The sequence below is a fragment of the Schistocerca serialis genome, chromosome 4, assembly GCF_023864345.2.
Source record: "Schistocerca serialis cubense isolate TAMUIC-IGC-003099 chromosome 4, iqSchSeri2.2, whole genome shotgun sequence".
NCBI lineage: Eukaryota > Metazoa > Arthropoda > Insecta > Orthoptera > Acrididae > Schistocerca > Schistocerca serialis.
Window position 1 is genome coordinate 83,622,612 of NC_064641.1, and position 144,179 is coordinate 83,766,790.

The 144,179-nt window shown below is 42.5% G+C and overlaps 1 protein-coding gene across 1 annotated transcript; it reads right to left on the reverse strand.

Annotated features, from left to right (window-relative positions):
• Positions 1-48,281: 48,281 nt before the first annotated feature.
• Positions 48,282-85,022, reverse strand: LOC126474258 (piggyBac transposable element-derived protein 4-like). Its single transcript, XM_050101723.1, has 4 exons — positions 84,946-85,022; positions 76,102-76,277; positions 75,804-75,989; positions 48,282-49,897 (listed from the first exon to the last, which is right to left on the reverse strand). Exons 1-4 carry the CDS (start codon positions 85,020-85,022, stop codon positions 48,282-48,284), a joined length of 2,055 nt encoding a protein of 684 aa, XP_049957680.1.
• Positions 85,023-144,179: the final 59,157 nt, after the last annotated feature.

A 144,179-nucleotide genomic window follows, 5' to 3' on the forward strand; every position in this document is an offset into this window, starting at 1 on the left:
TCTCTTCTGTTCCGGTTTTCCCACAGTCCATGTATCACTACCACACAATGCTGTACTCCAGACGTACATCCTCAGAAATTTCTTCCTCAAATTAAGGCCGGTATTTGATATTAGTAGACTTCTCTTGACCAGAAATGCCTTTTTTGCCATAGCGAGTATGCTTTTGATGTCCTCCTTGCTCCGTCCGCTGCCTAGGTAGCAGAAGTCCTTATCTTCATTGACTTCGTGACCATCAATCCTGATGTTAAGTTTCTCGCTGTTCTCATTTCTACTACTTCTCATAACCTTCGTCTTTCTCCGATTTACTCTCAAACCATACTGTGTACTCATTAGACTGTTCATTCCGTTCAGCAGATCATTTAATTCTTCTTCACTTTCACTAAGGATAGCAATGTCATCAGCGAATCGTATCATTGATATCCTTTCACCTTGTATTTTAATTCCACTCCTGAACCTTTCTTTTATTCCCATCATTGCTTCCCCGATGTACTGATTGAAGAGTAGGGGCGAAAGGCTACAGCCTTGTCTTACACCCTTCTTAATACGAGCACTTCGTTCTTGATCGTCCACTCTTATTATTCCCTCTTGGTTGTTGTACATATTGTATATGACCCGTCTCTCCCTATAGCTTACCCCTACTTTTTTCAGAATCTCGAACAGCTTGCACCATTTTATATTGTCGAACGCTTTTTCCAGGTCGACAAATCCTATAAAAGTGTCTTGGCCTTGCTTCTATTATTAGCCGTAACGTCAGAATTGCCTCTCTCTTCCCTTTACTTTTCCTAAAGCCAAACTGATCTTCACCTAGCGTATTCTCAATTTTCTTTTCCATTCTTCTGTATATTATTCTTGTAAGCACCTTCGGTGCATGAGCTGTTAAGCTTATTGTGCGATAATTTTCGCACTTATCAGCTCTTGCCGTCTTCGGAATTGTGTGGATGATGCTTTTCCGAAAGTCAGATGGTATATCGCCAGACTCATATATTCTACACACCAACGTGAATAGTCGTTTTGTTGCCACTTCCCCCAATGATTTTAGAAATTCTGATGGAATGTTATCTATCCCTTCTGCCTTATTTGACCGTAAGTCCTCCAAACCTCTTTTAAATTCCGATTCTAATACTGGATCCCCTATCTCTTCTAAATCGACTCCTGTTTCTTCCTTTATCACATCAGACAAATCTTCACCCTCATAGAGGCTTTCAATGTATTCTTTCCACCTATCTGCTCTCTCCTCTGCATTTAACAGTGGAATTCCCGTTGCACTCTTAATGTTACCACAGTTGCTTTTAATGTCACCAAAGATTGTTTTGGCTTTCCTGTATGCTGAGTCTGCCCATCCGACAATCATATCTTTTTCGATGTCTTCACATTTTTCCTGCAGCCATTTCGTCTTAGCTTCCCTGCACTTCCTATTTATTTCATTCCTCAGCGACTTGAATTTCTGTATTCCTGATTTTCCCGGAACATGTTTGTACTTCCTCCTTTCATCAATCAACTGATGTATTTCTTCTGTTACCCATGGTTTCTTCGCAGCTACCTTCTTTGTACCTATGTTTTCCTTCCCAACTTCTGTGATGGCCCTTTTTAGAGATGTCCATTCCTCTTCAACTGTACTGCCTACTGCGCTATTCCTTATTGCTGTATCTATAGCGTTAGAGAACTTCAAACGTATCTCGTCATTCGTTAGTACTTCCGGATCCCACTTCTTTGCGTATTGATTCTTCCTGACTAACGTCTTGAGCTTCAGCCTACTCTTCATCACTACTATATTGTGATCTGAGTCTATATCTGCTCCTGGGTACGCCTTACAATCCAGTATCTGATTTCGGAATCTGACTATGATGTAGTCTAATTGAAATCTTCCCGTATCTCCCGGCCTTTTCCAAGTATACCTCCTCCTCTTGTGATTCTTGAACAGGGTATTCGCTATTACTAGCTGAAACTTGTTACAGAACTAAATTAGTCTTTCTCCTCTTCCATTCCTTGTCCCAAGCCCATATTCTCCTGTAACCATTTCTTCTACTCCTTCCCCTACAACTGCATTCCAGTCGCCCATTAGATTTTCGTCCCCCTTTACATACTGCATTACCCTTTCAATATCCTCATACACTTTCTCTATCTGTTCATCTTCAGCTTGCAACGTCGGCATGTATACCTGAACTATCGTTGTCGGTGTTGGTCTGCTGTCGATTCTGATTAGAACAACCCGGTCACTGAACTGTTCACAGTAACACACCCTCTCCCCTAGCTTCCTATTCATAACGAATCCTACACCTGTTATACCATTTTCTGCTGCTGTTGATATTACCCGATACTCATCTGACCAGAAATTCTTGTCTTCCTTCCACTTCACTTCACTGACCCCTACTATATCTAGATTGAGCCTTTGCATTTCTCTTTTCAGACTTTCTAGTTTCCCTACCACGTTCAAGCTTCTGACATTCCACGCCCCGACTCGTAGAACGTTATCCTTTCGTTGATTATTCAATCTTCTTCTCATGGTAACCTCCCCCTTGGCAGTCCCCTCCCGGAGATCCGAATGGGGGACTATTCCGGAATCTTTTGCCAATGGAGAGATCATCATGACACTTCTTCAATTACAGGCCACATGTCCTGTGGATACACGTTACGTGTCTTTAATGCAGTGGTTTCCATTGCCTTCTGCATCCTCATGTCGTTGATCATTGCTGATTCTTCTGCCTTTAGCGGCAATTTCCCACCCCTAGGACAAGAGAGTGCCCCGAACCTCTATCGGCTCCTCCATCCTCTTTGACAAGGCCGTTGGCAGAATGAGGCTGACTTCTTATGTCGGAAGTCTTCGGACGCCAATGCTGATTATTTATCAAAATTTAGGCAGTGGCGGGAATCGAACCCGGGACCGAAGACGTTTTGATTATGAATCAAAGACGCTACCTCTAGACCACGGGTTGTCTGCCATATAGGATATAATTAGTAGAATAGAGCAGTGCATTAGGAATCTCTCGCATGATGCAGCTGAGGACGGCAGGCTAACTGGCAGCCATACCCTGGCGAAACGTATGCCACCAATATCTAATATTAGCCAGAAGGAACGACGTTGCTTACTGTTATTACGTGAGAATGATGACTTGGTTGTCTTGCCAGCTGACAAAGGGAATGCCACCGTGGTTCTGAACTCTGCAGACTACCACCTGAAGATGCTACATTTATTAGAAGACCCCACGTACCGCAAGCTTAGTCGTGATCCCACACAGGCCATTGTCAGGAAGACAGGGAAATTATCAAAGGATTCTGGTTTACCAGATGAAATGGTGAAGAAATTAACGCCTCGTGCCGCCAGACCTCCCAGGCTCTATGGATTACCAAAGATACACAAGGAAAGTGTTCCTCAGAGGCCCATTGTTAGTGGAATCAGTTCGCCCACCTACAGACTTGCTAAACATCTGACCGGACTATTAGCACCAAACTGGGACATTTTGAACACCATGCTGTCAACTCGCAGAAATTTGTTGAGACTCTCAAGAGAATGAAGATAGGCCCAAACGACTTAATGGATAGTCTGGACGTTGTGTCACTTTTTACGAGCGTGCCAATACAAGATACGCTCGATCGTTTGGCCCAACATTTCCATCTGGAATCATTAAGTTGTTCCGTCACGTCCTAACGACAACGTACTTTTTGTACTGCGATGAATATCATGAGATGACGGACGGCACAGCCATGGGATCACCACTGTCTCTAGCAGTCGCAAATTTCTTCACGGAGCACTTTGAGGAGCAGGCTCTGCAAACTGCGACATTACGGCCCTCTTGCTTTCTACGATACGTTGATGACACCTTCCTGATATGTCCTCATGGTGAAGATACACTGCAGCAGTTCGTGGTGTCCATCCCAAATTAAATATACTGTCGAGATGGAGAAGCACGGCAAGCTACCATTCTTGGATGTTTGGTTGAGCGAAGGCAGGAGGCCAGCTTGGTCATTCAGTGTACCAGAAAGCAACAAACACTGATCAGTACTTGAACGCCAATAGTTTCCACCACCCTGTGCACAAGAAAGCGCTTCTGAACATTTTGATTCATAGAGCCAAGATTATCTCTGACGACGACCACCTACAGTCTGAATTGAAACGCTTTCAAGGGCCGCTGAAGAAAGACACCTGGTGAATCAATAGAAGAGGCCAAACGGATTGCATTCCTGCCATAATGTGGAGCAACTAGCAGCAAGTTAGGACGTCTGCTGCAGAAACATGATCAGATTTCCTGACCGCCCCCAAGATACGAGATATGTTGCGCCCTGTTAAAGACGACATTGCTCTTCGAGTGTCCGGCGTGTAAGGTGTACCCTATGAATGTAGCAGCATGTATATCGGACAAACAATTCGCACGGTTGCGGAGCGTTGTACTGAGCACAAGCGCCATATAAAACAAAGGGAGCTTGACAAGTCGGCCATGGCGGAGCATTGCCTAGAAAACGGACATAAAATACAGTTCTAAAATACAAAAGTGTTGGCCCATGCATCGACATATTGGGACGCCGTTACAAAGGAAGCGGTCGAGATTCGTTTAAACAACAACAATTTCAACAGAGACCAGGGGTACACACTCAGCAGGGCATGGTGGCGGGAGCTGGATACCGAAAGGAAGCAGAGACAGATGCTCGACGCGGGAGCGGCAGCTTCAAACGTGGCGCCCACCCCTGGCGCCACCTGACGTCACCCGTGCTGTCACGGGCAATAGCTCTGCTAGCGGCCCGGGTCGACCTAGGCGCGCGCGCCACATTAGATCGATCTGATTGGCTGCTGATGATGTCATCATGCCTATATAAGCGAGAAACCGTAGCAGCCCCCGCTGTCAGTGAACTTCTGACGACGATGGCGGTGATGGTCATCGAAAGCTCGAGGATTTTATTCGAATTGACGCCGCTGAAACACGGAGAACGTTTAGTTCATGTATGCCGTCGCGAAAGACTCCGAGGAAACTGGTGACATATCAGTCCACTTGTAATCTAAAGATGAAGCTAAATCTGTTATCAAAAGTGTTGATTATATATTATTAGGGCGCCATCCCTTTGTCAAACAGATGGACTGGTTGCTACTTTGCTGCCACGTGTTCTGTGTCTGGACAGCACAATATATACTTACCACCAGAATATTATGACCACCTACCTAATAACCAGTATATGTCCACCTTTGTCACGGATCACAGCGTCGTGGCATGGAAGCGATGAGGCTTTGGTAGGTCGCTGGGTGGAGTTTGCACCGCATCTGTTCCCATAAGTCGCCTAATTTCCTTAAGTTCCGAGGAGATGGGCGATAAGCTGTGGCGCCACGTTCTATCACATCACAGATGTGTTCGATCAGGCTCAGATCTGGCGTCTTGGGGGGCCAGCACATCAACTGGAAGTCACCACTGTATTCCTCAAACCGCTCCATCACACTCCCGGCCTTGTGACATGACACATTATCTAGGTGAAAAATACCACTGTCGTCTGGAGAAATGATGGTCATGGTACGTGGTGGTTGTAAAGTGGTCATGGTTGCTTGCACGAGCCCCACTGGGCCTGTGGACGCCCATGTAACATGTTCCCCAGAGCATGATTGAGCCACCGCCAGCTCGGTTCCATGCCTCAGTACAAGTGCCAAGGAGCTGTCCCTCTGTAAGACGACGGATTCGCACCCTCCCATCGGCATCATGAAGAAGGTACAGGGATTCATAATATCACGCACCACTCTGCCACTGCACGTGCCGATGGTCACGTGCCCATTGGTACGAGAACGGGGCTCACAACCCGAACCACACGCCACTGTTAGGCACTAATGAAGGACTGGGTCCCTTACTTCGATTACACATAATTCATTAAGGTCAATCCAGCACATTTATTTCAAATAATATAAATGAATTTACATTTAAATCTGTCTGACATTAAACAGGAATGAAAAAATAATTTTATTATCAGCTGATTTAGTGCGTGAAGCGCGAGTTAAGCCAATAACCAGGTAAACTAAACAATTCACCGTAATTCAAAAGAAAGAGAAAAACAAAACTGAATCAAAAACGCCACTGACAAATACACAAAAAACCTTACAATACTACCCAACAGAACACATTGAAGTGGGGAGCAGTCATTCACCCGGCAGAGCACTTCAAAATGAGTTCAATAACACAGCTGCGTGCCCCAGAAAACAGCAAGACATTACATACACTTCATTTGACGATTAACAAATACCCATTAACATTACGCCACTCCTGTTTGAACTGCAGTGTCACAAAGAAACGGGCACTTATTCTGAAAGAACAATTTTTTTATATTTAAATTACAGCATTAAGTAATTCCAAGTCTTTCCCCTTTCTAGGCGGAGGCTGTGCCAGAAACACAGAATGCCACAAAAACACAGTTTTGCTGTGAAATCTTACAGGACACCCGGAAGCAGTAACAGAAAAGGGGTCGGCACCCACAAATAACACAGGCTTAGAGTCAGGCTGGGAGCACGTCCTACGAGAACTTGTTCACACTATGCTCACCACAAACTGTAGACATTCCGGCCGAACATCCGCTTGCGGTGGCTGCCAGAAGGACGAAGCAACCAACAGGCCCACGCCGTGCTCCTCACACAGGCACCTCAGTTTGTACAAACATCTCGGCCAACGCCCACTCCGGACTCCCGTCTCACTGCGAGGCTTGGCACAGTTTATGTGAAATGCCTTCCAGGCAACCAGTAACCGCCGCAGGAGTTTCACGATTAGCAAACAGCCCCAGCGTAACAGACTTCACACATGTGCTTACGCCCGAGCCACAACTCCGCCAGTGTCACCGACCGACCTAAACCTACTGCCTCTCGCCGTCCCGCGCGCCCCAGCCGGAAACGCAAAGATGCTCATGCCCGGGCACGCGCCAAAGATAACAAGCCGATCGCTGATGATCGACCAGCGATGTGGCTCACCCATTTCAGTCGTAGTTGGCGATGTCGTGGTGTTAACTTTGGCACATGCATGGGTTGTCGGCTGTGGAGGCCCGGCGTTAGGAGTCTTCGGTGCACTGTGCACTTCTACTCTGCCCAGCATTAAAATCTGATGTTAGTTCTGTCACATTTCGCCGCCTGTCCTGTTTTACCAGTCTACGACGTCCGACATCTGTAATGAGCCGCCCACCCCCACGACGTCTGAACGTGGTTTCACCTTGGTGAGTTTTGAAGACACGCACCACAGCACTCCTCGAACGCCCGACATGTGGTGCTGTTTCTGAAATGCTTGTACTGAGCCTCCGGTCTATCACCATCTGTCCTCGGGCAAATTCAGATTGCGCGCCTTCCCCATTCAACACAAGGACAGCACGCTCACTGATACTACATGCATAGTGCGTGTGTCTGATTGGCAGTCATTCTTCGCCAGGTGAAGCTGCTGTCGACTGGACGGGTTTATATCGACTACACGTCGGTGATCACAATGCTCTGGCTAATCAGTGCATCTGTGCCACACGTAGAATTTTTTCAAACAGATTTTCTGTATCATCTTTATTTAATCATAGCTCAGTTTACGAAATTAAAGGTTCAGTTTAATGCAAGGCGTTCTTGCAAGCGGTCATTCAAATAAGAAATATTTTAAAGAAATTTTACTCATTTTCAAGTTAGTTAATATATTCATATTTTGACTCAATACATGTGTTTCTAAGGACATAGCTTTCCCTAATTTGCCAGTTTTAAAAATTCTTATTATAGTCATAATATTTATGAATTGCCAGACTTAGACATTTGAGATAGGCTTTTCCAAAACTGCCCCATAACCTGATTAATGTCCGCCCCCGGTATGTGAGTGGCCAGCGCGATGGAATGTCAATCCTAAGGGCCGAGTTCGATTCCCGACCTGGTCGGAGATTTTCACCGCTTAGGGACTGGGTGATGTGTTGTCCTAATCATCATGATTTTTCATCCCATCGACGCGCAAATCGCCGAAGTGGCGTCAAATCGAAAGACTTGCACCAGGCGAACTGTCTACCCGGCGCGAGACCCTAGTCACACGACATTTACATTTATTTTACCTGATTAATAACCCACTATTCAAATTAGACTAATAAATCAATTCGATTTACTTGTGACACTTGAAAGTACAGAGGTAACTGAAACAAACAGCACTGATTGCGAATTTATTAACTACTTCTTCCTTTCATTTCTGTTCGGTAAAAGATATGTTGTTGTTGTGGTCTTCAGTCCTGAGACTGGTTTGATGCAGCTCTCCATGCTACTCTATTCTGTGCAAGCTTCTTCATCTCCCAGTACCTACTGCAACCTACATCCTTCTGAATCTGCTTAATGTATTCATCTCTTGGTCTCCCTCTACGATTTTTACCCTCCACGCTGCCCTCCAATGCTAAATTTGTGATCCCTTGATGCCTCAAAACATGTCCTACCAACCGGTCCCTTCTTTTAGTCAAGTTGTGCCACAAACTCCTCTTCTCCCCAATTCTATTCAATACCTCCTCATTAGTTATGTGATCTACCCATCTAATCTTCTGCATTCTTCTGTAGCACCACATTTCGAAAGCTTCTATTCTCTTCTTGTCCAAACTATTTATCATCCACGTTTCACTTCCATACATGGCTACACTCCATACAAATACTTCCAGAAATGACTTCCTAACACTTAAATCTATACTCGATGTTAACAAAACTCTCTTCCTCAGAAACGATTTCCTTGCCATTGCCAGTCTACATTTTATATCCTCTCTACTTCAACCATCATTTGTTATTTTACTCCCTAAATAGCAAAACTCCTTTACTACTTTAAGTGTCTCATTTCCTAATCTAATTCCCTCAGCATCACCCGATTTAATTTGACTACATTCTATATCCTCGTTTTGCTTTTGTAGATGTTCATCTTATATCCTCCTTTCAAGACACTGTCCATTCCGTTCAACTGCTCTTCCAAGTCCTTTTCTGTCTCTGACAGAAATACAATGTCATCGGCGAACCTCAAAGTTTTTATTTCTTCTCCAAGAATTTTAATACCTACTGCGAATTTTTCTTTTGTTTCCTTTACTGCTTGCTCAATATACAGATGGAATAACATCGGGGAGAGGCTACAACCCTGTCTCACTCCCTTCCCAATCACTGCTTCCCTTTCATGCCCCTCGACTCTTATAACTGCCATCTGGTTTCTGTACAGATTGTAAATAGCTTTACGCTCCCTGTATTTTACCCCTGCCACCTTCAGAATTTGAAAGAGAGTATTCCAGTTAACATTGTCAAAAGCTTTCTCTAAGTTTACAAATGCTAGAAACGTAGGTTTGCCTTTCCTTAATCTTTCTTCTAAGATAAGTCGTAAGGTAAGTATTGCCTCACGTGTTCCAACATTTCTACGGAATCCAAACTGATCCTCCCCGAGGTCCGCTTCTACCAGTTTTTCCATTCGTCTGTAAAGAATTCGCATTAGTATTTTGCAGCTGTGACTTATTAAACTGATAGTTCGGTAATTTTCACATTTGTCAACACCTGCTTTCTTTGGGATTGGAATTATTATATTCTTCTTGAAGTCTGAGGGAATTTCGACTGTCTCATACATCTTGCTCACCAGATGGTAGAGTTTTGTTATGACTGGCTCTCCCAAGGCCGTCAGTAGTTCTAATGGAATGTTGTCTACTCCCGGCGCCTTGTTTCGACTCAGGTCTTTCAGTGCTCTGTCAAACTCTTCACGCAGTATCTTATCTCCCATTTTGTCTTCATCTACATCCTCTTCCATTTCCATAATATTGTCCTCAAGTACATCGCCCTTGTATAAACCCTCTATATACTCCTTCCACCTTTCCACCTTCCCTTCTTTGCTTAGAACTGGGTTAATACGTAATGTTATTCTGTAAGCTGGGTCCATTGGTTGACTGTGGGAGCGAGAGGACTACAGGAGAACGACTGCAAGCGAGTCACGAGTCATAAAACTGTTCCTCGCACAATGGGAGAGTCCCGAACAGGTACACACTGAATGGAAGGACGTTGTCAGGCGTGGTGTCCCATTTTTCGATAAGAGTTTCGCAAAGGAGCGACATTTAGCCGGCTGTAAACTTCCATTGTGAGAACCAGCTTTCCAAAATGATAGAGATCTGCATGGGGAAGGGAACCTGTCTGCAGACACCGCCTTTTAGGAGCATTGCCGTTACACGTTCACAAGAATCTGGAGGTAGCACACCTACTGGCAGGGTCATGGGGGATCCTACTAAACAGGTCTCACTGAATTTACTAGACGAAGTGTCTCCCACAAAGCATCTCTGCTATGGGAAATGGAGCAGGGTGAGTCTTCACGGCGGTGCCGTCACCGGCAGCACTGGCGGGCCAACAGTCAGCCACAGGGTTTCGTACAGCCGTGCGAGAAACCTTATTATAAAGAAGTTGTTTAGCAAAAATTTTAGTGAATACGAGGGATGTTCAATAAGTAAGGCAACCTTTTTTCTGGGCCAGTTTCGGCTACAAAAATGCGGAATTTGTTGCGGGACACCGTGCAATGTTTCCACTTCAGCCCCCATAGTTTCATGAAGTTCATATCGGTGGCGGCGCCATACGGAGGCGGGTTCTGAGCAGTTAGCTGTCATTGAGTTTCTTTTGGTGGAAAACCAGATCATCGCAGATATTGGTAGGCTCTTGCTAAATGTCTAAGGAGACTTATCAGTGAACAAAAGAACTGTGAGTCGTTGGGCGAGGCTACTGCCATCATTGCAACAACGTCACACAAACCCGTCCGATCCCCCACATGCCGGACGCTCCCACACAGCTGTGACTACTGCAAAGTTGGAACGCGGGGACACTCTCATTCGAGGTGATCGACAGATCACAATCACACACCTTCCTGCACAACTCGACGTCTGTTGCTAGAGTTGACACACTCGTCCACTTGCTGGGATACTCAAAGGTATGTGCTCAGCGCCAAACATTAGACCATAAAGAGCAACGAAGGAACATCTGTGCGGAATTGCTTGCCTTTTAGGAGGCTAATTGCGACGATTTTTTGTCGAACATCGTAACAGGCGATGAAATGTGGGTTCATCACTTTGAACCGGAAACAAAACGACAATCCATGGAGTGGCGCCATACCAACTCTCTTGCGAAGAAAAGTTCAAAGCCACACCCCCGGCTGGTACAGTCATGGCGACCGTCTTCTGGGCCTCTGAAGGGGTTATTCTGTCTGATGTCCTCCCTCTTGGTTCAGTGGTCAACTGTATTGTGTTACTCTCAGGGAACTGAAGAAACGGCTTGAGCTTGTTCATCGCCACAAAAATGCAAACGAACTTCATCTCCAAGATAACGCAAGGCTTCACGTAAGTCCGCTCGCACGAGAGGGGCTCACAAACCTTCACTGGACAGTTCTTCCTCATTCGCCCTATAGCCCAGATCTCCACAACTTCCGACTTCCATCTGATTGGCCTAATGAAGGATGCACTCCGCGGGACGTAGTACGTGGGTGCAATGGAGGTCATTGATGCGGCATTACATTGAGTCTGATGTTGACCAGTAGTGTGCTACCATGCCAGCATACGGGCCCTCCCTAAAGCAAGGTCATCGTATTGCACGGGGGTTATGTTGAAAAACGGGGTTTTGTAGCCAAAAGAGTGCGAAATAATATGGTGTATTGGAATCTTGAATAAAACCAACCAATTTTAAGAAAAAAAATGTTGCATTACTCATTGAACGCCGCTTGAAGTAAGACATTGAATCAACGTACAAAAACATCGTGATTTATTGCATCAAAAAAGTGTGAAGGGAGCTCTATGAAGAAGAGGAAGAAAAACCAAGAATGAGTGTGCCGTTCGGATGAGCTGCAAAACTTTTCTACTTTTAGCAGGGTCCTTGCGTCCTTTCACGGACGGTGATTTAATAAAAGAATGGTTGATATTTGCAGCTGAACATTTATGTCCACTTCAAGTAGAAGAATTCCGCAAGCTGCCGTTATCAAACATGACAATTCATGTGACCCACACAGATAATGGCAGACGATATTCAGAGCTAACGTGAAACATCTTTGTAAATAATTTGGTGCATGTTGTTTAGCGCTCTATGAAAATAAAATTATCACAGTGTAATGGTACTTGAATTACGTAACCATTATAGTACCTCACCTGAACCTCTCGATACCAGTAATATTCTACTGCATTTCTGTTAACTACTTAACATATTTCTGAGACAATATTCAGATTTGATTTCATTTGTGACACATCGATATGTTTATATTGCAATGATATTATTCTTATGTGTATTCATTCTTTTGTCACTAAGACCTTTGACGTACTTGTAACTCTGATTTTGGGCTCGTAAGCGATAGTTAGTTAGTTGTTAAGTTGTTAGAGAGTCGGACCTTGAGAAGGTCAAGTGTTGGACGTCATGTTGGAAAGACGCATAACGTAGTCCGGTTATAAAATGTGAGGAAGATGTTTTCAAGTATGTTTTGTATTGTAAAGTGATGTTTTGTGTGATACGTGATATTGCAATAAAAGCAGTTAAAAGGAAGTGTAACTTAAATTCGGAGTGCTGATTATTTTTTTAAATCACCATTGTGCTAACTTTGAAAGGTTTAATCTCCAAGAATGGTTTGAGAAGCGCATCTACAAAACTTTTGAATATAGCAGAATAAAACCTAGGCCTCTTTGCATACGAGCTTGGAATCATAATCACCTAGATTTTCAACGATTGAGCCATGATAATACGAGACCAGCGCGGGAAACACAAAAAGATGAGTGCCTATTTTTTTCGTTATTACATGAAATGACTATTAACTGTGCTCTAATGACACCTGCCACATAATATGACTGATGTTGCCCGAAAATGCAGTATTTAGCAGCGTGAGCAACACCACAATCGTTATTAAAATTTTGACCTTTGTTGTGGTAGGGTTGTTAGAATAGGCACACAGCTGGATGTGAGACACTCATGATAGCATTGAAGAAAGTGTAGAAAATATTGTTTTCAAACGGAATTTATTAGTTTATATGTCTACGGAATGGAAAAACAGGTATAAGCCGACTTCTGTGAAAATCAGATTGGATTCCTGAGAAATGTAGAAACACGTGAGGGAATACTGACCCTACGACTTATCTCAAAAGATACTCTAAGGAAAGGTAACTCTGCGTTTATAGCATTTCCAGAGAAAATGAAAGCTTTTGACAGTGTTGGCTGAAATACTCCGAAATTCTCAAGGTATTAGAGGTAAATTGCAGGGAGCGAAAAGCTATTTACAACTTCTGCAGTAACCGGGCGCCAGTTGAGTCGATTTAAAAACGTATGCGAGTACATATTTGGTTTAGCAAACTGTTGGCTGCATTACGTAAAAATGTTTTCTATTTGCTTCTCAAAACATATCTTTAGTGTCTGAGTCTCTAATGCTCTTTGGCTAACGTTTTACTTTGGTAAAGAAAGTTACTCATCACTTACCACTGTTATATACGTATGTTATCAACATTACTTAAAGCCAAATTTGGGAAAATAGTTGGTTATGCTATGGTCATTTACCGCCTCCTCTTATTTATGGCATTAGTAGTACTGGAATATTAGCCTCCTAATTAAGCACTATAACTAAACTTTATTTTAATTTGGTGTTTTCCTCTAAATGCAGTCGTTATTTTAAAGTAACGGTACACTACTATAGCTTAGATGCACATGAATGCTGGGTGACATTTCAACCTATTTCTGAACACTATATTTCAGATTGTTTTTATGTTATGGCTACTACTTTGTATACGTTTCATCGAGTATATGCAGTGATTATGCAACTGTTTAATATTAGGGTTTATAACGATTTCTGCCTTATATTGTAAGATCGAAGTTATTATATGTTTGGGGATACCAACTTCGTTCTTCTGTTTACGTGTGAAACTATACTAAAGATGTTCACCAAAGATAGTCTAGTCGCCTGCATTTAGCAAGAAACTTATCGACATATTTTTGTACAACATGACGAAAATTCTTTCTAAAGATCTTTGACCAACTCCTCAATATTTTCAAAAATTGTAACATACCGCTGATCTTCTCTTCAGTACTGTTCTCTTTACGCCTACTATTAGTACGTTCGCCTTTAAAAGTCCTGCGTGGTATACTGGAATTTATGACATGCTCTACATATGAGACTTGGGCAGCATTTAAGTAATGACAGATGTGATGTGGCTTAAACTGTTTTAAACCCGTAAGTATTCATGCATATTTTGCACTTCCTTGGAAAAAATGGTGTAACATTTCCTGTATACTGCATGGCTTTTTTCTATTTTTTTTATCTTTGGGTAGGACCTGTGAAGATGGTCTGTGACTGAAACCGGTTGATATATGGGTTTTGAATAATAACGCAGTTGATGGTCAAAGATGCATTTTATATACATGTAAAGTAGTAAATGAGTTTTGCTATTTGGGCAACAAAATAACTGATGATGGGCGAAGTGGAGAGGACATAAAATGTAGACTGGCAATGGCAAGAAAAGCATTTCTGAAGAAGAGAAGTTTGTTAAGATCAAATAAAGATTTAAGTGCTAGGAAATCTTTTCTGAAAGACGGCCGTTGTGACGGAGCGGTTCTAGACGCTTCAGTTAGGAACCGTGCTGCTGCTACGGTCGGAGGTTCGAATACTGCCTCGGGCATGGATGTGTGTGATGTCCTTAGGTTAGTTTGGTTTAAGTAGTTCTAACTCTAGGGTACTGATGACCTCAGATGTTAAGTCCCATAGTGCTTAGAGCAAATTTTTCTGAAAGTATTTGTCTGGAGTGCAGCCACGTTTGGAAACAAGGACGATAAATACACTGGTGTCCAAAATTAAAGCAACAAACCGCTATTTCCCCGTGCTGTGTCTAATTAACGATATAATTGTACAACCTGTCAACCAGGTGTCAGTACAATCGTGTTCTGCACGGAAGATGGCATTCCGGTCAATGGACAACCATGCCAGCGATGACGTCAGGGCACATACGAAACAGGGTAGTGTCTGCCGGGTAGCCCCACACCCACAATCGCTGTGTACACAGTCACAAACAGTGCAGTATGGCACAGAGAAGATGTCCGCCAGACTCTCTGTGGTCACTTCAGAAGACAGGACCATTATTTGGCTGTAAGGGCACGACATTGACGCCTTAGTACTGCACGATAACTGGCATGTGAGCTCGCAGCATCTACTAGACGTGTTGTATCGAGGCAAACAGTGTACAGAAGTGTTCGGCAGAGTGGCCTTCATTGTCGAAGACGTGCTGTATGTCTACCTCTGGCGTGTCTTCACAGAAGGGAACGTCTGGAGTGGAGTCATCAACACGCCACCTGGACGGTCGAAAAGTGGGCCAATGTTGCTTCCACAGATGAGTCCCGATTTAGTCTTGAGAGCGGTTCTCGATGGATTCGTATTTCGAGAGAACGTGGAACACGATTTCGGGTCCCAAACATTGTGGAAAGAGACCGCTCTCAAGGAGGATCCCTAATGGTATGGGCAGGGATTACGTTTACCACTCGAACCCCTCTTCATGAAACTGTACAGGTGGATCGCCAAGATTTAACTGCTGTCAGGCATCATGACGATGTCTTGGGACCTCCTTCGCGGTTGTTGCGATCTCATAGAGAACGAGTGTTTGATGTTTTCTTGGAAACGGAAAATATTGCACTTATGATGTCGTCTGCTCGCTCTCCCAATTTGAATCCCATAGTGCATGTCTGGGACGGCTTGCATCACGTCAGCATCCACCAACCTCTTTCCAAGACTGCGGCCAGATTTGCAGGCAGAATGGGTGCTATTGTCTCAACATGAGACTGATGACATCATTCACGGCATGCCCTGTCGTTGTCAGGCACGCAATTGTGCCAGAGGTGGTTGCACCCCATACTGAGTAGATTAACCAGTTGTCGGAATGTTCGTGCAAATCCAATAAGTTGGAGAAAACGAAGAACATTTTTGTCTACCGTTATTCATGTTGCACTTATTTGCGTTCTGTATTTTTTTTAGCTTGTTTCTATTTTACTGTCACCTGTTTATACTGTTTTGTTGCAAAATAAACACAAACTTGTCAAATTTCCTTTTGCTGATTTCATTTTGGACATCAGTATAGTTTATACAAACAGAGAATAGAATCTTTCGAAATATGGTGCTGCAGAATAATTTTTAAAAATAGGTGGGTACATCATGTAACTAATGAGAAGGTACGGAACAGAATTGGTAAGATAAGAAATTTATGGCATAAGCTGACCAAAAAAATGGTTCAAATGACTCTGAGCACTATGGGACTTAACAACTGAGGTCATCAGTCCCCTAGAACTTAGAACTACTTAAACCTAACTAACCTAAGGACATCACACACATCCATACCCTAGGCAAGACTCGAACCTGCGACCGTAGCGGTCACGCGGTTCCGTACCGAAGCGCCTAGAACTGCTTGGACACCGCGGACGGCTAGCTGACCAAAAGAAGGGATCAGTTCATAGGACTCATTGTGAGACATCAAGGGATCTCCAGTTTAGTATTGGAGGGAAGTGGGGAGGGGAGACAAGGGGAGGATAAAAATCGTAGGTGGAGACCAAGAGATGAATACAATAAGGAATTCAGAAGGAAGTAGGTCGCAGTAGTTATTTGGAGAGGAAAAGGCTTGGACAGGAGGGAGTACAATGGAGAGCTTCATCAAAGCAGGCTTAGGACTGAGGACTACAACAAAATCTACAACTCTATACGTTGTGCTGCACTCTCTGATCCATAGCCTTGACATATCCTCGACTGTTATGTTTAATTTGTGGCAAGTCGGTTTGGCCCCTTTTACATTTTGTACTTTGGTTTAGCCATTTTCTATGTTGCACTGTGGTTTTATTAATTTTATTTCTTGACAATCTCATCATACCTTTTCATTTTTTTTTTATTTCGTGATAGTTGCATTAGACATCGCATATCTTGCTTTTGTTGTTTGCTCTCTGTACCAGGCCTATGTTTCACTCGTAATGCCATGTATAAGTAAGGTGGCCTTAACGCTACTAGCAGTGAGTGGCGTTTTGGGGGAATTGAGGGGGTGCAGACTTACTGTTAGCTTCTATTTCTTCGGTGGTCCCTCCAGCTCTCGGTTTTAGTTCCGGATTCGGCGACTCTCTGACATAATGTCTCCACAGGAGTCTCAATGCGGTTCGTGCGACAGTCTGCTGACTGGTCCTGCTAGACATTCACGACATGCGGGTGGCTGGTCACTTACATGGGAAGTTACTTTACAGATTCACAAATGGTCATCTTAGGGCATTCATACCTTAATGTTCATTTGTTAAGCCCATGACACATGTCCATTCGTTCACAGTAGGTTCGTGGGTTACATTAAGCTGGGAGTGAGTGTTTATTTGCTATTAAGCTGATGCTTCTTTCAATTAGGCCCCATTTATCCAGTATCGTACCAATTGACCCAGAGGACCATTTCATGCTTCACCCGCGCGGGATCTCGCGTGCTACTTGAAAAGTTTGCCGGCCGCGGTGGCCGAACGGTTCTAGGCGCTTCAGTCCGGAACCGCGCGACTGCTACGGTGGCAGGTTTGAATCCTGCCTCGGGCATGAATGTGTGTGACGTTCTAGGTTAGTTACGTTTAAGCAGTTCTAAGTTATAGGGCACTGATGACCTCAGATGTTAAGTCCCATAGTGCTCAGAGCCAGCCACTTGATAAGTTTGCTGGACTGGTACGATTTTCTTGTGGCTAACAGGGTATGACCTGATGCTCACTTTCGTATAGACACTTTTAATATTTAGTTTTCCTTGTCTTTTGAAGCGCCTGAAGATGGGATTTACATCCTGAAACCCGGGTCGTGTGTACAAATTGTTCAAATGGCTCTGAGCACTATGGGACTTAACTTCTGAGGTCATCAGTGCCCTAGAACTTAGAACTACTTAAACCTAACTAACCTAAGGACATCATACACATCCATGCCCGAGGCAGGATTCGAATCTCCGACCGTAGCGGTCACGCGGTTCCAGACTCAAGCGCCTAGAACCGCTCGGCCACTAAGGCCGGCTCGTGTGTACAATTTCGTGCAAATAAAGGATTAGTCAAATACAACTGGAGCGGCATTTTTTCATCATGGAAAAAAAAAAATTAGCAGCGGTTGTGGATTCACCCCAAAGAGCATAAAATTAATTACTTCCTGCTGATTTAATGTAGAGGCTGACGAAAAAGTAATGCTATAGTTGTAAAATGTGCTTCAGAACGCGATAAAAGTTAGTCATTAGTAGTAACAAGGATGTAAATAAGTGGTCACGGCCTGTGGGACATTAATTTCAGGGCGGAAACTTACCTTACGTGAGGTAATGCATCGGCGTTCGCGTACGTGACCTCCCTTAAGAGTTCCATGTCGAGGGAAGTAAATTAATCCCGTCGCTGTGCTCACACTGCTGGCCAGAGATGTGCGATAACGGCGGTGAGCTGTTGCGTTTCGGCGAGCATGGCTGTGTAGCCGGACAGGTGGTGTTCGTTTCGGTGCTTACCTCGGCCCGTCAGAGCATGATGCTTTAATTCCAGCACTACCCTGTACCCCCCCCCCCCCCCCTGTGTGTGTGTGCGTGTGCGTGTGCGCGCGCGCGCGAGAGAGAGAGAGAAGATGGGGAGGAAAGGACCGGCATCAGCTCGGTTATTCCCAAGTCGCAGCCCTTCAACCCATCTGTTCATCGGGATTGCGAGGAAGTGTAGGCACTGAGTAAGCATCATCACCCCCTCTCCCTTCCCCTGCCCCCCCCCCCCCTTACCCTCGGACAGCGCAGCCCTACCGAGCTGGTGTTAGTGGTCAGGCTCGTTATAACTGGGCATAAATCTTCCCGCAGTCTGGCCCTCACAATAAGAGAACCACAGTTGCACAGCACGCCACAGCCCTGCGGCGCTGTTTATTTTCATTCCCATCTACTTGCGGAATAAACCCCAATACATCTCAGTAAATGACAGAGGGCAGAAGTGCAGCAGAGGGGAAAAAAAGGTTGCTGGTGAAGAAATAAGAGTTAGGAGAAGAAGAGAAGCCGAAAATATTTCGCTAGCGAGGGAGGTGCGACCTAGCCCGTGGGGCAGGAGCTGCACGGACCGTAGTTAGCCCGGCGCTAATTCTGCCCGCCTGTTTACGTATTAATTAATTAGCCCGCGCGGCGCGCGACGCCTAATTACGTAAGCGGGCGGCGCGCGTCGGACGACATTTGTCTTGCGGTAATGAGCGGCAGTAATGGACGGCGCCGCCCGCTAATTGCATCGTACTCGTTTGTAGCTCGGCGGGAGAACAATGACTGCGATAATGGCGGCGTTGTTTCCCGGCGGCCGTCACACGCCGCGCTGTCCGCGTACACTAGCTCCGCACTGGAAACCCGGCCATTACGCCGCCGCTTATTTACATATGAATTAAGCGAGTGCCTATTTTCTGGATTAAAGAGCGTTTCCTCGACAGCGCCGCGCGTTAATAAACATCAGCTGGGTCTAGAACATATTGTCGCCGGCCAGTCGCCGGCCCGTCGTTCGCAACAGGCTGCGTAACACTGGAACCGACACTGAGGGTTCTTTTCGAGTCAGTACGTCAAGATTTCAGTTAGATTACATCATGGTCGGCCAGAGCCTCCAAACTCAGACACTGAATTGTAATGCTTACCCAGGAGCAGACATACACTCATATCAAAATGTAGAAATGACGAAGAGTAAGTTGAAGTTTAAGAGACTACTCAGGAAGAACCAATGCGCAAAGAAGTGGGATACAAAAAGAAGGAAGGGACACACTTGCAGCTCTCCGAGGCAATAGATACTCCGAAAAGCAATAGCTTGGTGGGCACGTCAGCTTAAGAAGGACGGACGTTACTAAAAACATAAAACACAGAAGCTGGAAAGGGAAACAAGGTAGCTGCGAGGGAACCATGGGCAACAGAAAAATACTACGGTTAGTTGATAAAAGAAGGAAGTACAAAAATGTTGAGAAAATTCAGGAATACAGAATACTGAATACAAGTCACTTAACAATTAAATACATGTAAAATGAATGGAAGCTAAGGCGAAGTAACTGCACGAAAAATATGAGGAAATCGAAAACGAAATTATTTCCGGAAGGACTGACCCATCATATAGGAAAGTCAAATCAACCTTCGGTGAAATTACAGGCTAGGCACTGACATTAAAAGTGCAATGAGAATTTCACTGTTAAATGCAGAGGAGAGAGCGGTTAGCTGGAAAAAGTACAATGAAGGACTTTATGAGTGGGAAGACCTGCATGATGACAAGATAGAAGAAGAAACAGAAGTCGGTATAGAAGAGATTGGGAATCCAGTATTAGAATCAGAATTTAAAAGAGCTTTAGAAGACGTGCTGTCAAATAAGGCAGAAGGGATGGATAACATTTCATCAGAATTTCTAAAATCATTTGGGGAAGGGGCAACAAAACAACTATCTACGTGGCTAGGGTAGACTACATGATTCTGGCGATACACCATCTCACTTTCGGAAAAACCCCGCAGATTGAAAGAGCTGACAAGTGCGAGATTTATCGTACCATTAGCTTAACAATTCATGCATCCAAGTTGCTGACAAGAATAGTGTACAGAGGAACGGAAAAGAAAATTAAGTATTTGTTAGATGACGATCAGTTTGGCTTTAGGAAAACTAAAAAATGGCTTTGAGCACTATGGGACTTAACTTCTGAGGTCATCAGTCCCCTAGAACTTAGAAATACTTAAGCCTAACTAACCTAAGGACATCACACACATCCAGGCCCGAGGCAGGATTCGAACCTGCGACCGTAGCAATCACGCGGTTCCGGACTGAAGCGCCTGGAACCGCTAGGCCACCACAGCCGGCTGGCTAGGAAAAGTAAAAGCACCAGAGAGGGGGGTGGGGGGGGGGTGGTTGTGACGTTGCTGTTGATAATGGCAGCAAGACTAAAGGAAAATCAAAACACGTTCGTAGGATTTGTCGACCCGGAAAAAGCATTCGACAATGTCAAAAGTTGCAAGATATTCGACATTCTGAGAATGGTAGGGGTAAGCTATAGGAAAAGATGGGTAATATACAATGTGTACAAGTGCCAGGAGTGAATAATGAGATTGGAAGACAAAGAAAGAAGTGCACCGAGGGTATAAGACAGGGATGAAGTCTTTCGTTCCTACTGTTCAGTCTACACATCGACGAAGCAATGACGGAAATGAAAGAAGGATTCAAGAGTGGAAGGATATCACCGATAAGATTCGCTGATGGTATTGCTATCCTAAGTGAAAGAGAAGAAAAATTACAGGGTCTGCTGAATGAAATCAGCTGTCTAATGAGTACAGAATATGGACCGAGAGTAAATCGAAGAAAGACGAAAGGAATGAGATGTAGCAGAAATGAAAACAGCGACAAACCTAACATCTTGATTGGTGATCACCAAGTACATGAACATGAAGTTAAGGAATTCTGCTCCCTAGGCAGCACAATAACCTATGACGGACGGAGCAAAGACATAAAAAGCAGACTAGCACTCGGGGATAGACTACAGCCACGTCTCACGTCCCTCTCAGCCAATAGTTCCCTACCATGCCCCTCAACGCTTAATACTTCCGTCTGATTACAGCACGAGTTGTTTATTACCTTTCGTTCCCTGTAATTTACTCCTGCTACCTTCGGAATTTCATACAGTATATTCAGTCAATATTATCAAAAGCTTTATCCAAGTTTACAAGGCCCATACGTACGTTTAATTTTCTTTAACATATCTTCAAAGATAAATCGTAGGATCATTGTTGCCTCCCGAGTTCCAATATTTCTCTGGAACCTCAGCCGATTTTCCTGAAGGTCAGCTTCTACTGGTTTTTCCATTCTTCTGTAAATAATTCGTGCCAGTATTTTGCAACCAGAGATATGAAAAATACTTTTAAAACGGACTTAATGCAAAATCCAAATACTTCAAATTTTGGTATCTGAAATACAAAGTACTAAATATGTTTTTGTTTTTCTGTTTAAATACAAAGTACGAAATAGGAATTTTTCAAATACTTGTATTAAAATTGTATTTTTAAAATTACAATGCCATGATAATTTTTTGGTTTCAAAATAACTCGTTCCTCAAACAAGTCATCATTAATTTTCCTTCTATAGGGCCTCATGGTCATTCTCCCAAAAGAAAAAAAGACGTTCTACTGGAGCTGAGCTTGGTAAACAAGTATTATACTTTATGAAAATTTTCTGTACTGATGGATATTTATTTCGTGAATCCAAATTACTTTCACTATGCTTCAAGAAGTACAGTATCTAATTCAGTGGAAATGTTTGTTCTGTTACATGTTGCTGAGGAATCCGTATCTTCCACAAATATATAAACTCATTTTTCTCCTTATCATTTTCAGTGACACTTTGGGACTGTTGTTCTGCTTTCTTATCATCCTTGCTTTTTTACTCTTACAACTTCGTCAGTAAAATTTCTTTAAAATAAAGAACCCATTTTAGCTTGAAAAATGGGTGTGATACAGCTGCCGAAACAGCATCCTTTGCACTAGCCTCTTCCACATTTGACATATGGAAGTTGCTTGTTTAGACTTTCTTCCAACACATCACTGAAGGAAGCGCAGTATTTTGGATTGTCAGTTTTTAGTGTGCTGAACATTCGTCGCATCCTCATTAATTCAGGCACCAGGTGTCCATAGAATGTTTCTTTGTTTCCTTCTATGCTTCTTGTAGCTTCTGTAATCGGTTTCAAACAGTTTAAGTACTCTGTAAAATAGACTATTTAATTCTCTTTGAAAGATGGCAAGTCCAATTTTCTTAATGCTTCATTTACATTTTCTTGTACCATCAAAAAATCTTGGAGACAGTTATAGTACGAATTCCGTCTTTTTGGACAAGGAAAAGTAATAGATTTTCCAGTAGAGTCAAGGGATGTCTCACGTGCTTTTGGAGACCTTGAACACAAATTCCATCTACTTGGCATTTAGTGAATGCTGCATCATGCAGCTTTTTGCAAGTGTTATTTTTTCTTGCAGCTCGATCCATATCTTTTGCAGCTATCAAATCTGGTGTGTGAGTTGCACATCTATCTTGACAAGGAAGAAGATACTCATCGAGACCATCAGATGTCTCTGAAAAAACTGCTGGCAGCAAGTCGTCGTTATCATTAATATCATATTCATTCTATATAGAGCTACCTGAACTATGTTCACTTTTCCCATATTCTGCAAATGCCTTAACCACATTTGATCTATTACCAGTAAAAGCTTTCACGGTTTTAGACAGTTTAAGAATATGAAACTGCTCACATTCCGCTGCAGAGTGAAAATCTCATTCTATTTACAGAACGTTTTCTGAATGTATGTCAGAAATAAGCTCAGCAACTTCGTCATGAGAGTGAGAGGTTTTAAACCTTCTCCAAGCTAGTGCAGCACTTTATTTTATAAGCTTATTGCTATCAATTAAGTGAACTGTAACTCCTAAAAAGCTTCTTCTGGATGATGACCAAATGTCACGGTAGTACACACAAAATCAGTTGTCTTGAAAGCTGCTTAGTAATTTCATTTGATTTCTTAAATTTTTCGGTAATTTTATTTCCTCAAGTTCGACGACACATAGTTTTTAGAGGGCTTGATAACTTTTGAGCACTTTCAATCAGAGCTTTCAATGACTTGATTTCAATTACTGATATTGGGCTTGTGGTTTTAATTGCAAAGTCAACAACACATTGATGGAAATTAGCTAACTTCTGCATATCATTTGTAACTGTGGTACGTTTCTCTTACTTCAAACAAGTACGCAAGTAAGTAGTATCATCTGTTTCACGTCTTCTTTTCTTCATATGAACAGGCTTCAGCTTTTCGCGCTCAGTCAATAACTATCACGTACTTTTCTCTGAAAACAATTCAATGATGCTATACTGGTCCATGAAAGAAAGGATAAACAGTCCAGAAAACAACCTTTTTAATTGCAATCAAAGGTATATTTGGCATTCTACAGTAGTATGTATTTACCTTAATACGTTTTAAAAAGTTTGTGGTGGTATGAAAACTGGATTTCAATACTTTTGAGCTTTTTATGATAATTGCAGACATATTCATCTCACTTCCAGCCTCCTTTTTAACATTTATAAGAGAATGCTTCGGTGTTAATGGAATATTTGTGTCCACCCTGTAATAAATGTATGTATTTAAATGTTTCATTCAGTCAGGGCCACATAAGGCAATTCATCCTGAAACATTAATTACGACAAGCTACAATTATCTGTGTCATTACTGCTGTTTTCTGTAAATGTAAACAAAATTAGGGTTAAACATACCAGTTTTGTGAAGCTGTAATATTGTTTAATCTAGTTTTATCATTCTATTTCTGGCTATGAAAGAAATTTAGTGCTAATACATGCACTAATTATTGTAGCAGTCCTTGTTACAGTATACTGAAGAGTCTGCATGAGCAATATGGAATAGTCAAAACGTCAAATACACGTTTTAAGTCAAAGTATCACTCCTTGAAATGAAACTTAGTTGTAAACAATCTTCCATTTACTGTGAACAAAATGCAATTAGAAATTTAAAAAATATGATACATAATTTATCAGTTATTAAACAGGACAATGTCAACTGCACACCTGTCGCAGTATTCAAATAGTTTAGTCCTATACGTTCGATGATCTTCTTGTGACTAAACATTTAGTCCACCATTTCATTGAACACTGAAAAAAATTACCTTGTAGTAGATGCAAACTCATAATCTTACGTTTAGCAGTCCATTACTACGACACTACACCATGAAGACTGCTGTCTAAAGTGCGTTACTTTTAGTTTTTCCAATTGACTAAGATAAGGAATTATTAGCATTTCATGTTCAAAGGAGAATATTTAAGTTAATGCATTAACATCCACCTAGTTTTCTTCCTAGTTTGGTGAAAAATAGATAAATCTCGATCCAGAAGTGTAGTGGGTTGTATGTTACAGATGCGGAAAAATCACGACGTCGGTGGAACCACTGTAAACCTAGGCTACACCACATTCCAAGCCACATATATATTGTCATAATCGCTTCGTGGCTTCGTATCTGTTAGTTAGTTAGTTGGATGCGTGTTCCATTGATCAATCCCACGGTACTGTAGCCGTTTTGTTGTGGAACGTGTCAAGTGCACAATAAATGCACAAATGAAACGAAATTTTTTTAATATATGTATGTTTGTATTGTTACAATACAGAGTTAAAGATTAATATTTCTATTATTTACTGCATTCCCTTAAATGGTACAAAATGTATATACTATATTTATAGATTTATTTATTCCTATTCAAGAATTCATCTATGGTATAGAAGGAGATGTCAAGGATATATGATTTCAATTTATTTTTGAAGCTATTACTGCTGTCTGTCAGACACCTTAATTCATCTGATAATTTGTCAAAAAATTTTATGGTAGCATATTTTACCCCTTTCTGTGCCAAAAATAGGTTCTTTTTTCTGGTATTATAATCATGAATGTCACTCTTGCTTTTAAACTGGTCCATGTTGTTGAGAACAAATTTCATTAGTGAGTAGATGCATTGTGAGACTGTTATAAGAATTCCCAATGTTTTAAAAAGATGCCCACAAGATGAACCCCACACATTATTCTAACCACTTTCTTTTGAGCAGTGAATACTTTTTGTCTAAATGTTGAGTTACCCAAAATATTATTCTGTATGACATCAGAGAGTGAAAGAATGCAAAGTATGTTAGCTTACTAATTTCTATGTCCTAAAAATTGGCAATTATTCTGATCGCAAAAGTTGCTGAACCTAGTAGCTTTAAGAGTTCCAAAATATTGATTTTCCAATTAAAATTCTCATCTATATGTACACCCAAAAACTTAGTATGCTCTACCCTGTCTACTGACTTCTATTGATGTGTTATATTTATTGAAGGAACTGTACTTTTTCCAGCAGAAAATAGGATGTATTGTGTTTTTTCAAAGTTTAGAGCAAGCCCATTTGCAGAAAACCAGTTAAAGACTGTTCCAAAGACTTTATTTGTATCATTTTCAATTGGACTTTCTTTTACTGGTTTAATAACGAAGCTTGTATCGTCAGCAAACAGTGTCAGTTCAGCTTTCTGCTTGAGATAGGAAGAAAGGTCTTTCACATATATCAATAACAGTAGGGGACCCTTGATTGAATCCTGTGGAACACCTAATGTAATTTCACTCCAGTTATATGAAGTGGCAAACTTATTCAAATCACTTGGCCCATATAAGGAAACTTTTTTCTTCCTGTTCTGTAGCTATGACTTAAACCACTCATATGCTATTCCATTTCTGTAACATAATGTCGTGCTTCATACAATCAAATGCTTTGGACAAATCACAGAAAATTCCTATTGGTGACATTTTGCTATGTAAAGACTCTTCGTCATTTTGTCCCTCCGCATTCATGTACACGATTGCTCAGCTAGATCATTCTGTCAAAACAAATCTGTCCTGAAGTGAGAGCAAGGGACCACAGTAGAAATATAGTCCCATTTTCAACTTCTGAAATGCATTAGCCTGTAGGCGGTAACGTCCAGTGTGTTCAGACATATTATCAATACCATCGGATATTGAAACACTGGATGTTTAAGTAACACTAAAAGTTGGGGTGATACGAAAGTGAGAGGGTATAACGTTTTTCACTTTCATGATGTATCAGCACAGCTGTAAGCCTGCCAACACAGGCGATCTGTGACAATCAGTCAATCAGATACGCGGTAGACATGAAACATCGAATTAATGCATTATCGTAAAAGAGCTTTTTAGAGACGAAGACGATCATATTCAACTTAGTACGACATACAAAATTAAATTAGACCTATTTTAATACTTAAAATAAATGATAGATGATTGCAGTTGACAATCAAAACGTCATAGTCACGAAGACATTCAACTTCTACAGATAAATATTGTAAGTAGGCTGTTTAGGTTTTTTATTGGTAACGCCACCTCTGTATGAAAATCACTGGCTGTGCTGTGTGCAGTCTGTGGCTGCTTTGCATTGTTGTAATACTCGCCATTGTAGTGTTGGGCAGCTAGCTGGATGTGAACAGCGCGTAGCGTTGCGCAGTTGGAGGTGAGCCGCCAGCAGTGGTGGATGTGGGGAGAGAGATGGCGGAGTTTTGAAATTTGTCATGAACTGCTATATTTATATATGATGATATCAAGGTAAATACATTGTTTGTTCTCTATTAATATCTTTCATTTGCTAACTATCCCTATCAGTAGTTAGTGCCTTCAGTACTTTGAATCTTTTATTTAGCTGGCAGTAGTGGCGCTCGCTGTATTGCAGTAGCTTGAGTAGCGAAGATTTTTGTGAGGTAAGTGATTTGTGAAAGGTATAGTTTACTGTTAGTCAGAGCCATTCTTTTGTACGAATTATTGAAAGTCAGATTGCGTTGCGCTAAAAAACATTGTGTGTCAGTTTAAGGACAGTCCTGTATAATTGTTCAAAGGGGACGTTTCATATGGCGACCCTTAGCCTAGGATACCTCACTGGAATCTTCTGATTTTTTCTTGTAGTTTGTGTAATTAGTGTAGCTATTGTTTATTGATAGCGCGTAATCATAGAGAGAATTTCCTTTGTAGTTGTAGTTTTTCATTGTTGTACAGTAAAACAGTTGTGGCATGCATGTAGATTTGCACCAAGTATTTCGCAGCTGCGCTGGCAATTAAGTAGACATTATTTCCATTGCTATGTTATTTTATTTTGCTCTTCAAATTGCGCGTTTCTGTGTTATCGTGTGAAATACTGTGACAATAATGGCGTGTGATAAACGTAATACTAGGCTCCAAAGTAAACTGAGAAATGACAGTGAAAAGAAAGCAGTGTGTTAGCGCCACCGAGTAATGAATTAACTAATGTTCAAAGTAGTAATTTGGTAATTGCGCATAGGGAAATGGAGCGGGCGGCAAACAATGGTGTAGACAGTGAAACAGGTAGTGAACAGGGAAGCGTTATCGATCGATTGGTCGGCAACAGCTCGCCTCAGGAATCGGGAATGACAGAACACAATATTGCAAATACTGCAGACTCAGGTTTTGGGTTCTCACCGTTTTCTCAAATGAGTCAAGACACATTTTCCGCTTGTCAGAATGTGAATGTTGCCGGTGCAACTTCACTGCCGAAAAGCACTGAGGAACATGTTTCAGACACCAGTGCATTGTTATTACAATTAATGCAACAAATGGGACAAAAGCTTGAAAAGTTAGACACAATGGAACAACACCAGAGACAAACACAGCAACAGTTAGACACAGTGGAACAAAATCTCAAAAAGTTAGACACAATGGAACAAAATCAGAGACAAACACAACAACAGCTTCAAAAGTTAGACTCATTGGAACAAACTCTTGAACAAACGCGTGAAGATTTAACTACTGAGTTACATAATATTGAATCGAAATGTCAAAAAGTCTGTAATGACGTAAAAACTCAAATTTGTTAGCATTTTCAACCTATTTTTTCGCGGCATGAAAATGCATTACAGAATCACGAAGCAGCCATAAAAGAACTGCAAATTATTGTTCATGAAAATCATGAGACCTTGCAAGCGAAATTTGACTCAGTTGCATCTACCGATTCGGTTACGCAACTTGCAAAAACTCAGGAAAACTTAAAGGACACAGTAGATTCGATCTCAACACAAATGGACACTCTGAAACTTGGTTCAGAAAAACACACTGAGGAAATGTGTTCACTATTGGAGAAAGTAGCCGAACTTTCGGATCAGGTCACTAACTTATCTACAAAGGTAGATGATGATCTGAATGACACAAGACCCGTAGGCTTCACTGACACAGAAGAGTATGAACAAATAAGAAAATTCAAACAAAATCAGAATCAAATTAATACACAACACCAAAGAGAAATCCGGGAAGTACAAGATCAGCTGACACAGGTAATACAAGAATTACGTATTTCAGAGGTCACTCGCGCTCCAACACGGGAAGAGGGACTTAGAAACACGGAAAAGCCGCAAAATAATAACACAGGGCATTTCGGAAGTTATGAAAGAAATTGGCAATGTGCACCGAATTTTGAGATGGAACGGCCGACACGACCTAACAATGACCGATATGCGACTCGCCGACATGATGATTTTGACTATAAGCTGTTCATTACTACATGTAAATTCAAAACATTTAAGAATTCTGGCAACGACATTCATCTCACAAGCATGGCTCCATCAATTCTCTCATTGTTTTCCTCCCAACTGGTCGTTGGAACACAGATTAGAATTTATGCATGGCTACTTAGAGAATGAACCAGCTGTAAGAATGCGATCGGTCATTCACGATTGCCACAGTGAAGGAGAATTTTACCATGCCTTCCTCTCAGCATATTGGTCTCAAGCCACACAAGACCGAGTAAAACATGGTATCATAATGATGAAACATTTCGAACAATCTGAATTCTCCAGTCTTGTGAAATATTTTGAAGACATGTTGCACAAGAATCAGTACCTGTCAAACCCATACAGCCCCTCAGAACTCATCCGCATTTGCTTAATCAAATTACCTGAACATTTACGGCATATTATTTTAGCAGGACGTTGCAAAGACGACATTGAAGCTTTTCAGGGACTGTTACAAGAACTAGAAATTGACACTGATAATCGCGGAACGCGAAAACAAGAACACAACAATTACAGGTCACATCCGTCACAATTCCGTGACGACAGAAACAATAACCGGACACGACTGGTCTATTCTTACAACGCAAATCGTGACCAAAATAGACACCACCCGTACGACAACCGTTGGCAGAGTAGTAATAATTACAGGGAAAGATCAACTCTCCGTGGTAATGACTATCACAGAGACAATAAGAGAAACAGACAATATGGGAACCAAAATAAATACTATCAAGGGAGACAGAATAACTTTAGACGCAACGGACCAGCGCGCAGTTACGATTCAGGGAGAAATTCTCCACCATGTGACCGACAAGAAAGAAACTATGGAATCTACCGACATGACGACAGACGATATGATCGTAACGACAGACCTGAATTGCATCAGAACTGGCGGGATTCAAACAGAGCAGGGCCCTCTCGTCACGGTGAATTTGTAGAAGTTAGGTCTCCAAATCCCAATAACGACACGCGCCAACAAAGAGACAATAGGCAATGACTCACACCGCTGGCAGCAACAAAACGTACTTATGAAACTGATGACGCAGCTGCCGTAGCTAGTAATTACGTAAAAATGGAAGACATTAGGGACATCTTACTCCAGGAACACGACGTAAAACTTAACAACATTGCATATCCTGTGATTCACATTACTGTAAATGACGTAAAATTTACGGCAGTACTTGACTCTGGCAGTCCCATCTCAGTAATTAGTGAAACAGCCTTTAGCAAATGCAACAAATCGAACGATTGCCCCACACTTCCGTTACGTAAGATTAAATTACAAGGTGCAATCTTTGGAAAAAGTGTAGATGTACGCCAACAAACCAACTTAGAATTCTTTTGTCAAAGCCACAGCTTCTCAACGAACTTTCTTATTGTTCCATTATTGTCGACAGAAATTATATTGGGAGTAGACTTTTTGAATGAATTCAAAGCAATCTTAAACTTTCACGATGCTGAAATAAGTTCAGAGAAGGAAGGTAAGTCAATAGCTTTGAAATTTGAAGATTGGCTCTCAAACCATGACGAAGAAATCAATCGGCTTTACCTTCTGTTGGACAACAGTTCGGAATTTTCTACGGAACTAGACACTAACAATCACTCTGCAAGAACTGACAGGGATGATATCGACGGCATATTTGAAATTAATGAGTTAATTCAGAATAAAATTCAAACAATTGAGAATTGTAATGACACTGATAGGCAGGACCTTTTTGAGATTTTACAAGAACATTCCACAGTTTTTACTCATAAAACAGGAACAATCAAGGGATTTCAATACCAATTTCGTGTTCGTGAGCATACTAAATTTTGTGTTAGACCATATGTAATTCCAGCACATTATAGGGACCGTGTTAGAACAGAAATACAATCTATGCTTGACGAGGGCATTATTGAGCCTGCAGTAAGCTCATACAACAATCCATTACATGTTGTTGAGAAGAAAAATGGATCGATCAGGCTTGTCTTAGATTCGAGACAAATCAATACGATCATTATTCCTGAAACAGACAGGCCGCAAACGTTGGAAGAACTTCTTCAAAATTTTAATGGTGTAAAAGAGTTGTCTTCCATTGATCTCAGATCCAGCTTTTATCAGATCGAACTTCATCCAGAATGTAGAAAATACACAGCTTTCCTTTGTTTCGGCGTTTGTTATCAGTTTCGGAAACTTCCCTTTAGGCCGGCCGAAGTGGCTGTGCGGTTAAAGGCGCTGCAGTCTGGAACCGCAAGACTGCTACGGTCGCAGGTTCGAATCCTGCCTCGGGCATGGATGTTTGTAATGTCCTTAGGTTAGTTAGGTTTAACTAGTTCTAAGTTCTAGGGGACTAATGACCTCAGCAGTTGAGTCCCATAGTGCTCAGAGCCATTTGAACCATTTGAACTTCCCTTTGGTTTGAACATTTCTTCAGCAGCATTCATTCGCGGGCTAAATTCCATATTACCTGAGTTCTTAAAACGTCACATCACCTTATATGTGGACGATATTCTAATAGCAGAAGCTTCATGGGAACTACATAATCGCATCCTCAACAGTTTGTTACGTATTTTTGCAGAAACTGGAATTACAGTTAACTTGGAAAAGTCTGAATTCGGTAGGACAAAGGTGAAGTTTTTGGGACATATTATTTCTTCTGAAGGCATTCAGCCGGATCCTGAAAAGTTAGAAGCAATCAGAGCCATTCCAGTTCCATCCACAAAAAGTCAAGTCCGCAGTTTTCTAGGACATTGCTCATGAACAAGATAAAGATCCGATTTGGAAAGACATCAAGAGCAAATGGCATGAAAAGACACACACACAGATTCGGCATTATTATCTGGTTAGAAACAACATACTGTTCAAACGCTGCACTGTTGATGACAAGCTATGGGTACTTTGCATTCCTGACGATTTTGTTAATAAGCTCATTTGGTACATTCATTTCAGCTACGCACATTTTGGTCCACGAAAATATTATCATATTCTTCGAACGACTTGTTATTTTAACAATATGGAAAAAAGAATTCGAAGAGTCTTGTCTATTTGTAAACTTTGTCAAAAGGCGAAACCATCTACTGTCTCACATCGTGCTCCATTGTTTCCTATTATTCCTTCTAAATTAAAAGAATTTGCTGCTGTTGATCTCTTGGGACCGCTTGTCAGAACATCCAATGGATTTTCGTACGTTCTAGTCGCTGTTGAACTTACTTCAAAATTTGTTTCTTTCACACCGTTACGTAAAGCCACTGGACGGTCTGTATCCAACGCCTTTGTTAAAAATTTCTTACGTGAAGTTGGACACGTTAGTAAAGTCATTTCAGATAACGGACCGCAATTCAGATCTGCTGTTTGGTCACGCATGCTTCGCAACCATAAAATCAAACCCGTTTTTATTTCATTGTACTCACCACATTGTAACCCGTCTGAACGGATTATGAAAGAAATCAATAAGCTTTGCAGACTTTATTGTCACAGAAAGCATCAGCATTGGGACAGATATCTACAATTATTTCAAAATGTGCTGAATGAAATGCCTCATGATTCCACTGCTTTGCCACCTACTCTTGTACTGAAGAATGAAGAACCACTGAACAGAATCAGAGAGCTTGTACCTTTCCCGAATAAACGTAAACTTCGACACAAAGACATAATTGATTTGGCTCTTAAAAATATAAAATCTGCAGCAGACAAAAGGAGAGAACTACATGGTAAAGCAAATGCAAAGAAATTATATATTGGTCAGAAAGTTCTCATTAAAGCTCATTCATTGTCACATATGAAGAAACACTTGAGTCACAAATTCTTTCTAGTTTACAATGGACCTTACAGAATCCGACGTATACCACATGATAATTGCGTTGAAGTTGAAACTCTGCGTACTAGGAAGAGTAAAGGTTTACACCACATTTCACATGTAAAACCGTTTATTGAAAGAAAATCTGCTTTTTAACTTTGTCATTGCCATAAAACTTTTCACTTTACATTACTAGTATGCTTGTCAGACTTAGAATTATGAGCGGACGCAAGGAGAATTGGCCACTCTTCGGGGGCAGGTGGAGGCTTTGTCTGTTAGGCTCATCGAGCTCGAGGCGCAGGCGTCGGCTCGTAGTGGCGTTGGGGCAACTGTGGTGAGACCTATGCCTACTTCGGTGGCCTTGGAATCACATGGAACCCCTGATGTCGCTGCGTCTTCCGGCAGTGAGCATCTTACCGGTCAGCCATCACTCCAGGGTGAATGGCGGACAGTGGTGGGCTCGCGCGTGCCTGGCCGAAAGGCGAAGGTGGGATCTGGCCGCGTGGCAGCTGCCTTACCCCTTTCCAACAGGTACGGGGTGCTTCCTAGTGGTGATGACATCGTTTCCGAGCCACCACAGGATGCCTCGCCTGTTGGGCCAGTGGCCGATTCTCCGGCAAGGTCCCGACAGTCACAGAGGGCGGGCCTATTAGTTATAGGGAGCTCCAACGTTAGGCGGGTTATGGAGCCCCTCAGGAAAATAGCGGGTAGGTCGGGGAAGAATGCCAGTGTGCACTCGGTGTGCTTGCCGGGGGGTCTCGTCCGTAATGTGGAGGAGGCCCTTCCGGCAGCTATTGAATGCACTGGGTGTGACCGGCTGCAGATAGTAGCACATGTCGGAACGAATGACGCCTGCCGCTTGGGTTCTGAGGCCATCCTTGGTTCCTTCCGGCGGCTGGCTGATTTGGTGAAGACAACCAGCATCGCACGCGGAGTGCAAGCTGAGCTTAATATCTGCAGCATAGTGCCCAGAGTCGATCGCGGTCCTCTGGTTTGGAGCCGTGTGGAGGGTCTAAACCAGAGGCTCAGACGACTCTGCGACTATAGTGGTTGCAAATTCATCGACCTCCGTTATTGGGTGGAGAACTGTAGGGCCCCCCTAGACATGTCAGGCGTGCACTACACACCGGAAGCAGCTACTAGGGTAGCAGAGTACGTGTGGCGTGCACACGGGGGTTTTTTAGGTTAGAGGGACCCCCCCTTGGGCGAAACGATAAAATACCTGACGGCTTACCAGAGAGGACATTATCATCGTTGATAAAGAACGTCCGTCCTCAGAGACCAAAAACAGGAAAAGTTAACGTAATATTGGTAAACTGCAGGAGTATCCAGGGCAAGGTTCCTGAATTAGTATCTCTTATTGAAGGAAATAGTGCGCATATAGTATTAGGAACGGAAAGTTGGTTAAAACCGGAAGTGAACAGTAACGAAATCCTAGACACAGAATGGAATATATACCGCAAGGATAGGATAAACGCCAATGGTGGAGGAGTATTTATAGCAGTAAAGAATTCAATAATATCCAGTGAAGTTATTAGCGAATGCGAATGTGAAATAATCTGGGTTAAGTTAAGTATCAAAGGTGGGTCAGATATGATAGTCGGATGCTTCTATAGACCACCTGCATCAGCAACCGTAGTAGTTGAGCGCCTCAGAGAGAACCTGCAGAACGTCGTGAAGAAGTTTCGTGATCATACTATTGTAATAGGGGGAGACTTCAATCTACCAGGTATAGAATGGGATAGTCACACAATCAGAACTGGAGCCAGGGACAGAGACTCTTGTGACATTATCCTGACTGCCTTGTCCGAGAATTACTTCGAGCAGATAGTTAGAGAACCAACTCGTGAAGCTAACGTTTTAGACCTCATAGCAACAAATAGACCGGAACTTTTCGACTCCGTGAATGTAGAAGAGGGTATCAGTGATCATAAGTCAGTGGTTGCATCAATGACTACAAGTGTAATAAGAAATGCCAAGAAAGGAAGGAAAATATATTTGCTTAACAAGAGTGATAGGGCACAAATCGCAGAATATCTGAGTGACCACCATCAAACGTTCATTTCTGAGGAAGAGGATGTGGAACAAAAATGGAAAAAATTCAGAAACATCGTCCAGTACGCCTTAGATAAGTTCGTACCGACTAAGGTCCAAAGCGAGGGGAAAGATCCACCGTGGTATAACAATCATGTACGAAAGGTACTACGGAAACAAAGAAAGCTTCATCATAGGTTTAAGAGTAGTCGAATCATAGCTGATAAGGAAAAGCTGAACGAAGCGAAAAAGAGCGTAAAGAGAGCAATGAGAGAAGCATTCAACGAATTCGAACATAAAACATTGGCAAACAATCTAAACAAGAACCCTAAAAAGTTTTGGTCATATGTAAAATCGGTAAGCGGATCTAAATCCCCTATTCAGTCACTCGTTGACCACGATGGCACCGAAACAGAGGACGACCGAAGAAAGGCAGAAATACTGAATTCAGTGTTCCGAAACTGTTTCACTGCGGAAAATCGTAACACGGTCCCTGACTTCAGCCGTCGCACGGACGCCAAAATGGAAAATATTGAAATAAACGATATCGGAATTGAAAAACAACTGCTATCACTTAGTAGCGGAAAAGCATCCGGACCAGACGAGATACCCTTAAGATTCTACAGTGATTATGCTAAACAACTTGCCCCCTTTCTATCAGCAATTTATCGTAGATCGCTGGAAGAACGTAAAGTACCTAGCGACTGGAAGAAAGCGCAGGTCGTTCCCATTTTCAAGAAGGGTCATAAATCAGATGCGAATAATTATAGGCCTATTTCGCTTACGTCAATCTGTTGTAGAATAATGGAACATGTTTTGTGTTCTCGTATTATGACGTTCTTAGATAATACAAATCTCCTTCATCATAACCAACATGGATTCCGCAAACAGAGATCATGTGAACTCAGCTCGCCCTATTTGCCCAAGAAATTCACAGTGCCGTAGACACTGGCGAGCAGATTGATGCCGTATTCCTGGACTTCAGGAAGGCATTTGATACGGTTCCGCACTTACGTTTAGTGAAAAAAATACGAGCTTACGGAATATCGGACCAGGTTTGTGATTGGATTCAGGATTTCCTAGAAGAAAGAACACAACATGTCATTCTTAACGGTTCAAAATCTGCAGATGTAGAGGTAATTTCGGGAGTACCGCAGGGAAGCGTGATAGGACCTTTATTGTTTACAATATACATAAATGACTTAGTTGACAACATCGGTAGCTCCGTGAGGCTATTTGCAGATGACACGGTTGTCTACAAGAAAGTAGCAACATCAGAAGACTCGTACGTACTCCAGGAGGACCTGCAGAGGATTAATGCATGGTGCGACAGCTGGCAGCTTTCCCTAAACGTAGATAAATGTAATATAATGCGCATACATAGGGGCAGAAATCCATTCCAGTACGATTATGCCATAGGTGGTAAATCATTGGAAGCGGTAACGACCGTAAAATACTTAGGAGTTACTATCCGGAGCGATCTGAAGTGGAATGATCACATAAAACAAATAGTGGGAAAAGCAGGCGCCAGGTTGAGATTCATAGGAAGAATTCTAAGAAAATGTGACTCATCGACGAAAGAAGTAGCTTACAAAACGCTTGTTCGTCCTATTCTTGAGTATTGCTCATCAGTATGGGACCCTTACCAGGTTGGATTAATAGAAGAGATAGACATGATCCAGCGAAAAGCAGCGCGATTCGTCATGGGGACATTTAGTCAGCGCGAGAGCGTTACGGAGATGCTGAACAAGCTCCAGTGGCGGACACTTCAAGAAAGGCGTTACGCAATACGGAGAGGTTTATTATCGAAATTACGAGAGAGCACATTCCGGGAAGAGATGGGCAACATATTACTACCGCCCACATATATCTCGCGTAATGATCACAACGAAAAGATCCGAGAAATTAGAGCAAATACGAAGACTTACAAGCAGTCGTTCTTCCCACGCACAATTCGTGAATGGAACAGGGAAGGGGGGATCAGATAGTGGTACAATAAGTACCCTCCGCCACACACCGTAAGGTGGCTCGCGGAGTACAGATGTAGATGTAGATGTAGATCTGTTAACATGCAACAATGTTTGAAGTTAAATATCCAGTCAAGAACCAAGAGAACTTATTGAAACAGAAATGACGAATGCATTGTTATAGTGAACAGACGTCACAGTGTTATTGTGTGTGTACATTCTTGCTTGTTAGTTGCACGATTATGGAACGACTATAAGGCTTACATACTTAGAACATTTACCAGTACTGCTAATGAGATTTTAATGCAACATTTTGGTTTACTTGAAAATATATTCTGGATTTAAAGTACTTTCAGTGAGATACCAGATGGCACAGTGGTTAGTTTATGTGACAGCTACACGATTTTATCACGACGCTACTAATGAGTGACAATTTACAATGTTGCTTTTGCAGTGTTTCTGTTTTATATCTGCACAGTTTTCTGTTTTATTCTGGAAAGTAAAACAGGTTTTAGTAGTAACTTTTGTGGTATAGCTACAATGAGACTGCCTTTTCCGTAGCACAACAATACGTTACAGCACAGTACTTTCCTCATCACGGCAATAACTAAGACATTTATACACAAAGCATTTCACTTTTGCGTATTATGAGGTAAGTACATTGACTTCTGCAGAACTTAGCTTTCAGAGGACGATAACTACGACACTTCCACACAGATTATGTTGCAACAAGACGCACATTTAGCGCTACAGTACACGTATTTGAGTGATTAATTTTGTATTTAAACCATTTATTTTTCAAGATCTTTGAATTACAAAGAAAGTTTTCCATGATACATTTCATTCCATTGCTGTAATCTGTAACACTTGAGGGTATAATTACATTAATCCTCAAGGGGGTACACGCTTACTTTGTGTACCATGTGTGTGGCAACCACAAGGAACCCTAGCTAATATGGTATTTGCTTATACAACTTTACACATCGGTACCATATTTCTCTAACACACAAATTACACAGCTATCTCATCATGTAACTGAGAGATAAACTTTTTTTTATTACATCAGTGACAGATGTTTACGCAATTACACAGTTGGATAACTTCACACTTATGAAATTGTATTTTGTCTGTACTTTGTGTTTGTGAAATGCTCATATTTTTTCGGAACCATTGTGATACTATGAGAGCTTTGAATGATATATTTGGTAAGGGAGCATGATTTTAAAGTACGTTTGAGGTAGATGACACTATTGAAATGAGCAGAGAATTTTTTTTAGGTTTTGAAAATATTACAGAAAGCTACGACGTTTTTGAGATTTGACTGAGGTGTTATGATGTTATTATTACGACGACGATGTGTACTATGCTGTTGAGATATGTTTATGATCAATAAGATGATGCTACCGTATATGAGGAACCTGATTATGCTATGTAGTTATTATGTGTTGATGAATACGAATATGTGTATGTGTAATAAGGTAAGGAATAATGAATAGTGGGTAGGGACTCTTGATTTGTGAAAAAGGATGTTGGAAACCAAGAATCGTACTTCAAGAGTTATGAAATGTGCGTAAATGCGTGACTGTATCACAATGCTGACGAATATTTTATTTGGACACTTATATTTATAGGATTTTCTTTCAACAGATTTGCAACGCTAATTCTTGACCTGTGAAATATTTTTATCTGAGACTGTCACTGTAGCGGAAACTGCTGTCGTAAATATTTCCGTAAGAAAGTTAAGTGACCACCTGTACGTGCGTCGTCGGCACACCGCTGTGTCAGACACCTGGAGAACAAGCCATTAGGGTGTGCCTTTCCGGAAGCACAGGTAAAAAAAAAAGGGGAGGCCATTATCCTCGCTATTGACATTTCCTTGTTGAAAGCATACTGTGGAGCTCGTAATTTATGATATTTACTGAAATGCCTAATGAAATGACGAGAAATATTTTTACATCTGCACACCTGATTACGACAAGCGTCTTTCTACGAGAGTTGAGAGAATTTCTACTAACTTATGAAATGTCACATGACTATTGAATGATATTTGTATGCTTTGGTTTGCGTAATTGCTTATTTCATTTGATACCTGTTTTCCAGCTGTGTTACAGCATTAGTTTTATAAAATAAACTTAGATGCATTTGCTAATGTGAACACTTTCTGTCAACAGATCTATTAAATGATAATTTTGTAATCCACATTCTTTAAAAAAAGGAGCACTTGGAAAGGAAAGAACAATAAGAAGGGACTAGTAACAGTAACTGGACACATAATATTCTTTTCAAGTACATGGTAATATTTTTTTTACAATAAGTTGTTGTGGTGCACCACTTTAATTATTTAGACATTAAGATGTGATTATACATTTCCCTTATCTGCATTGTTATCTTTAGTGTACTATTTTTTCTGCTTGAGCTATGTCATGTTTAGGTATTTCATTTTCTGCTGCTGTTTGCCAGGCATAGTGTTGCTGAATTTGAATTTGTGTTACTCTGCTAAGCCAGATTTATTTTTTTGTTTGCTGCGCATTGCCTCATATTAGTTGTAATGTTGAATTGCTTGGTAATTTATATTTACTGTAGCTTGCTTTGCAATTTTCCATTTTTTTGCATTGCTGTTTGTGTTAATTTGTTATGCGCTGCTGCATTGCCTCGTCCCTTAGTTTAGCATCTGAGCTCAGTAGATTTAAGTTAGCTTAAGAGGAGTAGACTATATAAGAAACTAACTATTATAAATTTATAAGAAATGCATTGAGAAGCTATCAGAAAATGGTCTGGCAAAATAAAAAGGATACTGTACAGTGGAGAAAAACTATTATTGACAGAGGATGTGAACAGAATACAGAAAGCAGGGAGAAAAACTATTTTTGACAGAGAATGTGAACAAAATACAGAAGGCAGGCTTAGATAGGACTTTTGGGAATAATGATGAATGAAGGGAGATCTCCAAGAAGCAAAGAAACTTTTGTTTGCAAAATACTGCAATGAAAGAAACCCTGTCCTTTCCTTTTGTGTTATCCCACTATGTGTTTGGGTACCCTTGTGTATTTATGTTTTTCCTGTATTTATATGTTTATCTGATAAGACTTATATTGTAGAATTTTTCTAATACTAAGCTACACTCACTATGATGAGGAATACTGTTATCCTCAAATATAATTTGCATTAATAATATGTTATTTACCTTGTAAATATGCTTAGACATTATTTATTCTGTTTTGTTTTAATGCTCATGTGTAAAGTTGATGTTCCAAAAGTTATTCTGATCTTTTATGTATCTACTTATCTCATAATTCCTGTAACATTGATGTATATGTTTATTTCTATTCTTTTGTAAAGCCTGTTTTACTACAAATGTTATCTGTATTGTTATGTTCTTTAATGATGTATTTTGTACCTTTGTTATTGTATTCTTATGTTATAAAATTGTAATTGTCACCAGTTCATGATATTATTAACTTGTTAGTTACATTTCACTGCACACATTTCTGTTGGTCATAGTATATGCACAGTATGTGAGAAGTTGGGACTGTTAGTGTTTGCACGTGTGTTACTAATTCAGCAAGGGACTGGATAACAGCATTGCTGGTTCTAAGGACAATTCCAAAAACTTTGTGAGTGCACAAGTGGTGGTTTATGGACTTGCTATATTCTCTGCAAGACTCTTTGATGGTGATTGTGCACCTGCACAGTCGTAACAGATGGCTGCTGGCCGTCTCTACAAGGACTACAGTGGGTCTGCATCTTTGATGACCCACCAATACCATTATTTCTACAAGGACTGCAGTGGGTCTGCACCTCTGGTGGCCCACCAATACCATAATCTCTACCAGGACTACAGTGGGTCTGCTCTGTGATGACCTACCTACCAATATTCTTCAAAACTTCGAATGACTCTGTTGTGGGTTTGCTCTGTTGTGACCCATTTCCTGTCTGCATGTCGAGAGTCAGCGCTGTCTTTCCGTTGGAAGGACAACACTACTTCTTCAAGACTGCATGGAAATCCACTACTTCTGTGTGCAATTTCTTTTACTAATGAGACTTTGCGAAAAAAAACTGTAATGACTATTATGATGAATGATCAGGACTGTCTTTATGGACTGTGACAAAATTTTAGCTTTTGACCAACATTGTGTCAATAAGTGTGTGCATTTGATTTCTTTGTTATTGTAATTATGAAAATTTTTTTCAAATCTGTATTGGCCACTGCCCAAACCAATTTGTAAAATTTTTTGTGGGGAGCATGGGAGCTATGTAAGTAGGCTGTTTAGGTTTTTTATTTGTAACGCCACCTCTGTATGAAAATCACTGGCTGTGCTGTGTGCAGTCTGTGGCTGCTTTGCATTGTTGTAATACTCGCCATTGTAGTGTTGGGCAGCTGGATGTGAACAGCGCGTAGCGTTGCGCAGTTGGAGGTGAGCCGTCAGCAGTGGTGGATGTGGGGAGAGAGATGGCGGAGTTTTGAAATTTGTCATGAACTGCTATATTTATATATGATGATATCAAGGTAAATACATTGTTTGTTCTCTATTAATATCTTTCATTTGCTAACTATCTCTATCAGTAGTTAGTGCCTTCAGTAGTTTGAATCTTTTATTTAGCTGGCAGTAGTGGCGCTCGCTGTATTGCAGTAGCTTGAGTAGCGAAGATTTTTGTGAGGTAAGTGATTTGTGAAAGGTATAGTTTACTGTTAGTGAGGGCCATTCCTTTGTACGAATTATTGAAAGTCAGATTGCGTTGCGCTAACAAAATATTGTGTGTCAGTTTAAGGACAGCCGTGTATAATTCTTCAAAGGGGACGTTTCAATATAGCGAAGAGAAGTGGGATGTAAAGCGACACGCCAACGGCCGCGAGGTTTCCAGTAGTCGGAAATAAAAGACAGTCGACACGAACAGACCTGAAATTTGCAAGTGCCAGCCAATCGTAATCAACAAATCCTTTTGCCACCTCTTTGGTTAATGCCGCCGTTGTTTTAACAGCTATGATTTGACACTATAATCACTTCACACAAAAAATTAATTACATAATATAAACTAAGTAACAATATAAACGCAGAGCTGACAGATTCTTACAAGAACACATAATATACGTGCTAAGTTAAGTCTGTAAAAGTCTTGGTGGCCACAGCTTGGTTGGGGGGGGGGGGGGGGTAAGTAATTGCTGCAATGATGAGCCTATTACGTTTCGCTATGATCATCTGCTTTGATAGCCCTCTATATACTCCTTCCACCTTTCTGCTTTCCCTTCTTTGCTTAGTACTGGTTTTCCATCTGAGCTCTTGATATTCATACAAGTGGTTCTCTTTTCTCCAAAGGTCTCTTTAATTTTCCTGTATGCAATATCTATGTTACCCCTAGTGATATATTCCTCTACATCCTTACATCTGTCCTCTAGCCATCCTTCCTTAGTTATTTTCTTGTCGATCTCATTTTTGAGAAATTTGTGTTCCTTTTCATCTGCTTCATTAACTGCATTTTTATATTGTCTTCTTTCATCAAATAAATTCAGTATACCTGCTGTTACCCAAGGATTTCTACTAGGCCTCATCTTTTTACTTGATCCTCTGCTGCCTTCACTTTTCTCAAGGCTACCTATTCTTCTTCTCCTGTATTTCTTTCCCCTGTATTTGTCAGTCGTTCGCTAATGCTCTCTCTGAAAATCTCTACAATCTCTGGTTCTTTCACTTTATCCAGGTCCCATCTCCTTAAATTCCTATCTTTTGGCACTTTCTTCAGTCTTAATCTACAGTACATAACCAATAAATTGCGATCAGAGTCGACATCTGCCCCTGGAAATGCCTTACAATTTAAAACCTAGTTCCCAAGTCTCTGTTTTACCATTATGTAATCTATCTGAAGTCTTCCAGTGTCTCGAGGCCTCTTCCACGTGTACAACCTCCGTTTATGGTTCTTAAACCAAATGTTAGCTATGATTAGGTTATGCTCTGTGCAAAATTTTACCAGGCGGTTTATTCTTTCATTTCTTACTCCCAGTCCATATTCACATAACACTTTTCCTTCTCTTCCTTTCCCTACTATCGAATTCCAGTCCCCCATGACTATTAAATTTTCGTCTCCGTTCACTATCTGAATAATTTCTTTTATCGCATCATACATTTCTTCGGTTTCTTCAACGTCTGCAGAGCTAGTTGTAGCACTGTGGTAGGCGTGGACTTCGTGTCTATCTCGGCTAGAATAATGCGTCCAACTATGTTGTTCGCAGTAGCTTACCAGCGCTAAATTTTTTTGTCCATTATTAAAAATGGCTCTGAGCCCTATGGGACTCAACTACTGAGGGCATTAGTGCCATAGAACTTAGAACTAGTTAAACCTAACTAATCTAATTACATCACACACATCCATGCCCGAGGCAGGATTCGAACCTGCGACCGTAGCGGTCTCGCGGTTCCAGACTGCAGCGCCTGGAACCGCACGGCCACTTCGGCCGGCTGTCCATTATTAAACCTATTCCTGCGTTACCCCTATTTGATTTTGTATTTATAACCCTGTATTCACCTGACCAGAAGTCTTGGTCCTCTTGCCACAGAATTTCAGTAATTCCCAATAAATGTAACTTTAACTTGTCCATTTCCATTTTTAAATTTTTTAATCTTCCTGCCCAATTAAGGGATCTGACATTCCACGCTCCGATCCGTAGACGCCAGTTTTCTTCCTCCTGATATTCAGTAACACAAGTAATACAGTATACAAGTAACAAATAATATTTTTTGTACCTACATATTGGAGTTTTATGTAGAAGGAGTAAATAGCATATAACCAATTCCACAAGGAAAAACGCCAATGAAACGATACAATAAGTACGACAATACTCGTGTTGTCATTGCTTTCATCCGTCTGAACTGACAGGAGAAGCAGCAGCATATTAACACATATTAACAACAATAGACACCCCGCGAGGGGCTTGCCAGTATTCCCAATAGCAGTTGGTCAGGGCAACTGGTCGCCAGAAGAACAGTTGCTCGCACAGGGGAACCCCGGGCGCATCTCATGAAATGCTTTTGGCATGAAATTTCATTCTTCACTCCTCAGTCCCACTTGTTGTGATGTAGTTCAAATCGCACGTTGGAAGTTGATTATTTACTAACAATAAATATACGATTTGTTCAAGTAATTTAATATAACTAATTTTTCAGGGTAAAAGTATCATTGAGCGTATAACGACAATTTGCTAAAGGCAGTAGAAAAGATGGCGTCTTTTGATTTACGTATCCAGGAACGAATCCCCAGAACTGGATTTAAATCTGATTCGGGTCGTAAATGTATGGCTCACTATTTAAGAGACAATAGTTAAAGCGAAATTTACTGATTTAGTCAGCAAAATGACAAAAAGTTGCATTTTGAAAACAGCTAGAGAATCATCATATTCTTCATAATACTATACTTCTACCCTAGATGCAAGCCATAGGGAACAAATAAAAGCATTGCTTTGACGTATTTCCTAAAAAAGGTCAATAACAGTCAGTAAAAGAATTTCAGCTGGTGGGGCTCATTAAATTTTGTTTTGAACTGGCTTCCAGATTGAACGCACACATTTACTGAGACAGGAGTTCTTTGAGGCCACATCGGAGAGACCTTCAACGATCACATGAGGCATGCGAAACACCAGCAGGACTTGGTGAAAAACAGAAGCTTTGACGGCAGGTTGAGAAAAATGCTGAGTAGTATTTTATATTTTCAAAATCATTTTGAAACTACGAAAGAGATTTCAAAAAAACATTTTATACAAAAGACAAAGTACTTTCACTAGAAAGGTATTTCAAATACAAACATGTATTTTGTATTTTCATTTTAAATACCTTTAGTTCAAAAACATAACATCAGGTGTTTGCAACCATGACTTATTAAACTCAAAGTTTGCTAATACATCTGTCAATACTTCATTTCTTCGGAACTGGAATTACTACATTCTTCTTGAAATCTGACGGTATTTCCCGTAACTTTTACACGAGGTGGAATTATTTTGACATGGCTGGCTGTCCCAAGGAAATAAGCAGTTCTAAGGGAAAGTCGCCTACTCCAGGGCAACTTTTTCCGCTGAGATTTTTCAAAGCTCTGTCAAATCAGTTTCGCAATATCATGTGTCCCAACTAATCTTCATGTACCTCCGCTTCTCTCTCTACAATATAGCCTTCAAGTTCACATCCCTTTTATAGCACGTCTCTAGGGTGTTCATTTGAACTCAAGATATTCAAATACCTCGAAAACTACACATCGCATCAAAAAAAGTTATAATTCCGATTTATTTGTCTCTGATGTGGACACCCAACGATCCCACACTCGACCCGCCGCCCCACGCCGTGTGTGGGTGGCAGGGGCCAACTTTGAAATCTTTAATGGGAACCCCCGTTTTTTATTACAGATTACGATTCTACGACAGAATCTAAGCATTTTTTGTCTGAAACATTTTCTTCATTTCGCCAGAGATGGCGCTGTAATGCAAGGGCTATAAACGGATACGTAATAGTAATTTACGGCATGCTTCTCGACGGCCCTTGATTATCCAGTGGCACGTAGGACCCCCACCTCCATGCTGCGACGGCAGAACAGGCCAGTATTTCATAACTTCTAACTGGAAATCCCATTCGCAACGTTGAATGCCTCCGACTTGCCGAACAGGGGAGTAGTAGACGCGCCACTGTGGCCTTGGCCCGAGGCGAAAGCTATTCTAATTTTCCAACTAGAGTAAGTGTTCAAACGTAACACTGCCAACTACAATGCGCTTACTGATCCGCTTTTCAAATAACCGTACGCTGGACAAACTCATATCTGCGGGGATGTCATCACAGCTGCTTCTGATGCGGTCGACCATGTCTTCGCAGCCTGTTGGCACTTGGTGGTACATCTTATCTACATCTACATCCATACTCCGCAAGCCACCTGACGGTGTGTGGTGGAGGGTTAAATATAATCACAGAAAGAAATCTGGCAACGTCATACCCGATGACCTCAGCGGCCAATTAATAGAGCCACCTCTGCTGATCCACCGACCAGTGCAAACAAGGTCTAAAACCTCCCGATCTTCAGATGCGTAATGCGGTGGGCAACCGTCATGCTGAAACCACGTACGTTGAACGCATAGGGCAACATCCTGCAGTAGTAGCTGTTGTTCCTGTTGCGAATGGGGTTGCCAATTGGAAGCTATGAATTACTGGCTTTTCATACGCTTTGAGCACGGAGGCGGGGTCCATGTGCCATTGAATATCCAAGGGCCATTGAGTAGCACTTCGTCAATTACCATTGTGTACCCATTTCTATTCCTCCGGTTACAGCGCCGTCTGTGCCGAAAGGAAGAAAATGTTTCGGACGAAACTATGTAGATTTTGCCGTATAATAGTAACCTTCAATAAAACACGGGGGTTCCCATTGAAGATTTCAAAGTTGTCCCCCGCCGTTCAGGCACGGTATGGGGTGGGGTCGGGTGTGGTCCATTGTATGTCCCCCTCCGAGGCAAACAAATTGGAATTACAGCTTCTTTTGATTCGATGTGTAGTTTTCGAGATATTCACACAGCCGCTTCTTTAATTTTCCTGTGGTCGGCATCTGTCTTCCCCCTAATTACACACGCTTCTATAAACTTGCATTTGTTCTCTAGCAGTTCCTCCTTAGCCATTTTGCGCATCCTGTTCACTTCATTTTTTGAGCTTTCTATTTTCTTAAAACTGATTTCTTTGCTTCATTTTTATATTATCTGCTTTCATTAATCAAATTCAATATATCCAAGGATTTATATTTGGTCTCTTTCTTTTCTTTAACCTATTTCATCCTCTGCTGCCTTCACTGTTACATCCCTCGAAGCTACGGATTCGTCTTTTACCGTATTATTTTTCATTGATCCGGTCTATCGTTGCCTAGTGCTAACTTTAAAACTCTCAACAACCTCTGGTTTTTTCAACTTATCCAGGTCCCGTTTCCTTAACTTTCTACCTTTTTGGAAATTCTTCAGTTTTAATTACAGTTCATAACCAATAAATAGTGATTAGAGCAAACATCTGCCCCACATCTATTCCTAAATCTCTGTCTTATCATTATAAAATCAAGCTGAAACCTTTTAGAGTCTCAAGATGGAGTCCATGTATAAAATCTTCTTTCACAATTGTTAAACGAAGTGTTAGCGATGATTATATTACGCTTTGTGCAAAATTCTACCAGGCAGTTTCCTCTTTCATTTCTTTTCACCAACTTTTCTTTCTCTTCCTCTTCCTACCACCAAATTTCAGTCACCCACCTCTTAAGTTGAAAGGGTACAGTACCGCCCGACATTGAAAATAGGTACAACATTCTTCATCATTCTTGTCAGAACAACATATTTTTTGTAATAATAACTCAATTTCACTTAATACACCGAATACGGATACCAGTGTAGGAAAGAAGGACAATTTGTTTATTTAATTGATCACATGTGCACTCCCACAAAATAAATCCCTATGTCCAATTTGGTAAGCTCTGCGAAATGAATGAATGTATGGTTGTCTGCTAACTGCAGATGCTGAAGGTGCAATATATGATCATCTTTGAGACGGTCCTTTGGTCACCTTTGGTGGGATCAAAGAGATGAAATTTACCTGAGCTTTGAGCGCCTGAAATGTGGCCGACCAATACGATAACATGGTGCGCCCCCACCTCGACGGAGGTGCGAGGTGACCTGAAGAACGGCCATGTTTTCAGCACTCTTGCGCTGGATCTTGTGTTGGTAAGACCTGTCTTAGATGTGCTCCGTAAAGACAAAAGAGTGGAGAGAATGGTATGCATGTGGAATACTTAAGAGTAGTTTGGAATAATAATTTCTCTATTTCAGGAACTTTTGTGGGGAGAATTAAATGTCAGGCAGGTAACATTAAGGGGATCGTAGTAATCTTCGGAAGTGACCAACGGTCACAATGAAACCACGTGTAGCAATAAGTTGAAATACTTCCGAGTGCTAACATTAAGCTGAATTACTGGCATGTGTACTATAAGTTGGAAATATTTAACAAATAGCGCGTGCAGAACTTGAAATTAGAGACGAATACTTCCACGTGGTGAGTACTGTGTGAGTCTCAATCTGTGTATGAGACGAAGGGTAAAGGGAAGTACTCGTCCATGGTATCAGTTGAGGACTCGCGTGTGTGACGAATATGTTGCTAACACTCTCTGTACCAGGCCTATTTTATGCACCCGTCCCTAGAAACCGGGCAATTTTACCAATATTAAAAAAATTACTGCATCAAATCTACTGTTTGGATTGTGGCAAATTTGGTACCATCTTGAAGCTGCACATTTCTACTTTAATTCTGAGTGAAAGAAACTACTTTACAATGCACAGCTTTAAGGTACAGTTATAGAAATCACTTAGATGTTTTAAGAATTTAGAAAAAGTCATACGAATAAGGGAATACAATTGTGATTTATTTTTAACCAAAATTGTGGCACTACATTACATGTTTCTGATAGTATACAGTATTACATATAAATTTCACACAGAATCATATTGTTTTTTAGTGTGGAAAATTTTAAAGCAAGGTTCCAGGCAGAGTGCAACGCCACACTGTTCACATTCGTATCGTGTCTCTTTGCGAGAAGCCTTGCCACTCTGTTTCTTGCTCCTGGAACTGCACACGTGACACACACGAGCAGCATACTTCTTAGTAGTTGCAGGTATGTGCTGCAAAAAATGTCTCTTTGTTAGCCGACCTACAGTTCCTTCATTTCTTGGAATGAATTCAAGTGTGTCGTCTTCAACAAGCTGAACTGCAAGCACTGTTATAAAGTCTGTTATTGTAATTTTCTTCCTGTGCACTGCATTGTACAGCCAAAATGCATTTGATACTCCCATAAGCAGCAAATGGAAATATAATTTTCGCCACCATTTCACAGTTCTGTGCTGGAACGGATTGTACTGCAGGCGTTGGTCTCCAATATCCACTCCAATTTTATTGAGGTTGTAATCAAGTACCTGAAGTGGTTTCAATACTACAGACCCATTTCTCTTAGTATGCGTACCAAATGTTGCTTGATGCCTTGTAGACAATGTATACACATCTCTCTTATCTTTCCACTTCATTGCCAATACATTATCTTTACGCCGAAAAGACATTTCGCCCTTTTTCAGCTTAGCAGATACTAAATCTTTAGGCAATCCTTTCCTGGATTTGTTCACAGTACCAACAGCTCCAGTGCCTTTCTCTGCCAGTTGCTGAAATAGCTCTGGACTGGAATAAAATCGATCTAAATACACAGTGTGGCCTTTGTTCAGCAAGCTGCTGTCAGACAACAATCGCAAAATAACCGCAGACGAAGAATTGTCAACAATATGCTTACCAGCATAAACTTCAAAATTTACAACATAGCCACTACTGGCTTCAGCAACAGCATATACTTTCAGTCCATACTTATGAGGCTTATTTTGCATGTAAACACGGAAACTCACACGACCTCGAAATGGGCAAATTCCTTCATCAATTGTCACTTTTTCTGAGGGACGATATGCCTGGATACATCGCTCCTTCAAATTATTATAATATGGCAAAACTTTGTAAAGTGGATGAAATCCATCTTCGCCTGGTTTTTTCTGATTTGAATTGTCAACAAGATGCAAGCATGACAGTATCTGAGTGAAACGCAAACGGCTCATGACATGGGGACAAAAGTTACAACTAAGAACAGGATTAGTGCTCCAATGGTCCGCAATTTTTGGCTTTTTCGAAACACACATGTGGAAAATAATACCCAAGAAACGCCTCATCTCACTTATAGTCACTGGCTTCCACGAACTCAAAACTGAATGGGGCTTCAGATTATTTCCTCTTCTTTTCTTCTGTATTGTCTGTGATGCATACAAATTTGTCTGTCTCTTGAGTTCATTTACGTCACTGTCAGTAAGGAACACTTTACTGCAATCCAGTACAGAACTCGACTCATCAATATCCACTAGTATCTGCCTGGGTGTCGTGTTGACAGGCAGAGGTCGGTAGGTGTCAACTGCAGTCCACTCACTGTCTTTCGGATACGGCACAGCTGCTGGATTTGAAGCAACACCTTCAACATCATTCTCGTCTTCATCTGAAGACAAACTGTCATCAATCTCGTCTTCTAAAAAGAATATCACATTATGTGTAACTACATACATCGTTTACACATGTTCAACAGATATGTGCGTACTGCACAATTACGTGGAAAATTCGGAAATACGTACCTTCAAACACACCATTGCATTCAGAATCGTCTGAATCACTCTCTACATTATCCAGAGTGTCGCTATGATTGATCAAATCCGCAATTTCTGCGTCTGATAAACCGCGCCGAAACATGATGACAAACAACTGAATGATATACAGACTGAGAACGCAAAGATAAGTTTTAACATGAATTACAGCGCTGCCGTGACATCTATGGACGCATTTTGTTAATAAACATCTGAAAAACGTATAGCGCTGGCCAAACCCGTAGAAATAACGTTGCAGTGTTTTGAATGAAATTAAATGTAGCGGCCCGTAAATTTTACGGGCTTGGTGATTTTCGCGCGATCCCAGGCCCGTAAATTTTACGGGCTTGGCGCTTAGAGTGCTAATATTACTCTGCGTGTTATGTTTCCGTGTGACGCTTGATTCAAACTATAATACTCTGAGAGTGAAGCAAGGTGAGTCAGCCGTCTATCCAGCAACGCCACTTGGCTTGCATTGCATTGCATTGCTGAGTTCATAGTAGGAAAGAAAAGTTACGAAGTGGGGCAGTGTCGTGTGAAACTGGAATGAATACTAATTGAAGTGGGAAAGCTGAAAGTGATGTAATTATAACGTTGTGACTATTCCTTGTGCTGTATTCCATGTTGCCAGTGTATATCATGTAATATGAGTATGTGTGGTTTGCATGGGAGAATAGCAAGATAGGTTCAGAGGCAGTGGGTTATGCATGTTCCTTTTTGTACCACTCGGTCTGGAGGAAATTTTCGTGATGATGGGTGTGAGAGTCGAACTGTATGATATAGCAAAAGATCCACCATCCTATCCAGAAAGTGCACTGTAGTGTTAGATAATTACGAGACCATAAGATAGAGAATCACCAATGTAAAGCCATGCCCACTGGGCGGAGTTTCTCATGTGCAATTATTGTAGAAAATGTAATGGTGTGTTTAGGTTATAGAATTTATCGGAATAAAAAAGAATAGTGAAAATAAAAAGATTGTTGGTCTTGTCCTTCGAATAGTATGTTGTCATGATATCCAGAATTTATGATGTGTGCACCATTGATATTCAGTGCGGTGGCACGTGTTGATCAAAGCCGTTAAATAAGAAAGAAAATGTGGTATTGCCAGTGCGTATTTTTAATAGTCAGATGTGCGTTATCCGTTTCCGTTGCGTAATATTCAAACAGGAGAATAATTTGTAACTTAATTGTGAGTACTAGAGCTCATGCTACTTGATAAATAAGAATGAATCCACTCGCTTGGCAGACCACTCATTTTGCAGGCCTGACTGCTTGTTGCCACAGTATGAGCAAGGCATGTGGGTGCCTCTCAAAGTATCTGAATAATTGCTTTTTGTCATCGTATATTCTTTCAGTCCCATCAGCGCCCCCGGTGTAGTTGGCAAATAAACCTGTACTACGATGACGATTATTACGACACTATTTCCATTATGGCTCTCACAATAGCTTACCCACATGATTATTTTCTCATTCGTTTTGAGAGCTACCTCTGTGTTACCTCGATTTGATTTTGTATTTATAACACTATAGTCTCTCGACCCGGTGTCCTGTTCATCCTGCCACTGAACCTCACTAGTGTCCAATGTAGCCGGCCGGGGTGGCCGCTCGCAGGTTCGAATCCTGCCTCGGGCATGGATGTGTGTGATGTCCTTAGGTTAGTTAGGTTTAATTAGTTCTAAGTTCTAGGTGACTGATGACCTCAGAAGTTTAGTCGCATAATGCTCAGAGCCATTTGAACCAGAGTCATGAGCGAGTGAGCGCAGAGCATCATAACAGCCTGGAAAATAATGTGAAACCGAAGGGCGAGACAAAACTTGAGCCCCAGTATCACCGTGTGAGGGTCCAGTGTGCAAACCAGCGCTCAGCGTACTTCGCAGCTTCGTACAGAGAATCCCATTCATTTCGTGTCAAGCCTACATACTGATGTACAATTCCTAAATCGACTTCTGATCTGGTCCCTGTCACTCTATATCCAGACGTCCCTCTGCGGAGTTCCAGTCTCACGAAGGTCGATTTCTTATGCGGCGTCACCATATTTATTTCCTTCACCGTGGGGGACAAGCAACGTGAAAAGTGGCCCTGGACAAATGGCAGAAGAATGAGAAACGGTGACGGAGGTCGCAGGGAGACGTCCAGACCGCCGACCTCATCTCATTCTGCCCTGTCTCTGGGGATACGCCGAGGTAAGAAAAATTCTGTGTTTTCTGTTGCAGACACACGGCGCCTAGGGCGAAAAGTGCGTTCTATGCAAATATTTCCACTTGTGATGTCTTGCCGATCAAGAATGCCATCTCTCCTATTCCTGTCAGTACGCGAACCCCAGACTTTCATAGATCTACATCTACATGGCTACTCTGCAGTTCACACTTAAATGCCTGGCAAAGGGTTCATCGAATCATTTTCATACTACTTCTCTACCATTCCACTCTCAAATGACGCATGGGAAAAAGGAACACCTAAATCTTTCCGTTCGAGCTCTGATTTCTCTTATTTTATTATGATGATCATTTCTCCCTTCGTAGGTGCGTGTCAACAAAATATTTTCGCATTCAGAAGAGAAAGTTGGAGACTGAAATTTCGTAAATAGATCTCGCCGCAAAGAAAACCGCCTTTGTTTCAGTGAGTGCCACCCCAACTCGCGTATCATATCAGTGACACTCTCACCCCTACTGCGCGATAACACGAAACGGGCTGCCCTTCATTGCACTTTTTCGATGTCCTCCGTCAATCCTACCTGGTAAGGATCCCACACCGCGCAGCAATATTTCAGCAGAGGAGGGACAAGTGTAATGTATGCTGTCACTTTAGTGGGTTTGTCGCATCTTCTAAGTGTTCTGTCAACAAAGCGCAGTCTTAGTTTCGCCTTCCCACAATATTATCTATGTAACTGACAGCCCTTAGATTTGTGCGATTTATGGTATACCCAAAAATTATCGGATTTCCTTTAGTACCTGTGTGGATGACCTCGCACGTTTCTTTGTTTAGTGCTAATTGCCACTTTTCGCACCATACAGAAATTCTCTCAAGATAATTTTGTAATTGGAATTGCTCGTCTGATGACTTTACTAGACGGTAAATTACAGCGTCATCTGCAGACAATCTAAGGGGGCTGCTCAGATTATCACCTACATTATTTATGTAAATCAGGAGCAGCAGAGGACATATGACAATACCTTGCGGAACGCCAGATATCACTTCTGTTCTACTCGATGATTTACCGTCTGTCACTACGAACTGTGACCTTTCTGAGAGGAAATCACGAATCCAGTCACACAACTGAGACGATAATCCATATGCTCGCAATTTGATTAATAATCGCTTGTGAGGAACGGTATCAAAAGCCTTCTGGAAATCTAGGAATATGGAATCTATCAGAGATCACTTGTCGACAGCACTAATTACTTCATGGAAATAAAGATGGTTGGTTGGTTGGTTGGTTTGGGCAAGGAGACCAGACAGCGAGGTCATCGGTCTCATCGGATTAGGGAAGGACGGGGAAGGAAGTCGGCCGTGCCCTTTGAAAGGAATCATCCCGGCATTTGCCTGGAGCGATTTAGGGAAATCACGGAAAACCTAAATCAGGATGGCCGGACGCGGGATTGAACCGTCGTCCTCCCGAATGCGAGTCCAGTGTCTAACCACTGCGCCACCTCGCTCGGTGGAAATAAAGAGCTAGCTGTGTTGCACAAGAACGATATTTTCTGAATCCGTATTGGTTGTGTATCAATAAGTCATTTTCTTCAACGTGATTCATAATGTTCGTGTACAGTTTATACTCCAAAATCCTACTGCAAATTGAGGTCAGTGATATGGGTGTGTAATTCAATGGGTTACTCCTATTTCTTTTCTTGAATATTGTTGTGACCTGTGCTACTTTCGAGTCTTTAGGAACAGACCTTTCGTCAAGTGAGCCGTTGTATATGATTGCTAAGAAAGGCGATATTGTGTCTGCATACTCCGAAAGGAACCTGATTGGTATACCATCCGGAGTGGAAGACTAGCCTTTCTTAAGTGATTTGAGTTGTTTCACAACACCTAAAATACCTGCTTTTGTGTCTCTCATGCTAACATCTGTTCTGGTTTCGAATTCTGGAATATTTACTACGTCTTCGTTCGTGAAGGAATTACGGAAAACTGTATTTAGCAGATCCGCTTTAGCGGCACCATCATCGGTAACATTTGCATCGTTATCGCGCAGTGACAGAATTGACTGTTTTTTGCCACTGGTGTACTTTATATGCGACCAGAATCTCTTTGAGTTTCCACCATATTTTGAGACAATGTTTCATTGCGGAAACTATTAAAAGCATCTCGCATTAACGTCCGCACTAAATTTTGAGCTTCCGTGAAACTTAGCCAGTCTTGGGGATTTTGCGCTCTTCTGAATTTGGCATGCTTCTTCGTTGCTTCTGCAACATTGTTCTGACTTGTTTTGTGTACCATGGTGAATCAGTCCCGTCTCTTATTAACTTATGCGGTATGAATCTATCTATTGCTGTCGATACAGTATCTTTGAATTTGAGCCATATCTGGTCTACACTTACATAATTAGCTTGGAAGGCATGCAGACTCTCTCTTAGGAAGGCATCAAGCGAATTTTTATCTACTGTTTTAAATAGAAATATTTTGCGTTTATTTTTAGTGGTTTTGGTTGATATGGTTTTGAGCCTCGCTACAATGACCTTGTGTTCACTAATCCCTGTATCCGTCATGACGCTCTCTATTAGATCAGGATTATTTGTGGCTAAGTACGTCGGAAAAAAATTTCGCCAGTATTCAGTCGTGTCTTCAAAAGATTTCAAAGTGGTGTAAAGGCTTCAAATGTCTAGAAATAGAAAATTGGTCACTTCGTGAAACGAAAACACTTAGTATCCTATGACTACAATAACAACGATTCACAGCTGGAATCGGTCAACTCGTACAAACCTGGGTGCAACAACTTATGAAAATATGAAATCGAACGGTCACATAGAGACTGAAGAAATTTCTTCGAGCCGACCGCTGTGGCCACGCGGTTCTCGGCGCTGCAGTCCGGAACCGCGCGACTGCTACGGTCGCAGGTTCGAATCCTGCCTCGGGCATGGATGTGTGTGATGTCCTTAGGTTAGTTAGGTTTAAGTAGTTCTAAGTTCTAGGGGACTGATGACCTCAGAAGTTGAGTCCCATAGTGCTCAGCGCCATTTTTGAAATTTCTTAGATATCATTGTACATGCTGCAACAGTGCGATATAGGAAAAACATCTAGGGTCGTTGAAACATGTGCATCGACTTCTTCTTTGAGTTTACACCAGAGAAAAAAGTCGAGAGGCCTCAAATCAGCCTATCGTGCAGTCCAGTTGATAACCCTTACACGTCTTACTCAACGACGAGAAATTTAGCAGAGGTGAGACTTTATTTTATATAATTCTTAGATAATTCTGCTGTTGACAAGGTAGCACCCGCCATCTTGCCCTGTTCTTGGTAATCGTCGAACAACTGCAATAATCGATACCAGAGATTGTCAGCAACAGTGACGACACCCAGGTCAGCTAAGGAAACATTCCAGGGATTCATCTCTGGTGCTGAACATTGTCCTGCACCTCCGTAAACAGATATCATGTAGTAGACTTTTGTGTGAACATTAGCGAAAGTTAATGGCCAATGACTATCAAAACAGTTAATCGATGTTCGTAATGAATCTGTCACATTACTGTTTTCTTGACCGTTAACTTTAAATATTCCGTGTTTATTAACAGTTTCACATCAGTGACTGTTCTCAAGAATCCATATACGAGGGCTACTTGGAAAGTAAGTTCTGATTGGTTGCGCAATGGAAACCACTGTGGAAATCAAAAACGTTTTGTTTGCAATAGTAAGCTACACCTTACAGCTTCTTTGTTCGAAGCTTTTCAAGCTCATCTTGAGGTAGATTTCCAAAAGTTATGTAGATGTTTCAAGCGCAATGCTGGGTGCTGACTCACTGACAAGAGGATGGGACAAGCTTTAATGCTTCGTCATGAGTGTAATTTATCCGCTGGTATGGATCCAAAATGTAGTTTTGTACTTCCAGTGATATTATGTGTGACTTTTGGTGTTATAATCCATCTGTCTGCTTACAGCACACAGCAGACAGATGGATACTAAAAACAAGAGCCGCCCATCTGTCGCAGTAAGTACAAAACTAAATACTGGATCCAAATCGACAGATAAACAACACTCACTGCGACACTATGAGAGACTTTTGTTGTCAGAATCCATCTACAACTAAAAAACTAAATTTTGGATCAAAATCGACAAATAAACAATACCATACTGATACATTAATGCATGATCCATCCTCTTGTCACAGAGCCAGTACCCACCATTATGCTTGAAATAGCTAAGTAGCTTCTGGAAAAACATCTGAAGATGAGTGTGAAAATGTTCGATAACCGGTTCATGGAATAAATAAATAACTACTTCAAAAAAGTAACAGGTTACAGTTTTATGTATTTATATTGATTAAACAGTCATCGTTCTTAAACAACCGTAATGGATAAGCTTGATCAATTACAGCTACTTCTCTACATAGTCGCCGGTTCGACTTAGGCATTTGTCGTAGCGTTGTACCAACTTTCCAATACCCTCATCATAGAAGGTAGCTGTCTGGGTCTTCCTCCAATTCTCTATGCTCGTCTACGGCTCGTTGTCTGTGCCAAAATGTTGTCTGTGCTAAAATGTTGTCTCCATAAGCAGCGGTTGACGTGAGCAGAGATGAAGCTAAGGACAATACAATTACATGCTGTGTTGTGGGTGATCAAACACTTCCCATCGAAAAAGCTGCAGGAGCATCTGCATTGATCCTGCAGATTGCGGCCGAGAATTATCGTGTGGAACTAAACGCTTGACAGTTATGTCATGTGGGCTGCACGATATCAGGCGAAATCTTTCACCAGGCCCTCGTACTTGGCGGGAGCCTGTTGTTCTGACCATGTTTACTTGCTCACTGTGCGCTCAGAATTGAAAAGAGCAACGTGCCGCGATCGACGGGCGTACTAGAAACACTATCCTACACATCTGTATAAAATTTCATCGGATTTTCACAGTGGTTTCCATTTCGTTACCGATCGGAGCTTACTTTCCGAATAGCCCTCGTACGCACAAAGAAAAAAAAAAAAAAAAAGAAATGCTCTACTGACTTCTCAATTTGTAAAGCTCATCCTCTTGAATAAATCCTCATTTTTTCTGCAACTGAATTCATTTATTTATCTGTACTTGAATACCACAACTACCGATTTTCGTCCCATTCGCATTATTACTTCGCTGTGCATAGTTTTTTTAGTAACCCATACCCAATCGGTAAAAATGGAACCATAGTATGATCGCTTTGTTGTTCGTAGCTCTCTCTCTCTCTCTCTCTCTCTCTCTCTCTCTCTAAGTTATAAATATAGTAGTGTATCCGAAACTACTAATTGGAGTTTGAAGATTGGAACGCCGTAGAATTCGTCCATTTTAGAAGTACGATACTAGCAGCAATAAATACTGTAGTTCCATTTGAAAAAGCTAAGTTGATAACTTTATCTCTTAATTAATATAGCTGTAAAAAGGAAGGATTCATAGTTTATTGAGGACTTTCTCACAATTCATCTGGATGTAAACAGAATTATGGTGATTTAAACGGTTCCGAAAATACAAGTATTTGAGATGAACCGATGACCTAACTCACCCTGTATAATTTGGTATTATTTGTGTGAATGTGTTACGGAGAGGGGGTTGACATGTCTGTAGTTTCTTATATCTTGTCTGTCTCATTTCCTCTAATGGAGAACAATTACAGCGCAACTGCAGCCTTGAGAACTGCCTTCTTTGGAAGACATATCATAAACAACTTTACAAGTACGTTTCGTGTAACATCCCTTACTTCATACCTCGAATTGATCTAGGTACCTCGTTTGGCAATACAATACTGAAAGTGGTAGTGGTTATATCTGGCGCAATACGAGGTGCATTCGAGATCTAAGGCCTCCGATTTTTTTTCTCCGGACTGGAAAGAGATAGAAACATGCACATTGTTTTAAAATGAGGCCGCGTTCATTGTCAATACGTCCCAGAGATGGCAGCACCGTATGGCAGATGGAATTTTACCGCCAGTGGCGAGAATGAGAACTGTTTTAAACACTTAAAATGGCGACGTTATCCTTACTTGAACAGCGTGCAATCATTCATTTTCTGAATTTGCGTTGTGTGAAACCAATTGAAATTCATCGATAGTTGGAGGAGACATGTGGTGATGGAGTTATGGATGTGTCGAAAGTGCGTTCATGGGTGTGACAGTTTAATGAAGGCAGAACATCATGTGACAACAAACCGAAACAACCTCGGGCTTGCACAAGCTGGTCTGACGACATGATCGAGAAAGTGGAGAGAATCGTTTTTGGGGATCGCCGAATGACTGTTGAACAGATCGCCTCCAGAGTTGGCATTTCTGTGGGTTCTGCGCACACAATCCTGCATGTAGACCTGAAAATGCGAAAAGTGTCATCCAGGTGGGTGCCACGAATGCTGACGGACGACCACATGGCTGCCCTTGCGGCATGTTGCCAAGCAATGTTGACGTGCAACGACAGCATGAATGGGACTTTCTTTTCGTCGATTGTGACAATGGATGAGACGTGGATGCCATTTTTCAATCCAGAAACAAAGCGCCAGTCAGCTCAATGGAAGCACACAGATTCACCACCACCAAAAATATTTCGGGTAACCGCCAGTGCTGAAAAAATGATGGTGTCCATGTTCTGGGACAGCGAGGGCGTAATCCTTACCCATTGCGTTCCAAAGGGCACTACGGTAACAGGCGCATCCTACGAAAATGTTTTGAAGAACAAATTCCTTCCTGCACTGCAACAGAAACGTCCGGGAAGGGCTGCCGCGTGTGCTGTTTCACCAAGACAACGCCCCCGCACATCAAGCTAACGTTACGCAACAGTTTCTTCGTGATAACAACTTTGAAGTGATTCCTCATGCTCCCTACTCACCTGACCTGGCTCCTAGTGACTTTTGGCTTTTTCCAACAATGAAAGACACTCTCTGTGGCCGCACATTCACCAGCCGTGCTGCTATTGCCTCAGCGATTTTCCAGTGGTCAAAACAGACTCCTAAAGAAGCCTTCGCCCCTGCCATGGAATCATGGCGTCAGCGTTGTGAAAAATGTGTAAGTCTGCAGGGCGATTACGTCGAGAAGTAACGCCAGTTTCATCTACACTCCTGGAAATGGAAAAATGAACACATTGACACCGGTGTGTCAGACCCACCATACTTGCTCCGGACACTGCGAGAGGGCTGTACAAGCAATGATCACACGCACGGCACAGCGGACACACCAGGAACCGCGGTGTTGGCCGTCGAATGGCGCTAGCTGCGCAGCATTTGTGCACCGCCACCGTCAGTGTCAGCCAGTTTGCCGTGGCATACGGAGCTCCATCGCAGTCTTTAACACTGGTGGCATGCCGCGACAGCGTGGACGTGAACCGTATGTGTAGTTGATGGACTTTGAGCGAGGGCGTATAGTGGGCATGCGGGAGGCCGGGTGGACGTACCGCCGAATTGCTCAACACGTGGGGCGTGAGGTCTCCACAGTACATCGATGTTGTCGCCAGTGGTCGGCGGAAGGTGCACGTGCCCGTCGACCTGGGACCGGACCGCAGCGACGCACGGATGCACGCCAAGACCGTAGGATCCTACGCAGTGCCGTAGGGGACCGCACCGCCACTTCCCAGCAAATTAGGGTCACTGTTGCTCCTGGGGTATCGGCGAGGACCATTCGCAACCGTCTCCATGAAGCTGGGCTACGGTCCCGCACACCGTTAGGCCGTCTTCCGCTCACGCCCCAACATCGTGCAGCCCGCCTCCAGTGGTGTCGCGACAGGCGTGAATGGAGGGACGAATGGAGACGTGTCGTCTTCAGCGATGAGAGTCGCTTCTGCCTTGGTGCCAATGATGGTCGTATGCGTGTTTGGCGCCGTGCAGGTGAGCGCCACAATCAGGACTGCATACGACAGAGGCACACAGGGCCAACACCCGGCATCATGGTGGTGGGAGCGATCTCCTACACTGGCCGTACACCACTGGTGATCGTCGAGGGGACACTGAATAGTGCACGGTACATCCAAACCGTCATCGAACCCATCGTTCTACCATTCCTAGACCGGCAAGGGAACTTGCTGTTCCAACAGGACAATGCACGTCCACATGTATCCCGTGCATCCAACGTGCTCTAGAAGGTGTAAGTCAACTACCCTGGCCAGCAAGATCTCCGGATCTGTCCCCCATTGAGCATGTTTGGGACTGGATGAAGCGTCGTCTCACGCGGTCTGCACGTCCAGCACGAACGCTGGTCCAACTGAGGCGCCAGGTGGAAATGGCATGGCAAGCCGTTCCACAGGACTACATCCAGCATCTCTACGATCGTCTCCATGGGATAATAGCAGCCTGCATTGCTGCAAAAGGTGGATATACACTGTACTAGTGTCGAAATTGTGCATGCTCTGTTGCCTGTGTCTATGTGCCTGTGGTTCTGTCAGTGTGATCATGTGATGTATCTGACCCCAGGAATGTGTCAATAAAGTTTCCCCTTCCTGGGACAATGAATTCACGGTGTTCTTATTTCAATTTTCAGGAGTGTATTTCGGGTGAGAAGTTAATTAGAAAAAAAAAAATCGGAGGTCTTAGAACTTGAATGCACCTCGTAATATCAAATCTCTGTTGGCTCCACTTAACCTTCTCAGACCTGAATTTTTGTGCAGGAAGAAAATCTTTTTTAATACTGTAATGCCCTTAGGTGACTTTTTAATTATTTTAGAAGCAATATTCATTAAATATATCCAAAATACACTTTGTACACAATTGCGATTCCTAATTTCAATCAACACTAATCGTTCTAGACAAAAAAAACTTTATTTGCATTGCACAGCTAACTGTGAACTCTTTTACACACGAAAGAGATATAAAATTCTCCATGTTTCTCGTTAACAATAGAATGTATTAGAAATTTTGTTCCTAATGTTTTACAATCTCTGATAGATTAATGGTAACATATTACGTATTCTGTTTCCTGTACCGGAATTCAGCTTTGACAGGTTCTTCTTTCCCAATAAAATTTGGTAGTACAACAAATGTTTCTTTGTCAAAGTATTTTATCAGTGTTATACCATATCTGACCATATCTGATACATATTTCTTCTGAAAATCCTCTTACCTTTTTCAGCGCTTCCTTGTTCGGTATTAGGAGGAAGATTACCAATATGGTCGACTCTGACAGTTCCCGCAGCACAAATTTTTCATGTTTCAGTGCTGGAAGAGCTTGTATGAAGGAAAAATTATCATTTTTTATAATTTTCTGGGCTAACCGTAAAACTAATGTTTACTCTTGCCCAAATGACTTCAAAAAAGATTTCTGACATTCAGTTGATGCTTTATGTTAAAGAATAACACCAAAAGCCAGTCAACTACTACAACGTTACATGTACATTTTGATGTCACATGGGGTTATCTTCCCAGTTACATACTGTTCTACAGTGGGCTGCCCCGTAAATAGGCTTATTTCTCCACAGACTGATAATTCTTCATCTACAAGTAACTGTCGACATCTGTTACGCAGGGTTGTGTATACAGGTTAGAATTTATATTGTCAGCTGGTATAGCCATTTTGTTATCAAGGTGCTAATTTGTTCTCAGTTGGAAGTATCTGTCTCTGGACATACAATCTAAGAAAAGTTGCATTTTCAACGTCGTGATTCGGTACACTCGAATTCTTTGAATTTCTAGACTTCCCATAATTATAAGAAGTCCAAACAGTGTTGTGAGTTCTGATTGTGTAGTGTGTTTGAAATTGCTAATCTTTCCTCTAATATATAGACGTCTGTAATAGCAGTCACAGTGCTGAAGAGATCATTGGAAACATACTTAGTGAAGGAGAAAGTAACTCCTGGTCTTGAGCACGTCTTACCCATTCAAAATATGGGTGCAGTACAGAAAGTGGGTGATGACGCTACTTGATGTCCTTTCTTTCTGATTAAATGTTGGTAATTAGGTCACTTTCTTGAACATCCTTATCATTCACATTACTCATCTCACTTTCATTACTTGATGTTATCTGGTCATTGGTTTCTCCCTAGTTTATTTCCACAGCCCTCACACTCCCTTTTTTTCTCCTGAAGAACAGAACGATAGATGAGGAACTGATTCTTCATCTGTCGATCTTGAGTACGTCTTACCCATTAAAAATATGGATGCAGTAAAGAAAGTGGGTGATGACGCTACTTAATGTCCTTTCTTTCTGATAAAATGTTGGTAATTAGATACTTCCTTGAACATCTTTATCATTGACATTACACACATCACTTTCATTACTTGATATTATCTGGTCATTGGTTTCTCCCTAGTTTATTTTCTCAGCCCTCACACTCTCTTTTTTCTCCTGAAGAACAGAACGATAGATCAGGAACTGATTCTTCATCTGACGATAAATCTAAATCTGATAACTCCCCATTCATCAACATCTCTACAACAGTATCTTTATGTTGCTCACTGTTGCAATCCTGTTATTCTGACTTGATGAACAGAAATCAAAAATTAAATAAACCACAATAATAAACTTAGTAGTAGTATTTTTCTTTGAATAATAATGAACAGTAGGCGTAACTACATTGTCGGTCACTGGATATTAAACGGGAACGTTCTCCTGCGCTTCCACGGGACCTGTGGTAGTAACCGAAGACACGCTGACAGCTGGGAACCAAATGCGTCCCTTCATGACTGATGTCTTCCCCGACGGCGATGTCGTCTTTAAGCAGTATAATTGTCCGCGTCTCGGAGCCGGAACTGTGCTACAGTGGTTTGAGGAGCATCATAGCGCACTTACGTTGATGACCCAGCGACCAAATTCGCCTGATGTAAGTCCTGTGGAACCCATCTGAGTCGCTATCGGGTGCCATCACCGAGTACGCAGATCAGTGGCCCGTTATTTACGCGAATTACATGACCTGTGCGTAGGCATCTAACGCCACATACCTCAGAAACCTACCAACAAAATGTCGGATACCTGATATGCAGAATCAGTGATGTATTTCGCTCCGAAGACGGACAAACAAGCTATTAAGCAGGTGATCATAATGATTTGGCTCATTAATGTATCTACACTTTGTCGCTTAGTGACTTGTGACAGACGTGTGTCATGATGACTAGCATGATTCCAGTCATGCGACACAGATTGTCAGATTTTTATAATATGCCACAGGCTTCTAAAAAGACATCAAACATGAAGGGATGCAGGAAATGCTGAAAAATGTTCATGTAGGCCACAGCTGGCATGGTGTCTTCGATTACTATATAGGTCCCATAGAAGCCCATGTTATAGTACTGCCCTAACTGCCAGCGTTCGTTGTGCGATACCTGTTTCCAGCATTTATTCGCCTGGATGACGGTGAATCCGCGCACGAACATGGACCTGGTGTAACAAACAATGTCACTCATTCGACGAGGCAACAAGTGTCCGTGGGTCCACAGTCCACTGAAATCGAAACTGACGATGTCGTGTCAACGTGGGAAGACGAAGGGGTCGTCTGCTGCGGCCCCCCATATTTGCACGCTGAACGGTGTGCTCCGAAACACTTTTCTGCACCAGCACTGTGCTCCATCGTCAGATCTATCACAGACCGCCGTCTATCCTGCTTCATAGAGCCTCCGATCTCTGCGTTCTGTGATGACACCTCTCGGTGCTAAGATACAGATCAGTGTGCATAGCAGAGACGTCCATCCGACTTCCGTTGTACCAAAACATCCATCTTAGCGCCCAAAGTTTTCATCATCCAGACCAGAAGAGAGGCACTTCAAATACATTGGTACACAGAGCAAAGTCCCTTTCCGATCTGAATTCCCAAATTAATCACCTGATGTAGGTGTTCCGAAAGAACGGCTACGGCTCACGTGACATGAAGTCAGCGCTCCCCACAAGTAGGAAGTTTGAAAATGTTGAACTTGTACTTGATGAAACACCGATTTTATTCCTTCCTTTCTGCGGTGCTAAATCCAGCAAAATAGGCACAATTCTGCGAAGACGAGGTATAAGACCTATTTTCCGACTCCCCGGAAAATAAAGGAGAAGCTCCAACCTACTAAGGACATTCTCGGCCTGAGGATCGCTATCCCAGCGATCCTCAGGCCTTTGTCAGCGAAGGAGCAGCTACATTGGTGAGTCCATCACTACGGTTTCCGACCGCTGTGCAGAACATCAACGGCATATTAAAAATCGAGAACTGGAGTAATCTGCCGCTTGTTGAGCACAGCATTACAGACAAACAGAAAATATTCTACATCTACATCCATACTCCGCAAGCCACCTGACGGTGTGTGGCGGAGGGTACCTTGAGTACCTCTATCGGTTCTCCCTTCTATTCCAGACACGTATTGTTCGTTGATAGAAAGACTGTCGATATGCCTCTGTGTGGGCTCTAATCTCTCTGATTTTATCCTCATGGTCTCTTCGCGAGATATACGTAGGAGGGAGCAATATACTGCTTGACTCATCGGTGAAGGTATGTTCTCGAAATATCAACAAAAGCCCGTACCGAGCTACTGAGCGTCTCTCTTGCAGAGTCTTCCATTGGAGTTTATCTGTCATCTCCGTAAAGCTTTTGTGATTACTAAATGATTCTGTAACGAGACGCGCTGCTCTCCGTTGGATCTTCTCTATCTCTTCTATCAACCCTATCTGGTACGGATTCCACACTGGTGAGCAGTATTCAAGCAGTGGGCGAACAAGCGTACTGTAACCTACTTCCCTCGTTTTCGGATTGCATTTCCTTAGGATTCTTCCAATGAATCTCAGTCTGGCATCTGCTTTACCGACGATCAACTTTATATGATCATTCCATTTTAAATCACTCCTAATGCGTACTCCCAGATAATTTATGGAATTAACTGCTTCCAGTTGCTGACCTGCTATATTGTAGCTAAATGATAAGGGATCTTTATTTCTCTGTATTCGCAGCAAATTACACTTGTCTACATTGATATTCAATTGCCATTCCCTGCACCATGCGTCAATTCGCTGCGGATTCTCCTGCATTTCAGTACAGTTTTTCATTGTTACAACCTTTCGATATACCACAGCATCATCCGCAAAAAGCCTCAGTGAACTTCGGATGTCATCCACAAGGTCATTTATGTATATTGTAAATAGCAACGGTCCTACGACACTCCCCTGCGGCACACCTGAAATCACTCTTACTGCGGAAGACTTCTCTCCATTGAGAATGACATGCTGCGCTCCGTTATCTAGGAACTCTTCAATCCAATCACACAATTGGTCTGACAGACCATATGCTTTTACTTTGTTCATTAAACGACTGTGGGGAACTGTATCAAACGCCTTGTGGAAGTCAAGAAATACGGCATCTACCTGTGAACCCGTGTCTATGGCCCTCTGAGTCTCGTGGACGAATAGCGTGAGCTGGGTTTCACACGACCGTCTTTTTCGAAACCCATTCTGATTCCTACAGAGTAGATTTCTAGTCTCCAGAAATGTCAATATACTCGAACATAGTACGTGTTCCAGGATTCTACAACTGATCGACGTTAAAGATAGTTCTGCATATCTGTTCGACGTCCGTTCTTGAAAACAGTGATGACCTGTGCCCTTTTCCAATCTTTTGGAACGCTACATTCTTATAGAGACCTAGATTCTTTGACGAAACAAAAGTTTTGTCCAGACTCCTGCGTACTGGGATTATGTAATGAAAGAGGCTGTAAAAATAATAATGTGTGAGGAGGACTTCAACCGTGACAGCGCATATAATCTTAGCGGTGTATGGAAGCGAGATGTAGATGCAGAAAAGAGGCAGAGATGCACCGATGAGCCAAAACATTATAACTAGCTGTTTAACAGCGTGTTGGTGCACTATGCAAACACAATACAGCAGCAATTCCGCTTGGTATGGATTCTGCAAGTCCTTCATAGGATTCCAGAAGTGTGTGGCACCAGAGAAGCAATTCCCGCAAATTACGGGATGGTGGTTTATAGGCACGCAGCTTCCACCCGATTTGTGTTCCAACTGGTACAGATGAAGCACATTTGCTGACCGAGACATCAATGTGAGTTCACTCTAATGCCTTTCAAAGCACTATAGCACGATTCTCTCCCTACAACACAGTTATCATGTAGGAAGAAGTCACCGCCGTAGGGGCAGAGTTCAAGCATGAAGATGCAGGTTGTAGCTAACAACGGTCACGTGATTCACTGCCGTCGTCAATCCTTCGATTAGCCCCACAGATCGCATCGAAGCTCAACTCCGTATAGCCCATAGCATAGTTTTGCTCTCACCGGCCTTCATCTGTGCCTTAGCGTATGTTTCGTGTAGCCATTCGCCTGAATGACGGCCTGTAACGACCCAACCACCGACCTGGTGTATTAAGAAATGCGATTCATTCGACAGGCGACACGTTTCTATCAATCAACTTTTGTGAAAAGTCAGTGATGTTGAGCCCACTTCAATCATAACTGATGGGTCCTTGGGTCAGTACAGAAAGGCGTAACGTTCGTGTGATGTGCAGCTCCATGTTCAACAATGGCCTTTGAACCATGTGCTCCGAAACACGTCTCCACCAGCATTGTACTCTGTCTTCAGATCTGCCGCAATTCGCTGCCTATCCTTGGCTATACAGCGGGGGATCCCGAGCTTTTTTTTTTTTTTTTTTTTAAAAAAAAAAAAAGCTCTAAGCACTATGGGACTTAAAATATGAGGTCATCAGTCCGCTAGACTTCGCACTACTTAAACCTAACTAACCTAAGGACATCACACACAACCACGCTCTAGGCACGATTCGAACCTGCGACTGTAGAAGCAGTGTGGTTCCGGACTGAAGCGCCTAGAGCCGCTCGGCCACAGTGGCCGACCCGACCTCTACGTTTTGTGACGAGACATGGCCGTGCAGTGCCATACGGCCTACTTGTTATTTCACCAGCCTTCAACCACTTTCCATAGGTGCTCGCGACAGTAGTACGCCAACAGGCGACCATCTTCGCCGTTTCAGAGATTCTCGTTTCCAGCTGCAGCTTCACAACAATGTGCCCTTTGTCAGAGCCGCTTACATCAGTGTATTTCCGCATTTGTGGCCCGTATCTTCGCCATAACTACTGTCAGTTCGTCTCTTTCCCGCTAAAATTCTTTCCTTACAGCGTAACGTGTCCGCAACAACAGCGGAAGCCATTCAACTTCGCGGTGGGTAGTGGTCATCTACACTCCTGGAAATTGAAATAAGAACACCGTGAATTCATTGTCACAGGAAGGGGAAACTTTATTGACACATTCCTGGGGTCAGATACATCACATGATCACACTGACAGAACCACAGGCACATAGACACAGGCAACAGAGCATCCACAATGTCGGCACTAGTACAGTGTATATCCACCTTTCGCAGCAATGCAAGCTGCTATTCTCCCATGGAGACGATCGTAGAGATGCTGGATGTAGTCCTGTGGAACGGCTCGCCATGCCATTTCCACCTGGCACCTCAGTTGGACCAGCGTTCGTGCTGGACGTGCAGACCGCGTGAGACGACGCTTCATCCAGTCCCAAACATGCTCAATGGGGGACAGATCCGGAGATCTTGCTGGCCAGGGTAGTTGACTTACACCTTCTAGAGCACGTTGGGTGGCACGGGTTACATGCGGACGTGCATTGTCCTGTTGGAACAGCAAGTTCCCTTGCCGGTCTAGGAATGGTAGAACGATGGGTTCGATGACGGTTTGGATGTACCGTGCACTATTCAGTGTCCCCTCGACGATCACCAGTGGTGTACGGTCAGTGTAGGAGATCGCTCCCCACACCATGATGCCGGGTGTCGGCCCTGTGTGCCTCGGTCGTATGCATTCCTGATTGTGGCGCTCACCTGCACGGCGCCAAACACGCATACGACCATCATTGGCACCAAGGCAGGAGCGACTCTCATCGCTGAAGACGACACGTCTCCATTCGTCCCTCCATTCACGCCTGTCGCGACACCACTGGAGGCGGGCTGCACGATGTTGGGGCGTGAGCGGAAGACGGCCTAACGGTGTGCGGGACCGTAGCCCAGCTTCATGGAGACGGTTGCGAATGGTCCTCGCCGATACCCCAGGAGCAACAGTGTCCCTAATTTGCTGGGAAGTGGCGGTGCGGTCCCCTACGGCACTGCGTAGGATCCTACGGTCTTGGCGTGCATCCGTGCGTCGCTGCAGTCCGGTCCCAGGTCGACGGGCACGTGCACCTTCCGCCGACCACTGGCGACAACATCGATGTACTGTGGAGACCTCACGCCCCACGTGTTGAGCAATTCGGCGGTACGTCCACCCGGCCTCCCGCATGCCCACTATACGCCCTCGCTCAAAGTCCGTCAACTGCACATACGGTTCACGTCCACGCTGTCGCGGCATGCTACCAGTGTTAAAGACTGCGATGGAGCTCCGTATGCCACGGCAAACTGGCTGACACTGACGGCGGCGGTGCACAAATGCTGCGCAGCTAGCGCTATTCGACGGCCAACACCGCGGTTCCTGGTGTGTCCGCTGTGCCGTGCGTGTGATCATTACTTGTACAGCCCTCTCGCAGTGTCCGGAGCAAGTATGGTGGGTCTGACACACCGGTGTCAATGTGTTCTTTTTTCCATTTCCAGGAGTGTATTTTGGCTCATCAGTCTATTCGTTGCAGTGTTTACGCTACTGCGGGAGTGATGGTGCCATCTGAGGTAGCATTATGTAATTACCGACCAATCACAAGCCGTATTTGGCCACCACAGCAGCAGTTAAGACAGTCAATTGCTCCTGACGAAGATGGTGGAGGTAATCGTCGAAAGCTCGACGTTTTACGGTGAACTGAGGCAGAAAGAAGTCCGAGTATGTTGGATACATTTTTCAGTTACAATTATACAGGGTGGTCCATCGATAGTGACCGGGCCAAATATCTCACGAAATAAACATCAAACGAAACTCGTCTAGCTTGAAGGGGAAAACCAGATGGCGCTACGATTGGCCCGTTAGATGGTGCTACCATAGGTCAAACTGATATCAGCTGCGTGTTTTTAAAAAATAAGAACCCCCATTTTTTATTACCTATTCGTGTAGTACGTAAAGAAATATGAACGTTTTAGTTGGACCACATTTTTCGCTTTGTGATAGATGACGCTGTAATAGTCACAAACGTATAAGTACGTGGTATCACGTAACATTCCGCCAGTGTGGACGGTATTTGTTTCGTGATACATTACCCGTGTTAAAATGGACCGTTTACCAATTGCGGATAAGGTCGGTATCGTGCTCATGTATGGCTATTGTGATTAAAATGCCCAACGGGCGTGTGCTATATATGCTGCTCGGTATCCTGGACGACATCATCCAAGTGTCCGGACCGTTCGCCAGACAGTTACGTTATTTAAGGAAACAGAAAGTACAGTTACGTTATTTAAGGAAACAGAAAGTGTTCAGCCACATATGAAACGTCAACCACGACCTGCAACAAATGATGATGCCCAAGTATGTGTTTTACCTGCTGTCGCGGCTAATCCACACATCAGTAGCAGACAAATTGCGCGAGAATCGGGAATCTCAAAAACGTCGGTTTTGAGAATGCTACATCAACATCGATTGCATCCGTACCATATTTCTATGCACCAGGAATTGCATGGCGACTACTTTGAACGTCGTGTACAGTTCTGCCACTAGGCACAAGAGAAATTACGATGACCGATTTTTTGCACGCGTTCTATTTAGCGACGAAGCGTCATTCACCAACAGCGGTAACGTAAACCGGCATAATATGCGCTATTGGGAAACGGAAAATCCACGATGGCTGCGACAAGTGGAACATCAGCGACCTTGGCGGGTTAATGTATGGTGCGGCATTATGGGAGGAAGAATAATTGGCCCCCATTTTATCGATGGCAATCTAAATAGTGCAATCTATGCTGATTTCCTACGTGATGTTCTACCGATGTTACTGCAAGATGTTTCACTGCATGACAGAATGGCAATGTACTTCCAATATGATGGATGTCCGGCACATAGCTCGCGTGCGGTTGAAGCTGTATTGAAGAGCATATTTCATGACAGGTGGATTGGTCGTCGAAGCACGTTCACCGGATCTGACGTCGCCGGATTTCTTACAGTGGGGAAAGTTGAAGGATTTTGCTATCGTGATCCAACGACAACGCCTGACAACATGCGTCAGCGCATTGTCAATGCGTGTCCGAACATTACGGAAGACGAACTCCTCGCTGTTGCGAGGAATGTCGTTACACGTATTGCCAGATGGATTGAGGTTGACGGACATCATTTTGAGCATTTTTTGCATTAATAAGGTAGTTACAAGTAATCATGCTGTAACAGCATGCGTTCTCAGAAATGATAAGTTCGCAAAGGTATGTGTATCACAATGGAAGAACCGAAATAAAATGTTCTGACGTACCTACGTTCTGTATTTCAATTTAAAAAACCTACCTGTTATCAAATGTTCGTCTAAAATTGTGAGCCATATGTTTGTGACCATTACAGCGCCATCTATCACAGAGCGAAAAAAGTGGTCCAACTAAAACATTCATATTTCTTTGCGTAGTACACGATCATGTAATAAAAAATGGGGGTTCCTATTTAAAAAAACGCAGTTGATATCCGTTTGACGTATGGCAGCGCCATCTAGCGGGCCAACCATAGCGCCATCTGGTTTGCCCCTTCAAGCTAGACAAGTTTCGATCTTTGTAGTTTTTTCGTTTGACGGTTATTTCGTGAGATTTTTGGCCCTGTCACAATCAATGTACCACCCTGTAGAAGTTATCCTTGTTCACTAGAAATTAATAAAAGCACGTAAATATTAACGATGTATACAGAAAATACTGTTAAAATATTATTTATAAGCACCTGAAAATTGCGAATTACAAGGAATGTTTGTTTCACGCCTTGAATGCGCCATTACTCGATAAGATGAAAGAGCTGTGGCAGATGAAGACGGTACACTGTAACCGTCCTTACGTACGAAGCTCATTTCGGAAAATACAAAAATGTCCAGCTATAACTGGCAATGACTAAGCCGTTCCTCAGGGGACATTCTCGGACTGTGTACTCCTGTAAGGGACGGGAGTCCTCCCCGATATCTGAGCGCGTAAAACGCGTATCGCCCTGAGCGCAGCGGTAAAGCGCGGGACGTACGGCCGTCTCCTGGTCGGGATATGGGATATCGGTGACGCAGGGTCCCGCAGGGAGGCTCTGCGCCATCGGCCGTGCCTCGTTACGCTGACCCGGCCTGCGCGGCTCGGGTTTCACGACGCAGCCGGGCACCGAGCTGAGGCGGTGAGAGTGGGGGCCCGCCTCTGCCGTAAAGCCATAGCGGGCGTCGCTTTACGGCCGCCGGGCGTCGCGGCGCTCACAGACGCGCGCGCGCGTGCACCCCTTCAGGGCCCGGCGCCAATTTTTAAAACTTGCTCTCCCCGTGCCTCGAGTCCAGCTGTATGGCCCTCCTTGCCCGGCCGCTGAGGATCCGTCTTTTGGAGGCGTCGGCGTCCCTCGGAGGGCCCGAGGCTCCTCCGTCCGCGAGCAAGCGAGCGGCCAGTTGTTTATAACCGGCCCGTTCCGCCGGACGGCCCTTAAAGCGGGCGCCATTTCGTTTTCGATTTTGAATTTGGCCGGCGTGGCCGGCGATTGAATCGATTCCCTGGCGGGCGCTTGTTTGCCGGAAAACAATTTGGAAGCGGGCGAGCGATGGCCCTCCGGAGCGCCGTTACGGCGACCGGAAACGACGTCGCAGCCTCCGCGGCGGGCACCCCGCGGCCGACGCGCCGCGTCCACCGCCCGGCTCCTTAGCGCGCTGTCCGAAACACGATTTGGTTCGAATGGCGGGCAGTCTTTCCCGCGGAGACCCGAAGTATTGCTCTTCTTACAAGGACGCCTTACAATTTGGTTCTGTTCGATGTCCTTCATACTCGGAGTAGTGAAGCAACTCAAATCACTTAATACAAGCAAGTCTTCTGGTCCAGACTGTATATAAATTACGTTCCTTTCGGAGTATGCTGATCCATAACTCCATACTTAACAACCGTATACTGTAACACTCCATCCGTCACTTAGCTGGTTTTGGCGTGTGTTCACCCCAACTATTTGGCTAACAGATCAACAGAGAGTGCAAAACTGCCGCAATATCGTGTAATGCAAAAAAGTAATATGGCCCTGTGACTCCTGATTGAACTGTGGTGGCAGTGTTGACATTAATTTATTCATAACTGATCATTTTTAATTAAAAATGGGTGCACATTGATGTTATATTCAGCTATTGAACACCAGATGCAAATGTCGATCATAAAATTAATTAAGAAAGTGACTTGGGATTTCAACTACTTGATTGAAAACAGATGCGGTCGATTAGCACAGATTTATTTTAACTCACGACCTTCAATCATCACATTACATGACTCTCCTACCAGGCAGTGGTAATAAATTGCGTTTGCGTGGAGTAAAGCTCCATAACTCAAAAGTAATTCCTATCGACTGGCCCAAGCGTAATGCGAAGTGCGAGAAGAATTCTACAGTACACGGCCTATAAAACCCTCGTGGAAACTTTGCCGATGTGATGCAACAAATTAATCAGTGGCCGGAGAGGGCGCAATATCACCGAATACAACGTGGCAGAGTGGCGTCGTTGTGTGGACGTCGGCCGACCTTGTGCTGCAAGGCTGCGCTCGTCTATTCACTCCTAGCTATCTTGCTCAGTACATAGCTGAACCAAAACTTCCTATCTCCAAGCTCAATCGTTCCATTTGCTAAGTCCTAAACTGCAGAGATACTCACTCTTCCTCAGGCAAGCTGAGTAAAGAACGCCACGTCCACACTCTAGGCAAGCTGGGAACGGAAGACTTCTACGGAGACTTCTCACAGTTCCCTCTTCGCCTAGGTTTCCCCTCCAGCAAAATCACTTATGCCAATTGCAGCGCAAGTCACGTTAATTATGCGTCGCTTTCCAGCACCGACCAATGCCTGCTCTGGGAAGTGAACAAATTCCCACAAAATTTCCCTTCCTCTCCACTTCTGCTATTTCGCTCCTCCCAGGCCACCCATCAAGGCTAGCATCTGAACAAACACCAATTTTTCCAGAATTCTGACTCCCAGGAGAGTACTTCAAGTTCCTTGGTCCTACATTCCCATCGGAGGCCAGCGTATTTCATTCTGTCGCTCTTCACCTGATTTACTTCAGGCTCTGCGGACCGTGAATTCAGCGTGAACTTGCTATAGTCACGAACACACATATTTTGACCTCTGTTGACCGCTCCACTGTAGCTTTGCGCAGCTTTCTCGCACGTTTCACTGAAAATGGGACGATGGACATTTATCAACAGGTGTACAAGTTCTCCACCTGCTTCCCAGTACACCAGCATGGGATCAAACACTGACTCATTGTCACTCATCATAAGGCAGCTGGAGGCCGCGCCCTGTTACCGCTTTCTCAGAGCTTGAGCCGCCCTAAGCTGCCTATTGTCGCTTCCCTTCGCCGCTCCTCTGCCGGCTGGCCATGGTCACTCTGTATACTTCCCTGGGATAAACTAGCCTCCAGTAAATCGACGCATTTCCACAAAGTTTTTCATGTTGTGTGAATTACTTTAACACCATCACCCGACATTAATTATTCCAATACGTCCATACTATACCCTCTACAAGATGCATTGTGCCTTGTCAGTCATTTTGTTCAGTCCTACAGTTCGCTCAATGTGAGTTAGGTGATCTTTAATGACTTCATGTGAGGGGTATAATTCCTGCCATCTTACAATGGAACCGTTCGCTTGACGAAGGACTGGAAAGTTGCACAGGTCACACCAGTATTCAAGAAAGGTAGTAGGAGTAATCCACTAAATTACAGGCCCATATCGTTAACAGTTGCATACCGATGCTGTATGCTGCACTAGCCAACGCCAATGGGAGGGATCAGCGACTGACCCAACAACCATCACACATTCTCTATCTAGGATAGATTACTTACGTATTTCCATAATTTTGGCAGATTAGAAGATTAAAGTATTGATTATTATTACTGGTAAAGGTTTCTGGGACATTTTTAGTAAAAAAAGAAAAGTTTTTATTACATTTATTTGTATTAATTTCACAATTACAAGGATTACTCAGATTCACATTCAGAACACTTTACAATACGAACTACTTCTTCTTTCTTGGTGTGTGCAGGGCAGATATACTTCCTACAAGAAGTGCAAGCCTTCATGTACTTACAGTCTTTACTTCTGGCACATAAGTAATGGCGTCCTTTCCTTGGCAGATTATGCACACCTGCACGTGTTACTTTCCGTCGCGGCTCCGTAACGTTCTTTCCTCTGCTCACAGTAACTTGATTTTGATTACACTCATATCCAAAAGTTGATAACGCTGTAGTGTATTTTGAGTGTAAGCCTACAGCATTTTGAGCGCGTCTTTTCATGTTAAGGTCACAAAATTCACGAGCAAGATCTTTCAGGTACATCTTTCTTCTAGATCTCTTTGTCGGGTAATTCTTTGTCCATTCCTTGTGTGTATCTTGAAATACAACATATAAATTTAATGCTGCAATGTCAATCAAGTTGAAAAACACCGCCATTGGCCATCGATGCGTTGTTCGACGGCAGCTGTACGTTCTTACACGCTTATCGAATGTATCCACTCCTGACTTTGTACAATTGCAGAACAGGATGATGTCTGGCTTCTCTTCTGTAACATTCATATCATGATGTTGAATTGACATTACTGTAACAACCTTTCCTTTCTTAGGCACGTAACTGACTAAAGTGGCATCATCACTAAAGGCAAATAGGATTGTTCCCGGTGTAGCTTTTTTTGGAGAAACGGGACGGAGTTCTGTAGGAACATAGCGTTTGTCACTTCGAATAATACCAACAGTAGTTATTTTCTCTTTCAAAAGATCAGATGCTAGTGGAACGGTACTGAACTTTCTGTCTTTGGTAACATTTCTTCCAAATTGTTTCAAGTTAGACATTTCAATCAATCTTCTATTTCAGGGCCACTATTATGGTTCTTCTCATTACTGTGCTTTCCAGCGTAGGGATCCGCAGCGAAGCAGTATTTCTTATCTGAATCACATAACAGGTTCACCTCTATTCCATATTTTCCTGGTTTTGTGGAATATATAGCCTGAATGGGCGTCGCCCATGGAAGGTTCAAATGGCTCTGAGCACTATGGGACTTAACATCTAAGGTCATTAGTCCCCTAGAACTCAGAACTACTTAAACCTAACTAACCTAAGGACATCACACACGTCCATGCCCGAGGCAGGATTCGAACCTGCGACCGTAGCGGTCGCGCGGTTCAAGACTGAAGCGCCTAGAACCGGCCGGCCCATGGAAGGTCACAAGTTTTTCATCCACTGTGACTGTCTCACTAGGATTATAAAACACAGGAAATTTACTAACTATCATGTTCCATATATACCTGATAGGAGCCAATTTGTCGCTCTGTTTTCTAGCTGCTCGAGTTAGAGCATCATCAAAACGCAAGCACTTCAGTAAGAGCCTCAGTCTATGCTCCGAAAATGAATCTCAGTACATCGAAAAGTTTTCTTTACTAAATATATTACGTAAACTGTCCTTGTTCTGTCTATGGAATCCACAGTTCAATAGAATTCCAATTGCTGACACAATTTCTTCCCTTACAAATGCTTTCTAATTTTTTATGAAAATATCTTCAGATGATTCCCTAAGATTTCCAACCTTTTGATTGGTACACATCAAAATGTTATCCAGGATGTTATCATCGAAGTACCTGGAGTATCAGGTTTTATCCCTGGCTTAGCTCCTTTCGGGGTTCTCATTACGTTAGCAACAGACCTCCTCCTTTGATTTACGTAAGGGCTTCTCTTCCATATCATACTTGACGGGACCACCATGTCTTTTTCAAGTTGATGAATTTGTTCTTTCGGCCTGGGTCGTCTTCTTGTTGGTTGAATATCTATAAAAATATGAAAACAGAACCGAATGCTAGCAAACTAAGCACTCTACCGAGACACACATCCTAATATACTCCAAAATACCTGCAAAAAGTAATAAAAATCAGTACTTACCCTGTTCACTTTCATCCAACTCGCTGCTGTCAGAAACTACTTGATCTGGAATTTCCATGACTACATCTTCAGTTTCATTGCTTGAGCTTTCGGATAGTTCACCACTAAATTCATTGTCTGAACTCTCAAGCAAATTTCTAATTTCTTCATCTGTCAATTTCATCTTCTTGTACATTCTGTCAAATGCCACAAAGATATTACCTTCCACTCACCACACTGTTTACCGGTTGACTGCGAGTGGTGATTGTTGACCTGCTACACCTTCATTTATAACAATGGCTATAACTCAACAATGAGTGTAAACCAAAAGCTGTTCTTATTGTCGATCGTAGCAATTATAATTACGATAAATGTCTTATATTTATTAAATAAACTACTGAACAAGACAGGAGTTTTAGCCTAAAAACTTCGTTGGGGTCAGTTACTGACCCCCCCCCCCCCCTCCCCCTATTGGTATGCAACTGTTAACGTCGATATGCAGCAGGATTTTAGAACATATATTGTGTTCGAACATTATGAATTACCTCGAACGAACCGGTCTGAACACAGTCAACATGGGTTTAGAAAACATCGTTACTGTGAAACACAACTATCTCTTTATTCACATGAAGTGCTGAGTGCTATTGACAAGGGATTTCAGATCGATTCCGTATCCCTGGATTTCCGGAAGGCTTTTCACACTGTACCACACAAGCGGCTCGCAGTAAAATTGCTTGCTTATGGAATATCGTCTCATTTATGTGACTGGATTTGCGATTTCCTGCCAGAGAGGTCACAGTTCGCAGTAACTGACGGAAAGTCCTGTGAAACACAACTGGCTCTTTATTCACATGAAGTGCTGCGTGCTATTGATAAGGGATTTCAGATCGATTCCGTATTCCTGGATTTCTGGAAGGCTTATCACATTGTACCACACAAGCGGCTCGCAGTAAAATTGCGTGCTTATGGAATATCGTCTCATTTATGTGACTGGATTTGCGATTTCCTGCCAGAGAGGTCACAGTAATTGAGGAAAGTCATGGAGTTAAACAGAAGTGATTTCTGGCGTTCCCCAAGTTAGTGTTACAGGCCCTTTGCTGTTCCTTATCTATATAAATGATTTCGGAGACAATCTGAGCAGCCGTCTTCGGTTGTTTGCAGATGACGCTGTCGTTTATCGACTAATAAATTCATCAAAAGATCAAAACAAACTGCAAAACGATTTAGAAAAAATATCTGAATGCTGCGAAATATGGCAGTTGACCCTAAATAACGAAAAGTGTGAAGTCATCCTCATGAGTGCTAAAAGGAACGCGTTGAACTTCGGTTACTCGATAAATCAGTCTAATCTAAAAGTCGTAAATTCAACTAAATACCTAGGTATTACAATTACGAACAATTTAAATTGGAAGGAACACATAGAAAAAGTTGTGAGGAAGGCTAACCAAAGACTGCGTTTAATTGGCAGGACACTTAGAAAATGTAAGGGACGCTTGTCCGTCCTCTTTTAGAATACTATTGCGCGGTGTGGGATCCTTACCAGATGGGACTGGCTGAGTACATCGAAAAAGTTCAAAGAAAGGCAGCAAGTTTTGTATTATCGCGAAATATGGGAGGGAGTGTCACAGAAATGACACGGGATTTGGGCTGGATATCATTAAAAGAAAGACGTTTGTCGTTGCGACGGAATCTTCTCACGAAATTCCAATCACCAACTTTCTCCTCCGAATGCGAAAATATTTTGCTGACACCGACCTACACAGGGCGGAACGATCACCACTATAAAATAATGGAAATCAGAGCTCGTACAGAAATATATAGGTGGTCATTCTTTCCGCGCGCTATACGAGTTTGGAATAATAGAGAATTGTGAAGGTGGTTCGATGAACCTTCTGCCACGCACTTAAATGTAATTTGCAGAGTATCCATGTAGATGTAGATGTAGAAAGGGCTCTCAAGCTCAGTGCCGTAAACATCAGTTTCCTAAACTCGAAATAATCGCCTTTCTACGTTAGAAAGTTTCTGACCGCATTAAAATTCCAAACGTTTGTGACTATAATCATACACCGTACGAAAAAAAAATCGCGACACAAAAATCAATTAACGTAGAATAACGAAATTCCAGGAATAGATTAGTCTAGGTAACATACTGAAGTGATCAACATTGCAAGACCACAGGTTAACGTAAGCACCGGATAAAGCATTGCAAATGTGAAATATTTATACATTAATAACACTTAAAGTAGTAAAGGAGTTTTGCTACTTGAGGAGCAAAATAACTGATGATGGTCGAAGTAGAGAGGATATAAAATGTAGACTGGCAATGACAAGGAGAGCGTTTCTGAAGAAGAAAAATTCGTTAACATCGAGTATAGATTTAAGTGTCAGGAAGTCATTTCTGACAGTATTTGTATGGAGTGTAGCCATGTATGGAAGTGAAACATGGACGATAAATATTTTGGACAAGAAGAGAATAGAAGCTTTCGAAATGTGGTGCTACAGAAGAATGCTGAGGAATAGATGGGTAGATCACATAACTAATGAGGAGGTACTGAGTAGGATTGGGGAGAATAGGAGTTTGTGGCACAACTTGACTAGAAGAAGGGATCGGTTGGTAGGACATGTTCTGAGGCATCAAGGGATCACAAATTTAGTATTGGAGGGCAGCGTGGAGGGTAAAAGTGGTAGAGGGAGAACAAGAGATGAATACACTAAGCAGTTTCAGAAGGATGTAGGCTGCAGTACGTACTGGGAGATGAAGGAGCTTGCACGGGATAGAGTAGCATGGAGAGCTGCATCAAACCAGTCTCAGGACTGAAGACCACAACAACAATTACAACCGGTGTAGCCGTCAGATCGTTGAAGGGAAGCATGAAAAAATGAATGCATTGAGTTGTACAGGTGCCGGATGTCAGTTGGGGGGATGGAATCCCATGACTGTTGCACTTTGTCAGTCAATAGAAGGACGGTTAATGCTGTTTATTGATGACGATGGATTTGTCGTCCAATGACGTCCAATATGTGCTCGATTGGAGACACTCCTGGTGATCAAGCAGGCGAAGGCAACCTCCACTCTGTGGAGCATGTAGGGTTGCAACAGCGGTACTTGTGTGAGGGTTATCCTGTTGGAAAATAGCCCCTGGAATTTTGTTCAGAAATTGCAGCACAACAGGTCGAATCATCATATTACCGAACAAATCTGCAGCTATCTACATCTACATATACATCCATACTCCGCAAGCCACCTGACGGTGTGTGGCGGAGGGTACCCTGAGTACCTCTATCGGTTATCCCTTCTATTCCAGTCTCGTATTGTTCGTGGAAAGAAGGATTGTCGGTATAGTGTAGTGGTCTAGCTGTCGTACAAAATCACGCACCAGACCCTAACTCTAGGTGTAAGTCCAGTGTGTCAGCACCCAGACAGGTTGGTTCCAAGCCTTCAACTGGACTCCTTCTAACCAACACACGGGCACCGAGGCAGAACCAACTTTTATCAGAAAACACAACAGACCTACACCCTGCCCTCCTATGATCTCTCGCTTGACACCACTGAAGTCGCAAATGGCGGTGGTTTTGAGTCAGACGTTACAGCGCGGCCGGCTCGGAACTGTCCTTGAAGTAACCGATTTTGAACAAGTCGTTGTGGCACTGCGGTGCCAACTGTTGCTCAGATTACTGCTACAGATTCCCGCGTCCGGCCATCCTGATTTAGGTTTTCCGTGATTTCCCTAAATCGCTCCAGGCAAATGCTGGGATGGTTCCATACACCGAACACGACGGCCATGTCTCTCTCTGGATCCACGTGGCCGTCCGAAGCCCGGTCTTCTTGCGACCGTACATTCCGTGACCAACGCTGCCCGCAACCGTGTATAGTGGATACATTTCTGCCAAGTCTTTCTGCATCATCGCAGAAGGAACAACCAGCTTCTCGTAGCCCTGTTTCATGACCTCGTTCAAACTCAGTGAGGTGCTGGTAATTGCGCCTTCTTTCACTAACATCAACTCACCGAGCGAGGTGGCGCAGTGGTTAGCACACTGGACTCGCATTCGGGAGGACGACGGTTCAATCCCGTCTCCGGCCATCCTGATTTAGGTTTTCCGTGATTTCCCTAAATCGTTTCAGGCAAATGCCGGGATGGTTCCTTTGAAAGGGCACGGTCGATTTCCTTCCCAATCCTTCCCTAACCCGAGCTTGCGCTCCGTCTCTAATGACCCCGTTGTCGACGGGACGTTAAACACTAACAACAACAACAACTAACATCAACTCACTACGAAGAGTCTCAAAGGTAACTAACACTCACGGCCGTTACAGCGTGTACCTGAAAGAATCCTGATTTGCATCCTCATAGTGTCGCTATTACCGGCACTGTTATGCCGCTGGTGCGAAATTTTAACAGACATCACCTTTTGGATGTAGAAACGCGCCTCCAATCTTCGTTTATGTCGCACAGCTCCTTCTCGGTGTTGCAACTTTTCTTTGCGCCAGTGTGGTTGACAACAGCCGAGAGTGTAGTATAGAAGTCTGGCAATCGTGCACTCGCTGCTCTGAATCTCGCTAGTAGCATGATTTTCATTTAAATTGTGTATTTAACAAACTGAATTGTTAAATGAGAAATATTCAGTGATACGTTTTAGTAGAAATAACGTATCTTTGTTTTTATTTAATGACTTTATGAAACATGTGAATTTTCAAAAGGAATTAAAATTTGGTAAGAAATGGGAAATCTTGTGGAATGAAAGACGCAAACTGGTGTATGCAAAATACTTTATTTGCTACCACAGCTGGTTTAGTATCTTAAAGCCACATCGTCTGGTGGATATATAAATTGCTTCACACGAGACCCAAACGTGGGGTCGTTGCCCAAATAATAGTAATACGCCAAGTGAGGGTATTGTCAAATTGCAGATAGGCTGAATGGTACCATCAACATACAGCCTATTTAATTACATGAAGTCTGAGAGAGAGAGAGACAGGGATTGAGGGGGGGGGGGGGGGGGGAGGAACAGAGAGAGAAATACCTAAAACGACAGAGTGTTTCAGCTTTCTCTTAAGTGCAGTATGGTACTGGATTTTCTGATGACTGCTTGATAAATTGTATCAGAAACAGATGGAGAATGTAGAAAAGTTACAGAATTTATTGTTATGTTTTATGGGTGTTTCAAGTGTGTTTCAAGTGTGTTTCAAGTGTGGTGAGTTGAGAGGTAGGCCCTGAAGAAAGTGCACTCAGAGAATTAGGTGAATTTAAAACACCGTATGGTAGATCGTGACCCTAATAGACGAACATCTGAGGACTGAAAGAATCAGATAGACAAATGTTGCTGACGTAACGGATTATGTAGTATGTTTCCGTGGGGTTTCTATAGCGATGAGAGTGAGCCTCGTCTAAGGGCACAGTAACAAATTTTTATTGGAGAAATAATGTTAATGCTCCTTTCTCATACTTTGATCTTTAAAATTTCCTTTTTAGTTTTCACGCAATTACACTAAATTACACCAATACTTTCATTATATGGTCTCCCATTTATCTTGACCACCCAAAATAACTATTTGTCCAGATGCAGATTACAAAATTTTTAAACCAAATGTTCTTTAGCCGTCAGGGGAACATCAATCAGCATGATAGCCTTCGTTATAATTTTTTACAAAGATATGAACAGCAGTATGACTTTTTTAAGTGGCACCCTGTATTTGTTATTCGGTAATTCATTCCCTCTCCTAAAGACCTACTCAAAAATGCATCACAGTGTACTATTCACTGAAACACAATGTTGTTAATTACATAACACACCATTGACTTTGAGTCCGGGATCACAAACTCGTCCACATGCTGGAGTTGTCAGAAAAAAAATGCAAACCAAGTAAAAACCTAACACAAAACTGACTTTGACTCTCCTGTACCATTGCCCAGGAGCAAAACATTCAAAGGTGCTCACAGTGGTGACCATGGACACCGATCCACTGGTGCACACGTTGAATGAAAGAATTATTTACTGCTTCCAGCGTTGCCTGCTGAAGAGAATTACAAGCAAGCACGATACGTTCCTGCGTGTCCTCTGGAGTTGTTCAAACAGACAACGTATTTAATGCATCCCCAAAGAAAAAAGTCTAGAGGATTTAAATCAGAAGACCTAGCAAGCCAATTAACTGTTCCTCCTCGACCAATCCATCTGGCAGGATACCTTCGGTTCAGAACACGACGTGCACACAAGGCATTATGTGTTGGATATCCATCGTGTTCATAGCACATAAGCATTCTGGTTCTTAGCGACGATTCATCTAGAAGAGGAGGAAGAATTCGTCTGAGGAAGTTGGCATCCGATGTGCCGTTTAGACTACCATTGACGAAATAAGGGGCCAGTAATTGTAGTACCGAGCATCACACACCAGACTTTAACTCTCCATTGACGCTGATGTTCCACCTGTGTAAGCCATCGTGGGTTGCCTCTGGACCAATAATGCATGTTCCTTGTATTACCAGTCCTTTGTTTGAGAAGGAACATTCATCGATAAATAGAAAATTGCAGAAGAAGTTCTGGTTGGCGAGGATTTGCTGCTGTGCCCACTGACAGAACTGTACACGATTCTGGAAATCATTCCGATGCAATTCTTGATGTAGGTGTACATGGTAAGGATGGAACCGGTTAAGTGTAAGAATACGGAATGCCAATCTCATGTTCAAGCTGTCGCGTGCTCACATGTGGATTCATAGTAACGGAAGCGAGAGCAGTAACTTCGGCAGCTTCGTCTGTGCGAGTGCTACGACGATTGCGTTGTCGTGGGTTGAAACTTCCCATTTCCTGAAGCGTCGCAACAAGACGAGAAAACAGTCGGAAGGTGGGTTCTTGTTAGGATATCGCTCTCTGTACAGTGCCGCTGCCTGCGTAGCATTTCGCCTACCTTCAAGAACAATAATAAAAGAAACGTTATGTCTGCGCAGTTTGTAGAAATGACAGCCTTTACTGTATGCCTACTCTAAACAACAGTATTCAAAAGGACTAAACTATTGTACTAAATGTACCCACACTTAAGAAAACAGTATTGCAGTTTCTGTTCTGCTAACTTACATTCCTCACAGGTGAGTAGCATTTCTACCATCTCTTCGTTGGTGTACATTCTACTCACACAACTCTTCAACTGACGATGGTTGACGGAATGACTACTTATTTTTACATTTGTCCCCTGTCAACGTCAGCCGTGGATGCGTTCCATTACCCCGAGTGCCTGCACTAAGCGCTGGGAGCGTCAACGTCAGTGTTGTGTCATGTAATTAATAACGTTGTGTTTCAGTGAATGGGACACTGTGATACATTTTTGACTAGGTCTTTAGGAGAGGAAATGAATTACTGAATAAAAAATAGACGGTGCCATTTAAAAGAGTCATACCGCTGTTCATATCTTTGTAAAAAACAAAGCTATAACCAAGGAAGGCAATCATGCTGATTGATGTCCCCCTGACGACTCAAGAACATTTGCTTGAAGCATTTTGTAATTTCCATCTGGACAAACAGTTATTTAGGGTCGTCATGTTAAATTGGACACCATATATATATATATATATATATATATATATATATATATATATATATTATTGTTGTTGGCGAATTTTCCCTAAAAGGAAATCGTTAAGCTTATGACTTTGAAGGCTTGTTCGTCTTGTCCTTCCAGTACTCCTTCATTCTCTTGGAGAGGGCCTCTTTTCTCTCCTCAGACCATTCTTGTTTGGTCCGCTGTTTTAGCGCTTCTGACTTTACTTCCCAATTGTCTATTTGTTTTCGGAAGGTGCTTCTGTCTGTGGTGTTTGTGGTGCCAATTGCTTGTAGGTCTTTTCGGACTCCTTCCATCCAGGGTGTCGAGACTTTAAGTGTCTTGATGTGTTCTAGAAATTTCTTGGTGAGTCTTGTTTCAGGGAGTCTATCTAAATGTCCGTAGAATTTAAGGCGCCTTTTTCTCATATCGTTCTCGATGTTCGAATATGCTTCTACTGTTGAGTTCTTCTGTAGTCTGTAGCCATTTGGTGTGGGTCTTCCTCCTAAAATTTTTCCACATATATATATATATATATATATATATATATATATATATATATGTGTGTGTGTGTGTGTGTGTGTGTGTGTGTGTGGCCGGCCGAAGTGGCCGCGCGGTTCTGGCGCTGCAGTCTGGAACCGCGAGACCGCTACGGTCGCAGGTTCGAATCCTGCCTCGGGCATGGATGTGTGTGATGTCCTTAGGTTAGTTAGGTTTAACTAGTTCTAAGTTCTAGGGGACTAATGACCTCAGCAGTTGAGTCCCATAGTGCTCAGAGCCATTTGAACCATTTTGTGTGTGTGTGTGTGTGTGTATGTGTGTGTGTGTGTGTGTGTGTGTGTGTGTGCGTGTGTGCGCATGGGTGGGTGGGTGGCGGGGTCGGGGGTAAGGAGGGGTTAGGTTGCTGTGTGGGAGATCTGTGGATGTGTTGTGTGCACGTGCGTGCTACTCTTCCGTGCAACGGTAACTTGTTTATATTTCAGTAGGCGCTATTCTTTCATATCATCACAATGTAGAGTGAAATGCGGCTCCTTGAGAAGAGCGGCTGGTGGGCGAGCCTTGTGAACAACCTATGAACGTTCCCTCGGAGCAATGAGTGACCCTCCCGGGCACCACTACTTAACGACTGTGACGTTAGGCTCACGTCATGCGCCGGCGGGCGTTGCCCGGCGCGTAGCGAGAAAATCGCAGCGGAGTGCCGGTATTTATACTGGACGGTTTATTAATGGGGGTAGAAGAATAGCGCTTTTGTACTGAGAAATTTCATCATACACAAGATATTACGTATATCACGCCACACCTTAGAACTAAACCTTTGTAATTCATGTCTTTTATTTTACCTCGGCTGCTTGTAGTGAATTGCTCCTGTACGCCCCTGCAAATACTTGCGCACTTTGTTCATCTGTGTGAGGCGCATGCCTGTTATATCTCCGACTTCATCTCTTTATTGTGATACGTTAACGTTATTTAATTAACAGTCATCTACTTGAGTAATTTGGTTGAAATTTGTTTTCGATTCATTTAAATTTTACTCCAGCTCTCTCCCGTTATATCTGTCATAGTTTCTTATTTCTTATTTGTAACTCGTGGTATCGAATGATCTCGAACACAGATTGACATTTCCAGTGGAAGATGTGGACTCTGACCACAATTTATGGTTATCAACTGTAGTTTGAAGATGAAGAAATTGCAAAAAGTTATGAAATTAAAGAGCTGAACCTGGAGTAGCTAATAGAACCAGAAGTTGTTGAGAATTCCAGAGGGAGCATTAGAGAACGATCGACTATAACAGCGTAAAGGAATACAGTAGAAGACGAATGGTTAGCTTTGAGAGACGAAATATTGAAGGCAGCAGATTATCCAATTGGTAACAGGAGCAGATATAGACTCAGATCACAATATAGTAGTGATGAAGAGTAGGCTGAAGTTCAAGACATTAGTCAGGAAGAATCAATACGCAAAGAAGTGGGATACGGAAGTACTAAGGAATGACGAGATACCTTTGAAGTTCTCTAACGCTATAGATACAGCATTAAGGAATAGCGCAGTAGGCAGTACAGTTGAAGAGGAATGGACATCTCTAAAAAGGGCCATCACAGAAGTTGGAAAGGAAAACATAGGTACAAAGAAGGTAGCTGCGAAGAAACCATGGGTAACAGAAGAAATACTTCAGTTGATTGATGAAAGGAGGAAGTACAAAAATGTTCTGGGAAAATCAGGAATACAGAAATACAAGTCGCTGAGGAATGAAATAAATAGGAAGTGCAGGGAAGCTAAGACGAAATGGCTGCAGGAAAAATGTGAAGCATCGAAAAAGATATGATTGTCGGAAGGACAGACTCAGCATACAGGAAAGTCAAAACAACCTTTGGTGACATTAAAAGTAACGGTGGTAACATTAAGAGTGCAAAGGGAATTCCACTGTTAAATGCAGAGGAGAGAGCAGATAGGTGGAAAGACTACATTGAAAGCCTCTATGAGGGTGAGGGTGAAGATTTGTTTGATGTGATAAAGGAAGAAACAGGAGTCGATTTAGAAGAGATAGGGGATCCAGTATTAGAATCGGAATTTAAAAGAGCTTTGGAGGACTTACGGTCAAATAAGGCAGAGGGGATAGATAACATTCCATCAGAATTTCTAAAATGATTGGGGGAAGTGGCAACAAAACGACTATTCACGTTGGTGTTTAGAATATATGAGTCTGGCGACATACCATCTGACTTTCGGAAAAGCATCATCCACACAATTCCGAAGACGGCAAGAGCTGACAAGTGCGAGATTTATCGCACAATCAGTTTAACAGCTCATGCATCGAAGCTGCTTACAAGAATAATATACAGAAGAATGGAAAAGAAAATTGAGAATGCGCTAGGTGACGATCAGTTTGGCTTTAGGAAAAGTAAAGGGACGAGAGAGGCAATTCTGACGTTACGGCTAATAATGGAAGCAAGGATAAAGAAAAATCAAGACACTTTCATAGGATTTGTCAACCTGGAAAAAGCGTTCGACAATATAAAATGGTGCAAGCTGTTCGAGATTCTGAAAAAAGTAGGGGTAAGCTATAGGGAGAGACGGGTCATATATAATATGTACAACAACCAAGAGGGAACAGTAAGAGTGGACAATCAAGAACGAAGTGCTCGTATTAAGAAGGGTGTAAGACAAGGATGTAGCCTTTCGCCCCTACTCTTCAATCTGTACATCGAGGAAGCAATGATGGAAATAAAAGAAAGGTTCAGGAGTGGAATTAAAATACAAAGTGAAAGGATATCAATGATGCGATTCGCTGATGACATTGCTATCCTGAGTGAAAGTGAAGAAGAATTAAATGATCTGCTGAACGGAATGAACAGTCTAATGAGTACACAGTATGGTTTGAGAGTAAATCGGAGAAAGACGAAGGTAATGGGAAGTAGTAGAAATGAGAACAGCGAGAAACTTAACATCAGGATTGATGGTCACGAAGTCAATGAAGTTAAGGAATTCTGCTACCTAGGCAGTAAAATAACCAATGACGGACGGAGCAAGGAGGACATCAAAAGCAGACTCGCTATGGCAAAAAAGGTATTTGTGGCCAAGAGAAGTCTACTAATATCAAATACCGGCCTTAATTTGAGGAAGAAATTTCTGAGGATGTATGTCTGGAGTACAGCATTGTATGGTAGTGAAACATGGACTGTGGGAAACCCGTAACAGAAGAAAATCGAAGCATTTGAGATGTGGTGCTACAGACGAATGTCGAAAATTAGGTGGACTGATAAGGTAAGGAATGAGGAGGTTCTACGCAGAATCGGAGAGGAAAGGAATATGTGGAAAACACTGATAAGGAGAAGGGACAGGATGATAGGACATCTGCTAAGACATGAGGGAATGAATTCCATGGTACTAGAGGGAGCTGTAGAGGGCAAAAACTGTAGAGGAAGACAGAGATTGGAATACGTCAAGCAAATAATTGAGGACGTAGGTTGCAAGTGCTACTCTGAGATGAAGAGGTTAGCACAGGAAAGGAATTCGTGGCGGGCCGCATCAAACCAGTCAGTAGGCTGATGACCAAAAAAAAAAACAGGAAAGGGTCAAGTCTTGGATAACACAGAAGATACTGAGTTCAGTTTATGAAAGGAGAATATATAAAAACGCAGCAAATGAAGCAGACAAAGGGAATACAAAAGTTGAAAAATGTGACTGACTGAAAGTGTAAAGTGGCTTAGCACGAATGGCTGAAGAGCAAAAGTAAGGACTTAGAAGGATGTTTCACTAGGGGACAGATAGATACCAACTACAGGGAAATTAACGAAGCCTTTGGAGAAAAGAGGCAATTGTATAAGTATCAAGAGGTCCGATGGAAAACCAGTCCTAAGCAAAGAAGAGAAAGTTGAAAGGTGGAAGGCGCATATAGCGGAACTGTACAAGGGAGATGGACTAGAAGCCAATGTTACAGAAATGAAAGAGGACGTAAATGAAGAATCTGACGAAACACTGAAAGATCTAAGTCGGAACAAGGCCCCTGGAGTAGACAAGATTCAGTAAGAACTACTGCTAATCACGGAAGAAACAGCCATGACTAAAATCTTCCATCTGTTGTGTAACACGGGTGGAAAACCCTCAGACTTCAAGAAGAACGTAATAATTCCAATTCCAAAGGAAGCATGTGCTCACATGAATGAATCATACCGAGCTATCAGTTTAGTAAGTCATGGTTGCAGAATACTAACACGAATTCTTCACAGTAGAATGGAAAAAATTGAAATTCTGTATGTATCAGAGGTAAAATATAGGGAGTGAAAGACTCTTAACAACCTGTAGAGAAACCAGACTAAACCAGACAGCATGAAAGTGAAGCAGTGATGGAGAAGGGAATGAGACAGGGCTGTAGCCTATCCTCGATGTTATTCAACCTGTACGTTGAGCAAGCAGTAAAGAAAACAAAGAAAAATTGAGGTAGCAATTAAAGTGCAGGGAGAAGAAATGAAGCTTGTAACGTTTGTCGACGACATTACAATTCTCTCAGAGACGGCAAAGAATTTGAAGGCCAGTTGAACGAATGGACAGTATTCTGGAAGGAGGTTATAAGATGAACATCAAAAAAAGGCAAAGAATAATGGAATGCAGTGTAATTAAATCAGGTGATGCCGAAGAAAAAAGATTAGGAAATGAGACACTTAAAGCAGCAGATGGGTTTTGCTATTTGGTCAGCAAAATAACCGATGACGGCCGAAGAAAAGAGGATATAAAATGTAGACTGGAAATGGGAAGCAAAGCGTTTCTGAAGAAGAGAAATTTCTTAACATCGAATAGTGACTTTCCGTTAGGAAGCCTCTTCTGAAAGCTTTTGTAGGGAGTGTAGCCATGTATGGAAGTGAAATGTGGACAATAAACAGTTTGTACAAGAAGGGAACACAGGCATTTGAAATTTGGTGCTACAATACAATGCTGAAGATCAGGTGGGGCAGATCACTTAAGTAATGACTAGGTACTGAATAGAATTGGGGACACAAGTCATTTGTGGCACAATTAGACTAAATGAAGGGATCGATTGATAGGACACATTCTGAGTTATTGAAGGATCACCAGTTTAGTATTGGAAGGAGGTGTGGCGGGGAGGAGGGGGGGGGTGGTAAAAACCATAGAGGGAAACCAAGAGATGAATACACTAAGCAGATTCAAAAGAACATAGGTTGCAGTAGTTATTCGGAGATGAAGAGGCTTGCACGGGATAAGAGTAGCATGGCGAGCTGCATTAAATGGGTCTTCGGGCTAAAGACAGTAACAGCAACAACAACCATACGGAATGCAATCCACAAAGGCATTGTGAGACCTGAGTTTCTCGCGGCGTATACAGTGTTCAAATACCTTACGAGAATGGAGCATGATTAAATTTCGACAACTGTCTACACTGTGTGGATGTGTATGTTATCTTGTTGTTGTCACGCAGTGTTGTTCTTTCTCTCTCCTTTTATAAGTGATATATAGCGAACGGTCTATTATAATCACTTGCCAACTCTGAATTTGAGTAAGACATTTTTAAAACCAAGTTTCGTGGATAAAAGTGTGTGTATGAAGAGCTTGTTATTTATAATAAACCATAATTATGGAGTAATAGGATGCCATCGGCTGGGGGTTGACTTGTAGGCTGTATGAACAACATGGATTCTACCTAACCTTTATTTTATCATCAACGCAGCACCTTAATTGTAGTGCCGAGTGGAACGGTTACTATTGCAACCAATACAGTCACGTAAGTTCTAGCACATTTGATTTTAGATATGGTATACTAGCATCGTTGTATGCTGTACGGTGCAAGCTGCTTAGTTACAGAAGATGGTTCAAGAGGAACTTAATAGGGTTGTAACACCACAAATGCAGATAGAATACCTTCTGCACGATCCAATATTTTTCAGTGTTTAATAGCTGCTGATAATTTGTACTGTACTGCTAATTCTGAATCTGTAAGTTTTATTACATAAACTATATTTAATATGTAATGGTTGTAATAATGTATTTATTTATGACTATGTAACTGATTGTAACTGCAATGTAATTATTGTAAATTGCTGGGTAATAGCATGGGAATTTTATTTGAATGTATCGATAGCAACGACGAAATGGCAGTAACTGAGCCGTTGTTTATCTCCGTGCCGCTGCGAGCACAGAGGAAGCAGAGGTGCTTGAGCCATAAAAGAGTGCAGGGGTGTTTCTTGGAAGCTGCTGCAGAAGCTACTACTTCTACTTGGTTAACTATTTACTTCTAGTTTTGTGTGCTTGTTAATGACCAGTTTCAATCTAAATTTTCTGCCTCAGTAACTGTTCATTATCATACTGCTTAACAGAGGCTTAACTAATTTGTAATTTTGAGTATTGATTTCATTGACTTTAAGTAACGTATAATTTCGTGAGCAACATTAATAACAAAAGATACAGCACAAATTAAGAGTGCGTCATTTTATTTATTCTGTATTTAGCTTAGCGAATGACTTCTGCTGGTTTGGTATGTATTTTATTGTTGTTATATTAAAAGGAAAATCAGTTGCTCATTTGCTTAAAGTGAATTCAATTCAGTCTTCCTATAATCAGAAGTCAATTGCTTGCCTTTTTCTAAATTTTGTATTATGTTACACTGATGTTACTGATAGTAATTTCTTTCACAATGAAGTTTTAGTTACATTTGTTTAACCAATAACTTCATTTAACTTTAGTTTCAAAGTTTAGTATTTCAGAATAAGTGACTATAAACTCAGTGTTTTCTGATTCATTTACCTCCTCCTGAACTGTTGTGTTGTGGAAAAGCGTGACAACCTTTTGTTGCCACGCCAGTGATTATTTGCTTAATTACTTTGCCATTACCTTCCTTAATATTCTTGAGATTCATTGCCCTACTGGACTGACAACCGTTTAATTATCCCCTTTTTAGTTAATCAGTAATTTTTCTGTATTACTAGTCATTTTTGTAGTAAATATTACGTGGTACCCTTTCCCACTGTGTGGTTCGTGAGTGATTGCGCTATATTCCACCAGTTTCAAAATTATCATTAGTTTTTCCCGAGGACATGTGGCTTTACTGTATGAGTAAATGATGATGGCGTCCTCTTGGGTAAAATATTCCGGAGGTAAAATAGTCCCCCATTCGGATCTCCGGGCGGGGACTACTCAAGAGGCAGTCGTTATCAGGAGAAAGAAAACTGGCGTTCTACGGATCGGAGCGTGGAATGTCAGATCCCTTAATCGGGCAGGTAGATTAGAAAATTTAAAAAGGGAAATGGATAGCTTAAAGTTAGATATAGTGGGAATTAGTGAAGTTCGGTGGCAGGAGGAACAAGACTTTTGGTCAGGTGATTACTGGGTTATAAATACAAAATCAAATAGGGGTAATGCAGGAGTAGGTTTAATAATGAATAAAAAAATAGGAGTGCGGGTAAGCTACTACAAACAGCATAGTGAACGCATTATTGTGGCCAAGATAGACACAAAGCCCATGCCTACTACAGTAGTACAAGTTTATATGCCAACTAGCTCTGCAGATGATGAAGAAATTGATGAAATGTATGACGAGATAAAAGAAATTATTCAGGTAGTGAAGGGAGACGAAAATTTAATAGTCATGGGTGACTGGAATTCGTCAGTAGGAAAAGGGAGAGAAGGAAACATAGTAGGTGAATATGGATTGGGGGGAAGAAATGAAAGAGGAAGCCGCCTTGTAGAATTTTGCACAGAGCATAATTTAATCATAGCTAACACTTGGTTCAAGAATCATAAAAGAAGGTTGTATACCTGGAAGAATCCTGGAGATACTAAAAGGTATCAGATAGATTATATAATGGTAAGACAGAGATTTAGGAACCAGGTTTTAAATTGTAAGACATTTCCAGCGGCAGATGTGGATTCTGACCACAATCTATTGGTTATGAACTACAGATTGAAACTGAAGAAACTGCAAAAAGGTGGGAATTTAAGGAGATGGGACCTGGATAAACTGAAAGTACCAGAGGTTGTACAGAGTTTCAGGGAGAGCATAAGGGAACAATTGACAGGAATGGGAGAAAGAAATACAGTAGAAGAAGAATGGGTAGCTCTGAGGGATGAAGTAGTGAAGGCAGCAGACGATCAAGTAGGTAAAAAGACGAGGGCTAATAGAAATCCTTGGGTAACAGAAGAAATATTGAATTTAATTGATGAAAGGAGAAAATATAAAAATGCAGTAAATGAAGCAGGCAAAAAGGAATACAAACGTCTCAAAAATGAGATCGACAGGAAGTGCAAAATGGCTAAGCAGGGATGGCTAGAGGACAAATGTAAGGATGTAGAGGCTTGTCTCACTAGGGGTAAGATAGATACTGCCTACAGGAACATTAAAGAGACCTTTGGAGAGAAGAGAACCACATGTATGAATATCAAGAGCTCAGATGGCAACCCAGTTCTAAGCAAAGAAGGGAATGCAGAAAGGTGGAAGGAGTATATTGAGGGTTTATACAAGGGCGATGTACTTGAGGACAATATTATGGAAATGGAAGAGGATGTAGATGAAGACGAAATGGGAGATAAGATACTGCGTGAAGAGTTTGACACAGCACTGAAAGACCAGAGTCGAAACAAGGTCCCGGGAGTAGACAACATTCCATTAGAACTACTGATGGCCTTGGGAGAGCCAGTCATGACAAAACTCTACCATCTGGTGAGCAAGATGTATGAGACAGGCGAAATACCCTCAGACTTCAAGAACAATATAATAATTCCAATCCCAAAGAAAGCAGGTGTTGACAGATGTGAAAATTACCGAACTATCAGTTTAATAAGTCACAGCTGCAAAATACTAACGCGAATTCTTTACAGATGAATGGAAAAACTGGTAGAAGCGGACCTCGGGGAAGATCAGTTTGGATTCCGTAGAAATGTTGGGACACGTGAGGCAATACTAACGTTACGACTTATCTTAGAAGAAAGATTAAGAAAAGGCAAACCTACGTTTCTGGCATTTGTAGACTTAGAGAAAGCTTTTGACAATGTTAACTGGAATACTCTCTTTCAAATTCTGAAAGTGGCAGGGGTAAAATACAGGTTGCGAAAGGCTATTTACAATTTGTATAGAAACCAGAGGGCAGTTATAAGAGTCGAGGTGCATGAAAGGGAAGCAGTGGTTGGGAAAGGAGTGAGACAGGGTTGTAGCCTCTCCCCGATGTTATTCATTCTGTATATTGAGCAAGCAGTAAAGGAAACAAAAGAAAAATTCGGAGTAGGTATTAAAATCCATGGAGAAGAAGTAAAAACTTTGAGGTTCGCCGATGACATTATAATTCTGTCAGAGACAGCAAAGGACTTGGAAGAGCAGTTGAACGGAATGAACAGTGTCTTGAAAGGAGGATATATGATGAACATCAACAAAAGCAAAACAAGGATAATGGAATGTAGTCAGATTAAATCAGGTGATGCTGAGGGAATTAGATTAGCAAATGAGACACTTAAAGTAGTAAAGGAGTTTTGCTATTTAGGGAGTAAAATAAGTGATGATGGTCGAAGTAGAGAGGATATAAAATGTAGACTGGCAATGGCAAGGAAATCGTTTCTGAAGAAGAGAAATTTGTTAACGTCGAGTATAGATTTAAGTGTCAGGAAGTCGTTTCTGAAAGTATTTGTATGGAGTGTAGCCATGTATGGAAGTGAAACGTAAATGATAACTAGTTTGGACAAGAAGAGAATAGAAGCTTTCGAAATGTGGTGCTACAGAAGAATGCTGAAGATAAGGTGCGTAGATCACGTAACTAATGAGGAGGTGTTGAATAGGATTGGTGAGAAGAGAAGTTTGTGGCACAACTTGACTAGAAGAAGGGATCGGTTGGTAGGACATGTTTTGAGGCATCAAGGGATCACAAATTTAGCATTGGAGGCCAGCGTGGAGGGTAAAAATCGTAGAGGGAGACCAAGAGATGAATACACTAAGCAGATTCAGAAGGATGTAGGTTGCAGTAGGTACTGGAAGATGAAGAAGCTTGCACAGGATAGAGTAGCATGGAGAGCTGCATCAAACCAGTCTCAGGACTGAAGACCACAAGAACAACAACATCAGTGTTTAGATTAGGTTTAGAACACAGTCTTCTTTCAGAATATACTTCCCTGCTTTCAAGTGGTATTTATTTTTCTTCGGTAACGACAGTCTTAATCACTGTAACATTTCATTAGGCACACTCGATCGCGGTCAACTATATCGCAATTCAGTAGGCCTATTAGGAAGGGATCAGTCTCCCATTTGAACCCACAGGGCTGAAAGTACTCCTTTCCAAACCTAAGCACCACAGAGAAACACATTGATGGAAAAAATCACAACACTAAAACGTAATTAATGTAGAGTAACGAAATTTCTGGAATACACTTGTATAGGTAACATATTTAAGTTGTTAACATTGCAGTACCACAGGTTAATGTAACCCCGAGGCAAGTCATTGCAAATGTGAACCACTGGTACATTAATAACCACTGTAACCACGAGAATTTTGAATGCAAGCGTGCAAACACACATGAATTGTGTTGCACAGGTGCCGGATTTCATTTTGTGGGATAGTGTTCCACACATGTTGCGCTTGATCAGGCAGTACAGGAACGGTTAATATTAATTTGGATGATCCTGGAGATGTTGTCCGATAATGTCACATATGCGCCGACTGCAGACAGATCTGGTGATGGAGCAGGCCAGGGCTACAAGCGGACACTCTGTAGAGCATGTTCGGTTACAACAACCGGTATGTGACCAAGCGTTATCCTGTTGTAAAACATCCCCTGAAACGCTATTCGTGAATGTCAGCGCAACAGGCCGAATCACGAGATTAACGTACAGTTTTGCAGTGAGGGTGCGTGGAATAACCGCGAGAGTGATCCTGTTGTCATACGAAATCACACCCCAGACCATAAGTCAAAGAGTAGGTTCAGTGTGCGTACCACGCATGCAGGTTGGCTGCAGCTCCTCAACTGGTCTCCTAACCAACGCATGGCCATCACTGCCACAAAGGCAGAACGCGCTTTGATCAGAAAAGACAACAGACTTTCAGCCTGGCCTCTAGTGAACCGTCTCTTGACAACACTGAAGTCGCAAATGGGGTCAATATGTGACGGTACGTAACGGTTACTGCTGGGTAATTACTCTTCCAAATAGCAGTCCATACGAGCCAAAAAGTTGTGACTTTACCTGCGTTTTCTCGTCCTTTAGGTGCTTGATCTAGGCACGGCTCTGTTTAAAAAGAATAGCTCGATGTAAGGTCGACCCACGCACGTTTGCTTCCATGCCCCGTAGTTAATTCGTTCCAAATAATAACCTACAGCTGATATCCTGCTATCGTTTAAACCTTAACTAGAACTGCGAATTAATAAAATACACAAAAATATAAAATAAAAGTTAAATGAGTACTTTAATGACAAGTGTTCTATTTTAACCTCTGATGTAGACAACACATAATTAGCTGAATAACGTTTATTCAAGAAAGCACATCTCAAGTAAACGGGAAGTAGTCCTACAAAATTCAGTTAAAATGCTGACAAAAATACCTTTATCTTGTGCAGTAAAGTTACGTTGTGAGCGTTACGAGAATGGCATCAAAATGCCCAAACTAAATAGTCGTCAGAGACAGGCCAAAGCGAAGTCCATTTCGTGATCAAAATACACGAAGTATTCATCAACTCAAAATAATTCAGAGTTCAACATGCTGATTTACAAACAAACACTCGCGAGATACTAGGTAATACAAACAGAAAAAGTCCTATAATGGAATACATTCAGACATGTCGACATGTAAAGTCCTTTCAGAAGTTAAAGTGTAGTAGCGGCCTTTCACCGCTCATAATGAATCACCTGCACAAACGAATACCGCTCGTTAACCACAGGCAGATCTGCCTCTTTCCAGAACTGGCGTAAAAGTGACCAGAATCGCTCCCTTGACCTCTTTACTCGAGAAGTCCCAGTTTTCACTTGACTCCCGTTGTGCTCCACTACTATCTTCTTTTCCTTCGGGTGAAGGCCATCACAACAAAAAATATACCGTCAATAGGCTTTACAGACACGATTTGATTCAACACTTCTTGAACTGAAGTACACTCCTGGAAATTGAAATAAGAACACCGTGAATTCATTGTCCCAGGAAGGGGAAACTTTATTGACACATTCCTGGGGTCAGATACATCACATGATCACACTGACAGAACCACAGGCACATAGACACAGGCAACAGAGCATGCACAATGTCGGCACTAGTACAGTGTATATCCACCTTTCGCAGCAATGCAGGCTGCTATTTCCCATGGAGACGATCGTAGAGATGCTGGATGTAGTCCTGTCGAACGGCTTGCCTAGCCATTTCCACCTGCCACCTCAGTTGGACCAGCGTTCGTGCTGGACGTGCAGACCGCGTGAGACGACACTTCATCCAGTCCCAAACATGCTCAATGGGGGACAGATCCGGAGATCTTGCTGGCCAGGGTAGTTGACTTACACCTTCTAGAGCACGTTGGGTGGCACGGGATACATGCGGACGTGCATTGTCCTGTTGGAACAGCAAGTTCCCTTGCCGGTCTAGGAATGGTAGAACGATGGGTTCGATGACGGTTTGGATGTACCGTGCACTATTCAGTGTCCCCTCGACGATCACCAGTGGTGTACGGCCAGTGTAGGAGATCGCTCCCCACACCATGATGCCGGGTGTTGGCCCTGTGTGCCTCAGTCGTATGCAGTCCTGATTGTGGCGCTCACCTGCACGGCGCCAAACACGCATACGACCATCATTGGCACCAAGGCAGAAGCGACTCTCATCGCTGAAGACGACACGTCTCCATTCGTCCCTCCATTCACGCCTGTCGCGACACCACTGGAGGCGGGCTGCACGATGTTGGGGCGTGAGCGGAAGACGGCCTAACGGTGTGCGGGACCGTAGCCCAGCTTCATGGAGACGGTTGCGAATGGTCCTCGCCGATACCCCAGGAGCAACAGTGTCCCTAATTTGCTGGGAAGTGGCGGTGCGGTCCCCTACGGCACTGCGTAGGATCCTACGGTCTTGGCGTGCATCCGTGCGTCGCTGCGGTCCGGTCCCAGGTCGACGGGCACGTGCACCTTCCGCCGACCACTGGCGACAACATCGATGTACTGTGGAGACGTCACGCCCCACGTGTTGAGCAATTCGGCGGTACGTCCACCCGGCCTCCCGCATGCCCACTATACGCCCTCGCTCAAAGTGCGTCAACTGCACATACGGTTCACGTCCACGCTGTCGCGGCATGCTACCAGTGTTAAAGACTGCGATGGAGCTCCGTATGCCACGGCAAACTGGCTGACACTGACGGCGGCGGTGCACAAATGCTGTGCAGCTAGCGCCATTCGACGGCCAACACCGCGGTTCCTGGTGTGTCCGCTGTGCCGTGCGTGTGATCATTGCTTGTACAGCCCTCTCGCAGTGTCTGGAGCAAGTATGGTGGGTCTGACACACCGGTGTCAATGTGTTCTTTTTTCCATTTCCAGGAGTGTAATATATTACAACTGTATGTAAATAAAGAAATGTCATGAACATTCGGTAAAACTCTGATCATTTACTAAAACATATAAATAATAATTAAGTCATAAATAAATAAGCCAACATTCTTGTGCAAGAGTGCTCACAATAAATGACAACTGATTGTCCTTAAGTATTATTTAAACAGTTATTTATGCCTTCTTGACAGATGCATCTTTTGGTTAAATCATGCGATTGACCACTTATAAATTAGCACTGGTTTTAATAACATTTGCTATCAACATTTAAATAAAGTTACTGTCAAAATAGTAAACTTCTCATTAAATAACTACACCTGTATGACAGAATATGAGGTATCCACGCTATACTCATTTGCCCTGTACATGTGAAGAATATGATGTTCTGACAAACAATAAAGTAATAAAACAGATATATAAGACGTAATTAATCGAAAAATTAAAAAGATACAGGTACGTACCTCTCAGATACGATGGCTATAGTGCAATGCTCTCATCTGAGAGATCATTTGTTGAAATCGTATGAAGCGATTAAAAGTTGCTAATTCAGAGGTTCACTGCGTAAATGTTTGCTCACTATGAAATATTAACTTCTGCCGGTTTTAAAAATACTGAAACTTTGTCGAGTCACTGGACGTGCCTCATTTTTCTCTGATTGCCAATCTATTCAGATTTGTACACTACTGCCCATTAAAACTGCTATACCACGAAGATGACGTGCTACAGACGCGAAATTTAACCGACAGGAAGAAGATGCTGTGATATGCAAATAATTAGCTTTACAGAGCACTCACACAAGGTTGGCGCCGGTGGCGACACCTACAACGTGCTGACATGAGGAAAGTTTCCATACACAAACAGCAGTTGACCGGCACTGCCTGGTGAAACGTCGTTGTGATGCCTCGTGTAAGGAGGAGAAATGCCTACCATCACGTTACCGACTTTGTTAAAGGTCGGATTGTAGCCTATAGCCATTGCGCTTTATCGTATCCCGACATTGCTGCTCGCGTTGGTCGAGAACCAATGACTGTTAGCAGAATATGGGATCGGTGGGTTCAGGAGTGTAATACGGAGCGCCGTGCCGGATCCCAACGGCCTCGTATCACTAGCAGTCGAGATGACAGGCATCTTATCCGCATGGCTGTAACGGATCGTGCAGCCGCGTCTCGATCCCTGAGAAAACAGATGGGAACGTTCGCAAGATAACAACCATCTGCACAAACAGTTCGACGACGTTTGCAGCAGCATGGACTATCAGCTCGGAGACCACGGCTACGGTTACCCTTGACGCTGCATCAGATACAAGAGCGCCTGCGATGGTGTACTCAACGACGAACCTGGGTGCACGAATGGCAAAACGTCATTTTTTCGGATTAATCCAGGTTCTGTTTTCAGCATCATGATGGTCGCATCCGTGTTTGGCGACATCACGGTGAACGCACATTGGAAGCGTGTATTCGTCATCGCCATACTGGCATACCACCCGGCGTGATGGTATGGGGTGCCACTGGTTACACGTGTCAGTCACCTCTTGTTCGCATTGACGGCACTTTGAACAGTGGACCTTACATTTCAGATGTGTTCCGACCCGTGGCTCTACCCTTGATTCGATCCCTGCGAAACCCTACATTTCAGCAGGATAATGCACGACCACATGTTGCAGGTCCTGTACGGGCCTTTCTGGATACAGAAAATGTTCGACTGCTGCCCTGGACAGCACATTCTCCAGATCTCTCACCAATTGAAAACGTCTGGTCAATGGTGGACGAGCAACTGGCTCGTCACAATATGTCAGTCACTACTCTTGATGAAGTGTGATATCGTGTAGAAGCTGCATGGGCAGCTGTACCTGTACACGCCATCCAAGCTCTGTTTGACTCAATGCCTAGGCGTATCAAGGCCGTTATTACGGCCAGAGGTAGTTGTTCTGGGTACTGATTTCTCAGGATCTATGCACCGAAATTGCGTGAAAATGTAATCACATGTCAGTTCTAGTATAATATATTTGTCCATTGAATACCCGTTTATCATCTGCATTTCTTCTTGGTGTAGCAATTTTAATGGCCAGCAGTGTATTAATATCGGACCGAGAGTTATTGTCGAATATAACGGAGGTGTAGCTTAGCCATCTGTAAGATTCTCTAACCACCATTTCTTGGAGCGTCTACTATACAAAGCTCATGCGATTAATAGCCTTCCAAATTCCCAGTCTAGTGATCTTCCCCATTTCCAGCAACGCAGCTTGTCTGTGTACCTGCACTCGCTCGTGTCGGCCACCTTTCCGGAAACCGTAAATGCCGGAGCGCGCCTTCAGACCTCATCCCGCTACGTTTCAGCTGTACAACAAATTCATCCTACCTCATAGCGATTCTAGTCGGTTGATTAGTTCGCTTAAATACGCGTAATTTTACAAACAGAATGCGCACTACAGGGAGCCTGGCTCGGAGCTGTCCTTGAAGTACCCGACTTGTAGCAGTTCGTAGTGCCACTGTGGTGTCAAGTGTTGCTCACGTGTCTGCTGCAGATGCAGTGCGATGCGACAGAGCCGTACACCGAATACGATGACTTCACCTCTCCGTAGTACCACGTCGCCGTCCGGAGCCCGGTGCTCTTGCGACCGCACATTCTCGTAACCACTGCTGCTAGCAGTCATGTACAGTCGCTACATTCCTGCCAAGTCTTTCTGCAGTATCGGAGAAGGAGCATCTAGCTTGTCGTAGCCCTATTTCACGACCTCGTTCAAACTCAGTGAGGTGTCGATAATGGTCTATTTGTCGCCTTAAACGCTTTCTTGACTAACATCAGCTCACCACATCCAATCTCAAAGATAACTCTCACGCCCGTTATAGCATATATTTAAAGCACTCGATATGCATCCACATAGTGGCGCTACTAGCTGCCGTGAAATTTAAGGGGCACTGTACGTGAAATTCGTTGAAATTTGACACTTGCTGTTTTCTACTTCATAATCTACTTTGGACTTTCCTGAACATTTTGGTATGTAATACATTAAAATCAGACAATTGTGAGGCCTTCAAATAATATTTTTAATATTAACGTGTGACTGTCAAATTTCGCTGTTACGCATATGCTGCCACAGTTGAGCAGTCATATCTTGGGAACTACACAATCTAGAAGGCTGCGAATGCTTTGTTTTGTGTAGGACATGTCAAGAAAAGTATGGGAACACGTCTGCGTAGCCTAAAACCCTAGCTGGATAACACAAAAGCGTCTGATAGCAAGACCATAAAATGTGCTGGAAGACTAACGGACAAAGTAATTGACGAATTACAGGAATATTATGGGAAGGCCATTAGAGATAACTGTGATAATTTAGAGAAGATGAAAAGAGCTGTGAGGAGCACTTTCTTTCATCGAATATCAAACGATGAAAAGCCATGTCATGCTTTGTGTCCACCTCTACCAAACACTTGGGCCCGCATCTCGTGGTCGTGCGGTAGCGTTCTCGCTTCCCACGCCCGGGTTCCCGGGTTCGATTCCCGGCGGGGTCAGGAATTTTCTCTGCCTCGTGATGGCTGGGTGTTGTGTGATGTCCTTAGGTTAGTTAGGTTTAAGTAGTTCTAAGTTCTAGGGGACTGATGACCATAGATGTTAAGTCCCATAGTGCTCAGAGCCATTTGAGCCAAACACTTGGTGTAAATATAGGCAAGCTGAATTTTCTGGCACCCTGCGTGAATTTACACATAAACATTCTCTTCCTTTGGCAGTAACGGAGGCAATCAAACCTATTTAAAGAGATTTGGCAATTCCTGAGCTACTAAAGGAGTTTTTACATGGGAAGACCCAGAATCTGAATGAGTCCTTCAATAATGTTGTGTGGTGCCATGTGCCTAAAAACGCATTTATTGGCCTTATGGCTCTAACGTTAGCAGTGTCTGATGCTGTAATATCTTGTAATGGTGGGAACTATGAAAGATATAGGTTCTGGAGAAGTTAGGGGTAAGATTTGGACAGAACACAGGTAAAGGACTGCGGGAACTGGATGAGCTTCGTGTACGTGAAGCAGAGTCAGCTTCTCAGCAAAGGACAAAAGAAGCACGAAAGAAAAGGAGGAGGCAAGCACTGGGCTGTTGCGACAATGAAACAGACACAGACTATGGGACAGGGCAGTTCTAGTGCATAAAAGATGCAGAAATGTAAGCCTGTATAAGAATTTGTAATGAAAAAAGTTTTAAACCTCAATATCTCTGAACTAAATTTTTTGCAATAAATGACCCGTTTTCTAAAAAAGTATTGATGGTAGAGACATGAAATTTTCACAGCATGCGGATTGTGAGACTCAACACATATGGAACTAGAATAGTAAAACTATACACAGCTGTTTTGTTTTTAAGTTCATTTATTTACAAAATTCTGTCAAAAAATTGAGTGTTTGAAAAAGAACGATAATATGCCCCACAATATAATTTTAGTAATAACTCTAGCTCAGTAAATCGAGAAAGGTGCATTAAATAATAATGGAAAAATGTAAGTTTGTGTCTTAAAAATTTTTCAAGATAATGGGCCACAAAATTCGATAACTTAAAATTGGCGGCATAGGACATACAATGTCCCCTTAATGGCCATCATCTTTTGGGTGTAGAAACACGCCTACCAACTTTCGCGTTAACCTTCGTTTCTCCCGACATATACAATGTTCAGCTAACTTACGGGACTGCAGCCAGGTGATGTCATCGACAACTACCGATATTGCGACAGGAGCGCACCCTGTCATTTTTAACTCAAAACTGCAGAAAGTAAGCACTGTGCAAGCTAATTTAAAACCTTGGTTTTCAGTGTCAAAACACACACACACACACACACACACACACACACACACACACACACACACACATATATATATATATATATATATATATATATATATATATATATAAGATGGTTGACGTCAGACGTTATTCATAGTGAAATAATAATCAGTGGGTGAGGTAGCATAAACTCTGTCTCTCTGTTTTTTGACAAGGGAGAGAGTAGGATTCCAGGCAGAATTTAAACAAAAACCACCATTACTATTTATATGGTTATTTACTAATTTAATTTGAACAGCTTCCTTGATAACACTATTCAAATAGCTGGAAGTGCATGTCAGAATCCCAGAGTGCCAAGACAGTGTTCTGCAATGATGAATTTGCTTGGCTGTTGTAAGCGTGTCCGCCGCTAATGTTCCTCCATAGTCCAGATAGTCTGACCCACATATGACAAGCTACAACTGCAGGGGATAGGCTACACACCCGCATGAAGCAAAGCACGATCATTCGTTACGGAACCTAAAAGGACCCTAATCTTAGATGGCGGTCGAAAAACACACTTCACGTCATATTTCCATAAAATATGACCAACCCAGTTCGAAACTGTCCATGAGTGATGAAAAAAGGCCTTAGACTTCGATGCCACCCCGGTACTATCGTCAGTAACCTGGAGCACAGTTGGTCTGTCTTTCGCTGTAGCCATTCTGACGAAGGGTGACTTCGAGATAGGCTAACTGAGCTGAGAAAGTCACAGGATCCGAGATGGCATGGGCCCTGTGAACTAAGGTACGAAGTAGCCCTTCAACGTTAAGCCAGTTGGTGACAACTATCAATCTGCAGATAGAAGTCAGTGTGAGCAGGCTTCTACAAACGGAATTTCCGAACATACCATCCACCTTCCTCCTGACCAACACATCAAGGAAGCGATTACAGCCATCCTTTTCCCTCTCCATTGTGAAACAAAGCACAACAAAGTTCAAAGGATGCAGGGTTTACTGTCTTATTCGGCGTTTCACAGGATCTGTGCTGACCCCGCAAAAGTGTTGAGAGAAAAGCTGTCAGCCTCCAGAAGAAAAACTCCTTATTGCAGGAGACTATCAAAAGCCTCAGTTCTTATTGTGCTGTAGCCCCTAGGCTATACGGCGACCGTAAGTCCACTGGGAAATGGTTCCTCTTTGTCCGATTGTGAGTACCTTTGGTGCTCCGACGTACCGTACAGCAACACACCTTGCTACTCTGTTGAGTACTGTACTAGATTAGTGTGAGCACCACATTAAGCAATCGGTAGATTCTTACATCGGTCAGAGTAAGTATTGATGTGGTGTCTCTGTTCACTCGTGTTCCTGTATCTGACTCGTTAGGTTTGGTGCTGAATTAACGAACCTATTTCGACATTTGTTGACTTCCACTTACATGTTACTCAACGACCAGTAGTGTGACCAGACAGGTGGAGCTGCGATGGGTCACCTGTTATTATCAATCTGTTTATGGAACATTTCGTGGAATGTGCCTCGAAGTCGGCGGCTTTGAAACCTGTTTGTTTTTTGTGACATGCTGCTTGGCCTTATGGCGGTGAGAATTTGAACGACTGTTTAGAACATCAGGATTTAATCCGCCCGAACATTTGTTTCACGATAGAGGTACAAAAGAAGGCTGCTTTCCCTTTCTTGATTTGTTGGTCAGGAGGTAGGTGGATGGTACATTGGGATATACCGTTTGTGGGAAGATTACTGTCTTGTATCTCCAAGGTTATACTTGTCACTACCTTGTTCAACGTGAGGGGTACTTCGTACCTTGGTTCACAGGGCCCACGTGATGCCAGACCCTGAGAGTTTGTCAGCTCAGTTAGCCCATGTTGAAGTCAGCTTTTGTCAGAATGGTTACAATGAAGTACAGATCAGACGTGCGTTGCGCTATCGACGAACTGTGGGGATGAGTAATGATGGTACCGAGGCGGCACCAAAGCCTACGGCCTTTTTGCCTAAACACAGGAGCATTTCGAACATGACTGGTCATATTTTGCGGAAATATGCTGTGAAAAGCGTTTTTTGACCACCATCCTTCTAGGTTCCGTAAGGAATGACAGAGGTTTGCTTATGACTGGTGTCTAGGGTATTCCTTGCGGTTTTAGCTTGCCAGGACTTGGAGGACCGGTGTACCGGGCATAAGCGGCACACACGCTTACAACAGCCAAGCAAATGCGCCATTGCAGAACACTGTCTTGGTACTTGGTCATCCAGTGGAATGTGACAACACGGAGGTTATGGCATGTACTTCCAGCTCTTGGGACAGTAGCATTAGGGAAACCGTTGAAATTAATTTAGCAACTTTAGATATAGTGATGATGGTTTTTCTTTAAATTCTGTATGGAATTCTGCTCTTTCCCCTTGCCAAATAGGAGGGGCCAAAGTTTATGCTAGCTCACCCGTCGATTATTAATTTCACTATCGGTAAGCTTGATTTAAGATGGCTCTTGTGTTTACTCTGTGTGTGCGTGTATGTGTTCAGTGTGAGAGGTGGCATGAGCTCCCTCTCACATTTCTATCTCACGATTTTCGTCTCTAATTGCATGCGGTGAAAAGTTGCTATTCCTTCACACGCTGACTTCCCACGCAGCGTCTCTCGTCACCCGGGTGGTCCGGTGACAGGCGGGCTCTCCTGATCTGGAAAGGGTTAAGCCGACGGGTGTGAGGAAGTCGAGTGAATGCTTTGCAGACGCCGACATTGTCAAAAGACATGCCCGGAGGGGTCTGAAGTAGCGGCTGGGCTAGAGGTTCTGTTACTTCGCAGAATCTTAGCGAAAACACTTTCTGGCGGGCTACCAGCGAGGCGTGGGAATGACTTGTGTACCCAGGCAGTTGTGGCGGGAAAATTCCCGCGCTTTCTGCAAAATAGTAACTGAGATTGGCTGGCTCAGGGCATAGCTCCGTGGCGTAGCAAAATCAGCACAGAAATTAGCGCCAAGAATCTCCATTGGTGGAATGGTAGTGCTCCGGCAATGGAGTGGAATTTTCTGCCGGTTTTCGAGTTGCTGATTGGAACGTTTAACCACAGCCACTGTCGTGGGGACGGGAATGTTGTGTGTTCGGCCTGTACGGGTGCTCTAGGTAGTCGGCTCTCGCCTTTCGGTCGAGGACGTCGAAGCAACCAGCCATCGCCTCCGGTACGCCAGATCGTGTTCTGGCAGTTAAGAAGACAGTTTGGTAATGTATGTCCGCAGCACCGGCAGATAGGGATTTTCCTAGGTGATAATCAGAGCTCAGCAGAGTGCGCCTGTTCGTCTTTTTCTAACTTTGTTCTGTCTTGAGTAGCAGCAATTAATGTTGGGTTAGCTGTGTGTCTCTCTTAAGATTTGAGTGGCAAGGAATTGGCTCCACATACCACTTCATCATAAACCTCACAATCTAGTTTAGGGACAACTTCACCTTCACAGCGTTTGTTTGTGTATCCAATTTGAGCCATTTTCATGTATTATAAATGTTTCATGTGTTTTTGTTTATTATTTTGTGTTTAGTCTTAATAAATCATATTGTTATTTTGGACAGAACTTTCATTCTGTTAATCGGTAGAGCAACCCATCATTTCTCACTATGTTAATGAAACCTTCCTTTATTTAACTTATTTATCAAATTAAATTATTGCAGGTGCCAAACTCTTTTCTACTCCACTTGCAGGGTTGATTACAGTCAGTTCGCATAAATTTTTTAATCCTTGTGCAACAGCAAAAGTCAGAGTTAGAATAGGGGGGGCTTAGAGCATCATTTACATGTGTAGATTCTAGAATTTAGTGTTAAATACACTGCTAGCCCCGGCACCTCGCATAAAATGGCGACCCTTAGCCTCGGATCTTTCCTGTGAATCGCTGATAAGCAAGTATTATTAGTAGTAGGGACATTCAGAATTTTTTTTGCTTAATTTTTTTATTGATTAATACCCAAGTTTTTTTTCTGGTAGTTCCGCGTTTAGTTTTAAGAAGCAGCGTATGATTACAGTTTTTGTTTTCAGTGTATATATTCTTTTGTTCATTGTTTTTGTGTTCCTTTGATGGTGTGTCTGTATCACATCACACTTTGTCGGGTTTGTGTGCGGTTTCTGTACCACAACAAATGGTGCGTATAATTAGAGCGTTGGAGAGGAATTGTTGAAATTTTATGTCTATGTGTAAAAAATGTATGGAGTAGGTTAATTTTATTGTGCATTTTAGATAAATTTGTTTTTCATGAATGATAACGAGAAGTAAGGCACGACTATTATCGAGCGAAGCTAAAACAAAAGAGGATAGCATAATGGATAAGGGGCAGTTTACTGACGGGAATAGGTTCAGAGATGAGATGGGCACATTTTTAGCAGGACAGGACGCCAGGGTCATTGATGAGGAAGGTGATTTGGACGCGATCTCAGAGCAGCGTTGCGGCCGTGATTATGATAGTGAAGTAGAGGATGAAACAGAGACAGGCACACAGGTCGAGACGGTAGCAGAATTTTATAATCAAATGAACGAGAGCAGACAGGGGCTAGTTCGGCCACATCAGAGCTCTAGCGCCCAGGTGTCCAGAGTTACATCTCCCACGGTTGAAGAGGATCAAAAAGATGACGTAAACCCAATACTGAGCTTCCTACGATCAATGAAAGAAGAAGCTGACGAACAGCGTAAGAGGGAGAGGGAAGAAGATGAGAAACAACGCAAGAAGGAGAAGGAAGAAGATGAGAAACAGCGTAAGAGGGAGAAGGAAGAAGCTGACGATTAGCGTAAGAAGGAGAAGGAAGAAGATGAGAAACAACGTAAGAAGGAGAAGGAAGAAGATGAGAAACAACGTAAGAAGGAGAAGGAAGAAGATGAGAAACAGCGTAAGAAGGACACAGAGGAAATAATTTCGCATATAGGGGAAATTCGTGGGGAATTACTAACAACAAAGAAAGAATGTGAATAAGCAAAACAAATGTCAATGGTAGCACAAAAAGTAGCAGGCCTAGCCAAAACGGCAGCAAGAGGGGCAATGAAAATCGCAAAAGTAACTTCTCAATTTGCAGGTCGCTTGCGACGTGCGACACAAGCCCACGCAAAATCCCTAGCGTTCTTAAAAACTCAAGGTAATATTGCGGTTACGAACATCACGAAACGAATGAAAGAAGTAGAGAGTCGGATAGCAAAACTAGAGCGAAACGGGCACATGAGCACTGCGCGTTCGGATACCAATGATGGAGTACACAGAATTGTGTCTCCGAGGAAAAGCCCGCCGTGCTCTAGCCCAGTGACAGAGTGCAGAACTAACAAGGCACACGCAGAAACACCTAGTAATAGCTCCAATAATTGTAGCCCACTTAGGAGAGTGAATTCGAAGTGCCACTTCCACTGTGATGCAGATGTAGCACATCACAGTTATCAGCAAGATAGATCAGGACACTCAGCAGACGTGCAAGTATCGGAAACGAGTGACAGCACCAGTGCGAGGATCGGACAGGATTATGATCACAATCACTTCCTGTCGATACTAAAATTCCAAAAGTTCAGAGATAATGGAGGGTCGATGCATCGCAAGAGCGGGGTGATGCAGTTTACAAATTCATTACCGTCATCATGGCCAACCCTGGCAAAATTAGAATTCATGTGTGGACACATCGAAGGCCAAGCCGCGGAAAAGATGCGGGGTGTGGCAGCGACGTGTCAGACTTATCAGGAATTTGTTGATGCGTTCCTGGGGATCTACTGGTCAAAGGAAACGCAAGACAGGATTAAAGAGGGAATAATATTTTTTCCCGAACTGGAAGTGTCCGGGCAAAGGAGCGCAACCAAATTTTTTGATGATTTACTAAAGAAGAATCAATTTTTAGATAGTCCATATAGCAAGGGAGAAATCATCAAATTTTGTTTTTCCAAATTGCCTGTTAGGTATCAACAGACACTTGTCGGCAAGTGTGGATCTGACATAGAAGCATTCAAGAGTCTATTGCGCAAACTCGAAGTAGTCTTCGATAAACAAGACGCAAAGGACAGGAAGAAGGCGCAAAATAACAAATACCACGGGCCAGCAAGGGCAGACGACAACATATCGCATAATCGCGTTCGTCAGTTGGGAAACCAGGATTATTGAAATCAAGGTTACGCTATTCAAGGTTATGGAAACCAGAGACACGGAAACCAGAACGTCAGGGAACAGGGTCATGCTAGACAAGGAATCTGGGAGAGGAGGAATAACGAACGGCAAAGCGACCGTAATTGGAGAGAGCGAAACCAAGGACAAAAGGAGAACCAGGGGATTGAAATTAGACCTCCAAATCCTAATGCACGTCAGAGGAGGGGGAGTCTAAGAAGGGATTGACGCTAGTCCATAGGACTCCACCACTTCTCTCACACAAAGAAGTTCGTGGAATAATAGTAGTTTAAGTGGTGTACATAGTAGAATAGGCAAATATAAGAACCTTTCTTCGGGGAACAATAATCGTTGCATTAATAGTTTAAGATTGTTAAACTGCGTTTTCTCGAATAAGAATTTACTGCTGTTAACTTTTTTTATCTATGTTCGCGATCTCCTCTGTCGTTGCGATAAGAGGCACTACCTTTCCATGAGCAATGCTTTTGTCCTTTCCTATTTGGTGTCCATGTTAAGGGATAAAGATGAGTGACGAGATGTCGCACAAACGGGCGCATACAAGAACGTGCTCTTAGAAGCGTTCTGAGAAGTCGTGATACGCTCCATAGCGGCCACAACCAGTTCGTGAGACGTTCATACCAAGATTGTTCATACCAAGATTGTGGTATATTGTGTGATTTGGAGGATTAATATGGGCAGTATAGTTTTTGCAGAGCTGCGCCAGCATCGTTGTCTTGCAAGTCGGGGTGAACCTGTGAGCGTTTGACTCCAATGGTGCCCTAGACGAGAGAAATGCGGGCATAAAGCCTACCATGCCAATGTGCTGGTTGGGGATTTAGCGTGCTGCTCGTGACTGTCACAGATGAATAACCAGGGACTTATACTTGGATATTCGTGACATACTGTGTAGCTGGCGTGTGTTGGGCGACTGAATCCTCAACAGGAACCAGTCCTGGCTAGGTCATATTACATTGCCTCTGGAAAGGTGTGCTTCGATCGCGAAAACCGCATCACATAGAGAAGGAAGTTGCAACTATAAATTTATTGTCTTGTACAGCCATGGCTAACCCAGTGTCTGGAGTTTCATTGAGGCGTAATGAAAACTCGGAGGCCATGTCGTACGGCGCGCACATCACTGTCGTCAATAGCGGCGAGCAGCGAGACATCTCAGCGTAACAGGAATTATGTAAGAGTATTGTATAAATAATAATAATAATAATAATAATAATAATAATAATAGAGAGAGTACCATATACTAGGATAAATTAAACTTTAGGATTTTACAATAACTAGATCCTTAATATTGTGGCGGTTTTCTACCACAAGTGTTTGGCGCGCGCCTGTTGAGATGCTATTTTTCAGGTCACCAAACCACCGACCCGAGATGGAGGGACGATGGGCGTGCGAAAGTAGCATAGTTGCATGTTCTTTATAGCACAGTAAAACTTAGACCTGCATAACAACATAATTTAATTAAAAGACGTAGAATGTAGATCGTTGGCAAATGGCAGTTAATTCTTGAGCATGTCTACTGTCGATCTATATAATTAATAGTAATATTAGTGCGGGTCCGCACATTTATTTCTTCATCCAATATAGCGTCAAACACCATGTACAATAGTGAGATCGGTTTCTACACAAATATCAAGATAAATTATTTCCATGATTTTGTTATGATAGCTACAGATAAATAACTATAAAATTAAAATTAGAGTGTCTGAAATGACAGACCATCAATGTATCGTTATGTAAATTTATTATAACATAGAAGGTCATAGGGAAAAGTGAGGTATAAGATTTTTGTAAGAATTGTGCAGATGACGGGTATCGTGGCAATGCAGAGGCCAGCCGGAGCAAAAGCAAGAGGTCATCGGCTACCTGCAAGAAGAGAGCGTCAGGGCGCCACCTGACGTGAAGGGCGCGAGAGCATCCGGTCCTACAAGCTGACAGTCACCGGGCCGTTTACCTGAGGGATTAGGCGGCAGACAATCCTCGCCGGGCCACAAGCGAAAGTGAGGCTGGCTGGCCATTGACACTGACACGCGACCCACACGCGACAGCCTGCTAGCTCTCTGGACGCGGCAGCCATTTGGAGGGATTCCTTGCGGCAGACCACGTTGTCGTGAGTACACGAAGAAGATTACATATCGTGTCAGAACCTGTCCCTCATGTGCCTCAGGACAGAAAGGGACTCTATATACTCACCTGTTTGGGTTTTTACAACTCACTAGCATTGGCCGATCTGCATACACAAAGCAATATCGTGCCACACACTCTAACAAATGAATGGTCTCATTTCTAACTTCTCCTCTCTCTTAGAGAGCAGGTGTAGCAATCGTCGCTCCTAGTTCTATCCTGTATGGATGACCTCACACACTTGTGGAGTCACTCCACATGCCATCATCCCTCGTCGGACTGCAATATTGGGAAACGTAAAAGTACTGTGCAGTGAGTGAAGAGACCTAGACTAGTGATGTATCCCAAGAAGCAGACCTCAGAGACAATTAATCGACGTGAGGAGAGCCTATCACTGTGTCTTCCTACCGTACTGCAGTCATCATATGCGTGGGTCTTGGTCCAATCTCAACAGAGTACTGCAGATGCTCCAGCATACCCTATTGCCGTTGCAACAACGTAGCAACAACACCCGACATTTAGCCCTATGTGATGTCAGTACTGTGGAATTTGTGAAGTGCTCCAAATATTTCTAACAATGTGATTTAGTGCCTCATTCTCAGCACAGTCGTGAACATTGTGCAATGTGCACGCACAACTTGATGCCCCATGAACCTTTTTTTTTTTCTTTCTTTTCTTTCTCAAGTTTTTCTCTAGTGTTGTTTTTGTAATGTATGTTATACCTTGTATGTGTTTGTGTTTTACACTGTAATTCTTATTACAAATTACTGTATTGTTCTCCACACCATGTTTTTTTTTTGTATTTTGTATTTATTGTTGTGTGTATTCAAATAGTGTGCCTGAAGTCCCCATAAACTGAAGCAGATACCACCACTGTCATTGTGAATGGACCATCAGTTCAGGGAACATTTTGTAAAGGTTATTCTTGGTGCAGGGAGACAGAATGAATCGGAGGTTTTAATTAGATTCTGAAAGCTCACAAAAAGAGATTGTTAACTTAAACAGTATCATGTGTGAGTGAGTTCAGGTTATTTTAATGATTCAAATTGTTGTAACATCTTGGGCATTTAATTGCGGAGCACTCCAACTCTGATTGTAAAGAATAAACTGCTCCATATTTGGCTCACATGCCCGGGCCATATTTAGAGCGTTAATGTCTGTGTGAATCGGTGTTTGGAAGGGGCTCCCTGGGTATGGATGTGTGATGTGAGTGTTAGTGTTTCATATTAAGAAGGTGAACTTGGCTACACCATAAATAACCCTCCCTCTATGAGCTGCATTTTTCAGTTGCATGTGGAGTCAGTTTGTAAGATTGTTCTTGGGCAATTGACTCACTACCTTGCTCCTAAGTGAGCCAACCGCTCACCAATTACAATCTAAAATGGCGTAGGGGCTATGAGAGGTGGCATGAGCCCCATTTCTATCTTACGATTTTCGTCTCTAATTGCATGCGGTGAAAAGTTGCTATTCCTACACACGCGGACTTCCCACGCAACGTCTCTCGTCACCCGGGTGGTCCGGTGACAGGCGGGCACTCCTGATCTGAAAAGGGTTAAGCCGACGGGTGTGAGGAAGTCGAGTGAATGCTTTGCAGATGCCGACATTGTCAAAAGACACGCCCCGAGGGGTCTGAAGTAGCGGCTGGGCTAGAGGTTCCGTTACTTCGCAGAATCTTAGCGAAAACACTTTCTGGCGGGCTACCAGCGAGGCGTGGGAATGAGTTGGGTACCCAGGCAGTTGTGGCGGGAAAATTCCCGCGCTTTCTGCAAAATAGTAACCGTGATTGGCTGGCTCAGGGCATAGCTCCGTGGCGTAGCAAAATCAGCGCAGAAATTGGCGCCAAGAATCTCCATTGGTGGAATGATAGTGCTGCGGCAATGGAGTGGAATTTTCCGCCGGTTTTCGAGTTGCTGATTGGAACGTTTAACCACGGCCACTGTCGTGGGGGCAGGAATGTTGTGTGTTCGGCCTGTACGGGTGCTCTAGGTAGTCGGCTCTCGCCTTTCGGTCGAGGACGTCGAAGCAACCAGCCATCGCCTCCGGTACGCCAGATCGTGTTCTGGCAGTTAAGAAGACAGTTTGGTAATGTATGTCCGCAGCACCGGCAGATAGGGATTTTCCTAGGTGATAATCAGAGCTCAGCAGAGTGCACCTGTTCGTCTTTTTCTAACTTTGTTCTGTCTTGAGTAGCAGCAATTAATGTTGGGTTAGCTGTGTGTCTCTCTTAAGATTTGAGTGGCAAGGAATTGGCTCCACATACCACTTCGTCATAAACCTCACAATCTAGTTTAGGGACAACTTCACCTTCACAGCGTTTGTTTGTGTATCCAATTTGAGCCAATTTGATGTATTATAAATGTTTCATGTGTTTTTGTTATTATTTTGTGTTTAGTCTTAATAAATCATATTGTTATTTTGGACAGAATTTTCATTCTGTTAATCGGTAGAGCAACCCATCATTTCTCACTATGTTAATGAAACCTTCCTTTATTTAACTTATTTATCAAATTAAATTATTGCAGGTGCCAAACTCTTTTCTACTCCACTTGCAGGGTTGATTACAGTCAGTTCGCATAAATTTTTTAATCCTTGTGCAACAGCAAAAGTCGGAGTTAGAATAGGGGGGGCTTAGAGCATCATTTACATGTGTAGATTCTAGAATTTAGTGTTAAATACACTGCTAACCCTGGCACCTCGCAAGTGTTTATGGAAAAAGTTGAAGACAATCGTAAAATGCGTTTTAGACAGGTACGTGCCGAGTGAAACTATGAGGGATGGGAAAAACCCACCGTGGTTCAACAACAAAGTTAGGTAACTACTGCGAAAGCAAAGAGAGCTTCACTGCAAATTTAAACGCAGCCAAAACCTCTGAGACAACCAGAAGATAAAAGATGTCAAAGTTTGCGTAAGGAGGGCTATGCGTGAAGCGTTCAGTGAATGCGAAAGTAAAATTCTATGTACTGACTAGACAGAAAATCCTAGGAAGTTCTGGTCTTACGTTAAATCAGTAAGTGGCTCGAAACAGCATATCCAGACACTCTGGGATGATAATGGCATTGAAACAGAGGATGACACGCGTAAAGCTGAAATACTAAACACCTTTTGCCACAGCTGTTTCACAGAGGAAGGCCGCACTGCAGTTCCTTCTCTAAATCGTCGCACGAACGAAAAAATGGCTGACATCGAAATCAGTGTCCAAGGAATTGAAAAGCAACTGAAATCACTCAACAGAGAAAAGTCCACTGGACCTGACGGGATACCAATCCGATTGTACATAGAGTACGCGAAAGAACTTGCCCCCCTTCTAACAGCCGCGCACCGCAAGTCTCTAGAGGAACGGAAGGTTCAATATGATTGGAAAAGAGCACAGGTAGTTCCAGTTTTCGAGAAGGGTCGTAGAGCAGATGCGCAAAACTGTAGGCCTATATCTCTGACATCGACATTGCTCGCGGATCCTATCATTTCTGGAAATCCAGAATCTACTCTGTAGGAATCAACATGGATTCCGGAAACAGTGATCGTGTGAGACCCAACTCGCTTTATTTGTTCATGAGACCCAGAAAATATTCCTTGACTTCCGGAAGGCGTTCGATACAGTTCCGCACTGTCGCCCGGTAAACAAAGTAAGAGCCTACGGAATATCAGACCAGCTGTGTGGCGGGATAGAAAAGTTTTTAGCAAACAGAACACAGCATGTTGTTCTCAATGGAGAGACGTCTACAGACGTTAAAGTAACCTCTGGCGTGCCACCGAGGAGTGTTATGGACCATTTCTTTTCACAATATATATAAATGACCAAGTACATAGTGTCGGAAGTTCCATGCGGCTTTTCGCGGATGATGCTGTAGTATACAGAGATGTTGCAGCATTAGAAAATTGCAGCGAAATGCAGGAAGATTTGTAGCGGATAGGCACTTGGTGCAGGGAGTGGAAACTGACCCTTAAAATAGACGAATGTCATGTATTGCGAATACATAGAAAGAAGGTTCCTTTATTGTATGATTATATGATAGCGGAACAAACACTGGTAGCAGTCACTTCTGTAAAATATCTGGGACTATGCCTACGGAACGATTTGAAGTGGAATGATCATATAAAATTCATTGTTGGTAAGGCGGGTGCCAGGTTGAGATTCATTGGGAGAGTCCTCGGAAAATGTAGTCCATCAACAAAGGAGGTGGCTTACAAAACAGTCGTTCGACCTACAGTTGAGTATTGCTCATCAGTGTGGGATCCATACCAGGTCGGGTTGACAGAGGAGATAGAGAAGATCCAAAGAAGAGCGGCGCGTTTCGTCACAGGGTTATTTGGTAACCGTGATAGCGTTACTGAGATGTTTAGCAAACTCAAGTGGCAGACTCTGCAAGAGAGGCGCTTTGCATCGCGGTGTAGCTTGCTGTCCAGGTTTCGACAGGGTGCGTTTCAGGATGAGGAATCGAATATATTGCTTCCCCCTACAAATACCTCCCGAGGAGATCACGAATGTAAAATCAGAGAGATTCGAGCGCGCACGGAGGCTTTCCGGCAGTCGTTCTTCCCGCGAACCATAGCGACTAGAACAGGAAAGGTAGGTAATGACAGTGGCACGTAAAGTGCCCTCCGCCACACACCGTTGGGTGGCTTGCGGAGTATAAATGTAGATGTAGATAGATGTGTGTGTGTGTGTGTGTGTGTGTGTGGGTGTGTGTGTGTGTGTGTATCTTTCAGGAGTTTCTTAGAAAAAAGAGATTTTAAAATCGATTATACAGTGCGTACTAGCTGCATACTTGCCTTGGAAACGGCAGTGTTCGCTCTTTTCGAAGTATCGGCGGTTGTCGACGTCGACGTTAGGCGAAAATTTTCATTTATGTCGCACAATCTCCGTGGTGCGATTTATTTTCCATCAATGTATGAGGAACTACCAAAAAATCGAACCTGTGTGATAGGAGGCATTCGCGCTACCCACTATCCTACGAAGCACTCCATCTTGAGGCCACGAGTGACCTACCGGGACCATCCGACCGCCGTTTCATCCCCGATGGAGGATGCGAATAGGAGGAGCGTGGGGCCAGCACACCGCTCTCTCGGTCGTTATGATGGTATTCTTGACCGGAGCCGCTACTATTCGGTCGAGTAGCTCCTCATTGGCATCACGAGGCTGAGTGCACCCCGAAAAACGGCAACAGCGCATAGCGAGCTGGATGCTCACCCATCCAAGTTCCGACCACGCCCTACAGCGCTTAACTTCGGTGATCTCAAGGGAACCGGTGTAACCACTGCGGCAAGGCAGTTGCCCACTATCCTACAAGCATGGTGACAAAGCCCTCATTTCCGGAAGACTGATAACATCAAATATGGCGCCGGCCTTCTGGAGCCACAATGCACAGGGTGGGAGGGTTGGTGTGCAGTGGAACGAGCGGAGGCCGGCTCCAGATTGCCAGTGGTGGAGCCCTCGGCCGTCGCGCGTCCGCCGGTGGCGACAAGTGTGATGGACGCCGGCGGCGACCGCCACTGTTATTACGGCCGACATTATCACAGGCCTCGCCCGCCGTAAATTCCGTAGCCGCGGCCGCGGGCGACGGCGGCCAGACACCTGCTGGAATGCGCTCTTATTCCCGTCTTTAGGACAGTGATGGAGGGTAGAGTAAATAAGTAACCGCTCCCAATTACCGCAACGATCCAAACACGAGATAGCGGCCGCGCGTACACCACCGGCCCGTTCGCGGGGCATAATAATTGTTTCCTCGTGGGTGCCGAGCATAACTCTCGACGGAACAATGGGCAAACGGACTGTCGGCGTTGCGGAAGGACACGGTGTGAGAAACAGAGCCGGGAGGAGACTGTGAAGCACGGCGGATGATTCGTTAACGAGGCTCGCTGCCGGATAATTGCCCACTCTAATTGGTAATCAGAGTATTAGCCTGCCAGCCCAGAACCACAAGGAGGACTTCATATGAGGCTGGGGAGCATGAAGGAGGCAGCCGTTCTTGTCCTTATGAAGTTATTCCTCAGTGAGAATAATTACGACTTTCACCATTCCTTTTTCGTTATACAACACTACAAAAATAGGATTCTACTATAATTAATTTCATAACGGTAATCTATTGCAATTACAAACCAACTACGGCATTCATATGTGCATCATTTATTTGCGTTCACAAGTGACACCTCCTCTCTACGCTCAAGTAACTGCAACAGCGCCGCTGATAAACATGAATAATCTTATTTTGCAGCTTATCTTACAAGGGCAAGCTCGAAGCTGACACAATACTTCACTGCCGAAATTGGTTAGATGTCTAGAGTTCGCGACGTTCCAGGACGTATTTCAGAAATGGAATGAAACACTAACTCTTAGCTCACGTAGTATAGTCTTGTTTCAACTTCGAATTCACGACTTAAATTTCACATAAACTGGTTGAACAATGAAACATTTTTGTTTCTGGGACTAAAACCGACACTAACAAACTTTCGCAGCGTCCCGCTTATTAACTTGCTTGGCTGTGCACAGATGCATATACACAAAAGTAACAATCAACAAAATTTGGTACATTTGGAACGTCCCCTTTGAACAATAATACACGACTGTGCTTAAACTGACACACAATATTTTTTTAGCGCAACGCAATCTGACTTTCAATAATCCCTACAAAAGAATGGCCCTGACTAACATTAACTTATACCTTTCACAAATCACTTACCTCACCAAAAATCTTCGTTACTCGAACTACTGCAATACAGCGAGCGCCACTACTGCCAGCTAAATAAAAGATTAAAACTACTGAAGGCACTAACTACTAATAGGCATAGTTAGCAACTGAAAGATTTCGATAGAGAACAAACAATGCATTTACCTTACTAGTGTTCAAAAGTCATAATATATATAGCAGTTCATGACATCCAGTCTTACAAATTTCAAAACTCCGCCATTTCTCTCCCCATATCCACCACTGCTGGCGGCTCACCTCCAACTGCGCAACGCTACGCGCTGTTAATATCCAGCTGCCCAACACTACAATGGCAGATAACAATGCAAACTAGCCACAGACTGCACAAAGCACAGCCAGTGATTTTCATACAGAGCGCTACGTGGCGTTACCAATATAAAAACTTAAACAGCCTACTTACATAGCCCCCATGCTCCCCACAAAAAATTTTACAAATTGTTTTGGGCAGTGGCCAATACATATTTGTTAAAATTTTTTCACAATTACAATAACAAAGAATTCAAATGCACACACTTATTGATACAATATTGGTCAAAAGCTAAAATTTTCTCACAGTCCATACAGACAGTCCTGATCGTTCATCACAGTAAAAGAAAATGCACACGGAAGTAGTGGATTTCCCTGCAGTCTTGAAGACGTAGTGTCGTCCTTCCAACGGAAAGACAGTGCTGACTCTTGACATGCAGACAGGTAATGGGCCACAACAGAGCAAACCCACCGCAGAGTCAGTCGAAGTTTTGAAGAATATTGGTAGGTAGGTCATCACAGAGTAGACCCACTGTAGTCCTGGTAGAGATTGTGGTATTGGTGGGCCACCATAGGTGCAGACCTACTGCAGTCCTTGTAGAAATAATGGTATTGGTGGGCCATGGAAGGTTCAGACCCACTTCAGTCCTTGTAGAGACGGCCAGCAGCCATCTGTTGCGACTTTGCAGGTGCACAATCACCATCGAAGAGTCTTGTGGAGAATATAGCAAGTCCATAAACCACCATTTGTGCACTCACAAAGTTTTTGGAACTGTCCTTAGAACCAGCAATGCTGTTATCCAGTCCCTTGCTGAATCATTAACACACGTGCAAACACTAACAGTCCCTACTTCTCACATATTGTCCATATACTATGACCAACAGAATCGTGTGCAGTGAAATGGAACTTACAAGTTAATAATATGTTGCTGGTGTCAATTACAATTTTGTAACATAAGAATACAATTACAAAGGTACAAAATACATCATTAACGAACATAACAATACAGATAACATTTGTAGTACAGGCTTTACAAAAGAATCGAAATAACATATACATCAGTGTTACAGGAATTATGACATGAGTACATACATAAAAGATCAGAATAACTTTTGAAACATCAACTTCACACATGAGCATTAAAACAGAACAGAATAAATAATGTCTAAACATCTTTACAAGGAAAATAACATATTATCAGAAAAATTCTACAACGTAACTCTTATTAGCTAAACACATAAAGACAGGAAAAACACAAATATACAAGAGTACACAAACACATAGCAGAATAACACAGGGGGAAAGGACAGGGTTTGTTTTCAGTGTAACATTTGGTACTGCAGTATTTTGCAAACAAAACCTTTTTTTCTTGGAGATCTCCCTTCGTTCATCATTATTACCAAAAAGTCCTATCTATACCTGCTTTCTGTACTTTTTTCGTATAACTTCTCGATGCATTTCTTCCAATTCATCGCAACTCATTCTCTTATATAGTCTACCCCTCTTAAGCTAACTTAAATCTACTGAGCTCAGATGCTAAACTAAGGGACGAGGCAATGCAGCAGCATAAAACAATTAATACAAACAGCAATGAAAAAAAATGGAAATGGTCAAAGCAAGCTGCAGTCTGCCCAACACTACAATGGCAGATAACAATGCAAACTAGCCACAGACTGCACACAGCACAGCCAGTGATTTTCATACGGAGCACTATGTGTCGTTACCAATATAAAAACTTAAACAGCCTACTTACACATTGTTATTAACATCACTTTTCTAAAGTTATAATGAAAAATTAAATAGTCACAAAAACTTAAATAAGACATTAGGTTTAACGTTAATAAAAGTGATACACGATGCAGATTAGTTTCTTGTATATTACCTCTTTTACAGAGGATTTCGTAAAAAAATGTTTCAAACAATTATTTTAGAAAAATCCAAATTCTAGCTATAGTACTCAACTATTCTGTTGGCTTCCTTTACAGTGGTTTCAGTGCTAAACTTATATTATTTCATATAAGCAACTGCTTGAAATTATGTTACAGATTGCTGTTCACTAAAGTGTTTGGATTTTGTATGTTTGACTATGGCATATCACACTGTTTTCCTGAACCTCCTCTTCCTTAATTTTGAGAATTTCACACAAAAACTACATTACTGAAGCGAATCGACGTCTTCGTGGATTTGAAATTATTGAGTTGACTGAACAGAAATACGTATTCAAGTAATTCCAAATTGTACAGATTCATAATCTTCCAAATGGAATACTATGACGAACTTTGTCGTCTACAACTGATCACAATACTTCAATTAATGTTAGATAATGATTAATAAATGTGGAATAAATAAACATAAATATACTACAACCTTATAAAACCTCAATGAATCAAATGATACCTTAAAATCGCATAACTCATTTGCCAATATAAAATTGGTATACGAACTGCCTTACTGAGGTATTACGTGAAATCTAAGGCTGTTGCATTACAAAGTGTGCATTGGAATGACAGAAACATGGAAAATTTGGAAACTTGTAGTAAAGTCTTTTGGGACCAAACCGCTGAGGTCACCGGTCCCTAAGCCTACACACTACTTAACCTAACTTATGCTATGGACAACACACACACCCATACCCGAGGGAGGACTCTAACCTCCGACGGGGGGAGCCGCACGGGACAGAATCATGAAAGGTTGCGAAAGAAACAGTGCAGGTATGTATATTTGCTTTAAGTTATTAGGTACAGGCGCACAGTGCAGGCTGCTTTCATCAATCTATTAAGACGTCATACGCACTCGGAAACCATTGAATTCACAGCCACCAGCCATGTAAAGCTACATAGCCACTTTTCATCTATAAGCAAACAGGCTCAAACGTCGTATATATCGAGGCCCTCAAACAGGAGTTTGGCAGAGTTAGAGAGTTCTGAAAAATTCGAGAGATCTAGTGACAGCTCCTCGGATAGACAAGCCTACAGCAGATGCAATGTAAGTGAGCAGTCAGACTCAATCAACTTTGTACACTAAGAACATCTTGGAAAAGCTTGCTAATATGTACTTCTGGGCTAACGTTATTGGTTTTATTGTACATTGCATGTCAGTACGTCATTTACATTGTGACGAGGACTTCAGTTTAAGGGTATGATTAGAACAATAGAATCTGGCAGCTCCACGGTTTGTGGTCTCTTGTAACATAAAGCAGGTCAATAAGCTACGCCAGAGTGTCGTTTCCCCTATCATCACCACATCCACTTCCTTAACCTAACATACGAGTCATTATGTACTGACTCCAACCACAGATGTTTTTAAGTCTCATCTTCACCTCGTCACTGTGTCCCCTCCTACACACGTCCGGCCGTGTATCATGAAACGGACCACCAAAAATCCCGCTTCACCTCTGATCTGAGTGTAAGCATCTAAGGTAAGTATGTGGCGACCCACTTCGGGTTACTACAACATAGAATTACATGCATTTGTTGCTACTGGAGGCTTACAACAAGTCGTATTAAATAGGAAAGCAATAACTAATAAAGAAGGGATAGACGTAACCACTGGATGTAAATTACATCCAGTTCCAGATAAAGAAGAGGTGGTGTAGTGGTTAGGACGATTTCCTTACGATCGAAGCCTATGACACTTTAGGCCCTCCTTATTAAAGTTTTCCACACCTTCTTTAAATTTCATCATGCTAATGTTGGTGTCGTTCCGGAGATGTCGTGGCTGATTTCATTTCTGTTTTCCATTCTGAGCGTGAGCTCTATCTGTAATGACCTGGTCGTCTACGGGATGATAAACAGCAACCTTCCTTGATGTGAATCTTCAGGTTTTGGCGGCGCAAAGACCGTTCCATTAAGTGTCGGGTGTGCAGCCGCAAGAAATCTCCTACTTCTTCTAATGTTTCGGCTTAAAACGTTCAGCCATCTTCAGAGTGAGCCGCAAGACTGCCGCTCCAGTGCTTGCTTCGTCCCTTTGTACTGTTGTACCGCGCGACTGCGCATGCGGCCACAAATGCAAATGCGCCAGAGACGTTGGTCGGCGGCAGAGACGTGCATAATGCGCGAGTTGTATCTATGACTCCGCACTTGATCTTTGTTGACATATCGATATATCATTGTGAGCTGCACTGTGACTAAGTCTTTGCGAGTTTATCTTTCGTCACAGTGCAGCTCACAATGATATATCGATATGCCAACAAAAATCAAGTGCGGAGTCATAGATACAACTCCCGCATTATGCACGTCTCTGCCGCCGACCAACGCCTCTGGCGCATTTGCATCTGTGGCCGCATGCGCAGTCGCGCGGTACAACAGCACAAAGGGACGAAGCAAGCACTGGAGCGGCAGTCTTGCGGCTCACTCTGAAGATGGCTGAACGTTTTACAACCGAAACATTAGAAGAAGGAGGAGATTTCTTGCAGCTGCACACCCGAAACTTAATGGAACAGCAACCTTCCTTGTCTTTTCACGTGTTCGATGCAATTACAGTCGTATGTTTCTGGGTGTCTGGAGAGATTTCAGAAACGCTACTGTACCACACTCCGAGCAGTGTGGACACATGACGAAAGCACGTCCGCTTGGTTCCTCCGTAGGTCGTGATACCAAAACGCCGGTCATTGTGCACTCCATGAATTTGTATCTGCGTGTCTACAAATACTGTACACAAAACAATACTGGCATACCTCCTTGTAATTCTAACTCTGTCTAGTTTTATGTAGCCCACCACGAATTTCCAACCTGCGCTAACTTCTTCATCCCATAGTAGTGTTTGTACCCCATGTCCCGAATTATTTGGTGGATGTATTCAGATCTCTGTTTTCCTCTACAATGTTACCCTCTACAGCTTCCTCTAGCACCATGGGGGCTACTCTCTGATGACGTAACACTTGTCCTGTCATCGTGTCCCTCCTTCCTCTTGTGGTTTTCCTTACTTCTCTTTCTTCGCCGATTCTGAGCAGAAACTTCTCATTCCTTATCTTATGAGGCCATCTAATTCCCAACATTCTTCCCTAGAAAAACATCAGAGACGCTTCACTCCTCTTCTGTTCCAGTTTTCCGTGATTCAATAAATACAAAGCTGAGTTCTAAACGAACATTCTTGGAAATTTCTTCCACAAATCAAGACTACGTTTGGTACCAGTAGACTTCCCTTGGCGACGAATGTCCTCTTTGACTCTTCCAATCTACTTTTTATGTACATTTACCAAGAAAAAATAAACATAAACAGCATTTTCTACCAAGGAATGAAACTGTACAATAAATAACCAAAAGAGATTAAAGAAATTGCAAAAGTACAAAACTTAACCCCAAGCTATGCATAGCACAATACTAACACCTCTTCCTCTTGCTGAGCTCAACATCTCACTCATTATAGAGGGATACTGACTCAGTTTTTCGGGATAGCAAATGGGAAGTTGCGGTACAGAAAATGGCCCAGAGATCACCAGTGTGTGTGTGTGTGTGTGTGTGTGAGTTTGTGCGCATAGTGAGTGAATTGTTGTGAAACAAGGTGTGTGTAGTGTGTGCAGCGACTGATAGTGAGATATGAGTGAACAGTGTGACATTACATTATTTAATAATTTATTTATAAAAAAAGTAATGTATACCAGGAGTAAATCTAATGATTGTCTCTAACTAGAAGTCTGTAAATGTATGTGTATACAAATTAGATTATTTTAAATTGGTCTAAACTTGTAAATACTTTGAAATGTCCTATATCCTTATAAAAAGAGATCTATGGATGAATAAAACTACTACTTCTTCTATTACTACTACTGCTACTACTACGACTACATGTTCTCCTTGTTTCGTATGTCATGGGTAATGTTGCTTCCAAAGTAGGAGAATTTCTTAACGTCGTCTATTTTGTAATCACCAATTCTGATGTTAAGTTTCACGCTCTTCTATTTATACATTTCATTACATTTTTATTTTTCTCGTTTACTGTCAGTCCATATTCAGTACTCGTTAGACTGTTCATTCCATTCATGATTCTTCTTCACATTCACTACGGGTAGCAATGTAATAACCGAAAGATATAATTGTTACCCTTTAATCTTGAAATTTAGTCCCACTCTTAAAACTTTCTTTTACTTCCGTCATTGCTTCCTCGATTTATAGATTAAACTGTAGGGGCAAAACGCTGAATCCCTGTCTTTTTTTCTGCAGTCATCAGTCTTCTGATTGGTTTCATGTGGCCTCCTCGGAGCAGTACTTGCAACTTACGTACTCAATTACTTGTTCGATGTATACCAATCTTTGCCTCCCCCTATGGTTTTCACCCTCTACAGCTCCCTCTAGTATCACGGAAGTTATCTAAACGTCCTATCATGCTGACCCTTCTTCTTGTCACTGTTTTCCTTGTATTTCTTTCTTTGTTTATGTGTGGAAAATCTCATTTCTTATCAGTCCACCTAATTTTCAACATTCTTCTGTACGACCACAGCCAAAACTCTTTGATTCTCTTCTGATTTACCCACAATCCACGTTTCACCACCTTGCTATGCTGTGCTCCAAACGTACATCCTGACAAATTTCTTCCTGTGATCAAGGCCTACGTCTGACATTAATAGACTCCTCTTGGCCAGAAATGCCCTTTTTTGTCAGTGCTAGTCTGCTTTTTATGTCACTATTGCTTTCTCTGTCATGGATTAGTTTGCACATGTACTCAATTTTCTTTTCCATTCTTCTGTATATTAGTCTTGTCAGCAGCTTGGATGCATGGGCTATTAAACTGAGTGTGCGATAATTCTGGAATTTGTCGGCTCTTGCTATCTTCGGAATTGTGTGGCTCACGTTTCTCCAAAAGCCTGATTATAACAGCCGAGTCATTCTGTACGACACCAACCACAGGGACCTTAAAGTCTCAGCTCGACTCCGTCGCTGTTTTACTCCTGTACGCGTATGGCGTATCAAGAAATAAGTGACAAAAAACCACTTTATCTCTGATCTGCGCGTGACCTTTTAGAGTAAGTACGTCGCGACCCACTTCAGGTTACGAAAACATAGAGTTCTTTATATACGTGAGTGCTCGGGGCTGCTGAGGGCTTGTAACAAGCCTAATTACGTAGGAAAGTAATAACTAATAAAGAACTGAAACACGGAATCAGTGTATGTAAGTCACACCAAGTTTCAGAAAAAACGATGTAGCGCATTGGTTAGGACACTGTACTTGATTTCCTTAGGAGCGTAGCCAAAATACACACTTCAAAAAAAGTTTTGCATCATCTCGATTCTGCGAGTTTCGGAACCTGTACAGAAAACTGGAATGAAGATCAACATAAACATCATTTCCGCGCTTTTTATTGCTCATGAAAACCAGACATTGCATGGTGTACCACCATGCAGCGAGACCTTCAGAGGTGGTGGTCCAGACTACTGTACAAACCGGTACCTCTAATACCCAGTAGCACGTCCTCTTGCATGGATGCATGCCTGTATTCGTCGTGGCATACTACCCACAAGTTTATAAAGGCACTGTTCGTCCAGATTGTCCCACTCCTCAACGGCTGTTTGGCGTTAACCCCTCAGAGTGGTTGGTGGGCCACGTCGTTTATAAACAGCAGGCTGGAACATTAGGGTTCATGTCTGGAGAGCACGCTGGCCACTCTAGTCGAGTGATCTCGTCATCCTGAAGGAAGTCATTTACAAGACGTGCACGATGGTGGCGCGAATTTTCGTGCATGAAGTCGATGCCTCTCCAAAATGCTATCGATATGGTTGCACTATCGGTCAGAAGATGGCATTCATGTGTCATACAGCCGCTACGGCGCCTTCCATTACCACCAGCGGTGTACGTCGGCCCCACGTAATGCCACCTCAAAACAGCAGGGAACCTCCACCGTGATGCACTCGCTGGACAATGTGTCTAAGGCATTCAGCCTGACCGCGTTGCCTCCAAACAAGTCTTCGACGATTGTCTGGCTGAAGGCATATGCGACATTCATCGGTGAAGAGAACGTGATGCCAATCCTGAGCGGTCCATTCGGCATGTTATTGGGCCCGTCTGTTGAAAGGTCTCTGTTGGATTCCTTTCATGTTTAATTTCTTAAATCTGTTGTCATTTACGGCATAAATTCCTCTTTTAAATTTACTGTGGCGTTTCTGACTATCTGGGAGGAGACTGAGTAGTGGAACGTGTTACTTTTACACTTAAACAAGAACGATCTGTCACACTACTACACTTTAAAACACAGTTTATATGTAATTCGTGTCACACAGTCTCATACGGAACCTACATCCGCTTTCTTTTATATACTGTATATGATAAGATACTGTCATCCCCCTTCCCTTCTGTGTGAGAGGATGAATGAGCAAATGTGTTTCTAGTTGCATGCTTGAGGGTAGCAGACAAGCCTGTCTGCTAGAGAACAGTAGGACCAACGTTGGAACTGGTAGCTACGCTTTCTAAAAGCAGAGAGGTTTCTATCCTTAGTATGGTCCTGTCCGTCTCTTGTCATGTTGGTATAGGAAGCTGCCCCTCTGGCCACTTCCGTTTGTATTTGTGAGCCACCCTCAGAAAGGGACCAGGTCAGTCTGTCCGTGGCGAGCGTCTGAAGTGGTAAGATCTCCGGCTAAGCGCGTGTCTGCTAAGTCCGTAGGACAATGGATTTCTTAAGTTCAGCCTAACTGAAAATTTAATCACCTCTATTTCAGGTTTAGCTCTAAAATATCTAATGTTATCTTAAATTGCAACGCAGTGTAATTCGCGTGTGAAGTTCAGATTATTTTCCGGTAGTTGCTTTGTCACTATTTTGTGAGTAAAGTGGAACCACGTGTTGATCAGTAACTCTAACTAAGATCATCAATCTTAAATGCGAATGTGCGTGAGATTATAACGTCTCGTCTTGACAGTATTTTTCAATATAGCAACTTTTCTTTATGTTCAACTCACGTGGTGTGTACTTTGTGAGACCACTACCACGTGCTTATATAATTGTTTGACCCATCAGGTTAATAGTAAGACGTTAGTAACCAGTTCGAGGTTTTCTTTTGTAAATTGCTTTTCGATCTAATTTATTTTAATTATCAAAATTATTGTGGAGTTACACGCTTTGTGTAAACCAAGTTGAGCACGGGAAGCATGTGGTATAATCATCAAAGTAGCTCTCAGCTATTCATTTCGGGAAGATTTCACAGAGAGTTAGTATGAATTTAGTATACCAGTGTGTGGTAATTATATGACCGACAGGATTGTGCTACGAACGTAATTTCTTTGGGTGAAAATTGAATCGGTTGGTTGTGGTTAATTTCCTCTTGCATATGTTTCAACGTTCTTCGTGTGTTATTTTATGAATGCAGTGTTGTATGGAGTCTCCCAATCTTGGCTCCATATTTGATGTGTTCCGTAAGATTACAATCTCACATTTTCACAATCCTAAATAACGCACCAGCTTAATTACGACTCAAGTTTAATATGCTGAAATTTCAATGATCAATGTTAAAATAAATTTCCAAATATAAACTGATTTCTTTTTATTTAAATTCTCATTTATATATATATATATTATTTATTATTATGTGCGATTAGACCCATACGGATCACGCAAAGCTTTTCCGATTCAATTTTTTAATTCTCCAAACTTCTCTCATTCTTTCCCCAAGAATTCTCTTTCTTTCGTCTGTCCATTTTGTCCCCTGTCTCTTGCAAACTTCATTCTCGGGTTGTACTTTCCAACTATTGATTTTTTGCCTGTATACATTTCTGTTTATAACTTCTGAAGAATTTATTTGTGCATTTGCTAGATCTGTTTTGGTTTCTTGTATCCAGAGTATGGTTTTCAATTTTTCAATGTATATTAAAATTTTGTGGGAGAGTCTGGGTGTTGGGAGTCTGTGGATATGACCGTAAAATTTTAGTCTTCTTTTCCGGATGTCTGCGGCGAGGTTAGATAATTTTTCTGTAGTTTTCCGAGACTGTAACCTGTATCCATCTTCCGTTCTTTTTGGGCCAAGAATCTTTCTGATAATTTTGCGTTCCTCTTTCAGGATGCCTTCCAGGTCGCCTTTTCTATGGAGTGTGAGTGTTTCGCTGGCATATAGTGCTTCGGGCTTGATTACTGTATTGTAGTGTCGTATTTTTGAGCGAATGGAGAGACACTTTTTATTGTAGATGTTGTGGGTTTTCCAGTATGCTCTTTTCAGTTTTTGCAGTCGAACTTTTTGTGCAGTTTTCTCTCCCCCTGTGGGTTCTAGGACCTCGCCTAAGTACATCTACATCTACATCTATACTCCGCGAGCCACCTTACGGTGTGTGGCGGAGGGTACTTATTGTACCACTATCTGATCCCCCCTTCCCTGTTCCATTCACGAATTGTGCGTGGAAAGAACGACTGCTTGTAAGTCTCCGTATTTGCTCTAATTTCTCGGATCTTTTCGTTGTGATCATTACGCGAGATATATGTGGGCGGTAGTAATATGTTGCCGATCTCTTCCCGGAATGTGCTCTCTCGTAATTTCGATAATAAATCTCTCCGTATTGCGTAACGCCTTTCTTGAAGTGTCCGCCACTGGAGCTTGTTCAGCATCTCCGTAATGCTCTCGCGCTGACTAAATGTCCCCATGACGAATCGCGCTGCTTTTCGCTGGATCATGTCTATCTCTTCTATTAATCCAACCTGGTAAGGGTCCCATACTGATGAGCAATACTCAAGAATCGGACGAACAAGCGTTTTGTAAGCTACTTCTTTCGTCGATGAGTCACATTTTCTTAGAATTCTTCCTATGAATCTCAACCTGGCGCCTGCTTTTCCCACTATTTGTTTTATGTGATCATTCCACTTCAGATCGCTCCGGATAGTAACTCCTAAGTATTTTACGGTCGTTACCGCTTCCAATGATTTACCACCTATGGCATAATCGTACTGGAATGGATTTCTGCCCCTATGTATGCGCATTATATTACATTTATCTACGTTTAGGGAAAGCTGCCAGCTTTCGCACCATGCATTAATCCTCTGCAGGTCCTCCTGGAGTACGTACGAGTCTTCTGATGTTGCTACTTTCTTGTAGACAACCGTGTCATCTGCAAATAGCCTCACGGAGCTACCGATGTTGTCAACTAAGTCATTTATGTATATTGTAAACAATAAAGGTCCTATCACGCTTCCCTGCGGTACTCCCGAAATTACCTCTACATCTGCAGATTTTGAACCGTTAAGAATGACATGTTGTGTTCTTTCTTCTAGGAAATCCTGAATCCAATCACAAACCTGGTCCGATATTCCGTAAGCTCGTATTTTTTTCACTAAACGTAAGTGCGGAACCGTATCAAATGCCTTCCTGAAGTCCAGGAATACGGCATCAATCTGCTCGCCAGTGTCTACGGCACTGTGAATTTCTTGGGCAAATAGGGCGAGCTGAGTTTCACATGATCTCTGTTTGCGGAATCCATGTTGGTTATGATGAAGGAGATTTGTATTATCTAAGAACGTCATAATACGAGAACACAAAACATGTTCCATTATTCTACAACAGATTGACGTAAGCGAAATAGGCCTATAATTATTCGCATCTGATTTATGACCCTTCTTGAAAATGGGAACGACCTGCGCTTTCTTCCAGTCGCTAGGTACTTTACGTTCTTCCAGCGATCTACGATAAATTGCTGATAGAAAGGGGGCAAGTTCTTTAGCATAATCACTGTAGAATCTTAAGGGTATCTCGTCTGGTCCGGATGCTTTTCCGCTACTAAGTGATAGCAGTTGTTTTTCAATTCCGATATCGTTTATTTCAATATTTTCCATTTTGGCGTCCGTGCGACGGCTGAAGTCAGGGACCGTGTTACGATTTTCCGCAGTGAAACAGTTTCGGAACACTGAATTCAGTATTTCTGCCTTTCTTCGGTCGTCCTCTGTTTCGGTGCCATCGTGGTCAACGAGTGACTGAATAGGGGATTTAGATCCGCTTACCGATTTTACATATGACCAAAACTTTTTAGGGTTCTTGTTTAGATTGTTTGCCAATGTTTTATGTTCGAATTCGTTGAATGCTTCTCTCATTGCTCTCTTTACGCTCTTTTTCGCTTCGTTCAGCTTTTCCTTATCAGCTATGATTCGACTACTCTTAAACCTATGATGAAGCTTTCTTTGTTTCCGTAGTACCTTTCGTACATGATTGTTATACCACGGTGGATCTTTCCCCTCGCTTTGGACCTTAGTCGGTACGAACTTATCTAAGGCGTACTGGACGATGTTTCTGAATTTTTTCCATTTTTGTTCCACATCCTCTTCCTCAGAAATGAACGTTTGATGGTGGTCACTCAGATATTCTGCGATTTGTGCCCTATCACTCTTGTTAAGCAAATATATTTTCCTTCCTTTCTTGGCATTTCTTATTACACTTGTAGTCATTGATGCAACCACTGACTTATGATCACTGATACCCTCTTCTACATTCACGGAGTCGAAAAGTTCCGGTCTATTTGTTGCTATGAGGTCTAAAACGTTAGCTTCACGAGTTGGTTCTCTAACTATCTGCTCGAAGTAATTCTCGGACAAGGCAGTCAGGATAATGTCACAAGAGTCTCTGTCCCTGGCTCCAGTTCTGATTGTGTGACTATCCCATTCTATACCTGGTAGATTGAAGTCTCCCCCTATTACAATAGTATGATCACGAAACTTCTTCACGACGTTCTGCAGGTTCTCTCTGAGGCGCTCAACTACTACGGTTGCTGATGCAGGTGGTCTATAGAAGCATCCGACTATCATATCTGACCCACCTTTGATACTTAACTTAACCCAGATTATTTCACGTTCGCATTCGCTAATAACTTCACTGGATATTATTGAATTCTTTACTGCTATAAATACTCCTCCACCATTGGCGTTTATCCTATCCTTGCGGTATATATTCCATTCTGTGTCTAGGATTTCGTTACTGTTCACTTCCGGTTTTAACCAACTTTCCGTTCCTAATACTATATGCGCACTATTTCCTTCAATAAGAGATACTAATTCAGGAACCTTGCCCTGGATACTCCTGCAGTTTACCAATATTACGTTAACTTTTCCTGTTTTTGGTCTCCGAGGACGGACATTCTTTATCAACGATGATAATGCCCTCTCTGGTAAGCCGTCAGGTATTTTATCGTTTCGCCCAAGGGGGGGGGGGGTCCCTCTAACCTAAAAAACCCCCGTGTGCACGCCACACGTACTCTGCTACCCTAGTAGCTGCTTCCGGTGTGTAGTGCACGCCTGACCTGTCTAGGGGGGCCCTACAGTTCTCCACCCAATAACGGAGGTCGATGAATTTGCAACCATTATAGTCGCAGAGTCGTCTGAGCCTCTGGTTTAGACCCTCCACACGGCTCCATTTAAAGAATGGAACTCTCTCAATTTGTCCATATTTTGTAGTCAGTTTTTGAGTTTCAAATTTTGAGCAGATGAATTTGGCTTTTTGGAAGGAAATTTGTAGCCCAACTTTTTCGGCGCATTCTTTGAGAATGTCTCTCTGTTTAATTGCTGTGGTCTCGTTTTCTGCTAGAATGGCCACGTCATCTGCAAATGCCAAGCATGAAATTTTAATACCATCTTTAGATCTTCCTAGTTGTATAGGCTTCCAGTAATTTTGATTCTTCAGTTCTTTTTCCCATTCTCGGATGACTTTGTCTAAGACAAGGTTGAAGAGGAGTGGAGACAAGCCGTCACCTTGTCTGACGCCGGTTTTGATCAGGAAGGGCTCTGATATTTCACCCAGGAATTTTATCTTAGAAGTTGTGTTTGTGAGCGTTTCTTTGATAAGGTTTAGGGTTTTCGGATCGAGTCCTAGCTCCTCAAGGATAATAAAGAGAGATTGCCTATCGATTGAATCATAAGCCTTTGCGAAATCAACAAAGGAACAAATGATCGGACTGTTTCTGACTGCTTTGTATTTTAGTGTTGTCTTCAAATTGAAAATTTGTTCTGCACAGGATCGGTGAGGGCGAAAGCCAGCTTGGTATTCACCAATACTGTGTTCGAGTTGTTCTTGTGTTCGTTGAAGAAGACAAGCTGAGAGGATTTTATAAGTGACTTGGAGAAGGGAGTTTCCTCGATAGTTGTTTATATCTGCCATGTCTCCCTTTTTATGCAGTGGATGAATTAGGGCGCATTTCCAATCATCTGGTAGTTTTTCTGTCTGCCAAATGTCTGTGATGATTTGAGTGAGTTCTTTGAGGGAATTTGGTCCAAGATTTTTAAATAGTTCTGCAGTGATATTATCTTCTCCGGATGCCTTGTTGTTTTTCAGTCTATGAATATGTCTTTGGATCTCCTCTAGTGTAGGTGGTGGGGATTCTGGATTTGTGTAGATAGCAGTTTCTTGAGGGAATCTTGAAGAAGGTTCAGGGCAATTGAGAAGTCCGGAAAAGTATCTTGCCAGCTCCTCACAATTTTCCCGATTTGTGAGCGCTAGTTTTCCATCTGGTTTCCTGAAACACAGATTTCGTGAGCCGTATCCATTGATTCTCCCAGCAAAGGTCTTATAGAAGTCTCGTACATTATAGTTACGGAAATTTTCTTCAATAGACTCACACTGTTCCTTGAGGTACTTCCTCTTGACTTGTCTAATTGTTTTTGCCACTTGTCTTCTGGTGTTGTGGAAGTGATCTAGATTTTCTGGGGATTTTTTACTGTTATACTTCAGAAAGGCTTTCTTTCTTTCTTCCAGCGCTTTTTCACATCCAGAGTCCCACCAGGGGTGTTTTGTGTTCTTTTTCAATGGGATCAGTTATTTTGCCTTCTTTGTAATTTTTGTTCGAAATTTTTCCCAAGAGTCAGCTGGTTCCTTTTCCCACTCCTCCTTCAGATTGGTTTCTTAGATTGTTCGTGTGTCAAATTTCATCATGTGTGTTTTCTTCGGATAGAATTTTTTTGGGGTGAATTTCACTTTAATGCGTGTTAAGTAGTGGTCTGAGTCAATGTTCGCCCCTCTGCGGACTTGGACATCATGGATCTCTTTCTGTACGAAATAGGAGATGTCAATGTGGTCAATCTGATATTCGCCGACTTCTTGTATGGGGGACCTCCAGGTCTTTTGTTTTCTAGGTTTTTTTCTCAAAGATGTGGACATTATTTTTAGATTATTTTGTTGGCATAGTTCAATAAATCTCAGTCCGTTTCTGTTGGTGAATCTGTGTGCTGGATTTTTCCTACAGTTTTTTGGTGTTCTTTCTCTCTGCCAATTTGTGCATTGAAATCTCCCATTAAGATTTTGATATCATCCCGGGGAATTTTGGCCATGACATCTTCAAGTTTAGTCCAGAATTTTTCAGTTTGTAGTTGGCGTTTTTTGTTGTCTATGTTTGTGGGTGCATGAACATTTATCAATGTTTATTTCTTGTTGGTGCACTGGATACGCATGGTCATGAGGCGATTATTTATGGAAGAGACCTCTCTAATTGACCCTAATATATTTCTGTGCACCGCAAATGCCATGCCCAGGAGTGGCGTACCATTGGCAATTCGTTTGTCAGTCTTGCTCTTGAATATGCGATAGTTTCCATAGTCTATTGTATTTTCATCCGTGAATCTAGTTTCTTGTAACGCTAAGATCTTAATTTTTTGTTGGTCTAGCTCTGTTACTAAGTTGTGTGATTTTCCAAGTTGAATTAGGGTCTGAATGTTAAAGGTACCAATGTACATGGGAACCTTGGGACGAAGTTTGCTTGAGAACTCTGATCATGATGGCCCGGGTTCCCCAGAATCCGAAAACCCAGTTGTCGTCTGTCGACGAGTGGATTGGTTACCACCTGGGGTAATTCTGTCATTACTCTCACGAATCATGATAGCTTGTAAGTTTTGGTCCAGTGTTTCCACTGGGTGTTTAGAACCAGGGATTGTCAGTTCCTGGAGCATATAATACAGCCGCACCTACTAGATGGACAGACGCTGACCTCGCTGCCGCTCGACTCGAGTACAGAAGCATTGAGGATTTGGAATGTGAGATTTTTTTTCAAGGTTTTCTCCTATAGATCCGCCGTGTTCTGCGTTAACAGGGTCACCTCGTGTAGGATGTGGCTCTTCACCACGCACGGACGGTCTTGGACGTAGCTTCGTCAGAGGCAAAGGTCTTGCATACCTCCTCAGCTCATCCCTGGGGTGGTGAGGACCAGTACTGAGTCAACCCCAAGCAAAGGTGCTACCTCTACCAACCACCTTGACCCCATATATATATATATATATATATATATATATATATATATATATATATATATATATATCACCGGTTGTCGTATGACTATTAAAAGATTATAATTAGTGTTAGTCTGGTTGGGAATTTGGTAAGCTAGATTGGATACCTGGTGAAACAGTTGCGCAGTAATGCAAGGTTAACTTCCCCAGACAGCTCACAGCTTTTAAACCGCTTTTATTGTCTAGCAGCACCGCTTACACCACAAAATAAAGCAACAACGTTACACATGGCGAACCTGTTCTGTGATCCCGCTAGACTCTGGAATCTCTGAAACGTTAGATTGCAAGCGCTGTATAATCTTAATTTTTTTTCCTTACAGCGCTCAAACAACTTCTGCGTTGTTTCTGAGGAGACTTTCAAAAGATTCACTGCGTTGTTGAGTGGCGTTGTGTTGTTTGTCTTGTTGTTTTGTTTTCTATATTTGTGTGTTTTATATGTGTGTGTGTGTTTTTTTTCCTCGCTTGTACATTGCACTGTTTCAATCAAAGATAAAAATTTGTTTTGCGTGTGAAAAAGTGCGTACTAGGTTGGGTACCTTTCGTGTAACTGTCGAAAGTTTTGGGGGATACATTTATTGTGATTAGTGTGTTGCGTACCGGGCATAAATTGAACTAATGCAGACTCGTAACCAAGCTAAAAGTAGGCGGTCCAACAACTTAAGCAACATGGACCATGGGGATAATTTGATTTCGAATATTAACACGCCGGACGGTTCCGAAAATGTAATGGGGAATACTTCAGAGGAAATGCAAAACGGGACGAACGGGCTCACATCAGAGCCAGAAATTAGTTTGCCTCCAACTAACCAAATTGATTTGGCAGAACTCATGAAACCCTTATTGCAGCAAAATAAAGAAAACGCAGAGAAATCTGAAAAATCGATCCTAGAGCTAGGCGAACAAATGACGCAGAAATCTGAAAAATCTATCCGAGAGCTAGGCGAACAAATGGCGCAGAAATATGAAAAATCGATCCGTGAGCTAGGCGAACAAATGACGCAGAAATCTGAAAAATCTTTCCGAGAACAAAAAGAATCATCCGAAAAATCGATCCGAGAGCTAGGCGAACAAACAGACGAAAAACTAATCCATCAGACAAAAAAAGTCGATGCAGAGAGTGTCCGTTGATATCTCACAAAGAATAAACAATCTGGCAAGTGAAATAAAAAGTGATATTATGAAAGAATTAGGCTGTACATTTGAACAAATCGATGATCGTCTGCAAGCCCTAGAACAGGGCAAGCGGAGTCGCGATGCAGAATCGAAAGAGAGCGAAGAACAGCTACTTAGGAATTTCCAAGCGCTGAGAGAAGAATGCCGAAGGGAACTCCAGCAGGTACTCTCGACGGTCCAGGAGGCGGAAACCCATTGTCCCGCGTCCATCAGCAACACAGTAGCGGACAACAGTCTAGCGATTCACGCACTCGAACAGCAAGTAGAACAATTGAAGCAGACTGGGGTGGAGGACAACAGACAAATACACGATCAGATTGCGGCATTAGCGGACATCGTAGGCACGATGAAGGTGACGGAAGGCGAGAACAATACTACACCGGTAGCGGTCGCAGAGACCGAAGAAGTGCGTTCGCTTCTTAGATTTCAGAAGGGACAGTTTGAAGTGAACAGGCGGCACAAAGCTGTAACAGGCGAATTACAAGAACGCGTGGCACATCTGGAAAGCCGCATGGGGTGTGATCCCGAACTCGCCAATAGCACCAAAAATAGCTGTACGAACAGTGCAGAGAGGGACTCCGGCCACGAGGGAGATTTTGACGACAGGGAAGAATGTATTTCGAGGGGCAGACATGAGAAAAATAGAAACATTCAAGGGCCTCGCCGGGAGGAAATGCAGGGATTTGATTTCAAACATTTCCTTACGGTGAGAAAGTTTGAGATATTTCGAAATTCGAAAAACGGAATACATCCATGAGCATGGCTCCAGCAATTTGAGTTTTGTCTTCCCCCCGACTGGGAAAGTTCACATAATATAGAATATATGTGTGGCTATTTGGAAGGCGAACCGGCGATTCGCATGAGGTCGCAGGCACGTCACTGCAACTCCACTCGGGAGTTTCGACAAGCCTTTCTGTCCGCCTATTGGTCGGAAGCGGAACAAGATAGGATCAAACATGGCATAATTATGCTGCCAAATTTGAACCAGTCTGGTTTCGGCAGCCCAGCACGCCTATTCGACATCATGCTGCAGGCAAATCAATTTTTATATGACCCATACGGGCCTGCAGAACTAATTAGGATATGCATCACCAAATTGCCGATGCACTTGCGCCACGTCATTCTTGCGGGACAATGCAAAGAGGACGTGGAAACGTTTAAGACACTTCTCCAAGAGTTGGAATATAATACAGCAGAACGCCCGCCTAATCAGGCACAAAGTTATTACGGGGCACAGCAGCGCGACCGCAGTCGTGGCCGTAGTACTAATCAATGGCGTGACTGGTCGTCGCGACGCGAACGGAACAATAATCGGACCGGCCGTATAGAAACTGGGGTAACAGTTGCGAACACGGGTGGAACAACGGAAATGATCGAGGACGTGGACAAGATCGTGAACGCTACAGGTACGGCAACCAGAATCGATACTACGATGAATACGGTGGGAATAGGACTGTAGGCGGAGCACCTCATGATGTTGAAGTTCGGCCGGCTAACCCTAGACATAATCCAGCAAATGGAAATGAACAAAACCAGCAATGACAAACGATCAGCGCAGAAGGCGCCCAATCGGAACAAATGAGCGACATGGCATATGAGTAGAAAGGACAGTGAGGGGTAGAGAGGACGGTGAAGAGAAACAATTGATTAGTTTACATATGTGATACATGCATTTTGAATAATATGTTGGTAAAAATAATGATAAAGATGTTTCTATGTGATTGATTGAAATGATGTTTTTAATTTTTTTCTTGCCTTGTGCAATTAGGATTTAGGTTGGTTCAAATGTGAAGATTACAGGTTTCTTTGTGAACGAGTGAAATGCTGTTTATGTTTTTTTTGTGTAAATTGAAAAGAGTCGCTCCTGAGGGAAGCAAGATCTGTGTTGAATTAATGCAAAACTCAGGGGAATATCCGATCTGTGGGTATTATGGGTCTGGCAAACCCAGGTCCCCAGCTGTTAGTAGACTTGTTTCCGATTTTCTGCTTTCAGTGCTAGTATCTATCTATTACTATTCTATATCTGTCAGTATAAATGAGGATCTGTTACTATAGTATGCGTGCTGTATGAATATTTTAAGATAGGAGAACTCTGAGAAAAGAATGAGTAAGTTTAGAATCTTGAAAACAAGATGCAATAATACGATTGTTTAACCAATGGCTTCCCAATATGCGCTAATATGTTAATGTTGATGATATGTCTTTTTTGTTGTATATAGCTGAGTATGCAAAGTGCTGCATGTGGATTTCGCAAGTAGATTGATTCCCTTCAAGGTGAAAGAAGAGTTGTGGTTTGTGTAATTTACGTGGCCTGAAATAGTATTATGGCAGTCAAATGACGAGCAGTTTTCCAGCAAATGGAGAATGGAACGGAAATATGGATCCTTTTTGTAGTCTTAATTGATGTTGGGCCAAAGCCTGTAAAATTATTCTGCGTTAATACTTGTCCTAGAAAAGCGACGTTTGTGTGTTTTGCTGATTCTGTGAGCATTACAGGTTATTGTTTTCGCTGGTGCGGAATGCACTGCAGCCTATATGATTTGTACTGAGGAAATTTCCCTCTTGAAGGTAGAGGAAGATTAAATAGTTTTGATTATGGGACCGAAGGAAAGTTTGGTTTAAGGTAATAAGGATGAAGCAAAACATTTGTCATTTAAACTACTGGAGGATTCGGATCTTTTGTGTCTGTTGTAAGTTAAATATGTTAAGATGAAACTGTTTTACAGAATAGAGGAGACCACAATTTTGCCATTCATGAGAAATGAATCCAGAATAACCACCACAGGCGAAATAACTGATTTAGAAGCGAAAGGTAACTTAAAGAAGGAACTAAATTGTAGCAAAATGGGTAAGAAAATGTAATATAACCTGTAGGATAAAAAATAAATAAATAAATAAATAAAAATTAAAAAAAGTATTTACCCTTCTCAGAGTCATCTGTGTGATTAATTCTTGTGATAACGTAATTTTAGATGAAATTTTCTTACTGTTTTACGTGTAAACATATGAGTATGATAAATGTATAATTGCGAGTCTCTTATCAGGTGTGTCAACTGGTATAAATGTTTTGGCGTGTAAATAACCATTGTTCTTTTTACTGTGTGTGTTTAAGGAAAGTTTCTCCATATTTATCATGTGACAAGACATATGCCGCGAGCGTCAGGAAGAGGACGAATTAGAACAATGTTATAGTCGTATAAACACTGTGTTGGAGTAGCATTGAAGTAGCTTGTTGGATTAACTAGTAGTGGATAGAAGTAGAATTTTGAGTAATGCATGTTTATGGGTAGTTAGTCTGTAGAATAGACAACAGGTGTGCATGTGCGTGTGTGTGTGTGTGTAAATAACATGTGAACCCTATGTTGTCCTGACCTATACTTGCACAAGGCATAATCCTATTCATTTTAGTGAATTAATAAGTAGCATTTGATTTATTAAAACGTAAGTGAACCGCATTAGTGATGTGGATTTAAATATTATATTGTCAGTTCATATAATTTTTATTTTTATACTGTCAAGTCATTTCACTTTTATTTTTTTATATTGTCCAGTCATTTAACTTTTATTTTTATATTGTCGATTCATGCAACTTTTTTATTTAAAAAAAAATTAAGTCTCAGTTTTGTTCTTAAAAAATTGTGAAAGAAATACTAAGCGGTATTATGTGTGACATTTGGTAATGACATAAGTATGATGAACAATTTCTGTGAATGCTGTTGAGAACGTGAAAGCGAACCGGCTAAACTCTTACGAGACAGCGGGAGCAACGAGGAGGAGGGCTAGTTGTAAACTGGCGGGTTTCCCAGCAGGACACGCTGTCAAACGGGCCACTTCGAGAGCGCGGTCGACAACAAAAGAAGGGCACGCGACAAACACTTTCCCTTGCACCTGGAGCTAATGGGCGGCCGCCCCGTGCGACCCTTCCTGGAGGCGATGACCTGAGATGGGCGAGCGGTCCACCGCGCGGAAATCCATCTGCTGGCAACCCACCACACGCACGCGACCGTGGCGAGACGGGCGCGGTGAAACGACCGAAGACAGGAGATAAAGGGGCGTGGAGCCTTTTGACACGTACTGTCCAGAGAAATTGACAGACTTCAACGACGCCTATCAACAATTCCTGACGGATGCCCACTGTCAGGCGACAGTAAATCATAGTTCGATGTTCTCTGGCAGCTAAAGGTGGCACAAAGAAGAGCCCTTACGTGTCATCCTTGCCCAGGAATATCAAACCGGCGAGCCATTTGAGGATAACTCAAGAATGTAACGACACAAGGAGCGTGGAGCCTTTTGACATGCACTGTCGAGAGAAATTGACAGACTTCAACGACGCCTATCAACATATCCTGACGGATGCCCACTGTCAAGCGACAGTAAATCATGGTTCGATGTTCTCTGGTCGCTAAGGGTGGCACAAAGAAGAGCCATTAAGTGTCATCCTTGCCCAGGAATATTAACCTGGCGTGTCAAACGAGGATACCGCACGAATTTGACAACAAACATGGAACCAAATCGAGATGTACGTGACACGGGCCACCAAGAGAAACTTCATGAGAGGGCAGAGACGGCGGGATTGCACGCAACAGATGGACAAAAATCCCTACTGACAGCTGCGGCGACGAACCCCCCCCCCCTCCCCTTTCCCTTATATTGTGCCTCGGAACAGTGGAAGTACTGAGTGTGTCAGTGAACAGTGATTATACGGTTCTTAGTCCAGTGCATATACATGTGTTTCTGTCACAGAAACTTTGACTAGTGTGTTTTGCAGGGGTTCGATTTATTGGTGTCTATTATACTGACTCTTGTATTTTGCAGGTGTTCTATTTCTTGTTTTTTTTTTAGACTTTGACTCTTCTATTTTGCAGGTGTTTTATTTATTGGTGTTTTTTTTTTAGATGTTGACTATTGTACTTTCAGAGCTGTTTTATTGATCAATGTTTGTTCTTGTGTGATGTATTAGATTTGTGATATTTTGTTTCGTAAATTCATTCCTGTGGCATTGCTTCGTTTATCAGATAGCTATTCATTCTCATTGGACTGTGATCGATTAGCTTTTGCATGGGGCATATTTATAGTGAGGAACCCCATAAGGGTAACAATCACTTAATTAATTGTAGTTTCAGTATAATGACACAGTGGTCATTGTTTGCTAACTAACTGAAATATAGTAGAGTGATTAAATTAGTGCCACAAAGTTATTTTAATTCTACAAATTACACAAATTATTAGTTTTATAAGATATAGAATTTTTTGCGATAACCACTTTGTAAAACATGTTTTTTCTCTTATCATTTTTTTGCTTTTGCGGATTGTGCATTGCAATGTTCTGCTTTATAATACTGATGTTATTTCATGTTATTTTTTAATTGCTGTGGCACCTTTGCTATTTTCATAAATTTTGCTTGTTAATAAACAGTCATAAATTTTCCTGTGATCAGTTGGCTCTTGCAATGAGCAAATACTGGTGAACCCCATAAGGGTAACAACCAGAAATTGTTTTCATATTAATGACACAGGAACCATTGTTTTTACTTGCTGACCGAATTAGGTCTACACTATCTTTTAAATAGGTGTCACAGATTGTGTTCTTTTTTTCTGTTTGAAATTAGTAGATTTTAAAGATTTGTTGAAATTATTGTGTTTTAGCAAGTAGCTGGTGACCTTTTCTTTACACTTTTGGTTTAAGTAGGGTGTGAGAAGCCTGCTTGGAAATGTCCTAGCATGGCCAGAAAATTTCCTGCACAGTCTTTTCCCGGAGCGTTGGGGTTATGAAAGGTCTCTGTTGGATTCCTTTCATGTTAATTTCTTAAATCTGTTGTCATTTACGGCATAAATTCCTCTTCTAAATTTACTGTGGCGTTTCTGACTATCTGGGAGGAGACTGAGTAGTGGAACGTGTTACTTTTACACATAAACAAGAACGATCTGTCACACTACTACACTTTAAACACAGTTTATATGTAATTCGTGTCACACAGTCTCATACGGAACCTACATCCGCTTTCTTTTATATACTGTATATGATAAGATACTGTCATCCCCCTTCCCTTCTGTGTGAGAGGATGAATGAGCAAATGTATTTCTAGTTGCATGCTTGAGGGTAGCAGACAAGCCTGTCTGCTAGAGACCAGTAGGACCAACGTCGGAACAGGTAGCTACGCTTTCTAAAAGCAGAGAGGTTTCTATCCTTAGTATGGTCCTGTCCGTCTCTTGTCATGTTGGTATAGGAAGCTGCCCCTCTGGCCACTTCCGTTTGTATTTGTGAGCCACCCTCAGAAAGGGACCAGGTCAGTCTGTCCGTGGCGAGCGTCTGAAGTGGTAAGATCTCCGGCTAAGCGCGTGTCTGCTAATGGATTTCTTAAGTTCAGCCTAACTGAAAATTTAATCACCTTTATTTCAGGTTTAACTCTAAAATATCTAATGTTATCTTAAATTGCAACGCAGTGTAATTCGCGTGTGAAGTTCAGATTATTTTCCGGTAGTTGCTTTGTCACTACTTTGTGAGTAAAGTGGAACTACGTGTTGATCAGTAACTCTAACTAAGAGCATCAATCTTAAATGCGAATGTGCGTGAGATTATAACGTCTCGTCTTGACAGTATTTTTCAATATAGCAACTTTTCTTTATGTTCAACCCACGTGGTGTGTACTTTGTGAGACCACTACCACGTGCTTATATAATTGTTTGACCCATCAGGTTAATAGTAAGACGTTAGTAACCAGTTCGAGGTTTTTCTTTTGTAAATTGCTTTTCGATCTAATTTATTTTAATTATCAAAATTATTGTGGAGTTACACGCTTTGTGTAAACCAAGTTGACCACGTGAAGCATGTGGTGTAATCATCAAAGTAGCCCTCAGCTATTCTTTTCGGGAAGATTTCACAGAGAGTTAGTATGAATTTAGTATACCAGTGTGTGGTAATTATATGACGGACAGGATTGTGCTACGAACGTAATTTCTTTGGGTGAAAATTGAATCGGTTGGTTGTGGTTAATTTCCTCTTGCATATGTTTCAACGTTCTTCGTGTGTTATTTTATGAATGCAGTGTTATATGGAGTCTCCCAATCTTGGCTCCATATTTGATGTGTTCCGTAAGATTGCAATCTCACATTTTCACAATCCTAATTACGACTCAAGTTTAATATGCTGAAATTTCAATGATCAATGTTAAAATAAATTTCCAAATATAAACTGATTTATTTCTTATAATTTAAATTCTCATATATATATATACATACATATATATATATATATATATATATATATATATATAATCACCGGTTGTCGTATGACTATTAAAAGATTATAATTAATGTTAGTCTGGTTGGGAATTTGGTAAGCTAGACTGGATACCTGGTGAAACAGTTGCGCAGTAATGCAAGGTTAACTTCCCCAGACAGCTCACAGCTTTTAAGCCGCTTTTATTGTCTAGCAACACCGCTTACACCACAAAATAAAGCAGCAACGTTACACTGTACCGCGCTGCATGGTGTCGTGGTAGCAAAGATGGATCTCGCCATGGACGTCGGGAGTGAAGTTGCGCATCATGCAGCCTACTGAGTACAAATTTAGTCGTAACAGGACGTCCTGTGGCAGCACGAAAACCATTACTCAACATGATGGCGTTACTGTCAGGGTTCCTCCGACCCATAACCCTTAGGCAGCGGTCATCCACTGCAGTATTAGCCCTTGGGCGGCCTGAGTGATCGAACCGCAGTATCGACCGTCTAGGCAGGGTTGAACTACAGACAAACGAGCTGTGTACTTTCTGGTGGAATGACTGGAACTGATCGGCTGTCGGACCCCTCCGTCTAAAAGGAGCTGCTAATGCATGGCTGTTTATATCTTTAGGCGGGTTTAGTGACATGTTTCCAAGACGTTGTGTCTGATTCGTTTCCCCATCACTTTTCCATTCCGAGCGTGAGCTCCACCTTTACTGACCTTGTCGTCGATGGGATGTTAAACATCAACCTTCCTTGTTTCTTCAGGTGGTCCATGCAATTACAGCCGTTTCTTTCTGGGTGTCTGGAGACCTCGAGGATTTCCAAAATATTATTACACCACTTTCGGAGGAGTGTAGCCACGTAATGAAAACAGGTCCTCTAAGTTTCTCCCTACGTCGTGGTATGTGAATGCCGTTCACTGTGCACTCAGTCAACTCGTACCTACAAGCATAGCACGCAACATAAGGGACAAAATTTGTCTACCTACAAGTTATTCTGTTTCTGCCCATGCCTCTTCATCTTTTTCTGCTTAATAGATAAGAGCTCTCCGAACAAAATGTTAGTAGCTCCCATGAAGAGAGCGTTGGAACGCTATGAATGGTATGGAACTGTTACCAGCCAGTCATCTAAAACTCCATCGCTTATGTAAGCCATGGCAGTGGGGTTATAAGTGTGCCAGTCGGTTGTATGGAATCAGTGCAGTCGGTTGGGTTGACATGGAGGCGAGACAGAATGGTAGAAAGGAGCTATCCTGTTTGGACGTGCCTAGTGAAAGAAGTTGCTCGGTTCTTTGGTGTATCAGCGCGGACTGTCCCATGTGTCTACAAGGAATCAAGTGCCTCTCCAGGTCATGTAACACGATGTAAGAACAGTGTCGTACAAATATCAAACCGGCAGCGAGTAGAGACGAGTGTTACGCCTTGCCAATTACAATCGGAATCAAAACCGACAGGAATTGCTATTGCCAATGAATACAGCGTCATTTCAGTTTCCGAGAGAATACTGCGGAGGCACCTAAGTGAAATAGATATCTGGAGTAAGGTAGCTCGCAATGGGCTGCACGTCTTCAATGACCCAAACAACACAGAACGGAGCAGTAGCTGAGCAGACGTCACTGCAGTCCGAAGACATGCGATTTTGCCTCTTTTCAAATAACACAAGACGTCGAGTGCACCAACGCCCAGATCAGATTTACTCGCAATAAGTGGAAGGTGTGTTTGAAGCCGGAGGACGTTTTGTGGCCGGCCAGTGTGGCCGAGCGCTTCTAGGCGCTTCAGTCTACAACCGCGCGACTGCTACGGTCGCAGGTTCGAATCCTGCCTCGGGCATGGATGTGTGCGATGTCCTTAGGTTAGTTAGGTTTAAGTAGTTCTAAGTTCTAGGGGACTGATGACCTCAGCTGTTAAGTCCCATAGTGCTCAGAGCAATTTGAACCATTTTTGAGGTTTTGTGAAGTTTCGGGGATGTCTTTCATATCATGACTTGAGCCCAGTCATTCACGATACCGAGAACATGGAGCAGGCTGTTTATTTCAACATTTTCGGTGACCAAGTCAAATCCTATACTTGTACAT

Excerpts from the sequence above, each read along its gene's own strand:
- LOC126474258 (XM_050101723.1), bottom strand. The coding sequence starts at position 85,022 with ATGCGCCTCACACAGATGAACAAAGTGCGCAAGTATTTGCAGGGGCGT. Across the intron at positions 76,278-84,945 it reads ATTCACTACAAGCAGCCGAG|AATGTACAAGAAGATGAAAT; the intron begins GTAAAATAAAAG and ends GGCATTTGACAG. Across the intron at positions 49,898-75,803 it reads GATAAAACCTGATACTCCAG|AAGACGAGATTGATGACAGT; the intron begins GTACTTCGATGA and ends TATTCTTTTTAG.